This window comes from Gallinula chloropus (genome assembly GCF_964237585.1).
Source record: "Gallinula chloropus genome assembly, chromosome: 4".
Taxonomy (NCBI): domain Eukaryota; kingdom Metazoa; phylum Chordata; class Aves; order Gruiformes; family Rallidae; genus Gallinula; species Gallinula chloropus.
The window spans coordinates 45,436,093-45,580,271 of record NC_140088.1 but is presented as its reverse complement, the minus strand read 5'-3'; the positions used below and the strand labels follow the sequence as shown (position 1 = coordinate 45,580,271).

Below are 144,179 nucleotides of genomic sequence, written 5' to 3'. Positions count from 1 at the left end.
CTAAATATGCAGTCAGTGAATGTACTGGGCTTTGGGTTTGGTTTTTGTGTAGCATCTTTACTCCAAAAGTTGTACAGAAAATTAGATGGAAAACTTTTTATCTCCTATATAACTTATGATCACAACTGACCGGATTCACCTGAAGATTTTTGTCTTTTCTCCCAACTCTTCCTTCTAAGTAAGGACAGAAACCTCTTGTAAAAAAATGCAGAGCCATATATTCTCCTGTCCCCGGTTACATGACTGCAAGGGTACCTGTTAAGTGACCAATTGCAGATGGGCACCAACATGCGATGCATGTACACCAGGGGTGCAATAGCAAGCACAACATTGTTTTCACGAATATAAGTGTAAAAACATTCTCATCCAACAATGCTACAAGCACTTATCATGGGCAAGGATGTGGCACTTCAGGACCCTGAAAGTCAGATAGGTTGTGCTCGAAGGGCTTCCTGGAAAGAGGGCATTGGAGACCAGGCATTAGATTACATTGGTGAGTCAGATCCAGCCCACAGCCAGAGGTTGGGCATCTGTACATTGACAAATTTACTCATAAATTTGCCCTACTCATTTAAATAACGTTATGCTAAAAAAGTATGAGCATTCACATTACTTCTGTTCTTGTTTTCTACAGTGGTCAACATCTAACAGTTTTATTTTCTTAAATAAACATTTTAATAATCAATGTCTCATATAATTCCCATTTTTGTCTACAAAATCCTGTATATTTCAAACTCAGAAGGAATTAATTGATGGAGGTTCTGGATGCATAGACCATTGGAACTTTTAGCCCCTACTCTGTTAAATAGGCCCAGTCAGGCAAAAGCAAAGAAGCAATCATGCATGGATATGCAATCAGATTTTTAAAGTATTGGCAAGGATATGCTTAACAGAAATACCATAAACCTGTAAAAGAGTTCCAGCTATTCCTGGTAGCAACAGTAAAACTTCAAAAGCCTTTTGTCTGCCCTTGTCCTATAATTTTATCTTCTGTTTTTCCTTTGTGTATATTTCTCAGACAAAATGCTAACAGCAAAATCATTTCAGACATGTGTCTTCTATTAACTTGTTGAACTCAAGAAACTTATAACACTCCATTAGAATGATTTCCTCTCTCCCTAAGATGCCCTGTCACAAATCATAAAGCAACTTTAAGCAAAACTTGCTTGTACCTGAAAATACTGTAGTCCTGGAAAAAAAAAATCACTCTCCCATTCAAAAAAAGAGAAGTTTAATTCTGAACTGTGGCCCAGAGGCATTGCATGATTCTGCACTGAATTACCACAGATGAATTTGATAGCCTCTGGTTGTGTTAGTTGAGATTGATTGAAACATCAGTTGGACTTAATCCTGCTGCTTGGGAGAAAGGAATATAAATTGCAAGCAGAATGGTAGCCCTGAATATGATGATCAATAAATAAGCTCTCCAGAAATCTGAGGTGTTGCATTTCACGTGAACTATGAACTTATTTAATAGAAGCTGTGCTAAAATGACCATGATCCATAGCAGGAGGGAATGATTAATATTTTTATGACATTTTATTAGAGTAAGTTTAAGTTCATTATTCAAAACCATGATCACACTTGCTATTTTTATATGGCTCCTTGAAAGTATTTCCTCAGAATGAATCCCATGAATTTTCTTTTGTGTGAATAGAATTGAGCCTTCTAGTTAAAAAATGATGAACAGTAATTAGGACATAAATTATTTAAAGGTCTTGTAGTTTAAGCAGACATAAAAACTGGCAGGCAATTAAATTCATCATAAACTCTAGGGGATACTGGTGGAAACAGGTGGAAGCAAGTATTTTATGAGACCTGAGGACAAGCTTGAGGGCTCAGGAGATGGTGGCGTGTGAATGAAAACTGGCATTTTTCAATCTAATGCTGGCTTAACAAGATGTATAGGAAACCTTACTGCACTGGTGTGTATGTCCCCTGTGGGGCAGAGTGAGGCTAAAGCTCCTCATTTAGAGCTCCAGATGGGAACAGCCAGCTCGCTCTTTGAAAGCTTTCTCTTGCTTCCAACCCTTTATATACATAAATATCTGTGGTGTGCACAGGCTTTGGAGACTAGTTTCACAGCTACTGTGAAACCAAGCAGGGCAAAATGTATTCTAACAAATGAGCAAAGCTTGCCAGCATCTATGAATTTAGTTAGAAGCACAAATGCTAAGAGCCCTAATACATTGTACGTACTCTGCCCACATAGAAGAAGGAAATGCAGGATAAGTAAATATTGCCAAAATCTGTCTGCCTAATGGAAAAAAGCCTACTATTAAATTGTCAACAAAAAAGGGTTGTTTAATATTCATTTGCCTTTTTATGCTATAGATTACCTAGAAAGTGATACATGTTGGAAAACCTAAAATTATTTATACATTTGTAGAATATATTTGTAGAATAATCTAATTTTTTAAAAAAAGTGTGGCAATTATGTTGAACCACAAATCTTTTTTATTAGCTGTATGACCAGCGTGCACAAATCTACATGTCCTTATTCTCCTTACGTATGTTTTTCATGAACTCATAGGTGTGGTCAAACCAGCTGGTTTAATAAATGTGTATATAATCAATATTTTCTTTACACATTGAAGAAAAGTATTTCTTTTCATGACCTTATGCTACCTGCCTTTAATTATGTGAGCAAGCAGATGAAGCACAAAAACTAACTACAAGGCTATCATGAGGCTATACTAAGATTTCCCTGGGGTTACTGACTCTGTCTTGATACTTTAGTTTATCTCAAGGAATTATTGTTTTGGGCTTTGTTTGTTTGCTTGTTTTTATTCTCTGAGCTTGGGATTGCCAAACAAGATGACAGTCATCTAATATAACGTAGCATATATCTTATGGCTAGCTTATGGGACAGCATTTTTTAAAGTGTTATCAAGATTCTTCTGGAAATATAATGTTCATGTGACACTGCTTTTTTTCATTCTCCCAGATGAGTGGAAATTGCAGGTCAATAATGCAGTTTTTAATAGCTTCTCAGCACACTAAGTCCAATGAGCACGTAGACCAAAGATGGTCGTTCTTTTTTGAGATGGTAGAACACTGTGATTGCTACACAGAAGACAGAAAAAACAGCCTGTGGAAAAATCAAGAGTTCAGTAGTTATTCCTATGCCACGTAGGGAAAAAACATCTAAATTTTGAAATTTCTAATATGAAAATTTTGGGAAAAAATTAAGATGTTTTGAAACATCATTCTATTTTGCTCCCACTCTCTGTGTAAGGAAAACTACAGACTTCCTACTTCAGAAGTGCCAAAACAGGATGCTTTATTCTTGACACCTCTTTTAATTTTTCAACTAAATGACATTTCAATGAAATCAGTTTCAGCTTTTGGCAAAGAAGTCCATTGCTTTGCAAAATATTCCAATCAAGTATTTTCTAAACAACAATTTCATTTTGATTTAGTTTATTTCTCCTTGCCAAAAATTCCCTTCTCTTTAATGTCAGACTCTGCTATTGGGAGTCTGAAAAACCTTTGACTCTGACTTTATAGAAAGGCTCCATAGAAGGCGTTTTCAAAGGAAAGCATTAATTTCTCTGTATTGTTTCTGCCTCTCTGCATATACAAAGCCATAGTCCTACAGCATCTGTGTATAATTCTTTGCAAATAGTGAACTTTTCCTTTGTAAAAATATTTTGCAAATCCTAGCATTTCTACAGACTATGGCATACCAGATAACCACACTAGTGGCAAAGACATGATAATACATCCCAGACTTTAGAATCAGCTTTGTGAATAACTAAACTGGATGAGATTCAGTTCTGTTCTCAGGGTAGCTAAGAAGAGGTGGAACCCTAATGTATGTAACCAATATGGTCTGAGCACATCTTCCTTGAGAAATTGTTGGACACCACTGAGGAACTGTCTCTAATTGGACTGTCAGCATTTTAGCAAAGATGTAACTATGCTTAACAGTTCTGCTCAAAAACTAACCTCTTAATTTAGACAGGTCAGTGAGAATCACAAACATTCATTGAATCATAGAATCCTAGCATGGTTTGGGTTGGAAGAGACCTCAACACCCATCTCGTTTCAACCCCTCTGTCACTGTCAGGGACACCCTCCACTAGACAAGGCTGCCCAATAAAACCCCATCCAATCAGGCCCAAAACACTGCCAGGGAGGGGGCAGCCACAGCTTCTCTGGGCAGCCTGTCCCAGGGCCTCATCACCCTCACAGGGAAGAATTTCTTCTCAATATCTAATCTAAATCTCCCCTCCTTCAGTTTAAAGCCATCACCCCTTGTTTCGTCCCTCCAGCCCCTGCAAACAGCCCCTCTCCAGCTTTCCAGTAGCCCCTTTAGGTACTGGAAGGCTGCTCTTAAGTCTCCCTGGAGCCTTCTCTTCTCCAAGGTGAACAACCCAAACTCTCTCTCAACCTGTCTTCATAGCAGAGGTACTCCGGACTTTCATTTACCAAAAAAACCCAAACCCAACCAAAAAACATAAAACCAGCCAATTTTAAATCCTCATGTATATGGAGGAAAGATGGACACCATATCATAATGACATTGTTATGATCCAGAAAGCTAAAAACAATAAACTTCAGCACAGGCAAACAGCTGATTAAACTAAAAGCAATGATTTTTGTCCCATAAACAATTAAACTCTAAGGCCTGATCAATGCTTTGTGAGTGTTAGATTAGATATTAAATTCTGCATCCTCAGATTCCATATACTCAAATGCTGCACTAAAATATAGTCACTTATATGCTGAAATGTAGTAATCCCTCATTGAGCAGAATTCCCCTTGTTCACTGCCAGGAGGCCTCTTCACCTTTGGAGCCAGAGGCAGATTTGACCCATGTGAAAATCTGCTGTGTTGCACAGAATATGCTAACACAATATATGGCATTACAGTAAAGTATGTTACAGCCTAAAAAATGTATAATAGCTTTCTTTCTGTTTTCAACATTTAAATAATTTTAAAATCAATGGAGACACATAGGAGGGCAGATTTTGGTCCCGTGTTATGTAGTGTACACATTGAGTTGTATCATTTTGTGATGTAAAACAATGCTGTAAGCTATTAGGCCACTGTTTTCTTTTTATAATCCACATCAGATTTCTGTACTGCAGAAGTAGTCTTAAAAGCTCCAGAAACCCCTAAAGAATTGATAATTTTTAGGTCTTTGGAGGGTTTGTGCCCTTTAAATCCAGTCATATTGCTTTAACTAAACTTGGCTGCATGTAACTGTTAGTAATGATAAACTATTTTACATAACCAAGAAAAGCTTGCAGTACAGCTTAGCAGAGAATGTTGGTGCATAGCTGAGCAAGAGTACTTTGAGTGTTTGAAAACACTCCTATATTTGCCAGGAATACTAAAAAATAAGATCAGTAGGCTCACCACTATTTTTTTCTTGGCTGAACAATGAAAATACAGCAAAATATGGAGATCAATAATATATATTTTTGCTTGGAAAAGAACTTCCTTTTTAAGCTTTGTATACATTGTCATAAATCTTAAGATGCAGTTTTCAGATTTGCACAAGCTATTTGGCTGTTTCCTTTTTATTTCAATGAGAAATGAAAATACAAATCCCATGGGCTTCAATTTTCAAAGCACCTTAAGATCCTGCTGACTTTGTTCAGGTTTCTTCTTCACATTTAGGGAAGCAAATATCTTAACTGATTATGCCAACAGTGGTGTGTATGAATACCACCACTTTGAAAGCATTTTTCTCTCCATGAGGGAGAAAGAAGTCTTAAAAGTAGATAGTGGTGATTAAGGATCAGATGTAAATGGAAGAGGTGGGCACTGTCTTGCCAAAGGTACTATAGCCCGTAAATGTGATTAGGCCCCCACTACACTAGGTATTTTATATACAGTATAAAACAATCTATGCTGCCAAAAAATATAAAATCCTGATAGAAATGGAACATCAATGAAAGTATTTCCATACTAAGTTTAGATGTGGGAAGTTGACCAAATTGATGTTAGAACTTTTAATGTGCTTCAGTATTTAGTTCATTTGGGAATTGAAGTGTAATTTTAAAAAAATATTTACTCTAAGATCATTAAAAATATAGCCGTTTTATTTATCTTCAAAAGGAGTCTAAAAACTTTAAAATTCAGACTTCAAACTGTTGACCCTAAATCCATTTGATTTTCAGTTAGTCTCAGAGACTACAGTGGCAAGGGGACTAACCTTGGGTCTCATAATGACACACTTGGCAGGTCCTAACTTGTTTGCTTTGCTACTGCATGGAAACCACAACCAAAGTCCCTTGGACCTGGCAAAACATGAGAGTCAGGCTTAGTAATAATATGCTGTGCGAAAGCTAGAGTGTTGACCAAGGAATTGTAAAATACCAAGAAAAAATCGGGATGAGAAAGACATAGGTTCAACTCATATCCTATCCAGGAATTAAAAGTCCATCCGACATACTGATCACTTATTTTTCTCAGTTCAGTCCTGAACCCTCCGTGGGAATCAAGCATTTCAGCTTTTCTTCTGAGGTGAGGTCAACCTTATTTCAAAAGACAGCAGAAGCTCCAGTAGCACATGGATTAATATGAGCTATAGGCTTGAATTCAGTTCCCCTTTTTGTCTAACAAATTGAACTTCTTCCCTCCCTCATTCTCCCTCTTTCCCTCTCACCCTTCTTCCTCCATTCTTTCTCTTTCTGTTCCCCATTCCTTCTTTTTCTCCCTGCCTGCCTCCCTCCCTCCCTTCCTCTCTTCCTCCCTTCTGATTTTAGTCATCAGCCAGTAAAATACCATGGAATGATACACTGTTAGTCCCTCCTGCCTGAGGCTGTCCCCCACTGACTTGAACAATTAAATATGTATGGAGGTCTACAAGAGAGAAGACATGTTTAAGAGAAGGAAGAGAGCCTACAGCCTAGTGATAGCATTAAATTAGGAGGGGTGAGATATGGTTCTTATTTCCAATCAATAAGTAATATTAAAAAATTAATTATTTAGTGAAGTGGGTATTAGGAATCTGACTTTTATTCCATGTGACACTGGTTGTGTTACTATTTCTGGCTCTCATTTCTGGACTAAACTATTTCTATATAAACTATCTATGAGAATTTGGGTGTATTTATGTGTATTATGTTACATATGAGATAGTCCTACGCTCATATATAATATGATGGGCTCTGAGATAACCATCACTATTTAAGAACAAGGCATTGAAATCATAGTATGGAGAACCATGCTCAGCACAGGTTAAAAAGAAAATCAAACATCAGGAATTGGTAGAATAGGAAAAGAGAATGAAAGAGAAAACTCCATTAAACAATAGGACCTACCCATGGTTTGGTTGCATCATAAGCATTGTGGACAGTTATGGTCCTCTGACCTCCAAAACAAGAAATCAGGACCATAAAATTAGGATGGGAAAAAAAACACCCCAACAACACCAAAACCCCAAAACCCAAGAAGGAAGTTATGCTAGACTTGTGAAAGCCTTTGCTTTAGAACATATTGGATGACAAATTTATTGTATTAAGATGAGACTACTAAGTATTTGGAAGAGATATTCATTAAGGATTACTTAGTAGACAAATACTAGCAGGCTTTGGAAAATTTCCAAGCTGAAAAATTTGGAGGCTGGGAGAATATTAACAAGGGAAATATCACATGTGCTTGCCTTGTTTGTACTCTTCCATAGATCCTCACTTTTGTTTTTTGTTGGAGTCAAAGTAGTAAATTGTGGTCTGAACAAGTATGACTATTCTTGTGCTCTTCTATAATCCTCCTTGCATGTAGAACTGCTACAGCAGCAAAGATGGGCTAAAAGATTGTGCCCAAGCCAAGCCTTATTCCCTGATGACTAGACAACTGTTCTGAGATGACTAGAAACAAAGACCATCATACAGAAGAGAAAGCATAGATTTTGTGCATCACATTTGAATGACCTTAGTAACATGCATGAGATCACACAAGAAACCTGTATCCTAACACAGAACTCAATTTAAATCCTCCAAATCTCAGAATAATTCCTTAGTAGGAATTTTGGTAATGAAGATTCCGTGGAATCAATAGCATAATTTTCATACCTGATAATTTTGCCTGAATGTTAACAACAGTAAGGATAAAACATTCTGGTGTCCACCCACATGTTCACTGAAATATGTCTGGGTCAAATGATTCATCTTCATCCTCCTAGACTTTTTTGAAAGTTTTGAAAGTTATGAGTTTGGTTATTTAGAGAATACAAACTTTTTTATGACCGGAAAACATACAAGGTAAAAAGACAACAGATAATGTTGTACCTGTCAGTCTGAAATAGCACTTATGGAAAGCTGCCTGATATTTACAGAAATGATCTAGACCCAAAAGCCAAATGGAGACAAATATGTTAGCTCCAAAACAATAGCAGGCCAAATTAACAGCATTAAAATGATCAGTTCATTAGTACCATGTGGAGCAACCCTTATTCAGCCCAATGATTAATTCTGAGCAATTCTGCCTCATGAAGTGACTGTAAAAGAAAACCAAAGACAGTAACTCAATTACAGTTACTGTTATCTCTGTAACAGAATCCAGCTTACTGAAAAAAGTTTTAAAAACCCAAACCAGCAACACATCACGCTGTTGATGTGAAGCAGTGTTGAGAGGCCTCTCAGAAGAATATTTCCTGTGGCTTCTCTTTGATCCTTTAGAAATAATCTGACGTTGCAAGTACTAGAGATGAACTTGTGAATATGTACTCTGTTACTATTCAGACAACCATGTTAAGTACACACATAAAATTATTAAGCTTCATCTTAAAAGTACTTGTTTTCTTCTCCTCAACATCCAGGAAGAAAGGTGTTCCGGGATCTTATTGGTCAGATGATTAGACAACTGATGTTCTAACTTTTATAAATTAGTTTGTACTTTAATCCTTACTTTACAGTGTCCCATGCTTGAACCACTCCCCAGCTTCCTGTTACCTCTGAGGGATCATCTTGAAGAAGAGAAGGAGACCTTATAGTGGCCTTCCAATACCTGAAAGGTGCCTATGAGAAAGCTGGGAAAGATCTGTTCATGAGGGAATGTAGCAGTAGGAAACTAGAAAAGGAGAGATTTAGCTTGGATATTGGGAAAAAAATCTTCAATATGAGGGTAGTAGATCACTGAAACAGGTTGCCTAGAAAAATAGTGGAGGTCCCATCCCAGGAGATATTCAAGGTCAGGCTTGATGGGGCTCTGAGCAACCTGATGCAGTGAAGATGTCCCTGCTCACTGCAGGGAGTTGGACTAGACGACCTTTAATGGTCCCTTCCAACCTAATACATTCTATGATTCTCTGATATTGAGGTAAGGCAGATGGGCAGATTTCTACAACTGTAGAATATATTCATAATGATCAGTAAGTGATGGATGGAGGGTCCCATTTACCCTCATTTTTAACAGAAATATTTCACCACTTTCTTCCCACAGTCATTAGTACCGTAATGTTCACTGTGACTCATTTCAACATCTCAGTATGATATTTGTAATCTTTGAAAGTTCTGTGAGCATTCTCAGATCTATCTGTCTAAGGGTCTGGTTGATGGGGGAATTTTTTCCATTCTTTTAACAATTAACCAGTTGCTGTCAAAATACAGAATCAACAGGTAATTTAACCAAATAAATAAATAAATTAAACTTTATGACATGCTTTCTATTATATTCCTATCATTTTCCCACTAGCTCTTAGTTAAATCATAGCCTTAACTTTTATCCTGGTCAATTGTGGCTTGTTATCTTTCCAAGATCCAAAACAAGGTCCACTGTACTGATTATATCTAACTTACAAACAAGTGGTATTTCCTCAGGGTTCTCAGAGTTGCAGTGCATTTTAGAGGACCTCAAAATCTTCTTTTCTAGACTCTACTTAGGCTTTGGATCCATCATATACCCTAATATTCTCAAAATTATCATTGAATGTCACAATGATAGTTAATTCTTTCTTCATTAACATCATTATACTCCATTTCTTTAATAATCTGCTTCATGGTAAAGAAAGAAAAGGGGTAAACTCCCCGTGGTTCCCTTTTGGTGTTTTTCAAGAGTAAAGCTGGTTTTCCACCATGTCAACCAGCACTGATATTATGCACTGCTTTAGGAGGTGTTCTTTTTATGGACAACACCCTGGTGACACAAACCAGAGCAGCAATGACAGCCACAGCAGAGGCTGAGGTGGTAGCGTGTATTTTACTGGTTGAAACAGAAGAACTTGAAGAACTTGTGAGAATGTGACCCATAAGAGAGCTTGTTGCCAACTTTCTCTCTTTTATAACTTTTCCTCTTTCTTTTTCATTAGATTTGACATGTAGTTTTGTTAGCTGTAGAGTAGCTTATGGTAATGAACGGGGGAAATGAGGTTTGCTCTGATATGGAAAGTAGACAAAGAAAATATGCAAAGAACCAAATCTTTCAAAAGTTAGAAAATACCTTTGAGAAGTGCTTATGATCCCTCTTTGTCTTCAGATACTGGTAGAAGCCAAAGTTCCCCATTCCTTGCAGAGTTGCCTACACACAGAATCAAATGTCACTAGTATCTATCTGTCCTTACTTGGAGATGTGTTTTATTTTTCTCTCTACCTTCACTTGACAAAGAGTACCAGTCTTGGCTTTCAAATTAAAATTACCTACACCCTCTCATCTGGACTCTATTACTGTCTCTACAGTCCACTTTTATGTTTTTAAAATTAACTAAAAATCAAGGAAAAGTGAAAAAATGGGTTACAGAGGAGTACTTTTACATTAAACCTATTACACGTGTTCATCACATCTGTTTGCTTAAATGCAGACGTTAATTTTCACTTATATGTCCTTGAAGTACCAAAAGCAGGGTGCCTAGCATAAAACCTATGTAATATTGGTTCCACACAGAGAGAAAAACAGTTTTCGTAGGTCTTTATGGTGATGGGATCTCACCATTGCTCTTAACCAGGTGATGTGGGGTAAGTACTGACAATAGCAGTAGATTCCTATGGAATGCAGAAATGCAGTGTATAGTATTTGAATCAACTAATTATGACATACCAATACTTAAAAGAGTCCTACAGAAAAGTGGGAGAGGGACTGTTCATCAAGAAGTCCAGTGATAGGACAAGAAGCTTCAAACTGAATGAAGTCAGGATACATTCGATGTTTGGAAGAAAATCTTTACTATGAGGGTGGTGAATCCCTGGCAAAGGCTGCCCAGAGAAGCTGTGGACACCTCATCCCTGGTAGTGTTCAAGGCCAGGTTGGATGGGGCTTTGGGCAACCTGGTCTGGTGGAGGGTGTCCCTGCCCATGGCAGGGGGGTTGGAACTAGATGGATGTTGAGGTCCCCTCCAACCCAAACCAGTCTGTGATTTAGAAGCTTTTAAAATAACTTTAAAAATTTTGTTTTTAAACATACATTTTACATTGCTGTAGAGGTGCTGTTAGTCCTTGAGAGGTCTAGGATGCAGATTAGAGATGGATTCAGACATCAGATGTAGAGACATGAGGCAAATGTACTGTATTTTGTTGTGGAGCCATTGTCTTTGGGATTAAAAGGCAATCAGGAGAAATCCACCAGATTGCTTGCATTTTCAGTACATTGAAATTTGTGATAAAAACTGATGGAAGATGGTAGTGGTACTAGCACTTCAGCTCTTTTGTTCTGAATTGTTTCTGTATGGTTGGTAATGGAGAAGACACCAGACTTTTATACCAAGCCCACCTTTCTACTCCTTATTGTACATATGTCTCAACATGCAGAAAGTTTCTGTGAAAGATTAGTGTCAGGGGTTGTAAGCAATATGAAATAGAAAAAGAAGAATCCCTGTTTGCCTCTATGGTGCGGAGAACAGACACAAGACTGCCTAACGGGCTTTGTTGCTGTGCACGCCGCAAGCCCCACAAAAACTCAGTACTTGCCTTAGTGAAACAGGAAAAGTGATGGGATAGGTAGATAGACAGACAGACAGACAGATGCACACACAAACACACACACTACCTTATCCATCTCCTCTCCTTGCTACCCCATATATGTAAACAAACATCTTTTAATGAAACATTTTTAGATTTCCCCCATCCTTTCATGTCCTTCCCTAGTCACGCACAAGGCATTGCTTTAGATCAACCAAAATGAGAACATTAGAGTTTTCTTACGAGAAAGTGCTTCACACACAAAGACAAGCTGCTTCAAAAGCAAAAAGAGCTCTGTTCTCAGATGTAGAAGCTTCTACTGTAGATATGCTTGAAACGCTTTTTTCTGTTTGAGTAACTGGGATATTTTCTTCAGCCATTGGTGTTTAGATTGTGACCAAAGAGTAAAAACATGTGCTTTGATACTTGAAAATGCCCCAGAATTTCAAAATCCAATTAATTCTGCTGTCTCTGTGTGACTGTATGAATTTAATTCAGTGTGTACAGGTACCTTCTTAGCATATCTATCAAGTGCTTTATACAAGAAAAAAAAATATTAGCTTTGTTATGATTATTTCCAAAGTATATGCTATACTGTTGCACTGTGCAAGAAAGTAATGCAACTTCTGTCCCAAGGTTTTAAAATCTAATCAATCATTCATGCTCACTGAGCTAGTGTGTTTCCACTGTTACAGTTGTTGAGCTTAGGAAGTCTTGACATGATCTTTTCTGTGCTAATGCTTTCACACCTGATCTAATTGAAGCTCTACCAAACAAGGAAGTTTATCTAAACTCTATTTATTGCACCTATGCATGTGTCTTTAAGAAGATGGTCTAGATCTCTGTGACAGTTTATGGTTATCATGCGATGCAGGAATTACCATGGTAACTCACTATATGCATTTTTTACTGAATAGCATAATGAGAAGGTAAGAAAAGCTGCAGAAGTTGTTGACAGCACAGATTACAGCTGCCCTTGGTATGTGTAGCTCAGTCGCTCACTGTGATAAAAGCATTGTCAGTGTCTTAGGACAAAAAGCTTATATTTTATATGTTAAAACCAAAGACAGCATCTTTTACTGTAAAATTGGTTGGACTTCTCATATATTTGTGATTTATGGCACAGAGGAATACACTTGCTTACACTTAGGAATGAGGGAGAAGAGATCTCTTTGCTCATTTATCTCAATGATAAACCATTAAGTATTCTGTATTCTTCTGTAACTTTTGTGCAGAAATGAATGTATTTCTCAAAGAAAGGAATTCTCAGACTGCTATTCCTTGTGTTTAAAGCTTTTTCACAAATACAAGCACAGAAAATTCAGTAAAATTTAATTTCCTCACATGGAATTACTCTGCATGCTCATGCACATTTTAAGATGTGTAGAGCCTGAAATGTAGATGTTGGGATTTTTAGGAGATAATAGTGGTATTTAGAAATGTATATGGCCCAAGTAGTAAAATTCTAATCACTTCCTCTAGAGTTCCTATGTGTGAGTGCTGCCAAGATAGAAGCAGGATGTGGCATATAATCTCATTCACTTGCAATTGTTCTGATCCTTCAAGGAGCATGTATTACTCATTCATTGCATGTCTGCAAAGCCAGGAAGCTCAAGGTGGTTTATTGAAGTGTCCAGTAAAAATTTGTGTCTTACAATTCAGTACTTAAAGGACAACAATAGATTTTTTTAAAAGTGGAAAACTCAGTCTGTGCCCTTCAAGGGATCCCCCAAAGGGAGACAGAGAAATAATTTTTCCCCATCAAATTATTTAGAGTTTAACATGATGTCTTAGTTTTAAATCCTCAGAGTTGCTAAACATCTTCAGTGCTCACAGCCTGGTGTTATGGAAGTGCTGTTTACAGAAATGAGAGTAAAGAATTGTTAAAGGGGTCACCCTCAGCAGTTCAGCCAAAATTTCCAGACTCTGATAAGCCAGTGCACTGTTGGAATCAAGAATTAAATCGTGCTGAAATTAATCAAAGTCCAATCCAATTAATCCAGGGTAACATATTTTAATAGTAGATTAGAGCTGGAAACTGGGTTCTGTAGACTGCTGGCTGAACGTGTCCTGGTCCTTTCAGTTAGCTGTACATGGATTTTCCTTCCTGTAAGAGAGCATGCTTCTTGCTTTTCTCTATGAAGATCTTTTTGAGATCACTCTGGTAACATATAACAATCAGTAGCTCTGCTGTCATCATCATGAAACAGTTGTGTTGTAGCCACATCTTTCTTCATTGCTATCTGCCCTTCTTCCCATCATCATCGGCCCAGAAAAGCAAATCAGCCATTCTGCATGGTCACAGAAGTGAGACTGCTGGACCAGTACTTTTTCTGGTCTCTCAATTCCACATCGTTTCTCCAAAATGCATGCCAAGTGACCAGCCATTTCACATAACAGAGCAACTCGTGTAATGGAAAAGCAATACAATGAAATAATGGCTACTTACTCTTTTCTTGAATATTTGAGGAAAAACATTATGATAAATTCTGCATTTGCAGTTGTTGTGGTTTCACCCCAGCTGAGAGCCGAGATCCACGCAGCTGCCTGCTCCTTAAAGCAAAAGAGCAGGGAAAAGGGAAAGGGGGGGGGGGGGGGGGGGGGGGGGTAAGAGGTAAGGGAAGGGAAAAGGAAGAGGAAGGGGCAAATAACCCCAAACCAAGAAATTAAGAGGCCCGTGGGTTGGGATAAGGATAGTTTACTAAGATAACAGAAAGATACAATATAACAATGCTAACAGGACTTTAGAGCAAACATATATGAAGCTGTTGATACACAATGCAGTTTCTCACCAAACCACACAACTCAGGCCGTGCCACCCAGAGCCGTCCTGGAACCCGACCGTCCCCCAAGAAGCGCGCGTCCCGGAGCCGCCCTCGGCCTTCCTCCCGTCAGCCCCCCGATATCCTGGGCAGGACGTAACTGGCATGGAATACTCTCTTTGGTCAGTTGGGTCACCTGTCCTGGCTTCACCCCTCCTTTCTCATGAAGAGCTGAGAAAGTCCTTGACTGTCTGACAGCAATTAACAACATCAGGGTGTTATCAGCACTACTCCCATTTTAACTCCCAAATACAGCATTCCATCCGCTGTTACAAATGAATTTAACTCCATCCTGACCAAAACCAGGACAGCAGTGATTTATGCTTGTATTATTATTTTGCACCAGGATTACCACAATTTCATATCTGCGACTTGAAAGAAATTATAATGATAAAATATAAATCGCCTGGGTTCTGGAATTGCCACACCTGAACCTTGAAGAATTGCTTCTGTGTCAATTCCAAACTTGCAGAGGGAGAAGGAAAAAAGAATAATTATTAGAGAACTCCCAACTTTGAACAGAGAATTCTGACTTTAAAAATAAAGTATCTCTTGCTTTTAGTCTTCCTCCTGGTCAACATCACAGTCTGCCAGCTGCCTGATTTAAAAGTCCCCACAAGGCTGCATTATTTTCCAGTACTGAGACAGGGGCTGGCGTCTCTCTTTGTATAAGACCACAATTAACTGAAATTTTTTCATGAGTTGGTCTGGGTGATTAAATTCGGTACATTGATAGTGCCCGCTGTGCACTGTAACTGACTCTACTCAAGTGTCTCCAGTACTTACCAGCCTAAATTTCTCTTTTTGAAACTTGCACTGAATTTTATCTAGAGAAAAAAGATATTATTATTATTATTATTAATCTAGTAATATTTATCTTCTCCACATAAGTAGTCTTTTGTGTAGCTTTTGAAAGTGGCCAGATAGGACACTGTATTGTCATGGGTCATGATGTTATGTGACATTTTTGAGCAACAAATTATATATACTACGTGTTAATGCTTTAATGAGAAGAAAGAAGTTGGATGTCTCTGATATTTTCCACAGCATTGATCATTCTCTGAGTACTTCAGGGACCCCTTGGTAGGTTCAGTGATAAAAGAGTGTTTCTCTGGATGTAAAAGCGTTTACTGAATATCAGTATAGAATACTGCACAAATGTATTAAAAATGCAGTTTAAGTAGCAAATAAGTTAGGACTTCAATTATTTGAAAAAGCCAATTATTTGAAAAAGCAAAATTTAAAATAACTTTAGAGCTCTTAGCAGTGTTGTCCCTGTGTACATTGTGTGCACAAAATGTGTCAAAAGATCCTTCAGATGTTATCATACAGGTACAGATGGACACACAGATGGAAATTTCGGAAGCTTCTATAACTCATGCATTTCCCAAATATCAAGTGCTTAATTAAACATTCTTTTAAGAATAATTTTCTATATCTTTACTTGGCATCAGGTATCTTTAAAAGGAATAAGTAAAGGTAAATTATATTACATGAGATTTTAGCAGACCTCTCTTTTTACGGTGTCAATGGTTTGTAAATCCTGAGACAGTATGTAGTTTCCATTAAGAGGTATAGAGCAGCATATGCTACATGCTTTCATCCTAAAAAGGGATAAACGAAGTTTTGGTTGTGGTGCATGCTTTGGGGAAATATGAAACCAATTTATGAACAAAAGAAAAAAAGTGGCTCTAAAGATTTTCCTATTTGTGTCATTAATGCAGTCCCTAATTCTAATACATATTATTTTTTCCTTTATGATTACGATTCATATTCTTTCCTAAAATTGCTAAATGACATTGCAGGTACATCATGTGTATAATGACTCTGAAATCTCTGTTTTTATATATATATCCTATTTTAAAGAGCACCCAACCAAAGCTAAAATGTGATGTAAATATAACAGCTTAGCTATATGGTGAAGATCTATAAGATAAATTTTGGAGACACATGTCTCAAGCTAAGAACCTCTCACCTCTCCCCATTTCATCTGCACTTTGGCCTCTAATCTGGCCTCCACTGGGACTAGTATTCATATTTCAAACCACAGAGCAGCTGTCAGAGAGGTCCCATTATCATCCTTTTATTTTTAAAAAAGCAACTTGCCATAAAACATGCCAAATATTTCTGAATTCTCACATGAAGGGAGTGATGAGTAGCAGACACACAGTTTGAAGGCAGTTCTGTAAGGTATCCTTGATTCTCTCTCGCTGCTCCAGTGACTAATCCCATCCCCTCCAAATGCTGAATTTGTCAGCAGAGCATAAGACCGAGGGAGGGAGGTTAGGGGGAGGAAGCCACGTGTGCGTAATTATTTTTGGTGGTGCAGATTAAAAATGAAGTTGCCATGGATTTGCAAGATCTTTTTATGCCAGAGTCCTGACAGTTGAATTCTCCTGACAGAGAAAAGGGAGAAGGATTTGATTTTAAAAGCTTTTAGGATATAGGGAAAATGTGTGCTTGTGAGAGAAGTGAAACAACATATTTGCATATTTGATGTGGAATTGGTTTAAAAGTTTAGGTCAGGCAATTATTTTTCTTCGTATGAAAGTAATCTACCTGAAAATGTCAAAAGGAATGCACCTTGCTGAAAAGAAAATCTTAACCATTGTCATTGTCATGTGAAGCTTCTGTCCTTAGTGTATATGATTCTATAGTTACTCAACTTGACACAGAGTGGGTAGGCTGGTAGCTTCCAGCAATCAGAAATGAAGGATGCGAGACACGTCAGAACTATGCAAAAGTAGGAGTAGCTAGAAGTATGCATCCACACTTTGAGAGCTTGACCTTTGGCATGTCATGTTGCCAGCTCTATTTTGCGGTTATCTAATATAATAGCCACATTGCTGGGGTTTGTGTATTCACGAAGTGTAGCTAATGGCAAAAGTTTCTCTTTTAAAAATAGCTGTTTAGATAAACAGATGTTGCTAAAGAAAAGATGGGGAGGAAATTCAGAAATACAAGACATATAGATGTAATTCATGCCTCTGGCATTTCATTCTTTATGTAAATAAAGGGCAACATCTTCAAACTATATATTTCACCACCAGATTGGCAGCTTTGAGGTAGAAAAAGGTTTTCATATTGTAAGGTCCTATTTACTTTATAGTCAGTATTTTTCTCAGTATTTGGATGCCAAAATGTTCTTTGTCAGTTGTACAGAGTTACAATTTTCCCCCTTTGTTCAGAACCATTCATAATTCATTGTCTGAATTTGACTAACTATATTTCTCATGAATTTTAAATAAGTGAAATTTCTTATACTCTAGTGGCTCCTTGTGGAGTTGCCTTTTTTAGACTGAACTGCACATGATTCACTGTTTGTTGAAGGTTTTTTCCTACATTTGCTTTAACGTACATGCAGGTTTTGATTCTTGAGTACATAGCTCTGAAAAATAACCAGATATTTGAAGACTAAATTCCTTTATAAAGTATTTCAGCAGCTTCCTTATAATCACTTTCAAACAGCTTTGTTTCTTGGAATTTTGCCTGATATTTTTTGCAGTGTGTGTTAACTCATAAGAAAAGCACATAAAGAAGTCCTCCAGAATTTACATGGCATGAGGAGAGGGGGGGGAGGGTGGACGGGACACGTGAGGAGGGGTGTGTGCATGCCCTTACTCTTATCAAAGTGGCCTGCATCATCTGAAGACAGTAGAGCTATTCTACCAAAGTTGGACACTCTCTGCAACCCTGTTGTTTTGTTATTAACAACATCCCATCCACTTCTGTCCTTTTCTTCAATATACATGACATAATGAAGGCATTATTTCACAGAGTAAGAAGCCAGACACTGCTAATTACTTAGACAATTAAATCAATATGCAATACTTTAAACTTTGAAATTTGTGAAAGCATGCTTTCAAATACTTGGGGTCTAGAGTAGCATGTACGATCATTGTATTTTTCCACTGAAATTTAGCAAAAGATGCACCACTTCCTTGTTCTCAAATGCACAAATATTTAGCTTCATTCACTTAAATAAATTCCATACAGGCTTCCAGCTCATGGAGAATCTCTGTGCAGAGAAGGGCAACCAGGCTGGTGAAGGGGCTGGAGGGCAAATGAAATGAGGAATAGCTGAGGGAGCTGGGGCTGTTTAGCTTGGAGAAGAGGAGGCTGAGGGGAGACCTTATCACCACCTACAACTACCTGAAGGGAGGTTGTAGAGAGGTGGGCAACGGTCTCTTCAGCCAGGTGACAGAAGATAGAACAAGGGGAAATGGCACGAAGCTGCCCCAGGGCAAGGTCCAATTGGATATGAGAAAAAAATTTTTTACTGAAAGAGTTGTCTGGGCCTGGAACAGGCTGCCCAGGGAGGGGGTTGAGTCACTTTCCCTGGATGTGTTTAACAGATGGGTAGGTGAGGTACTTAGAGATATGGTTTAGCATAGGATGGGAATGGTTGGACTTGACAATCTTCAAAGGTCTCTTCCAACCTTGTGATTCTTGTGATCTTGTAAATAGATTCTGTGGGTGATGCAGACTGCTATGGCTGCTCTTATTAACCACATAAATGAGTTGACATATTGGTAGATTATGTACAACAAATTCAAATGTTCCTCTGGACTAAGGGGCCAAATGAGATTGACATTATAGATTGGGACTGGTAATTGCAGTTTGCAAATTTGGGCTGATGGAGAGTGGGGCAAGGAACGTAAGCTGGGGATAGGGCACTACTGTTCTCATAAGATCCTTGACTACTTAGTTACACAGAAAAAAGTTTCCGTAGGTGAGTAATGGTGACTTGTCATACTACCTGAAAAATGTGTGGTGACTGAGGCAGATGATTGCTAGCAAATTACTAGCAAAAGGAGATGATGTTTTGAGACTGTTAAATACCATCCCAATGAAATGATTTCCTGTTTTCTTATTCTAAAACTTCTGGACTGAAACTAAGAATTTGTTAATGAAAGCAAACAAAATTTCTCCTAGATAGTAAATAACTGGATCTCATATTTCTGGGGGGATATATGAGATTGTACAGCCTGGTTATGGTCAGATGATTGAAGTTATTAGAGTGCCGCTGACATGGGAGGCAATACTATAAACTTAGGTAGTTTTATTTATCACCAGTTTTTCTGAAAAATCAGATTTAAACCCCTCAAATCAGTGCCCTATAAATTAGCTACAATTTTCTTTTGGGGGGGATCTAGGTCTTTAACTAAGCATGTAACCAAGGCCGTCATATTACATAGGTGCTGAGGAAATGGGTTCAATGTTTGAAGCACCAGGACACTGTAGTGATGAGTATTATTGAAGAATAAATAAGGAAATTAATCATTCTGTCTCCGAATCAGGATTTAATTGGGGTGATAGCACTGAACTAGGACGAGAAAACAACATATTCAATAGCTGCTCATTAGTTTATGTTATTCATTTGTATACTGAGTGACACAGAGATCTCATGGAAAAATACATTAGTTCATCGTGTAGTGTTTCACACTACATGTGAAAAAGGAGCTGATTAGAGTTATACATGCGAATTTTAATTCTGATGTCTCCTAACTGTTAATACTGTGTTTTACAATCTTTAATCTTTATACGCACAAATGTCTGCATATATACATATAAAAATAGAATGTAGCAACCAGAATTTTTAGCGAGTGTATGTTGCACATGCCCAGTTTGATGTCTGAGCATCATCTGGAGGTGGTAGAAGACAGGAGGAATTGCCAGGAGGGTTTATGCTTCTGTCTGTGGACTTAAACCTGCTTTTAAACCTCAAAAGAAAAAGAAGAGATGAATTTTCATTGTTTACGTTATAATAACAATACTAAGTAGTGAGGTAATTGTGGATGTTAATCCAAAAACCATGATATGAATTTAATTAGCATTAATATAGTTTTTAAAGTAACAAAGATAAAGAGATTAGAACTGTTCTTTTATGTAGACCTCTTCATTTCTCCTATTTAATATATAATTATGTCAACTTTTGTGGTCATATCAGAGTAAGGATCTTCTAAAACATTTGCATTTAAAAGCAATTTAAAATTAATTAGTAAGAGAAGATGCTTTATAAACTCTGGGTTTGCTTTCCTGGGAGTGTGGCACCATTATGGGTTACTCAAAACCTGAGATGAAATCCTAATGGTGACATGGCACAATTAATGAGGCTCTCCATTTTAAACTGTCTGTGGCCAAAGCTGCTCTTTGAAACTGTTGTTTCTCATGCTAAAGGAAAGAAAGAAGCACTACCCCAGCAACGCTGCCCACACAGCTAAGAACAGCATGGCCTCAGAGGAAGCCTGCTATGGAGCTCCAGCTTTGCTGCCATCTGATAGTCAGTGTCATATCCTAGGCTCAGAGAGGTGAGGGAGGAGAAAGGAAAAGGAGAAAGACATTGTCAGTATCTAATCATATGCTAAATTCCTATTTTACTACTATAAAATGACCTTTTTCCCCCATTTTTACTATATTTTCTTATTAAAACATTTTACCTGCTACAAAATCAAATATTCACCTATACTAAATTTACCGCAAGCCCTACCCTTCTGTCAAAGTTGTTACTGGACAAGCTCTGCTCTTGCAAACCAAAATGTGCATTTGCAAATGCCTTATTAGGAACATAATGCTGATTTGGTTTCATACATTCAGTTAATCACAAGAACAACAGAGGACAAATTAAATTGCTTTTATTGCATCCAGGATAAAGAGTGCTTTAGAAATCAACTGTTAATCTGTTCTAATTAGTGCCCAAAAGCAGATCAATAATTAATCTGTATATATCTTCCTGTATTTTGCTAGTAATCCCAAATTAAATTAATGACCACCCATAACAAATGAAATTACCAACTCCAGCATCTTTCCCTGGGAGATCAACACCATTTCACTGCAGATGAGACAGTCTCAGGGGATCCTACACTGTTCATTCAGGTGACAGAAGCAAAGTCATACTTCACGGGATGCTAGGCTTCAAGCTACCCTCTAAACACTTTTTGTCCATATAAACAGACGCACATCAAAAAAAGTTTTTAAAAGAAACTTTAGCTCCTAATAAAAATTATATAGACTTTTTATTTTGGAAGATACTGTTCAAATACATAACATGTCTATACCCTGTTTTAAGACAGTTAACTTTCAAATATCAGCAATACAATTCTGCCAGTAGATATTATTGCCTTCTGTGATGTTTGGTTTTGCAGCCTGTTTTGATGGTGACCTTTATATTTCTCCCCTCAGTCATCTGAAGGATTCTTTTTGGCCTCATTTTTGGCCTCACTTTCCTTTTTCTGTATGCCTTTGTAATTATTTTTAAGATTATTCCAGGAGCATTTCCAAGCAGTGCCACATCTGGAGTTCTGCGTTCCCATACCACTGGAGTGTCTCTCTAATTAGGAAAGGCTGAGATTCCTGGGTCTGTTCAGTCTGGAGAAGAGTAGATTGCGAGGGAAACTGATTAATGCTTATAAACTGTCAAAAGGGTGGATGTGTAGAGGAAGGGACCAGACTCTTCTCAGTGGTACCCAGTGATGGGACATGGGACAATGGGTTCTGTCTGAGCATGAGAAAAAACGTTGCTGAAACAGACTGCCCACAGAGGTTGTGGAGTCTCCTTTTCTGGAGATACAAAAATCCTTCCTGGACATGATCGTGTGCAATCTGCATGAGGTGATCCTGCTTTATGAGCGGGGTTTGGAGCAGTTGACCTCCAGAGGTCCCTTCCAATCCCTACCATTCTGTGATTCTGGTCTCCTAGTGATGTACCTTCTCCAGTTCTACTCTGTGCCACAAAGACATCATTTCTCTGCTTCAAATACTCTTACCAACACTTGCTATGTAAACAGAAGAGAGAGGAGATTACAGAAGATCAATTCAGTGACAAAAGGATTTGAACATTTGCCTGGAATATGAGCAGCTTACATTTGAGGCTCTGATTCACTGCAGCAGCAGCAGCAGCAGCTTGTAGCCAAGGACTGCTCTGAAACTCATCCACTTTTCTTGTGAAGTCCTGTGAAGATAAAGCTTTCCTTCTGACAGAGAAATATCAAATGCCAGAAGGTTTGAATGTAAGGAAAGTATAGTTAGGGCTTTCTCTCCATACCAGTTCTTCCTTTCTGTTAAATCAGAACGCAGACTAAAATCTAGTGAGAAGCAGCACTGCAGATGATCTCCTACCTGGCGATGGCTTTTCCGGAAGGGGTTGCAGCACGACTGTTACACAACACAGTGCACGCTAGTGGCAGTTTTGAGAAAGTTGATTTATCCTCCTTGTGTTGGATTCAGTGTCTTCAAACCATATTGCCTACAGATTTTGATTGAGGATAGAGCCCAGTTTGGAAAAGTTTCACAGTCTGTGCACTGAAGTATCATTTAGGGAATAGATCTTAAGTGAGTGCCAATAGTTAAATGTTAAACAGTGCTGGTATTCCAACTCTAAAGAAACTATGTCAGCTTGTACATCTTCCACTAAGCACTTTTTGCATCCTCTCACAACAAATTAATGCACAAGAACAAATAAACCACTCATGGCCTAAAGGACTTTATTATAAATAAAACATGGAGTATTTACATTTAGCAATATAAACAATAAATGACAGTTGCAATAATGCTAGCATTGAACGAATAAGTTTCTAGGCTAATAAAGATATTCTAAGACAAGAACATGAATTAAACATAAAATGCTTTTTAAATATATAACCTTGCATTTTACTCATTTGAAGCACATACATGCACATGAAAGATTGTCCTTTGAAATAACTGGCCTAAAGAGGCAATTCTGCTTTCTTAGATTTTAATGTCTGCCTCATAAGTTGCTAAATATGTTCACTATTTAAAAATTATTATTTGGTTTGACAAGAAATATGTGTTGATTTATGAAAACATAAAATTTTGAACTTCTCAGTATGACCCAGACTGTATCTGAGAAAGAAAGAAAGAGAGATCTAGTTTTAATTGGGTATGTATGATTAAGATAAAAGATAAATCGGAAAAAAATAATCAAAATTGTGTTTCCCGGAATACATCTTTTAAACTAGTATTTAATGCATTTTAAACATATTTAATTTAGGGCTGCCTTGTGATTTTCTGTGTAAGCCTTGTACATGCCTACAAGCATCTTTTTGTACATTCGATTTAATTTGGTGCTTCATCTATCCAGGGTGAACAGTTTGTGCTTTATTGATCCTATGATCAGACATAACTGCACAGAAAAAAGTAGCTGAAAAAAAAGTTGAGCTTTGGTTGACCTTGTCTTTATTTGATTCCCTTTTAATTCCACAAAGCAACATTTACAAAAAAGGAAATAACATTTATCTCTCCAGATTAAAACTGAAGGCAGTTCTGTTACTTGTTCTGATGTTTACCTTGAATAAAATTATCACATTCTTGTCCCAAACGTATTTAGTTCATGGCCATCTATGGCAATTATCCAGTGTAGACACATTTAATTGATCATACAAGACAAACTCTAATTGAATGGCATTCTTCCAATTTTCACCATGCAATCCTTTATTTTTTAAAATGTTTTCTTATGTAGTTCATTTTCTGTTTCCAAGCATAATTTTTCTTTTTTTTTAATATCAAGTTTTGGCATAATAGCAGCTTTTCTCTTTGATTTGCTGACCTTGCCAGATGCTACACAACAATGGAGAAAAGTAAATAAGTGAGTGGGGTATCATACAAGCATCTGGATTCTTCTGGATACAATTCCTTGTATCACATAGAAATATTTCTCAAAATGTGGGGAACTTTTTTCCTTTCTCTGGGTCCTCGGAGATCCAGTCATCCAGTCACATTTAAACCAGGCACAGTTTGTGTGGACCTTGACACATTTTTACTGTGCATGTGCTATTCATCTGCATGGCACTTCTGGGTAAGTAACATTTTCACTGTGCATGTCCCGCTTAATCAGTTCGGATTTTTCAGTAAATGTGATGCACAGACGGCTTGAAAACCCTGACAGGAGGACTGGAACTGTTTGAATAAGAAATTCCATTCTTCAAGGAAAGCTTATTTTCATAGTTCTGTTTCAACAGAGATGCTCTGAAAAAATGCATCCCAAATTAGGAAGATCCCTTAAATTGGGTAATACTATTAGGCTATTCATACATTGATAAATATTATGAACCTTAATTATATCAACTTTAGTAAGTACTAAATGCTATGTTTGTGTTATATGGTAAATAGATAATAAATTATTCTACATTTGTGACCTGGGCAATGTAATGGTGGAAGTTTCAAGATAAGCAATGCAACACCAAATATTTCCTGACAGTATCTCCACGCAGTTTTGCAGACCCTTTTAGGTTGCCTTTCTCAATTTTCCTCAAGCTATCAGATTTCAAGATCTTCTTTCAAGATCTTTTGTTCTCAGAGAGAACAAAACCAACCAAACTTTATTTGTATCATTTAAAATTTTTGTTGATGTCCATGTTTATAGAGGTTTTGAGACGAGACTTCTGTACTTACTATTTGAACTTGCTGAAGATACATTAAGATTTTGATTGGATCAAAAGAGAACAAAGATCTTTCTGTGTACACTACTATTCCTCTCCTATTGTTCTCCAAATATCTAGATATTATCTACATATATATGTGTGTGCTTATTGTATATACATGTTTGTGTATGCATATACAAACCTAGAAGAATATTCTAACATGGTTCATGTTAAATTTTAAGTGAAGTTTTATAATTAGATTAATTTTAATAAGCGCAGGCTTTGCGCATGGCTGCTATCTTCCTCATATAAGAAATGTTTACCATTTGAAATAAACTTCTTCCTGGTGCTGATTAGTTCAACCAGTTGATTTTGTTAGGTTGCTAATGGCACAAGCAATCTCAGTATTTTCTGAAAGAACAGTATTAGAGGGAGTAAATTTGTACATGTAGAAATTATATATTTAGTGTTCAAGGTGCCACAGTCAGAGTACATGTGAATTAATTCATCCTACTTTGTATGAATTAGGATCTTGCTAAACCAAATATTGCTGTACTGTTCGCCCATGTCAAGTGCTTATCTCATTCACTATTCTTTGTGCACAGAACCTGCTATTTGATCCTTAGGGTACAAGCAACACCTCATCATTAACTCCTTGTCAATCATACAAGGTTGTGCGACTCTTTATAGTGCCTTCATCACCAGTTTTGCAAATGATTACCTTTCACTGCTGACCCTAGTTAGTGCAAAGATCAAGAACATTGTTTGCTTGTCTACTTTTTGTGAGCAGGCAGTGTGTCATTGTGCAACAATACCCAGACAGAATTAGTGTAAAGATACATCAGTTTTGAAAAGCTAGTTAAAGTGCAAGCAAATCCCAATCATCTCAGGCAGGACTGAGGATACTAAGAGCAGCTTCCTCTACACAATTAAAAAAGCCCATGGTGGATGCAAGAAACAAAACTTGATACAGTTCAATCAAGATATGCTGATGAAACAGCTCCTCCAGGGGAAAGGAAACTGGCACCGTAAGTGTATCTGTGATGACTGAGTATATCTGTGAAAGAGACCTTAAGTAGGAATCCAAAACCTACTACTAATAAAGTATGCTCTGATATCTAGCAGGTTGAATCTCTTGCATGGCACATCAGTATGTTTCATATTATTTTAATAAAATAATGATGCCATCCTTAGGTAGAATTCTGCCTCTTTGGGGACTGACAAAGGTGCTTCACGTGATTGTGAATCAACCGTATTGACTTTCACTGGGTGAAATTTAACAAGTCTCCTTGGACTGTCACTAATACAACATGAAAAGCATTCAGCAGGTCATAGAAAGAGTAGGAAGAGCAGCTCACAAGGGACGTGAGCCATGAGCCCGGGGTGATCCAGCTGCTGGCTGTGTTGTTACTGGCCAGGGTGCAGTCCCAAAGGGTCTGAGCAACAAAGGTGGACCAGGGTGCTAGTTCCACCAGTGAATGGTCCAAGGGACAACTGAAGAGGTTGGATTTAGATTAGATATTAGGAAGAAATTCTTCCCTGTGATGGTGGGGAGGCCCTGATACAGGCTGCCCAGAGAAGCTGTGACTGCCGCCTCCCTGGCAGTGTTCCAGGCCAGGTTGGATGGGACTTTGGGCAAACTGGGCTAGTGGAGGGTGTCCCTGGCCATGGCAGGGAGGTTCGAACTAGATGATCTTTAAGGTCCCTTCCAACCCAAACCAGTCTATGATTCTGTGACAACAAGGAATGAATCAGGTTCAGGGCCCATCCAGAAAGACTTCTCAGGAGCAATAGGATATGGGACAAAGGCTAGACTGGAGACAAGGACACAACCTCTACTCAGGAGACAGACTAGAGACAGGAAAGACCAGGCCTTAAATGAAATAACAGTCCTAGAGTGCAGAGTCCCAGGGCAGAATGCTCAGGAAAATTAAGGCCTATAAGTGCCCTCAAGGTCCTGACAGAGAAATGTGCTAGAAACAATTTTAGCACAAGGTAGGGTGCATCCAGAACATAGTAATCAGGTTCTGAAGCAACTTTTGATCATACCTGAGGCTGGACAAGGTATTTAGGACTTCATACTGTTTTTTCTTCTCACTACTGCCATAAGTGAAAGCAAGGAAATTTGGTAGCTCTTTTATAAGCTTTCCTAAAATGTCCTACAACATTTTATTTCTTGGAATTTCTAATTTATTCTTATATTTTATGTTGTACATCACATCTGCCTTTCATGCCATTTCTCTATTTGAAAAAGAAGAACATAATGTTTCTCTTTCATACTTATTCTCTACTTACTTTCTTACAGATAAGTGCCTACCAGAGGTTAGAAAGTGACTTAAAATCTTATTTTCTACTGTTTTCTAATGTCCCACCTATGGCATTTGAGAGAATGTGGCTTCACCTAAGGAAAAGATAGCAAAGACTATATATTTCTAATATTAAAAGCCTTACCAAAGAGGTTTTTGCTAATAATCATTTTGTAACAGTAATTCTCAAGCATAGAAGATAATGTCTAAGCTCTTGGCCTCAGTGTAACTAAGTACATAGGCTTCAGTTGTTGTAAACATGTGAACATATAACACATTTCATTCCTTGCTGTGCTTTGGATTACAACAGAGTAAAAAAAATGTTATGCAAAGCTAGAATAGCAACATTCCACACGTTAGCTGGATCTGAGAGGATATATATAGATGTCTAATCGAAACATCCAACTATAGTTCTAAGTACTCTGATTAATTATTCTTAAATCTCCCAGTGCAATGAACATTATACAAACAAAAAACACAGACAAATTCAAAATACGTACAAAAGCAGCTGCTATGAAGTAGTTAATCTAGAACGTGAGTAGCCTTCAAACTCCTTTACAGCTTATCCTAAAGGGAACAAAACATTTCATCTTTCAGAGGCAGCAACTAAGACTGTGATGTTATCTTCCTGCAGTACGGCTTTGAACTGTGACATTTATTCTGACTTCCACATACATTCCTATTCCTATCTTCATGCTGAAAGAGGACTTCATTCGTATTTGCAGATATTCTTTTGTCACTGTTATTCAACCTTTACCTTGAAGCTTTCTTTTCCCCCATAGAAAAGTGTTTTTATGAAATTTGATCCATTGACTTTCATGATCACTTCTGAAAGCAAAGGGCATTTTATGATAGCTTTATCTCTGCAGCAAAGGGTATGTATTAACAGAAGGGATCTGACCAATGCAGATTCAAATATTTTAAAATTGTCACTGATTGAATGATATCTATATCAAATCATTTCAGGACATAAAGGTGAACATTTGATATAATATTCTAGCCCAATTAAACTCAAAGTTTTTCTAATGATTTTCTAGAGTCTGGATTCTGCCTCTTCCTTTTACTTACTTTTCTTCACTTAGAGGAGAACTAATAGATAAATAAAAATGTGACTAAAAATTCCTTTCCTTTTTTTCAACGTTGTAAGTGGGCAGAGAGCACCAGGTAGGGGAACAGAACAGAAATATGTGACAGGACAAAACAATGAAGTGATTGAACACAGCATGATTGATAAACTGGCATGTTTTGATCTGTGAAGGGTTCTAAAAGAGGAACACCATGCCATACAAATGCAACATTTCTGTGGTGCTACTCTTTGAATCCAAGTGCAGAAGAGAAACCTCTGGGCAGACAGGGCACAAAAGAGGTATAACTTTGTGATGCTACTTTATGAAGAAGTAGCAAATGAGAAGAATAAATGTATTTACTCAGAAGAAATATAGGAGTTTATATAGTGAAAGGAAAGTATTGGGAAAAATCCAAGATAGAGAATCTGGAAGATTAGACTGAAAACTAAGAAGAATTTGTTTTAATTTCTTTAATTAGTTTTAATTTGCAGACCAGTTCGCTTCCCACAATAAACACAAGAGTACTTTTACAGCCGCTATTTATCCCACTTTTGAATCTTTCAAGATGTTTCCATGGCAACACCACACCAGTCCATCAAAACAATTAACAGTAACTTTTTGTGTTACTTGACTCAGCATCTCATGACAACTAGCCGGTTGGTGAGGAACACCGGGCGCATGAATGTTCTGTCTAGTGTTTTGCAGCTTTTTGTCCAGTTTGGTGATTCTGCCTTCTACTTGGTGCAAGAAAATTAGTGAATAGTAAAAATTTTTGTAGAAAAAGGCTTTTAATATAGGATTGGTAAATTTAATGATTTCCGTAGTGTCTATCCAAAAATAGATGGAAAGAAACATTATGTTTCAGTTTTAAAGTCGCATTCTAGAAGCAAGGAAGGAAACAGATTCCAAGAACAGCAGTCTGTGATGCTTTTCACTTGCTTTAAATAATCCTCACCAGGTCTTTAGCTAGTACAGATTAGTCTGTCTTTCCTTTTGAGCAGAGGAACAGCAAGCTAGAATTAGGTGCCTCTCCAGCCACACATCTGTGCATGTTCAGAGGAGAGAGTAGCTAACTTGGGATTTTGGGTATTCAACATAGCTCTCAGCTGGGATATAAGATATCTCCATGACAACAGTAGAATTTGTTCTCTGGTGACTATAATTTTTATGGTCTACGTTAAAGTGCATCTAAAAAACCGACAAGAAATGACAAAGGTCCTTTTTTATATAAAAGGATAAATAGAGCATTTTATTAACACTTTTTGCAGCAACAAAATTGACACAGTCCACATCTTTTTCATTAAACACAGCAAAAGCTATGGTCACAATTTACATCACTTTGAGGCACAAAGCAAAATATTTTTTCTTTTTTTGTCCTTAAGGTCAAGGTATGATTTGCATTTAAAAAAAAGGAGAATAAACAATCCTCAAGTTGTATATTGCGGTAGCAGGGTTTCCAATCACTAGCACAATACAATGAACAGACCAAGAATCCAAAATGGATTATTACATACAATAATAATCATTTGATTGAATTAAGAAATGGATCATTGTTGTCATTTTAGAGTATTAAGAAGTGGTCTGGTGTTGTTAACTTCAGTTTGATTCAGCTTGGTTTAATCCCAACAACCCCAAATACATACAACAAGCTAAATGGAGGTTAATATATAGTCTAGAAGATTATGCACTTTATGATGCATTGCACTTATTGCTTGGTACACAAATGTTGCAGTCACTGTTGAGTTATGCTAAAAAGACAAGCATGATGCTTGTTGGCTTCTTTCAACCCAACACTAGTTATTTGCCACTTTGGTTTATTGTGAGTTTATATGTTACTTCTATTCAGTGTCCATTATTATTAGGTTTAATTGAAAGACAAATACATTTTTTATTTCAGGGATTTCTAAAATAGCAACTTTTTCTATAATTACAGTATCTTCAATAAACTTATATCTATGTATACAACTGTGGCATGATGTGTAAAAATATGAAAGCTATTAATAGAGGAATACGGGTTAAATTATTCTCTGTTTCTTCTATTGGCTTCAAAATATTCTGCAGAACAAATACATCCTTTTTCATAGGGCTACTTGCTCATAGTATATTTCTCTTTGGAATTTTGTAAAAGACTGTATCATCTTCTAGGTTATTTTGGTTTTTTCTCACTAAAGACACCAGTACAAAGTTAGAATATACTGCAAAGAAAAGCATAATAAAGCTTGTTTTTTGATAAAGGGATTTGACAGTCTGAATGAAAAGTCAGACTTAACATTATATACTGGTTTTATACTAGTTGATAAATGCAGGGAAGAACAAGACAATGCTTATAATTTTGTAAGATTCTGTAAAGAATAGAAATAAGAATTTGTGCCCAAACATTCAGTATAAAACTCCTAAATAATTCCTTTATTCATCACAGAGTAGCCTGCAGCATGTAATCACGACAAACATACAATATGCCCTATTTGTTCTTTAGGCTTGATACAATTACCGTTAAAGGAACTGGATCAATCCTCTGTAAATGCCTAGGACTCAACCTTTCTTCTTTGAGAAAGCTCTTGTCTTAGACTAAAACACACAATTCCTACATTGCACTGAGTAAACGTGTTCATTTAACACAATCTCTTTCAATACAGTGTAACAAATATATAAGTGCATTTTAATGATCAAGTAATTTTGGCTTTCTAAAAAGAGCATTAGATGTGCCAACTTGTTTACGTAGTTGTGCTTTAATACTTAATTATGAGTTTTAGCTCTTGTATACTGTATCTAATTGCCTCTATAGTTTTGACCAGTAAACCCTTAAAACTCTAATGTTTATAGAACAAATATAACCTAATGAAAGTGATGACATGTCACAACTCATACAGATTGCACTTTAATGATTTTTTTACAGTAAGACCTTCCTGATTGATATGTGTTTACATGTTTATACCACATTTTATTCCTGTGTGCAAACAATCACAATGAATTTAATCACAAACACTACAAAATATATCCAATATTTAGGTTTGTTATGAATAATCTCCTTCCTTGTAGTTGTATGAGTCTTGTACTTCCTCTTGTACAAATTCCTCTTTTTTCTCCCAACCATTAGGCCAGCCACCGTTGACCTGGGTTGTAGCACCATAAGACTTGGTGGTACCATAATTTACATAATTCTGAGTAATGTCCCCTGTCTCTTCAGCAAGTTCATCTTCATGAATAAAGCCACACTTCTCTTCACTTGTCTGCTCAGGGTCTGCCCAGGGTTGTTTCTCTCCTGAAGCAAATATGCCATAGAATATAACACCTCCATAATGAACTAAAGCAGCAATGAGGAAGACATATTGCCACTCTTCACGTGTCTGTAAAGAAGAAATTTGCTAAATCAAACTGGTGCGTAGACTTATCTAACTCTTCTGAGCTGAAAGACTTAAATTAGGAATTGAGGCTCTGATAGTTAGCAAAACTAAAACATTTCAATGTCCAGTTTGCAATTATTTATATCTATCTTCGCTATTCATTAGCCTACAAAAGCACTGACCTAGTGAGCATTATTGAAGCATGCTACAAATTTGCAAGTTCCTGGATGCTATTCCCTGGAGGATCCAGACTCTAATACAGATATCCTGGCAAGTCTTTTGCTTTAAAGCCATAGCATTAAACTAAAGGTTTGAAAACTGGACTGCCGTTTACCTTGTTCTTTGTCATTGCTCCGACAATTATAGGGCAAACCATTCCAGACAAGGTCCCGACTCCATTAGAAATCCCCATTAAGATGCTGGCATACCTCGGGGCAATGTCTAAATGGTTGACATTGAATCCTGCAATACAAATGTCAGTGAACATTCTTACCAAAAGCAGGGCATTACTTCAGTACCTAAAAGTAATGTTTTCACTTCACAATCTTACTATGACATATCTGGGCTGTTTAATTGCATTTCTATTTCTCTAAAAGGCTTAAAATGGTGAAATATTCTTTGAGAGAGTCTGGTTTTGTTTCCTTTTAAAAATATATTATAAAAGGATACCAAATGTAATTTCCTTCCAACATGGCATTTTTTTAAAAAATCCCAGCATTGGCTGTGTATAGCGGAGAGCCCGGAAGATATTTAGGCAAGGAAAAAGTTCATATTTTCACAGTGTCATTCATGACCTTTCCATGCTGTAAATAACGTGTCATTTCTTCTTCCAGCTTGTACCACTTTCCTTCCTCATAGTCCGTATTCTTTCCTTCTGCTTATGAGTGATAAGATGGAGTAAAAAGAGACTATAAAATGATGTATTAATTATTTTTATAAATAGTTTTTTGTTCTCTTGCATTTACAACAGCTTCTGATCAAATTGGTGTGGTAACTATTTAAATTACCTGAGAAAAAAACCATAAGCTTCTCTGAAGTGATAGAACTCATTGTCCCTAAAAAAAGCACGCAGAAAACAAACCTCTGGATATAGAAAGGTAACAGAAGGGAAATATAGGTGATACGATGAGGATAAATGTTAGTGAAAGAACAATATGCTTTTCAAGTTGTACAAAACAAGCATGATACCTTGCAGAATACATGGGATTAAGGACAGATTTGATTAATGAGAGTTTAGGTGTCTGGCACAAAAGAAAAGAGAGCCTGTTTTAGACAGAAGGAACCAGCATGGGAGAGGATACTAAGATCACAGTGGGAAGATAAGGGAAGGCCAGGTGACTTGTGTTTGGGAAAGGCAAAGGGATGATATATCAGCAGGAAAGGGGAAGAGCTGAATTTTAAATCATTAGGAATTCTGAGTTTGTTTAAATAATTGTCAATAAATGAAACCCAATTGAGATGTTCTGTCCCTTAAGATAAAATAATTTATTAACAGCAGTAGTATAATCTTACCAGATATGGCAAAACCACTAAAGCCTACAGCAAGCACTAAGAATGAAATAGCCACTCCTTTACTGTGAGAATATCCCACCACGAGAAGAAGAGTCGCTTCCATACCAAAACCTGGAGAAATCATAAAGAAAACCAAGCATCACATTACATGCTGGCCTTAGAACGTGGTAGTATTTCATAGGAAGATAGAGGCAAAACCCTACCTCAGAGTAGAATACTATATCTTTCATCCCTAAAAAACTCCACATGTTCTTGCTATCTCAAATAATATTAATTTTATTCTTTATCTGCTAATTTACTGTTACTTCCTGTCAATTTTATTATGAAAAGAAATACTTGTGATTTGGTTAGGTCATTCCAGCCAACCCTAATGGGAATATACATTTAACCTGCTTATGAATTTTGAAGTGCCTATCACAGCCAGCATTCAACTCTTGTGACTTTAACCTCTCAGAAGTCAGACTATAATCTCAGATAGTTTTCAGGTCTCTCTAAGTGCAGAGGGTGTTTAGGTGAGGAGCTAAGATTCAGGAAGTAGCTATGGACAGGCAAATCACAAGTTCCCTGGAAGCTCATCTGGTTTTTAGCACCTTCTAAATGCTAAATTTTAGCATCCTTCTAAATGCTCTTTCAAATCAATAAAACGGAGAATAGGCACAAGTGTTTTTACTTTTATTTAGTAATCACATCTGCATTATACAAAAAATGGACAAAGGATGGCTTCATGTGTACATAAAACCATGCCATTTGTTTCATGTATACAGCATACTATATGGACATTGAATCTGTACCAGTAACTTATTAATAAAATAGGAAGACTTACCTCCACAGTTCATTATCTTTCTCACAGTAGTGGTTGAAAGAATCTGCCTGCTTCTTAAAAAGTCTGCAATTTGTCCTCCAATAGGAACAATAATTGTCATCACTAAATGCGGCACAGCAGATAAGATACCCACCTAAAATAATCATTAGAATTAGCCAAGTATAAACAGTAAGAAAATACTGATTCTTCATTTTCTGAAGCATTCAGCAACTAATTGTTTATTTTCAATTCCAGGCTATATGTTAAAACTAAAAATCTTAGCTTGGTTTGGTGATCTTGAGTCATATTTTATAAGTCATATTTTATGAGGGATAGCTTTTAAGAACTTCTGATGCTGTGGCACTTTTTGGTTATAGATTGTTTTCACAGTCTGTATTTAACCTAATGGGGTTTTTTCCCCTCTGCCCTTTTTTTCCCCCCAAATGTACGACCAAAGGTGTTGAACTGAGTTGCTACATTTCTGCTGCTGATGTGTTAGGTATAGCATTGCCCAGCAAACCTAACACATCTAGACAGATACCCTGTGGATCATGCTCACGTGCAAAATGTCCATTTGCCTTTCGTTTCTGACCATCCCTCAAGCTTCAAATTTCACATGGGCAAAAAATATATCTAAGAAACTGTACATAAAGAAAGATAATATATTAAATATCCATTGACAATATTAAAAACACTATAAATATTATCAGAGGGAACCATCATAATTTTGTGACAGCTGTTCCAAGATGTAGTAACATATTTGAAGACCATTCCTTCAAAGTAGCATAGTGTGTCTGTGAGCATGGCATGAACTGCCACTTGCTACTTCCTGCCAACATGACTACCTTGCAGATAGTTTGGTTTAGTACGCATGGCATTTTGTTCTATTAGGGGATTCTGATAATGGTGTATATCTGAAAAAATGCTTAAGCATGGGGGGTTTTACATAATTCCTGCCTGAACAGTGTATCAGCTGGCCTCATGTCCTATTGAGTTACCTCAGTGTGCAGATCTGACAGACTCCACGAGAACAAAAAGAAAATATGTTCTCTATTCTTCAATTAAAGTTGTGAAATTGTGTATTTTGCTGCAGTTTATGTTTGTGACAACTGTGTTGGGGCAGCTAGCTTCATGTTAATAGATGTTTCTCCCAATAGGCCAGATACTAACTGTGAGGTAACTATGGTACTGCAGTTACTGCTCTGAGGTGTTTCTGAGTGAGCATCCATATCTACAGCAGGTGAAAAGTGACTTTGCTTTTATTGTTTACAAATCTCTGCATATCTTTGAATATACTCACAGAAAAATCTTCTAGAGCAAAACGTTCACATTCATTCTATAGGATGTGACTGTAACAGATGATGTTTCAAGCATAGCAAAGCTTCTTAAAATAACTTCAGGTAAAGATGGGAACCCATCTTTAAATGCAGGATGGCATTACATAAATTTGACAATACTCCATAACACAGTAACACCTTAGAAGCTACTCATCTAATTGTCACTTACACCACAGTTTCGGGTGACATAACCTCATGGAACAATATCAAAAGAATACACGTCTCTAAAGCACAAGACCCCATCACTTTCTCAAGAAGGAGACCTGTATTAGTGGAAAGCTTACTATGCACTCCAAAGGCTTGTTTGCATGTATCCATATTTACATTACAGGTCTGATCCAAAGTGTTTTGTGTTCTAAATTATGCTGAACCTTAGATCATCCCTGTACCTCCTGTTTTACCATCACTTCTTTTGCTTCCTAAGTGAAAAAGGGGGAGCAGTTCTCACTGCATTAAAGGGTAATGTAAAAATCAGATAAATTGTACCTAAAACTGGGTTGTCCTGCTTTGTAAAAAATTCACCTGGGAAAATGGAAACTACTTCTCAATGCAATGCTTTCTTTACAGCCTCGGTGAGATTCTCCACCCTTAGAGGCATCAGGGACAGAAGCACAATGGGTGTCTCAATACCTTTCTGAGACCATGCATGACCTGGTTTCAAGCACTTAATTTGAAGGTCTTTTTGTAATGCGGCTCCAAGTAGAACATCACTGGATCTCATCCTGTCATCACCTTCCTCTATTCACCCTTTGTCATTGTTACGCTGGTAAAGGGAACAGTAACTGGGAGGGATAAGATTTAAGGCTTGTAAACCCGTAATAAAGACAAAGAACACTTTTCTTTCTTCTTCCTAATAAATACCACAAATGTAGCTCTGGTATTACTTAGCTAAGACAAAAGCTTTACATAATTTTTACATACCTTGCTTATTTCAAATCCAAAGACTTCCTCAAAGTAAGCAGGCTGACTAATTAGCAGCAAGTAAAATGTCCAGCTTCTACAGAAATTTGCAACAATTATTGCATAGACTGGCATAGAAGTAAAAAATTTTCTCCATGGAGTTTTATATTTCTGAAACATAGAAAGGGGGATCCAGTCACGATTTTGACCATTAACAACTATCCATCTTCCATTTTATCTTCTATGCTATTTTTACCTATACTCAAACAAGCTCATATATGTGCAGCTTTATGTATCTGAATTCCAATGATTTCAATTACCATAAAGTACATGCATCCACATTTGGATGATTAAAATTTGATTTAAAAACATAAACAAGTAGAAATGGAGAAACTCAGTGACAATGAACTGTATCACAACCTCATTATGTTGGTGTAAGTGCTGTTTTCACAGTCATGTAAACATGAATATACTAAATTCAAAACAATAATGGTCTTTAAAAGACAATGTTGTTGTATCTAAGGCAACAGTCAGGTTTTACACTGTAAGTGCATTATTTCATCCAGATTTATTTTAAGCTTATATTTTAGCATTTAAATTCTAATCCCAGCATTCTGAATAATTTTTTATCAATCCTCAGCTGAAACTGCTTAGTCAATACATTTATTTCGTTGTGTTTTTAAAATTAATTGCATAATTTAAAAAATGACAGATGGACAGAACTACAATCCTGCTGAGTCCCAGCACCCCTCCATGAACAGAGGGTTCTGCCCATCTGCGTTGATCCAAACACTGGATCCAGACCCAGATGAGTGTTGAATTTGGTCTACTGTTGATTTGAATACTGGCTTTTCTTCAAAGAAAACCAACCTAGAGATAGATATGCAATTAAATGCTTTGTATACCTACAGGAATGAGGAACATTCCTGTGGCTCTCCTAGCATGCTCTATTACAACTTACAGCCTTTCTTCCAATTGAAACAGAATGGTCAGGATTTGCTTTTTTTTCTGGTGGTCATGGACCTCAAGAGACACTGAATAGTGCTTTCACTCCGGTGTAGTTTTAGGAAGAGTAAAACCTTCCAGAAGGGATTACATAGAAAGGAAATGAACCACTTGAATTCAAGGTACCATACAAGTCTCAATAAACCTGCAATTTCAAATCTATCTGTAGAGGTTTTTTATATACTTTGGAGTAGAAAAAGAGGCATAAATTCTACTAGAAGAACTTGAACCTGTATTCTCTTCTTGTAGAAGCAATAGCCACCCAGAAATCCATTGGTAGATTTCAGATCTCCTCACCAGAGGGAAAAAAAAAAACTGATGTTTGAAACATGCATTTCTGTCTTAAAGAAGAGAGGCATTTGGATTTTGTTGAGGTTTTCTTTGGTTCGTTGATTGTTGCTGGTTTTATTCATGTTTGGGGAGGGGGGATGTGTGTATAGTTATTCCTATGTTATCCCATAGGAAAAAAGCATATGAGTAATATCCTTACTTCCATTGCACCTAGGAGGTTGGCACTCTCTCCAATGCTTTCTTCTATGTATCTCCTTTCTTCATCTGTGATCGTAGGGTGCTTGGCAGGACTCTCATATGAAACCAAAAGCCAAAACATATACCAGACTATACCAAAGCTCCCTTTTGAATGGAAAGAAAGACTTTATAAAGAAATGCACAGTAAAGCAGCAAACAAGGAAAAAGTCTTTGAATAATCATTACAACTTTAAATGGCAATTGTTGCTGATTCCCTACTGAGTCATTATAACAGAATCGGGTCCTGTAAACAATGTTTGTGCAGAAAACATGCCAATTTGGAGCTCAGTGAAGTGTTCTTTGTTTAATTTACAGAATTGTTTCACTGCAAGTGAATATTCACTGGTATTGTAATAGAAAATTATCCAATGAAATGCAGTGAAACACCTTCCGTTTCATTTCATCAGACTGTAAATGCATTTCCATTCTGCTTTAATGGGCACTGAAACAGGTTTCCAGGGAAGTAGGGGATGCCGTCTCTGTGGCAGTGTTCAAGGTCAGGTTGGATGGGGCCTTGAGTAGCCTGGTCTAGAGAGAGATGTGCCTGCCCATGGCAAGGGGGGTGGAACTAGATGAGCTTTGAGATCCCTTCCAGCCCAAACCACTCCAGGATTCTATGATTCTAAGCCACTGTTGTTTGTTTACTGCACTAAAATTTTGCCCACAAAATACAAGATTCAGCATTGTTTTCAACATAGTGATGCACTTCATAATAGTTTATTAAATTTCCATAAGATTTCCCCCTAAGTCATATCAGTTTTACATCAGAATGAACTCCTCTGGGACATTTTTTTCATCAGTGTGAGTTAGGGTAGCACAACTAGCATGAATAAAGCTATGTAGGTCTTCAGATAAAAATGAGGGCAACTTAGGGCACGTATTCTAAGCTTACAGTTGTATAAATGAAAAAGCAATGTTAGTGATCTTAGACTCTACAGATCTGCATAGCAGTTTGCACTATTTGTGCGAGAAGTGATGAAGGTTTGACAATGAACTAACCTCTTATTTAACAGTATTTCTTTCCTACTCTCTCCTTCAAATACTGTTCTTTTATTCTCCTTTTCTCTAGGATGTATTTTTAGCTTAACAGACCTACTTCTCTATTTTTGGCCTCTTAACAGTAGCTTTTGCATTTTTACAAAGGGCAGGGTAAGATCAGGCAATATTGGAGTGAGATGAGCAAAAATGCATACCATACACATAGAACACAGAAGACCACCCAGTATATTGCACTAGAATTCCAGCTAAAGGCATTGCAATAACAGCTCCTGCATAGGAACCTACAGAAAAAGACGTGTGTAGATGAAAAGGAAGACAAAGTCAGTCTCGAATTACTTTTACATTACAAATGAAAGAACGACAAAAATAGAAAGTTACTTACCACAAAAGGAAGTGGTTGCTAACCTACTTCTTTCTAATGGAGGGGCCCACTTGCTCCAAATACCGTGGCAGGCAGGGTAGGTGACCCCCTGGGGAATGGGTGTGCCACAAGTTAGCTAATGCTGGTCAATCACTCAGTTCACTGTCTTTGCATCTTTTTTTATTATTTTTTTTTTTTAGTGCTACTAAGAAGTTGAGAATGCTTTGCATTTCTATAGTTGAGTCTGAGCACAGCAGTAGAAGAACTTCAATTTTCTATTAAAGTTTAAATGATTTTTTTATATCACTCTAAATCATTAAAGAGGCTTTATGAAACAAATATAAACAATAATTATTTCCTCTTGCTCCCCCCCCCCCCCCCCTTCCAGGAAAGAATTGTAGACAATTGAAAGAATCTTAATGCACAAGTACCAGAGTCAGTGGAAGGATGGAAACACAGTCTTTCTAATGCTAGGCTCGATTCTCCAACCCTCAGTTTTGGTGGCCCTTTTGATCTAATATTTAAAGCATAATTTAGGAAACCCAGATTGCTGATCCACTGCTTTAAGACTAGAAAATACATTCAATAAGAGCTTAAACATATAATGTTAAGAGAAAAGCTTTTCACTACGTTTTCCTTTAATGAGTAGTGAACCTTCTTTAGCACTTAAAGCAAATAATTAGCTGATATTGGTTGGTTTGATTTCAAAGCAGTTATTTTTAGGTCCCTCTTCAAATCCAACATTTAACTTAATGATCGGAAGGCTATGCAGAAATCATGGCATCTTGCAGCATTGAAATTTTAGAAAATTTAATATGAAATGTAAACTTTTTGTTGCTTTTGGTTTGTTTGGGTTTGGTTTCATTTCTTTTTTTAACAAAATCCATGGTTAAAAATTTTTATGATGTAAGTGTAGTTATATAGATGTCTTTTCTCTTAATTTGATATTTTGTTTCCTATGAAGAAGTAGAAAAAACTGATAATTTTTGGCAAATGTTGAGATTATCATCAATCTCAGTCTCAATTATCAGTTTCAATATACAAAATAGGCTGTAAAATATGTTCTTGTATTTTGAAAGAATGTCCTATAACCAATTTCATGTTCATTTCAGTTAATTAATTAAAAAAAAAGATGCAATCTAAAGATAGCCATGGTTTATTGCAAAGCTTCTTCAGACGGTCCTGTTTGAGATTGTTTTGCATTCACAACTGCTTTGAACAGTAGCACAGAAATGAGTGGGTATAAAATACCTAAATAGCTATTAAATAGCTATGTTTTGTAATTACCCACTTGTTTCTGTTCCTCTCCTCTTGCAGACAGGCACACCTCTGTACATGCGGACCACTTTTCAGGAATTGATCTGTATTTGTACATGGTATACTTTAAGAACTTGATTGACTAACTTTCAGGAACATTCTGCGCCCTCTTTTGGAGTCTCTTTATACAACAAAGTGCACGAGTTAAAATCAGTTCACACAACAGAAGCATGTAGCCCTGAGGAACAAAGAACCAGCAATCACAGGCTTAAAAATCTTTCAGTAAAGAAGCAAACAGAAATTTAGAAGGCAGGCTCTTTTTTTTTTTCTCTTAAAGCGTGGTAAACCTCTCATCCATACCAAAAAGAGCATGGTCAGGACCTACAATAGAAGCTTAATACTTCATTATAGATTTAATCTGTGAGGCTGGACAGCACAGAAGTGTTGAGAATAGCACAAGTTCAGCGTTTCAGTGAAACTTCAGTGTTCAGTACATATGTCAATGGCTTCTCAGCAAGAGAAAGCTTTGCTATGTAATTTTATAGATGAAGGAAAATAAAATAGCTGTAATTCATACATTGCAATCCATTACATTGAAAATCAGTGATAATCCAAAAGCATTTTTTATTGCTCCCTGAAAATTTACAATAGCTAATTAAAGTTAACAAGCAGCTATCACATGTACTGGTTATGTAATAATTTTTCCATACCTCTACAAGGCCCTGCAAGATCCTAACAAAGATGACACACCCATAGTGCACCCTGGCTGCAGACGGTATTAACATGTTGAGGGAGGATGTCAGCAGGATAGCAGCACCAAATACTCTGCAAAAGTGGAGAAAAAAAGGGAAGGAAGTAACTTCAGTGTTGTTCCAATTGATTTATTCCACATATGCTCACATATCAATATCGATGTATTTATACATATGTTCTTTATGTAGGGAATATACTAACTGCTGGAGTGGATTAGTGTCTGCTTCCATCTAGTGTAATAACTTTTTTGATAAGAGGAAACATAGGGGTATATATCTATTCAGCATAATTTCCTAAGGAAATACATGTTACTCAGTCACAGGTATAGATCTTACTCTGCTTATACATCACCACTCTTTTGTTTAATTTTCACAACCAAATCTGATTGAATTCACTGCCTAGAGAAACTAGATCAAACCAAATGGTTTGCTACAACAGGTAGCCAAGTAAAAGAGAGACTCTTGTTAGTACTTTAATTGTAAGAATGTGGTACCATGCATTCACTGCTTCTAAAGCAAAAGACAGTCCATGTTTATAACAAAACATCAGGAGGAATTTAAAATAGAGCTGAGATTTTTCTTAGACACCAGAGTTATCTCATCCGGAAAGACATATCCATAGAAAACGGATCATTCTTTCTGTTGGGCTTTCAGAAGCTACTCTGGAATATTGCTGATTTTGATTCCAACAGTATCCTAGGAATTGCTTCCAGAAAAGTACATTCCAAGGTTTAAATGTGTGAAGTGATGACTCATTTTCAAAATTCCATGGCTTTGACTGAATTTTAATTTGATTCAATTAATATCTGCCTCTTGTAGGAGGAAGCCTTTTCTCCAGGATTATTATATCATTTTTTCATGTTCATTCATTCCTTCATTGTGGAAATAATCTTCACACACACACACCCCCTCTTTCAGTGGAACTACACAAAGGGATGAAGCCAGTAGCAATGCCTGGCCTCTTTCTTTATACAAACCAATGTAATGTTAAGATAAATCCTGGAGTTGTCTCAACATATGACATCACGGTATCTGATGTGGAACTGATTTGACAGAAACCTTTAACCTTAGCATGTGTTTTTCAGAAATTGGTACAGTGCCATAAGTTAGTGAGAAACAGACCTTGGGCTAAAAATGCAGAAAGCAGCAATAAGTTTCAAGATGAAAATTCTTCCCAAAGACATCTATGTTTCACATTGTCTGTTTAGAATTACAGCCTGAGATGGAGCTTTAAATAGCAAACTGCGTATACTCCACTTTTATTTGACTAATATTGAAGGGCAGCACAAAAAAGGATCTCGGTATGAGGAGGTACCTTTGTTAAATAGCTCTAAATCTGGTCTCCTCATTGTGTTCCCTGTGATCTCCATCTTGTATTAAACAAGGTCTAGCCGTCTGTGAAGCACATTTCTGGCTTTGTTTGGCAGCATGTTCAGTACATTTACTGGGACTGATTGGTGCATCTGTTTGTGTTGCACTGTGTGAACTATTTTGGCCTGAATTCTGTCTTTATTCTTAATTTCTTTATGTTTCTACTCCAAAAGCATGTGCAGTTCACTTCCTTACATTTTAATACCTGCCCCATATGTTCACATAAACCACAATGGCATCTTGCTTTTTGTTTGGGTTTTTTTCTTTATTTTTTAATGAGAAGAGTTTAGGAATCATGGGAACTTTGCTTGTGATATTTACAAATTCTTTTTTAAAATTAGCTGTTCTTTAAAGAGCAATATACTGTTATAAAGTTCGTCAAGAAAATCCTTTGTAATCAGGAAGAGAGGACTGTGTGGTTTGTAGCTTTTCCTGATTATCTTCTGAACAGATTCTTGGATAAAAGCCTAATGCAGCAAAACGTTTTTAGATTTGTGATTGTGCACAGAGTTGCTGCAGCAGATTCTTAGCTAGTGTCAATCAGTGCAACGCTTTCTAAATCACTTTTCCTGTTTAAGTCATTATTTAAAAATGCAATCTCTTTCTGAGGATGAGATTTGCAATATTGTTAAGGTCTGTAACTGTTTCTTCAAAGAAATTTACTCCAGTTTTTCAGATCTGTGTCTGAAATAATCTTGTGTTTACCACAACTGAAAGCTGTCTTTCCCAGAGTTGCCTTTGTTCTCATGTTCACTAAAAAGAAGCTCTTTCCTTGAGTCTGTCCCTTCCAGAAGAGAAAGGAAAATGTAATTTAAGAAATGATCAGACGTGCATCTTCAAAACAAAAACCTTGCCTGTATTTAGACACACAAGTACCAGTGAGCAGATAATTAAATAATTCCACAATGTCTCATGTAAGTCAATTCTCTCTCAGAACTATGCTTTATTGGAACAGCCTTCTCAAAGACAGGTCAGTTAAAAAATAAATCTTTCGTTATGTAAGTGTAGAATAAATTAGAAATATATTATTATTGTCAGGATTGGCTTTTTTATCCTTTTTCTTTAATGCATATTAAAATCAGTACTATGAATTCAGTGCATGCCTATTTTAGTGGGTCGGTTTCCTCTATAAAGTTTAGTAAAGAGCAAATAAATCTTCTTACATTTATTTGCTTTGCATCTCTTGATGCATAGCCATAAATATAATCAGTATTTCTCCTTTGTGCTCTTTGGTCTTGTTGCATTTATTTTACCTCCATAAATACTAAATTCTTTCTAACAGAATATTGTGATACAGTTCTGGGTTTTGTACAAACTTGTTATTTTATTGTTTTAAATATTTCTGCTAACTACATATATTATAATTTTGAACAAATAAGAATGATTTTCAGCTACAATAAATTTACATATATTTAAATATTTGTCACATTAGAATATCTTTAATTGGAAAATGATACATTCTGATTATTCCTAGGGTATTTCTAGGGCATTTTACTGACGCACACATCAAACCTCAAAATTGTGGTGGTCTTTTTTGCACTTACATTTTTGTTATGCTTATTAAGCTACTGATTTTATAATCTTATGCTCTTTAGTTTCATTTCTGTTTCTCAAACAGTTCTCATTTGTTCAATTTTACCACAGTTTCAGCTCCAAACATGGATTAGAAAGCATGTTTTTCTTTAAGATACTTATGATTCCATGGCACATGGACAGCATGCGGGGCTCCATAGATTTATTTGTTGCAACTGAAGATGCATTATGTTCATTCTCAGGCAGATGTAGTTTGCTGTTTAAAATAAGACTTTCAGGCTGTTTAGGAATGTTCATTCCTATCACACACTCCAGTGCATTTTTTTTATACATATATCTGTTTGCCCTCTTAATATTCCAATATCGTATTGAATGGACAGGTGTGGTCCTTACAGGATACACATTGTTAAAGCTGCTGTGCCCTGTTGTGCATTTCCTTAGTCTTTCCCTCTGTAGCAACATAGACTTGTGGAGAAGGCTCTATACCTCAAGCACAAACAGCACTAAAGTTCACGTGTTTTACAAAGTCAGCCAAGTTTTGCTGCACAGTGCCCTTTGGATTGAGCCTGGCCTAAGGATTCCATGTATCTGTGCTGTTGAATTTTCATTCAGAGGTATTCCTGAACATCCATTTCATACTGAGCATGCTCCATAGCCCACAAAACATGCTTTAAAGCCATGGCACAAATGAAGAGCTTTAGCAGACTGAAGATAAACTCTGGGCAAACTACAACATGACACAGAGACAGAGCAGGAGAGGCCAATGAAATTGCTGTCATTTTCATCCCTGGCACTAGGAGGGAATTAAAATGCCCTGACATGTCTTCAGCAGCCCTTAGACTTGAGGGAAAATTTCTTTCTGACCCAAAATCAGCAACAATGTAACTGTATATAGAAGAAAAAATTCATATACAGAAGACAAGAAATTAATAAATACAGTCATAGCATATCAAGGAGAGGAAAAGAAGGTAAATCCTGGTCCTCATAAGTAACCAGGAGAAGCCCTGAAACAAGAAATTAAGCTTTGCTTATCTGTTTCTAGACTTGGTAGTCTCAGTCCCAAAAGACAAAATCTAACAGTGATCCTCAGTGTTTTACTGACATTGGCATTATACAAACGTCATGAGCTGGGACTTAGTCCTCCTGTAATACAAGTAGTAATAATAGCAAAATCATACTTGACTAAGAGCCGTTTGGGATGGGAGCAGAGGAAGGAAATGACTCTGACAATTCAGGAGAAATGCTTAGAATGGAATGAGGTTGCAGGGGGAATCTTTTTGGGTTTCAAGCCAATTGGCTCATTTTTTTCTTTGGGGACAAACTAAAGAGAAAGAAATAGATTTATTTTCATCTCTGGATTTCTAATCTCTGCATCTGTGCGGCACCACTATTCTCATCTATGTTTTCAAGGCAATTCCATTCTGCATGGAAGTGCATTACAGATATTGTTACTCAGCTGGAAGAAGTGGCAGTTCAAAAAGTGAGCTGAGAACAGTGGGAGCACAGACACAGGCCAAATGCTGAGTGCCAGATGGGTGGCATATTGGGTTACACGTATGATATCTCGAAGTAAGGGGTCCTGGCTGGAAGCATCCTTTCACCCCAGTGGCTGGGAGTGAAAATTGCTTTAAAAACTTATTAAATCTAAACCCCCTTTCATACGTGCATGGGGATGAGTCCATTCCTCAGCTGTCTGAATCTTGTCTATTTCTATTTATGTAATTTTTAATATAATTGTCAAATTCCATTATTATCTTTGTCTCTGTTTGCTAAGTGGTCCAACTTTGTGAAAACTAAACTGTTATGGAAACCAAATAATGTGCCTGTTCTGACACGTATGAAGTACCTTGACTAAAGTTTTTGCATTAAAAAAAACCAAACAAAGAGTAATCCTGTATGTTCAAAGCAGCATTTTTAATATATATTTATTTAAAGAGAAAATAGGTAGGGGTGGAAACTAAACAGGAGTGAAACCATGAGTTTTCCTTGCAAAGTCTTCCCAATCTAATTTAAAGAGGAGATAAAAATTCTACCAATAAAAAAATAGATTTATTTAGAGTTTAGACTCCTTTGCCAGCTCAAGATTTCTAAAATTTATCTTTTACTCTGACTCTACCTACTATCATTCATCCTCCTTCTGCAAAAGGCCAACACCACAACATAGAACTATTATGTTGCATTTTTATACAACCCAAATATTTCTTGTCTGAGAGGAACTGCAAGGCTGAATGCTGGATTAAATGCTTCAATTTTTGAGTAAAACATCATGTCAGGGGAGGAACAGGACTGGCATTAGCTAGAACGCCTGTAGGCGTGCAGCAGTTTTTCAGAATTCTTCCTTCTGCAAATGTTGCCAGTGGTGACATCCTTTTTAATGTATTCTATTCTTTGAGTATTGCAGTAACTAAATATCTAGAAATTTCAAGGGTTTAGCTGCCAGTTAACACTTCCCTAGTGTATCTCTAGTCATATCAGGTGTGATGAGGGCCTTCTAAGGCTTTGATATGAAACATGAACATTTTGACAACCTGAATTTGTGGTTTGATCTGCCAGCTTTGAAGATAAATAAATCCCAAAATATTCACAAGTCTTTTAGCAAAGCAGACCATACCAGAACTGGATCAAGTACCAAAGTGAAATGCCATGCAGAGACCAAGTCAATATATATCAGTAACATAAGCCCTTTAGCCTGCTGCTTTCTCCAAGCCCCACTAGTGCTGCTTGACTCATGCAAGACAAACCAAGACCCTAAATAGTTTTGAGGCTGCACCTTCCAATTCCTGCTCACAGACCTATTTTTGATATTTCAGTGTGTATTTTATGAACACCTAGGACACTGTCAAATGTAAAAGACCCCTGGGTCATTAAATTGTGATCATTGCTCTTACCAGCAAGTGCCTTACAAGATCCTTTCATAAACAGATCAGGTTCCGTCTCAGAAGTCATTAGCATTTGCCCTACTTAATTTGGAAGCATTTCCAGCTTGTTACTTCCTACATCCAGTTGATATCTTGTACCCATGCTGGTTTGGTTTAGTGGTTTTAGTCTCTGTAGTTTAACCCAATAGCATTCCTTTCTTTCTTTTGCACCACTACGCAAGCCAGGCTCTCTTCATCCTGTCTATTTTTTATTCATTTCGTCATCCCACCAACCCTCTCTTACTCATGTCCACATTCATCTGGGGAATCTCTCAAACCTGCAGTTTCATCTTACAATTTATTATATCCATGTATGTCTAGATAAAGCTGACTCATTCCTTCTAGCTCATTAGCTTTGGGATGGATTGCTCTTTAAATACGTAATCTGCTAGATCATGTTTCAAACCAACACTGTCTCATTCAAATTACTTTACTGAGTTCCAAGGCTTAGGCTGTGATTCAACTGTCTCTGTTCATATAGAGATACATAACACAGTTATCAAAGAAATCATCTGTGGTTTGAATTTTGAAATGCTTTGTGGAGCTGATTGGGAGGATAACTGCTATCTGTTGAACTCGAAAGTTACGTCTGTACTTCTTTGTGGAGCGTTTTCTGATGTACAGGCCACATGTTACAACTGATTGTATCTGGACTGTTCAGGTTAAATGTAAATCGACTGTGACATCAGTGGTTTTCTGCAACAAACCTCAACAGCATTGCGTTGCATGAAATCTGGTGTACATATGGTATCGGGGTGAATTATCAAAGCAGGTAGAGGCGATTAAGGATACCTGTTGGAATTAACTGGGATTATGTCTGAAGCATATATGGGCTTTGTTTCAGAGCATTAGATTTTTTTCCATCTGAGAAGTATCCTGAGTATGAGGTACCATACATGTTGTAGGGATTCATGGAGGCTTGGAGAGAACCGGGATCAAAGTTCTTTGACAGAATTGACATGCCTGGATAATACAATCCAAATAAATTATATGGGCTTTTATAAGATGAAAGTGGCAGTTGTAATTTTATGTAAACTGTGCGGCAATTTTTCTACGGATACCAATTTCAAAGGATTTGGATCAGCGGAGGATGGAATGAAAAAATTCCAAATTTCAGATATACTCCTACTTTTAGGTATATTTGAACAAGCAGGGTCAAATTCTGGAATTTTTAGTCCTGAAAAAAAAAATTGTCAAGAATAAATCTAGTTCTCTGCATTCAGTATATTGAGGGCGACTGTTATTCTGCATCCAAGTAGTTCCAGAAATCCACATTTGTGGACTTGTACTAGTCAACTGAGAGTAATACAGGCATTTCTCAGTAACACAGAAAATAATATTTTAGTCTGTAATGTACTTGCTTGAGATTTGCTTGGAAGTTATAAATTTAACACCATTAATAAATGTTTTACTTGCTTTTAAGTTATGTAAATGCCAACAGTGCTCTTACTGACTTCTGAAAATATTAGCTTTCCTTGGTGATATATTTTGACAACTGTTTGCATTTTTTTCAGTTGATTCACTGTGCATCAATGTTTGCCTCCTTGACTGTGAACTGTAAGTAGCCACTCGTGGAATATTTACATTATCTATACTGACATTTATTAAATATATACTGTTATGTCACCATCCACCAGCTTTGTCACCTGGATAATCCCAATAATATTTCTCTTACACTAATCTTTTTAATTTGTAATCATGCTGATTACCCTTCCTGGGACAACTTATATTTCCTTTTATGTATTTGAAATGGACTAAGTGAAAATTAATCCAGTGTGGAGAGAAACTCTTTAGCTATTCTAGGACATGTATCATCATTCTGATTTTTCTCGAATATAGGCTGATTTCTGGATGACTCTGTTGGCCCCTCGACTGTAGACAAATTCTTGTGAAATGCCCATCCTGACAGTTTATGGCTTCATAAATGGTGGACAGAATATAGTGGGAGTTTTTTTGAATCAAACCTTTAATTTGTATAAAATGGTACAGGGCTAACAAAGCTGCTGTTATGCTATGAATATTGGAGTGGTTGATGAACTCAGCTGCCCAGCAAAACAGATAGAATGAGCTACCTCTGACATTAGAGGGGAACACTTGTTCCCAAGTGCCAGTCTTAGGTTGCACATGCTTTGTGAGAGAATTGCTTAAAACAGATCCTCCTTACTAATAGTCTGTCGCCAGAAGCTGTAGTATAGCAGCTCTATTTGGCTTTTTTAAAAACGTGATAAAGCAGGTTATTTTCATTTATATGTGTACAAGGGAGGACGGGGATGTGTCTGTGTGCCCTTCATACTAAATCCTATTATAAGCCCTTCATGAAGCATTAATATGTAAAAGCCAACCTCCCGCCATCTAATCTAGTATAATAAGGGCTTGGATACATTATTAATTTTTGTCACACATCTGAGGCCTCCTTTTATCAACCAAAAGCTCCATCCAAATCCCCCGTTACATCATTAAATTGTGAAAACAGCTTCATCATTCATGACAGAAAAGTGGAAGGACCCTGAGCCATATGGCAGAGGGACCAGCGGTACCAGCCACCCATAGATGTTTCCCCGGTCCCCTTCTTGCAGCGACTGCTGCTGAAAAGACCCTGCAATGCATTAGGGTGACAAAATCATCTTAGGGTTTTTATGCAAGATTGGCTTCTTTGCCTAGAAGCAAACAAACACACCACCAGTGCATGGGATCAGAGCCCAGTTTAATCTGCAGGATTTTGAATTGATTGTGAAAGGTGGGGTTGGCAAAGACAGCTTTGGGGGTTCTCTCTTACAGTGCAAGGTCAGTTTATGTCTTCAGAAATTGAGAAGATGGTTCTTCTCTAACCATCCACAAATTCCCTCGTCATGCTGTGAATTATACATTGTTTGCACATCAGAAAAACATACAGTAATGTCTACCTGCTAAAGGAGACTGAATCTTTTCCCTCTTTAAAACCTAAAAAATTTCTAGGAAATCTTTGGACTTGCATTTCAAAACCAATATTTTGCCTTACATTTTTTATGCTTCTTGCCATTAAAACTGACTTAGGGAGAAATATCCTGGTTTCACTGACACAGTTTCAGTGAAAATCTTTGGGACTCTGAGATGAGACGCACTGACATGCAGTTGTCTGAAATATCATTCAGTTTATTCATGCAAATAATCCTACTGGATTATTTGCTGGGAAGAAGGATCTAGCCCTCAACAACAAGATGAATGGCACTTTAAAAACAAAGATAAATTTGAAGTAAAAGGTTGATTTATATATTTTTGTTCATGTTAGAATGCAATAATGAAGAGTTCAACATAGATCAGAGATGATTGCATTGTAGAGAGATTTAGTAGTTATGTAGTGACAATTCTTAATACGGTGCCAGGATTTGCGATTTAACAGGTAATGAGAAACACATGTCATTATCAGAATTATAAGGTGACTTGAAATTTTATTCTATTCGTCTGTTTGTATTTCTTTGTGTAAGAGAGTTCTGATGTTTGAGTATATACAAGTGAGCTAAATCGGTCATTCAGCTTTGTTTCACCAGAAAAAGCCTGTGATTATTGCAGGTCTATTTCTGAAATAGTACTTGACACATACAGTCAAAACTGGCATTTCTATTTTAAATATGTAACTGTAAACTTGGGTATTAGTTCCCAATCGTGCGTAATCTAACAATGCTCATTAATGTCAGATAATCTTTCCTGATTTGCAGTAAGTGCTTAAACTGTTCACTTAGGAAATCAGTGAGGAAATAACTGCCACTGCATTTTGGTAATGCTTTTGATAGGGTGCAGGGATTGATTACAATTGGAGATTTCCAGCATGTTTATAAAAGAACTTTTTAAGAGTTCATTGGAAGCTGAAACATAATGGTATTTAAACTATCCTGAGATGAGATGGTAAAAATCAGTAGAGTTTCATAACTTTCCATATACATGTGACAGCACAGCAGGTAGTTTATTCACAGACAGCTGCAGCTTTGCAATAGCACGAATGTGGAATAGGAAATATTGATTTAAATAAAATTATTATATTGCTAGGTTAAAGACAAAATCAGTGCTTAGCTTTAAGGCCACCTAGACTGATACTCACCATGGCATTAACCCTTATGTTTCATTTGATTATCCCTTCTATTTTGCTTAATTATCCCCGTACTGAAAATATTTGTTTATAATAACTAAAATATAACCTCCAATTTAGGAATTTAACAACCAGAGAATAAGAATCTAGCATATAATTTCTCAGTTTGGACCAGTGATGACTAGTCATTATTGTTAGTATTTATGGGTTTTTTTAATTAAACTGGCTTTGATTTAATGATTCTTGTTTCTATGGAAACCACACATTTATACCCAGCCATTTTTTTCAGTAGTTACATGCATAGTTAGTAATCAAATTGCACCCTAGTAATTTTTTTATAATTTTAAATATGTACTGAAACAGTTCTTGCTTTTTAGTTCGCTATGTGACATTATATACTAGCATCTTTTAAGTAATTAAATATGTCTAAAAAGAAATCTAATTTTTCAACACGTGTATTAATATGCATGTACACAAATTACCCACAAAAGTCCAAAATCAGTGGATTCACTGACCTAAATACACTCACTGCACTAAAACCAGAAAAAAAGATTACATCAACTTCCTTATTAGAGCATCATGTGGTAAGTTCCTGATGCGTTTCTAGTTCAGCGTGGCTTAAGATCCCACTCAGTGTGACTGCTTTCCAGGGTGGTTTGCCACTCCCTGACGTTACTTTGCACTTGAGTGTTATATATAGTGACCAAAAGTCAGTTTACCGAAAGGTGTTTAATATATCACCTGATTATCTGGTCCTTTTTGTACCCACAAGTTTATCAGCATTTTTTTATACTCACAAAATGGATGATGAAATGTGAAGATCACTGTAGATCTTGTTTTAAAGGACAATTCAATAATATCATAATAGCATCTAAATCTTTGAAAGGTTCATTACCAATTAATTGTCAGTCTCCTGGTGTGATAGATACCACTAGTCTGGCTACAAGCACTTGCTTGGGTGTGCAAAATACAAAAATAAGGGTTTTCATCACATCACATGATGACCCAGGCAAACACCCCAAGTCACTCAGGGTCCCTTTACAGGCAGATATGTGCATATTCTGGGAGTGATGTGATACACCAGAGGTTGGAATAGTATTTCTTAACTCACTCCCTTAGCTAAACAGTACATATCTTCCTGGAGGAGCTCAAAGTCAAAAAAACCTGCACCAGTTTCCTGTTTACTATTTTCAAAGCATCAGAACAGCAAAATGTGTTTATGATGTAATTGGTAAGGTACTACAAAATAATGTAATTATTGAATGACATTTCTGAATTTCACACCAGAGTGTTGCATTCATTGCATTATTCCGGAACATTTAGACCTCTTGGCCATCGGTGTTTAAATGCATTCAATTTAAATCAAATTTTGAATCATAGCATCAAAGAAGCACCAAGCCACAAATTTCTCTTTCTTTGTATAAGATTTCAGTCACTGCAAATGATGATTGCTTTTTAAAATTTGTAAAGATTAGCTGAATTCTGATTAGCCCTGGCAAAAGTTCTTTTTGTGGGCTAAGTAGAAATTAAGACTAGTAGGGCTGGAGGACTGTAGGCATTTCATACTCTTTCTGTTCACATTGCATTGTAATCATGTAATGACAGCTCCTCTGGTGGGAGCCTCTGTAATGCTGCTGTTAAAACCTGTAGTTTAAGAGCATTGAAATGAGATTTATATGCTCTTAAATGGCATTAACTGCCATTATGAGTAGTAGCTCAGCTGATTAAATAGTGTGGATTCGTGGTAATAGGGCATCACATTTGAATTTTCATGTTTTCTTGTATTTTTCAAGGAAAAATACTTTTAAACAATGCAAAAGTAACTCAGTCCATTCCTTCCTTCCAAAAAACATGATCACACTAACCAAAATCCAGTGTGATTTTGTGAAACACATAGCACCAAATCACCAACAATCTCAAAAAAATCCCCCAAAACCTCTCACTCTTTATTCACCTTTTGGGGAGAAAGCTTTTCACTTACTAATCAGAAAGGGCTGTAACCCATAAGCATTTCTATTATTTAGGATGTGTCTCTGGAATCTGCATGTCTGTTCTTGCCCCTACAGTCTCAAAAGCTCTGGATCATAGCTGATGTTCTCTTGATAAAGGCAGTTACATAAATGTCTCTCCAGGGACCATGAGTTCTACTCCCAGTGTACTGCAGCCTGGGGAGAAAGGCACTTTTTTTAGTGAAAGGCTGCACATGTGTTAGAAGAGGTGAAGTAACCTAGATTAGTTGCAAACCTGGATGTCTGTGTGCCAAGATGCCTTCTGTAGCCTGCTAGAGCTTGCTCAGTACTCTCAGCTATCATCAGGTCATGCTTAATCAATGTTAAAGTTAATTGTTCGTTGTTCATTGAGAACTTAACCCTGAGAAAATGTATAGCTGTAATGAACCCTGCCCATGGGACTCTGCATTGCACTTCCTTTGTTCCCAGATCTGCTGTGGTCATTTGCACAGTGCTTCCGGACCAGCATCTTCCAGACACAGAGCCTCCTCCAGGAGGAGAGGTCTCTAGTGTCTTGTGGCAATAGGGAATCCTCCTCTATTTTCACATCCTACTCAAGGGATGCAAGTTTAAAGCTTTGCTGACTGCACATGAGGGGAATCCTAAGGCCCAATCCATGTCTTTTGTTAAAATAATGTTGTCTGCAACACATACATGTTCTCCCATTCCTGCAGGAGTCAATAGAAGTTGATAACGTTCAGGAGCACTGACCTTTGTAACGTGTTTGCTTAAATTCTGTTGACCACCTGAGGGGTAAATGCTCAGGTGACATGTTGTTTCTGTCTTTTCTCTGGAACTTTTGAACACAGTTTTGTTTGGACTTGTTGGTACTACAGCAGTGTAAATACACCTTTTAGAAATAAAGCATTTGTCTTAGTGTTGGTCTGAAAATACTCCATAACAGAAAGTCCTCAATTATGCAATGTGAGAGAAAGTGAGCTCCATGCTATCATTCCCATTTATTACTTGTAGATCTGTAAATCACTACATCTGACCTGTCAGAAGTAATGGGGAGCTGTGTGTGATAAGACCAATGGGTCAAGGCAGAACAGAGTAACCATGCAGCAACAGCCTTGAGTCTTACAATTAGCAAAGGATGTCTGTAAAACGCTACCCATTGACACATTCAGTTTAAGAAATTAGATTAGAGAGTTCAGAGCTCAGGGCTGCTAATTCTTGATTGGCAGCAAGCACTTTTAAATGGGGTCAGAATGAAAATAAAGGGTTTCAGCCTATCTTGAAATTGATGCATTGTGTGTAGAAAGGTTTTCTTGATATCATGGAGGAGTCATTTCTTCCATGGGTTATACCTTAGAAACACTTTCAAATTATGTCAACCCAATCTCTATAATTGGTTGCTAGACTGAATTTTAATGTCAAGCAAACTCGGTGCCATACACTCAGCAGCTGCCTGTCAATAACAAACTAAACTCACAAAGCACACCTTAACCTTTGTCCCAGTTTCCTTCCTTGACACTCTTAGCAGTTGGGAGTCAGTTTTAAATCCATGCTCTCTTTTCCATGTAATCAATCTCCCCTTCCTGGGTATGAATCTCATTAAAATCCCCCATTTTCTTGAGCTCAAGACTGAGTGTCTCACAGACCATCTTGAATCTGATGATGCTATTCTAGAGCCTATTATTTTTTATGTACAGCATATCTAAACCTTGCTTTTCTGTATAAATTCAGACTTGCTCTGAAGGCAAAGGAAACCATTGACATCATGGAGATATTCAGTGAGGTTTGTAAATAGTTAAAAAAGTTATTTGACTGTCATCAGTCACATTGTGAAGGGACCAGTTGTGGCTGTAGGGTAAGACATGTAAATCAGCAGAGATTTGTAGTAGCTCATACTCAATGCTGTAGGCCTCCAGGACTGTGTACTCACTTGTCTGATTTTTTTTCTCTTGGAAAAGGTATGGACATCAATCCTTGCACCCTACCTTTGGGGGTGCCACTTTACCCTACTATCCTGCTCCTTTCAAGTTGCACATGTAGTATTCAGGAACTAACTTGTATTTTCACCTCCTCAATACCCTGTTTTTCTAACAACTCAGCACTCTGCTCTCTGCCATTTTTATCTACAAACTAAATATGAATCACAGCCATTATCCATACTTTACTATTTGCAATTGCTGGCATGTATGTTATAGCTAGTTCCTTAATGAAATCTGTGATTTACGTCATGTAGTCGTCTGCCTTGTATTTGAGCTGTCTCAGAGGTTTCCACAATAGTAATAACTAAGGACTAGTCTGTGAAAATTGCCGAGTTAAAATACACCCAGGTTAATAAGTGGAACTTCTCTCCATTCACATTCATGTAAATGTTTGTGAAGAGGAGGAAGATTTGATTCATATATACCAGGTTGTATTTCCTTTATTGAGTTTTCCTGGGAATGTCCCTGCCATTGTCTTGCAAATCTTTGTAGTTACACCACTTTGAATCCGGATTGATTCAAATGACTTTACTGATGCTACTCCGCTGAATGAAGACAGGATTTTTGTTTCTTCGAGTCAAATTCTGCAGTCTTTACTCAAGCAAAATTCCAATCAATCCTAGGGTGTTACAGACTGTAAAGATGCAGAAATGCTCTAAGGAGGAATAAACAGCCCTTTAACTGGCTGTTAATTGTTGTTTGGAACAGCCTTTTACATTTCTGAGCCGTTATCAGAAAGACAGCACGTGTGAACAGACAGGCAATGAATGAGAGTTTAATGAGTGCTGCGTTTTGTTTTATTTGCTTTAAAATTAGTGATATTAGGCTTATCTCAGTTGCAGAGCATGTCTACATTAATAAATACTCATTATTTTAAACGTAAATCTCTGTCTAAAGGGTATTTTTGCCGTAGTTCCCCTCTTCCCCCATCCCTTTCTCAAACGAACACAACTAAGCTTTTTCACCAGGCAAAGCATCTCTGCTTATCCAGGCCTACCCTTGATGTTGCACGCTCCTGAGAAGAGTTAAAGGTATATATTGCTGATTTCAGTATCCATCCCTACTTAGTTTGTTATTGTTTTGAAGAGTGGCACTAGGACCTTGGCTACTTCAGCGAAGGCTGAGCCTACGGAATTAAGCACGAATGTGAAAGCCTCATGTGTCTAGAATACTCAGTGGATCTAATTAACAGGTAGAATCTCACCCTGGGTGCTTGAAAAATTGCCAGACACCATAGAAACGAGTCCTTAAGTCCCCGCACCATCTGCACTTTCTTTTCATTGTGGAAGTCTCATTGAAACATGTTTTTCGACCGTTCTAAATTCATTTGTGGGTTAATGGAAAATTCCTGCTGATGGTTTCCCTTTTTAGTGAAATAAAAAAATCATTAAATTCTTGTTCATCGTGGAAAAAAAAATATATATCTCAAGCCTCGATGAAATAACGAATCATTGGATTTGCCTCTGAATACGAGTTGTTTGTATATATCATTGACACAGCCTCCTTAAATGACTTATTAAAGGAAAAAAAACCCACCACGATATACCCCTCGCAAACACAGAAGGGAGTTTGAAGGCGGGTGATCAATGAGTGCATCATCACACCCGCATCTCCAGATTTCACGCAAGTGTTGCTTCCTTATTTAACGCGACTGACTGAACCGGGGGGGGAGGTGGGGGGTGGTGGTGCAGGGAAGCCCCGGCTGCGGCGGTCCTGGCCGTCCTGCCGTGTCCCGGCTCCCGGGGGGAGACAGTGGTTGCGGCCGGGAGGCGCTCCCTCGCCGCTGCCCCTAGCTCCCCGGCCGCCTCCCGCTCGGACTCGTACACGACCCTGGGGCTGTTCAGGCCGTCGTTACCTGTTAGCTGCCAGTCGGGACGAGATATACCCGCCGGGGATTTGGGTGATTATGTATCCCCAGAAAAAAGAGCCGTGGATCATGCCGACTGTTTCAGGATCCCAATTAAACTTCGCTTTCTTCCAACGCAAGGGACGGGGAGAGAAGGAGAGAAAGAGAAGAAGGAGGCTGTAATCGTGCCAGATTAAAGCATTCGTCCGCAGTAACTTCTTACGGGGCAGCCGGCGGCGGGAGAGGGTGGGGAGTGGGGAGATGAGGGTTTCTGACTCCGGCTCTGGCACTTGGCGGCCGGGACAGGGGGACACGGACCCGCGGCGCCCAAAGACGCGCGCTCTGCGTTAGCCCACCACAGCAAATCCTCTAGCAGCCGGCCGGATAAACAGCAAAACAAATTGAATAGCAGCAATGAAACCAGCACCGTCTGTGCCTCTCCGCGGGACGCGAGAGCCCTGTGTGCCGGGGTCCGCGGGGCCGAGCTGGGGCAGCGCAGAGCCTCTGGGACCCTCTGGACCACCCGGCTGCCGCCGCACCGCCTCGGAGCCGTGTATCCGGGCTTGCAGGGCGTCGCCTGCCCTCACGGCTGTGGCCGGAGGCACCTACCTCTTGCCTGTGCAAGGAGTAAGCTACAGGAGTTTCGCTGTCTCCGGACTTGTGTATTTACACTCGTTTCTATTCAACATTCACCTCTTTCTCGTTAGGCTATAACCCGCTTTAAAAAGGGTCTTATCATTTAACGCCTTTTAACTACGCAAATTCTTTCACCTTGCTGTTTCCAAACATTCCTGCACAAACCTCCCCGTCTCTGTTACCGTGCGGCGTATCCGCTGGCAGTCGCGAATTCGCCGCCCTCCTTCCCCAACCCCTAAATTTGTTTTACGAGATATCTGCATTATTCAAGGTAGTATACAAAAGTAAATCAAAATAAAAAAAAACAATAATAACAAAAAACACCACAAAAACACACCCAAACCCCCCCCCCCCCCCGAAAACCAAAACCCCAAACCCACAACCAATGAATGTGCCCGCAAATTACTACCTCAAAATGTGGCTAGGAACAGAAAAGGAAAATGGGAATAATCGGTAGAAATTGTTTCTCCTTCAGGAATGGGGTTTCCGTCCCACAAAGGGCGGCGGCGGGGCCGGGGAGTGAGAGGGGAGCTGCCTGCCCCGGGACCGGGGAGCACCGCGGCGGGCTGAAGCGGCGAGGGGGGAATGCCCCAAAATCTCCTGCGCTAAGGTGCTTGACCTGGGAGTTGTACTAGGAGGACATGAGATTTACGAGGTAAGAGTTCCCACCTCTTTAATAATTTTTCCTCCTCGGTGTATGGTGCTGTTATTGACCATATCCACGATGGCCACTCCCAAGTTACATCGGATCCCGAAGGAAATGCAGAATCCTAGTCCACTCATGATGGCTATGATGTACCTCCGGGGCAACCCGAAGCAGGTACAGTCACACAGCGGTGCTTTCTTCTCTGGCATTTCCATGGGCTTTCCATCTTCCGTCAGCTCGATGGTGTCCCCGGGCTTCTGCCTCTTCTCTAGGACTCTGCCCGACAGAAGGAAGGAAAGTCAAGCCCTGAACACACAGCCACTTCGGATAGCTGAAGGCTTAAGTTCACCAGTCCCCCCGCCCCTTTGGCTCCGTTTGGGTGGATTTGAGGATTTATTCCTTGTTTTTCATTCACCTTCAGCTGTTCTTTAGCTATGACCTGTGGGAGTCACGATTAGTCATCCCCAACTCCCCCCGCCACCCCGCCGCAGAAGCCCAGGGAGGAGCTCTAACTGAGAATTGCTCATCTATCATTAAAGACTTCTGCTTAAATATGTAGGATGCATTAAGAAGACATCATCTGTAACCACTGCAGAGGCGCCATGTTGGGTGGCCCAAGCTTCGGTATGGAAACCGAAACAGTCTTTTGGAGAAGGGCTTTTTTGCCTCCTTGCTGTATTAGAAACTCCAAGGGGGGGGCGAAGGGGGGTGTGTGGGGAGGAATGATCTTGATTTGTGTCTCACTTCAGATCTGGGAACAAAAGAAATGGTAACAGAAGGGGGGAGGGGGGGGGAAGGAAGGAAGAAGCGGGGGCGAGAGGAATATTGCTACTTATTTTAGATTTGCAAAATGGCTGTCACATGCAGTGGAAGAAAACATGACTGTCTTTAGAGATGTGGCAGTTCCGGAGAGTCTTTCCAAAAGACTGCATCTGTTCTGCTGCGCGGTGTGAGCCTGTGATCGCTTCGCAGGTTTAGACTCCCAAGACCGGCTTTAAACTCGATCTCATTGCCCCCACTCCCTTGTTTTACATGAGAATCCTATCTCCTAGGAAACAATGTGCAGGAATCTGAAGGGAAATTGTTATTTGCAGCGACTTCGAATCAACAGGGGAAAAAAAGGGAAAAAACAAATCCCCCGACATCCACGAAAAGTGATTTAGAATATTTCGTTTTATTTCTTTGCTGTGAAAACTTTAAAAATGAGGTGTCGTAGGATCGGATTTATCGAATAGGTGTCCCATGCTGAATCTCTTTTGTAGTCACTGAGATACCTAAAAGACAGCAAACCCAACCGCTTCCATCCTAGCTCCATGGCCTCGAGGATGACCATTTCCCGACACCCTGGACTCTTCTACCGCTGCTCTCACCCCTGCTCTGACTGTTGTCTCACGTCAGAAATTCTCCTCGGAGGAACATCTCTTCGAAGTTAACTCACCCGGCTAATGGGGCAGTAACAATTAGCAGAATCGGGCTCAAAAGGATCTCAGTGTTTCGGAGAAAATCCGTGTTTTCTCGCCGACATCCTCCCGATTTTCCTTTGTTGGGAGAGTTATTCCCATTTTTAAAGACAGCAGCGTTAAGAAATGTCTTAAAGTTTTGAATAAAATTTTTAAAAAAATTCAAAATTCGTTCATGCGAATAAAGGGTGAGGTAGAAGTGTCTTCTGAACGGGCTTCTTGTCCTCGGGAAGACACTGGAAATCAGTGTGTAAAGGACAGGAAAGCTGGTTTAATTTTAAGAATCGGAAAGTAATAGTTTAGTGCCCTGCGTTGAGAAACATTTGAGAAATCGCGCATTTGTTAACCAAGGGGGGAAATTCAAATGTGGTTTTGCTGGAGAATACAAACACCGTTTCTCCATTATTCATCGTGTGACTATATAAAAGACAGTGGACATGATCTCGTTTTATTTATATGTTGTAGAGCCTTTTAGGGAGAAAAAAGATGTTTATTTCCTTATTTATATTTTAAGCGGTTATTAAGGACTATCAGTAATTCTTTTTCTTTATCTGACTATTGAAAATTATTTAAATATGACTTGCACGATATTCACTCTGTTTCTGGTGGCTTCGGTTCTGCTCGCGGCATTTCAAAAATTGTACCTTTCCTACAAAAATGGAAATCTTAATTTTGTCTTTATGACTTGAGTGATATGTCCCCTTTCCTGAAAATGGCAGCAGAAGTTGTGACTCATGCTGTGGAACAGCCTTGTGCCTGTGCCCAACACTGCCGCATAGGTATGGAAAAAAGACTTTTACGTGACCTGCCCTAGGCAGATAAATCCGCAGTTACCTTTCATCTGTAATAGGGGAAAAAAACACACCCCACTCTTCGGGGTAATTTCTAGCAGGGGACACAATCGAAAATACATTGGAATTTCACAGACTATTCTCAAACGTCCTGGAGATCACTGAAGTCACCAGACTGGATGGAGCAGGATGTGTCTGTCAACTTTAGTACATACACTTTTTAGGTATGCGAGAATTCGGACTTGTTTTTCTGTGTGTACAGGGCTAGAAGATGATAGATATGTTCTGCACACGCGGAAAAATACTGTTGAGTGATGCTTTTGAGTGTAGCAATTGCAGATGTGCATTACTTATAAGACAAGTAGATGCTTCTCAAGGCAGACTGATAAATAATTAAACACATTCCTCTATATGTTTCAGCTTCAGGAAGGAAAAAAACCCGTTCGGATATCAATTATTTATACATCTCCACGTTTATCTTCCTCTGACGACGAATTACACAAGGGACAAGACTAATCGAAACCAGGAAAAAATTATTATTATTTTTAATGATTGGTTAGGGCAGGGGCAAAGATGCTGTGACTGCATTGCAAAATTAACACAGAACAAAAATACAGGGGGCTGCTCTCTCCCCTGATTATCATTTCAAGATGGGATTCTGTTTTTGTGAGAGAAAGACAGGGTAATCTTTCGCTACATATTTAGTGACACCATCAACGAATCAGATAGAGAAGTTACGAGGGTGCCATATTGCGAAGCTTCAGCGCTAGTTTCCAGGATCCAGATTATATCAGCAGTATCTCAACAGCTCCCAGCCCCTCCACCACCAGCCTCCCCAAAGCATTCGACCCCCTTCCGCAGCTGGCAGTTAAGAGAAGCTTCCGATTATTTCTAGGAAGCAGAGCCCTGTAAGACATCCCAGTCTTACCTGTAGAGTTGACCGAGCGATTTTCCAGCAAAATTCTTCAATCCCTCCTTGCCAGGGGTCAAAATCCTTTGTTTTACCGACTCCATTCCTGTAGGGATGCTCGCTGGATTCTGCTCTTCTGTGGTTTGGGCAGCGCTACGAGCAACGATGGATCATATTGGTTTAATCTCTTAACTTCCCTCCCTCATTAAATGGCTAGCAGTGCACCTCCGGGTAAAAGGGAGAGTGAGAGAAAGCGTGCGCGCTTGTGTGTGTGTGAGAGAGAGGGAGAGACGGCGTGCGGAGCCGGGGTGGGGGGGGAAGCGGGGGGGCGAGGGCGAAGGCGAGGGAGCGCGCCTGTGTGCGGCGGCGAGCGGGGAGTCTGGGAGCGCTGCAGGCAGCCCCCGGCTTTCCCGGCAGCGCGGAGTTGCCAGGCACGGTCAGAAAGTCTTCTCGGCCTTGCAGGGCTCAGTGGCGGCGGGCGGAGGCAGTGCCATGCCCGGCTGGGAGGGGACGGAGATCTCTTTGCGGGAGCGTTTCAAAGCAATCTCGGTTTGGCGCTGGCGGTGTCCCCGGCTGCAGAGCTGGAGGGGGAGGGGTGCGATTCGCCACCGTAGGCAGAGACCGCTGCGGACTACCCCGCGCTCCGGAGCCGCTGGCTAAACCCCTCCGACGGCCAAGAGCCCTGGAGTGCCCGCTCTGCCCCCGCCCGCCCACCCGCGCAGCGCTGCTCCCAGCGCGGCCGCGCAGGTCGCGCCCCGAGGCGGCGGAGGAATAGAGCGGCACCCTCAGGGCGTCTCGCACACTTCAGCACCGCGGCCAGCGGCGCGTCCCTTCAGCACCGCGACCGGCGCCGCGCCCCGCACGCCCCGCCGCTCACGGGGAGACGCGTCCTCGCCGCCCGCCCGCGCCCGCGGGGAACGGCGCCACGCAAGCGGGGCCTCGCGGGGGCCCACCGTAGCCCCCTTCTCCGGGGCTGCGCCGCGGACTGTGCCGCACGTCGGAGCGAGTGTCGCCGACCCATTTGTACTGTTCGCGTGGAGAAAGGACATGGTCTTTGTGCAGCCAGGTGCACTTCTGGGGAGAGAGAGAGCATTGCCTGCAAATGCTCCTGCCTTGCTATAAATAGCGGGCATCTATTCCAAAGGTGTATTTATCGCTACATCCCCTTTTACTCGCACAGCTGGCTTTATATCATATTAGCAATCCAGTATTGACTGTTTTATCTTAACATTTAATAATTTCATATCTTTTGTTGCTCAGCTTCTATGCCTCTCAGTAGGCCAGCGTAACATTTACACTTGATTTGGGGTATTTACAGCACTAGATTGAGCTGGACACGTTCTGAACAGAGCAATGTTTCTTTCCGTAATTCAGTAGTAATTTTCCAACTTCAATCACTTTGAGATAGGTTGGAGATGCAAAACATAGTATTTCTAGGTCATCACCATTAAATTTCTCCTAGGCTTCATGTTAATCTTTAAGTTTCTGTAGAGTTGTTAATAATAATAACAACAACAATAATAATAATGTCTAACTTGTGCTCTGAACAAATCCTTCTAAAATTATTACGGTCCTTTGCTTGCCTACCTGGTGACAAAATGTAAACAGTGTATTTTAAAAGTAAGATTCCCCAATGAAAACATGTTTTGCAGCCGCAATATCTGGAAAGCAACTGCTCTTCGAATTTATATAAATATTTTTTTCTGGTATTGCCCTCTGGTGGAGGGTTAATGAAGTTTTTCAGCAGCAAAGCACGTTTATGCAAGAAAGGCCATTTATTTTAATACAGAAATTCCGACAATAACTAATCCGTGTAGAATTTCAATATTTCATTTCAAAGCTGTAAAAGAACAAAATACTAGAGGAAAAAAAAAACTATATGCAATTGAAATGTTGCTAATTAGCATAATAACACAGTTATTTAAACTAGCATCTTAACACGGTCCTCTAAATCATGGCAGGTACTGAATGTGGTTTTCAGTGCAGGTTTCAGTAAAGCATCGTCGTTTCCCCTGCACTGCCGAGAAAGGGTTTTTCCTGGTACACGCAAAGCTGCACAGTTACGTAAGCAAGTCTTCTCTGTGTTTCATGGCTCCAATGTGCCATTGCAGATGCTCACAGGAAGCATGTAGGAATAGATTTTTTTTTTTTTTTTCTGAGGGGCAGTAGGAACAGGAACTTGTTTAGCTGGAATGAAAAGGAATTGGATTCTGTAACGCAAGCCTTTCAGAAAGGTACCGAGCTCTTTTCTGAGCTGGAATTTCACACTGTGAAACCTGCAGGGCAAGGGTGCTTTGTTTATTTGCACGCTATGTTCAAGGAGCTCTGTCCTTTTTTAAAGGGAAGCTCAGCACTGTAATGGGCATGTTTTCAATGCTATGGCTCCTGAGCAGCAGCAGTAGTTATTAGTGAAATAAAATAATTTAATAAGTGAACGACTGATTTGAGAAAGATAAATCATTTATCATATCACGTGAAAATGAATTTAAAGTCCATATGAGACATTCCTGGGTATAGGTTCCTACTAGAGAAGAATTAGTTGGTCCTTAATTGGATAAAATATGCAAAATAGCAAACAAATCTGATATAGTAAAATATTATGTTGACTGCACTGCTGCCATAGCCACCTGAGGTAGAAATTTTATTTTATCAAAATTTTTATCAATAATAATTTCTGTAATGAATACTAGTCACAAACAGACTCATCTCACAAAAGGCCAAATGAATTCCAATGAATTCTTTCCACTGGTGTCTGTGGCAGGTGAAATAGGACATTGTGCGGAAAATTCTAGTCCAGATCTCAAAAAGTTTACAAGAAACTTTTACAAATTTCTGATTAAGCTATTCCAACAAGTTAATTAAAAGAGATGTAGAATTACAAGTGTGGTTCTTATCTTAGTTTTTCTTATGAATATAAATCCAATCTCAACATTTTCCACAATAACCCTCAGAATAGTGTATAAATATAGTAGAATCCTTTTAGTGGACTACAAAGACATCACAGCAATGTTCAGTTCTTTTCACTAGGCTTTAGTCTTGCTGAAGCAAACTACATTCTAAACTAAAATTTTCATCAGTTAGACATCAGTGATTTAAAAATGTGATTTATTTAAATTCAATTTCTGACATTATCTTTGCTGTTAATACATAACAGTATGGATTTGCTCTTTCCCAGGTGTCACGAATGCAGATCTTATAAATTAATATGTATGTTATGATCCATTTTGAAAAAAAATCATATGTATGTATTACTTTAAATTCATTTGATCATACTAACCTAAGAGATTTTATTTTGCCCATCTACTAAAAGGTGCCAAAATACTGTTCATAATGATATGGTATCATCTTCAGAAATAAATGATGTGCTTAAAATCTTTATGTCATTAAATGCACATCTGTAATACAGAGTTATTTGGGACTGAGAATAGCATAAGCATACTTCAAAAATTATGACCTAATTTTTGTTCCTATTCATGGTTGCTGCCCACTGAATCCAATGGATTATGATTCCACTTTAAGAACAAAGCAATTTACTACCTTCTCTGGGACTCTGGAAGTACAAAAATTCCAAAGTAAGGCCTAAATAATGCTCTTGCTTGTCAGATCACCAGGAAGGAGGTTGTCTGGAAAAAGCAACAGCTCTGTATTTATTAGAACTATTCACTATTTCTATTACTATTGCAATAAAATCTTGTACCAAGCCCTTGACTGAAAAGGCAGAAAAGGGAGAAAAGGAGATTGCTTTAAACCAGGATTCATCATTCTCCCTCAAAGTTTGTGAGGACCGCTCTCTAGGAGCATCTTAGGTGGACTTCTGTTTTATCCCCCAGTGCCATGATAAGTGATTCACAGCAACAGCTGGGAAAATCTTTTGAAAAATCATACAGTCGGGCAATTCGAGAATTTAGATATAGTGTCCATGTGTCGGCACATTAAAGAAGTGTCTATGCTTAATCCCACACTCCAACCTGCAATGATTCCCAAGTCCCAGCTAAAACTACATAAATTTGGGTTGAGAATACAATTACCTTACCTTGGCAATGCATCCAGCAGTGACTAAATATATATTTTATGAAATGGCTTTTTTTCGTTTTTATGCATACAGCTCCAGACCTGGGTTGTGTGCACAGTGTGGTTATGATGTCCTGTTGAGAAGGGTATTGCACAACGGTATTGAAAGGAGTAGCTGTTAGGCATTGGAATGCTTGGAGTTCACAGAATTGCTTTGTGTTTCCTCCTGACGGGTATCGCTTACATCTTGAATGAGATTTTAATTTCCTGAACTGTGGGCCAGATGATAGGTAATTTCTGTGGTATAAAACAAACATGGAGGAACTTGAACTGTCGGATCAGATCTTGGCTCTGCATCACTACAACAACATGAAGAATGTTCATCTTTCTCTGTGTCCGAAAGAGAACTGGGTTGTGCTGAAATGTGCTAAAGAATGCATGCCTATGGGCATATCTATGACCTTCCATGCCTCATGTGAATGGAAGGTCATAGATATGCGCATAGGTATGCATTCACATGGAAGGTCACCCTCAGCCAGCTCATGCTTCTGGGGAATAGAAATCTGGAACCTTGGGCCAAGATCCCAGAGCCAATTAGAAGACTCTATCAGGAAGGTGGCCACAGAGGCAAAATAATCTATGACAGCGGATTTTGTCAAGCAAAGAAGTGTAGCTTTCCCACTACTTCACCTAAGTGTGATATATGACAGCTTAGAGCTGGTAAATCGGACTACTCTCTTTCCTATGCCCCATTCAGCTTTTAGAACATTGTGACATTGTTTTGCCAATAGCCTAATAGGCACAAGAAATGATACATAATAGATAACAGAGGTTGCACACTAGCTTCTCAGGGTGATTTCTAGCTTTAAGCCAAAGGAGATACTTTGCCCAGAAATCTCTGCACTAACATAGATGATTAAATACTCTTAACGACTTACTGAAAAACTCAGTATTTGGAAAGTTGTTACTGCTTTTGGAGAAGATAGCAAAACAACACAAAACAAAACAGTATAATGGTATCCAAAAGCTTCACTTTTTGTATTAAAGGATATTTTGCTCTTAAGCATACAAATCCACAGTGTGAACTGTAATGGCAGTGTCTAATTTTCAGATCACTAGAGGTGTTTTGCCCACTGTGCAGCAGGGCAGGTTTATAGCCTGCTGAGCCCGCTGCTGCAGACTGCCAGCAGTGCAGCCGGTCATTACAGTACTGTGACTGCATGGGGAAAGTCCGCCGCACCAGGTCACGTACAGTCAGCATGTATGACTGCTGCCTGGCCAGAAAATTTCCCATTACACTGCATAAAGGTTTATTTATTTCCTCTCTTCTCCCTTTCCTGTCTAAAATATAGTTTGCTTCAAATATTAGCAACTAGATTTAAAAAAGAATCTAATGAAAACCTACTCAGTGGTATGTGCCTTTTAAATCATGAAAGCAGGGATATTCATGTTAATTTTGTAAATTTTTTTTGCATATTGGTGGAGAAGTTTGAAAATATCAAATATATCAACCTTTAAAGTAAATGGGGGTGCTTATCTTCTTCCCAGATGTTACAGAAACATCCATTGCTTTGAATTCCTGCACTGCTCCATGAGCTAAGTGCAAAGGATCCCAAAGGACTTCAAGCCATCTGTCATGTTACAGAGACAGAAATGCACCTACTCTGGGGGTGAGCCAGAGTAGCAATTCTCTTAGCACACAAGAAAGCAACACTTGGTGAGTGGGATGCAATTACCCACGATGAAATTTAGCTGAGGATTGCAGCATATTATCCTATTGTTTTATTACTATGATAGTTAATGATCATTTATATCATTAATTCATCTTTATTTTCTTGTTCCATCATGTCCATCATTGGACTGTTTAACAGCTTGGGCAAGGCTTTTAAGCAAGAGTCAGTTTGTTCTTAGTGATAGTCAGGTCTCTTTTCACTGTGTGAAAAACCTTGAGGGAAATGTACAGACTCAATAATGTATTCTGGTGCCTTTTTATTGCTAGAAGTAGAAAATCAGACCCAGCTTTTCTACAGGCTGCAGTAGTGTGTCCTTTTTTTCTGTTGAATTGTTTCTTAACATTATTTAAAAAATATTAAGAGAAATTTGGACAGGAATTTCTCTTGATTCAGATCACAGATCACACTGATTTGAACAGAGCTTAAATCTATAATAGACACTTGCTAGAACTGCTAAAGAGATATCGAAAGTATCTTCAGATACATCATTAAGTGAAGAAACCATTTGGTAGGGAAAAACAACACAGCACAACTCATTATAGATATTTGGAACATTGTTGTGCTTAGTACAACAGGGAACTGATGTCTGAGTTTGTGGGCAGACTCTTGGACTACAGTGTTGAGTCTGGCATTGATATTAGAGCCTGAATTTGTCGCTCCTTTTTCCCATGCCTCAGGTGTATGTGTTTTGTTTGTTTTATATTAAAGAGGGAGAATAATCCTTTAGGAGAAATACTGATTCGTGAATAGACTAAATTAAACCAAAGTTCATAAAATGCTGCGTAGGAAGAATGTATGGACATTCCATTATATAATGTAAAGCAGTTTCTTTAAGGAGAAACACATGCATAATAAGTAATTAATAATTTATTTTCACAACATATAATTTGGTGGTGATACAGACAGCCAACACATTTAGCCTTCATCCCTATACTGCCCAAACAAGTTCCAGTGATGTAAAGGCATTTGTATGTTTTTACTGCTCTGCCATAGCTTTGCTAAGTAGAAGGATATTGAGACAGTTTGTACAACCACAGGAAAAAAATAAATGAGGAAGCATGAGTCTTTAGTTGATGCTTGGGGTTAGTGGAGTCAGTAGAAAAGTATTAGTGATTCTCATGCCTTCCCAGGAAAGAACCTGGTTTTCACTGAGGCACCCTTCTATTCATCCTATATTTCCTGCTTTAGTTTTATTTCTTGGCAATTTGAAAACTATCATGTGAATTCAAGACTGAATGTGATGACATTTCTAGGAACAAGCCTAATAGAATTGTCTCCAATATGGATCCAAAATAGCAATATAAGGAATCAGGTGGGTGGGGGGATTCTCATGTCATATGTTTGCTATGACATAAGACTATAACACTAACCCAAGCTAGCAATGCCAGCATATCCTCAAAAGACTAGTATTTTAATTAAAAAGCCTCCCTTAATTTTATTTATAATATAAAATCAAATATTGCTTGTTGTGTGAGCATCAGAATGATCGTATCTGCATCCCTGAGGCTTCCTATCTTCAGTAACCCTATCTTTCTACTACTCTCTCCTCACTCCAGACCCTGGACAGGATTTAAGAGAAATCCAGTCCTCCTCTTCATGGTCCCTAATGCTTTCCTGCCAGTGTCCATAGGTCCTGTCATGACATCAGCACACCTTTTCCTGCTCCCTCATCTCTCTTGCTTTTCATTTTTTCCATTACAAAACTGTTTGTGGTAAACTTTTCTTCTGAAAATGGTGGGGATCTTTTAAGTGAGGGACTGTTATGTTTCTAGCTAATTTGACCAAACTAGATTCGCAAGTGATTATGATGGAGAACAGACATCAAAAATAAAAAAAATAGAAGTCTCACCTCATTAGAGACGGGTTTGAAGGCATAAAGATCCCAATGTTCTTTTTCTTACCATGAGATACAAAGGAAAACCAAAGACTACAAAATGTTTTGAGGGAATCGGAGCACAGAACCACTATTACTGTTGTTTTTTTGAATACATAAGATGTTTCTCCTCCCCTGAAAACATGAGAGCAGCACATAATTCAAAGTGACAGGAAAAGCTCCACTTTATTTTAGGGGACTGCTATTAGGGGAAGTCTGGGGTACCACATAGCTAGCTTTAGGACAAGGCACTCTACCCATCCATTTCAACATGGATCTAACTAAAATGTAAATGTAAATGTAACTAAAAATATCAGGTTCTCAATTCATATCCCTTTTCTAAATGTCACAGGGAACACCCTCAAGATTAGGTTTCATGTACATTTTATCTTATACTCCAGTGTTTAAAAGTAAATATTTTATATCTCTTTTTTTCTTATTACTTGTTATAAATAAATTATCACAGATCTGGTGAATTAACTACTTAATTCCCCTAGCGGAAGCTGTGGCTCCAAAAGCATTGTGCAGTGGCATGGGGTGATACTAGCTTTGACAGTCATACTACAGTGGCACTGCTCTGGCATGATTAGGCTCTACAGACACAAACTGACTTGGTTAGAGTGCTTCTGGACCCTTATTTAGCACCTTAATTGCACATATATTATAGTGGCTTGACCCTGGCTGGAGGCCAGACACCCACCAAAGTTGCTCTGTCACTTCCCTTTTCAGCTGGACAGGGGAGAAAATATATACTGAGAGGTTTAGATTAAGGACAAGTACATCCATACATTTAAGAGCATGATACTGATCCACTTCCAAGTCTGTCCTTCTCTCCCAGGTTCCTCTGGATGTAGTTAGCCAGAAATGTAGATGTTTCAAGGAATCCCTCTGGCTTGTTCAATTCCATCTGAGTCAATCTGAGCCCACTGATTCTTGTGTGACTCAGTCTCTGCATGACCAGTTCTGACGTCCTTAGCAATTCCAGGACTTCTCCTACACAGGAGAAGAATTTTAACTACATATTTACTGGTCTGTTACAAGACTTGAAAGCTCAAACTCTTTGAAAGGCTCAACCTTCAGCCCTTACCAGGCTCAGGATTTGCTTGTCTGTCTCTTAACCTGCCATTTTCATCATGAAAGCTAGGACAAGCTTTTCTGTCTTTTGGTTTTCAGCCCAACAGCCCTCAGCTTAACAGCTGACATCTACTGAACCTTCACCATGGACTTTTACTGCTTTTTATGTCTAATTATTGCAACTAATTCTGTACTTGAGGCACTTTTTGGATCCTCTTATGGCCAAGATTTTCTGGCTACTACTTTTTGTCTACCCAAAGGGCATTGTTTTACAAGTAGTTCTTAACTGGCTTTTTTTCTCAGAGCTGGAGAAGTGATCAGAATTACCGTTGGTGCTATATATGTATGCTGCAGTGTATGATCTATGAATCCCACTCTGTTTGCCAAAGCCAAATACTCGAGTGTAGATAGAAAGCCCTTATAACGTGATGCTACTTATTCTCTCTTTTAGCACTGTGGAAACTTCTCAATCCATTAGAAAATAACATCTTAAAGGCGGGGGGGGGGAGGGAAGACAAATGTCAAAGTCTCTGCTTGGGCTGTATTCCTTCCTAACTCAGGAAGAGACATGTCTGCAGAGTATCAAGAAAGGAATTCAGGATTTGGCCTTCCGTATGGAACTCTGTTGAATGTAAACATTGCATTTTACCAGTGGTCTATCTTTAGCTGAGAAACCTTCCATACACAGTTACACCTTCTCTGTATTCTCCTTTCAGATGTGATGTCAGTTCTTGTCTTACCATTTGGTTGTTCTGAAACCTTCTTGAGGAACAGGAATTTCTTAGATATTAAGCCTGCTTATCCATGAAAAAAAAAAAGCATTACACTACAGCCAAGCAAAGATCTAGACCAAGATGTATATAAATATATAACAAAAGGAAGACTTTGAGCATAGTTCTATTGCTGTTCACCAGATGTCCTGAGATAACACCCTGGGGGCTGCAGCTTGGTAATTAATTTCTGCAACACATAACTTTTAAAATTTAGCTGTTTGTTTTCTTGTTCTCTCTCACTTAATATTTTCCTACAGTTCCAAACTGTAGGTCTTACTTTGTATATAACTCAAATAAAATCACTGGGGCTATTTCCAGAACAAAGGATCTAAATTTTCATAGTGTTCTGAATCATGCCATATGTTTGCTGTGCAGAACACTTCTCCCCCTTATCATGGTAGACTGGCTTTTAACTCAATAAGGAAGGTACCAGATGTACTTATTTCTGTTTCCATAGAATCACAGAATCCTAGAATGGTTTGGGTTGGAAACGAAACCGCTGCCATGGGCAGGTACACCCTCCACTAGCCCAGGTTGCCCAAAGCCCCATCCGATCTGGCCTTGAACACTGCCAGGGAGGGGTCATGGGACAGCCACAGCTTCTCTGGGCAGCCTGTGCCAGTGTCTCACCACCCTTAAAGGGAAGAATTTCTTCCCAATATCCAGTCTAAACCTACCCTCCTTCAGTTTGAGTTTTATTTTGTTTAATTTTAGAGTGATGTATGCATCCAGTAATTGGTCTGATACTGCCAATACATTCACACCTAACATGGTACATATTGCTTTCTTTCTGGATGTCTTCTGCTTTCTGAAGGACTGAACACATCACAAGCATTGCAAACACTAGCTCTCATGGCTTTGGGTAGAACAGTGTTTGTGCGTTGGTTTTTTTTCACTTTCTGTTGGAATAACTATACAATAACCAAAGCCCTGAAATAACTACTTATCGCTTAAGTAAATGGCTGTAAAGTGAGTAGTCCCTAAAAATCCATTCTGTTAGTCATGACTTACTGACTTTCAAATTCTTCTTTACTATAAGGTCCCCATGGCTCATGGAAACACCTTCCCCTGGAGGTAGTTTATCTTTAATAAAAATCTCCATGGAATCCGTGAGTTCAATCAGTCTCATATTATGGAGTCAACTCGGAGAATTAAGTTGGTCTTCTGATTTCACAGACAAATTTACTTGGCAGGCTGCCCATTTCTTTCCATTTATGACAATAACGTTAATCACTCTCTGAATGGTGTGTGCTCCATCATCAGGGCACATCATAAATCGAGAGGTACTTTCGCATCTGGTTAACATTACACCTAACGGTTTTGCACAGTGCATATTTTCCTGGCCTAGATGGACATATTTGCTTTGCTCATGTCTTGTACCTGACTAGTGTTCTCCTAAAGGCTTTGTAAATAGATTTCTTGCCTTTCAAAAGCTGCCCTATACTCCCCAGCACTTCTAATGATCCACATTAATCCTTCTTCACTAAAAAGATGAGTGACCAATCATACAACCTGAAGGAGATGGGAAAATATGACCATTGAGGAAAAGAGAGCCCAGGATTCTCTCTTAAGTCTGTGTGGAGCATGAGGGAGGTCAGATGATAGTGTAAAAGACAGCCTAAGTCCTTTAGGTCCTCTAAGCCCCCTAAGGTCCTTTCCAACCCAGGCCTTTTTGATTCTATGATTTTACGATTTGTTATCCAAATTTGTAGTCCAATTAGCACAAGGATTCGTGTACATCCTAAATACATGGTGTAATCCCATCTTGGGAAGTTGATGGGGCTTTGCTGTTGGTTTCAATGGCAGAAGAATCTCTTCAGTTAAAAGAGGGGCTGGAATTACACTGGTTATATAGATGCCCTCTGGTGCTGACTTTTCTGAAGTGCCCTGTTACAGAAAGAGGAGGCTACTCTGATAGCAAGATGTTCTGAAAAGTCCCCACTAGCTCAGAAGCAGAAGAGAGGACTGATGCAAGTATTTAGGCTGCATGCTGCCATCTTCAGAAAGTACCCACTCACCCTGGTTTCTGGCAGCGGGCCACCATGCTCTCAAAAAGATGCTAGTTTTTCTTCATGTGTATTAAGGGAAATAAAGGAAGGCAAACATGATTTGTATGGAATACCTAGGTTTGGTGAGTCTATCTGATAAGTAAATGACAGGATATTTGTTAGCATCCTGCTGCTGCTGCAGCAGCACTAGCAAATACCAACGAGGGGCAGTAAGCAGTCAGAGGAAAGGGTGTCTCCTGAAGAGGTGAAGCTGGAACACAGATGCAACATAGTTTGGACATGTCTGTAAGTCACTGACAACAGAGGTGACTGGCACACTGGTCAGGGTAGTTATTGCCCATATGGGGAGGCAAATCAGAACCCACCACTGTTTGACACCCTCAGGGGTTTCAGTGGATGCATCAGGGCCAAGTAGTGATCCACGCTCTGACATATGAACAAATAGATGGTACTGTAGTAGCAAATACGATAAACTGTCCTGGTTATCTTGCAAAACAACATCTTTAAAGACACAGTGGAGCTGGCTCAGATGGCAGGCTATCAGAAAGGGAAGGGTTAGGTGTCACATGATTTCAGCTAAAACAAGGCTGCAAGGGAAAATTGTGCTCTCTGAGTCCAGCATTTCCCCTGGAAGAGAAAAATCCAGATAGCAGAGATGTTCAGTCAGCCCCACAGATGGGATGAAGAGAGAGTCCCTGCAAGGAGAGTCCTGTGAACAGTGTCCAAAATGGTATCTGAATTTCCACAGAAATCTGTCTCTGTTTTCTCTCCAAATGCAGAGACATAAAGCATGATGTTTCCACTTTACGTGACAGACATCTCCTCTCTTAGAGTTAATATGAACATCTTGTAATTGCCTGTATCATTATTGCCAGTTCTAAGAAGAGATTTATGGTGGGACTGCCTTCATTTATTTTTTTTTTGTGTTTGACATTTTACTGACAAATCACTATGATCTGATCAAAGGCACTAAAATCGACAGAAATTCCTACCTACTGCTTTGGATCAGCCCTATCAGAACACCTCCAGGCCCAGCTGCTGTTCCAACAGGCTTTAAAATGTGACAAGGAGCATGTTCTTTGAAGATGATGATCCCATATCACTTGCTTTTCTTACACTAAATAATATCAACCCTTTTTCAGAACAGAGACTATAAAGTTTCAGAACAAATGAGAAGCCTGTGCATCGTGTGCCAAATATATGCCAAATAATTGGCATTTACTGCAGGATGCAGAAACACACCAAGGTAGCCCTACAGGAAGTTCTAATTGTTCTCTCCACACAAGAAATCAAGTTACCTTGCTCAGTGTTTGCCCCATCCTCATCAGACACCCTGAGTTCTCAGGCAGAGCGTTTGCTCGGTGACTGTCTTTGTGCCCAGGAATGAGTCAGGTCCCTGCAGTGACAGATGCACGAATAAATCACTGACGGGTCGTGAGTGTGCAGGAGATGGGGAGGCTGCTCCGTGCACAGGGAGGTGTCTGATTATGCTGGATAGACATTTGAAGCAGAGTTTATCCTAGCACTGAAAGTGAAGCAAATGCTCCAAACGCTTTCCTTGCATTTAATTTCTTCCAGGTGCAAAAGCAGAGGAAAACCTGCTTTTCCCTCCCCTGCAGAATCAACTTCTTGGATGTCCTGTTACAGTTCCTGCATTAACTACTAATAAAATTGGCTCCTCTCTCCTAGGCAAGGGAGACTTGCTGACAGACTGGCATTTACATTTAAGGGCTTCTTCTGCACATATGAATATTAATAAGTCTCCATGGCAGTTTCTCTACATGACTTGGCTTCAAGCCTGTCTGGTGCCTCAGTTTTTGTGTCTTCTCCAGTTCATGAGCCTTTAAAACACCATTTATTCACCCTCCTCCTTTTGAAGACAGAGTTGTCATATCAAGGATTTCATAGTTCCTTGCCAAATTCAGTTCCCTCCACATGTCCTGCAGGTAACCATAGCACTTTGAACTTACACTAAAACTACAAAGCAGGTTTCTTTCTGCATTGATTTTTCTCTACCCATGTCATCTCCTTCAGCGCTAATCACAGCAGGGACCCCATTAATTGGATCATCATCTTTTTACCAACCCCAGAAAGAGTACATTCATTTGGCTAAAAAGTTTAATGTTGTTCATTGGTACATGGTGGCTCAGCATATTGTGGCATCTGCTAATTAAAACACGAAATAATTGTGAAAACCTGGTTGTAGCCACATAATAATTTGATATTTTCACATAAGTGCACAACAAAATATATCATTAAAAAGCATCAAGCTTTTTATTGCTTAACATAAACCACAAAGGATCTTCTTGTTGTGGGGCTTTTCTACAAAGTTATCGTGTTGTCATGACACATAGGTGTTACTATGTGACAGGAGAAAGCAGGGAGGGATTCCTTCTTGATTGCAATGCACTAGCAACTTGCTGAGACCAGCATTAAGTCTAGGCACCTTAAAATGAATAGATTGTCATTATATGATGAGCTGTATGGAAATCTCTTGGCACACCTATTAAATGGAATCCTGGACTGGTTTGAACTGGAAGGGACTTTAATGATTATCTAGTTCCAATGCCCTGCCATGGGCAGGGACACCCTCCACTAGCCCAGGTTGCCCAAAGCCCTATCCAACCTGGCCTTGAACACTGCCAGGGAGGAGGCAGCCACAGCTTCTCTGTGTAGCCTGTGCCTCACCACCCTCACAGGGAAGAATTACTTCCCAATATCCAATCAAAACCTATCCTCTTTTAGTTTAAACCCATTACCCCTTGTCCTGTCACACCTCACCCTTGTAAACAGTCCTGCTCCAGCTTTCCTGTAGATTCCTCCAGGTACTGGAAGGCTGCAATAAGGTCTCCCAAGAACCTTCTCTTCTCCCAGCTGGACACCCCAATTCTCCCAGCCTGTCTTTATAGGAGAGCTGCTTTAGCCCTCTGATTATCTTCATGGCCTCCACTGGACTCGCTCCAACAGGTCCATAATCTTGAACTGGGGTCCCTAAAGTTGGACACAGTACTCCGGGTGGGGTGTCATGAGAATGGAGTAGAGGGGCAGAATCACCTCTCTCGACCTGCTGGTCATGTTGTTTTTCATGCAGCCCAGGATACAGTTGGCTTTCTAGGCTGCAAGTGCACATTGCTGGGTCATGGTGAGTCCACCAAAACTCCCAAGTCCTTCTCCTCAGGGCTGTTCTCAGTTCATTTTCCACAAAACCTTCAGTTGTACTTGGCATTTCCCCAACCTATGTGCAGGACCTTGTGCTTGGCCTTGTTGAACTTCATATGGTTTCCACAGGTCCACCTCTCAAGCCTGTCAAGGACCCTGGATGGCATCCCTTCCCTCCAGCATTTCAACTGCACCACACAGCTTGGTGTCATTGGCAAACCTGCTGAGGGCGTGCTTGATTCCACTCTCCATGTCTCCAACAAAGATGTTAAGTTGTTTTGACTGTTGTTTGTTTGGGGTTTTTGTTGTTGTTGTTGTTGTTGTTGGTTTTGTGTTGGTTTGGGGGGGGGGGGTTTAAACCTAGATCTTTGTTAGAGAAGTATTGAAATTTTGGCCACTTCTTTAGCTAATAGTATGATTTCCATCATTGTGGATGAAGCCACGATTTTATCTGAAGAATAATATAAATGTCGCAACCAGAAAACAGGCTTAAATGTAGCATTACTGTTTGATGACACTCTGCTAATGGGCTAATGGCAACAGAAATGTTTATTCGTGAGAATCTGGTAGCAAAACCGTCTGTTGTGATGAGGTTGTGACATGGCAAACAGAATCCAGCCTTCCCATCAGTTTTGCCTGCTACAACCTTCCGTCTGGAGTATTTTTATTCCTTTCTGAAAACATATTGAAAGAGCCAGTGAGCATGCCCCGTGTGATTCTTGAATGTTGGCTTCCTATTACCATGCACCACGTGTTAGTTGAGACAAGTGGTAAAAGTCCACAGGAGATGCATGGAACTAAGGGCCATCTGATACAAAACTCTTACACCACAGCTTTTCATTGTTGAGGATAATAGGGTCTAGATACACTACCATTGTCAAGCATTTCAAACTCACTGTGGTATGGAAGGGACAAGATAATAATTTTTAAAAAGCTCATTTAATTAATGCCTCTGAGTACAGGAGTAGTTATGACGTCCCTACATCTTTCAGTTCCCAAACTGAAATGCCGGATAGCAGTGGGTGTTTAGAACAGCCAAGGACAAAGCTAGGTCAGGCAGTAATTTCAATACAAATGCTAGCTAGCAGCACTGGTTTGTCCAGGAGTTGAAAAAAAAATATTTTAAAATAATCATACCCTTAATAAATGTTTCAGACTGGCTCATTTCTGACTGAGAAAACATAGTCACTAATTATTGCAAAGGAATGTGCATATGTGCCTTCCAAAAATTGATATGGCTGCTGAATTTCACATCCTACTCATCTCCTAGCAGATTTCTCGGTACACATGCTTACATAAAAAAAACTTCCTGAGCTGCATTGGAATGATGTAAGTGTTAGGTAGAGACAACTATTTAAAACAAGAACAAGATTTAACTTAACTGCCCCTTTTTAAGGATTCCAAGAGTTGCTGTGACCACCTTGAGCATGCAGGAAGACAGGCAAGAAGTACTAAATGTGGCTTAATGATGTTACAAAGCAATTCAAATATTCTGGAAATTATTGTTAGCATACATATGGTACTGATTTCCCCCCCCCCCCCCCCCCCCCCGCTTTATCACTTTCCATCTGTTTAAGGAAGGATTTTCATGTCTAAATGAGTCCTTCGTGAGAGCTGCCTTTGACCTCTCTTAGCACAGAGTCTTTGCCACACCAGACATCAGGAATCCCAACCCCATACCCTGCATCTCTCATCCATGCGTTGTTCTAACTCTCCTTCCAGTTACAAGCTGGGTTCTCAGACTGCAGGAGCGCCCACTGGTACAGTAGTGCTGACCTCAATGTATTTTTGGTGCTACATTTAAGACACTATTCTCAGAAACACAAGTTTTATTTTAATGTTGAACATTCTGAGGATCATTAAGACAAGATTTTAGTTGCGAAAGAGCCCACATATCTAAGAGAGGCATGAAATGTGCAGACTTTGTATTTTTGGATACAATTTCTTGCAAATCTTGCTGTTGTTTTCCACTGATCTATTAGTGAATAGGCTACACATTTTTCTACTCCTGTAAGACAATTTGCTTTACACAAGTTTGATTAAGATGTGGATGTTCAAAGCATTTCTCCTATTTCAGTGTTCCCTACCGTGTTTTGCATTAACAAGGACCTAGCTTTAGAAAGACCCTTTAATGTAGGTAGATGAGAACGCTGAACATAAATTAGATGCCTTACACCTATTTTTCTAATGCAAAAAGTACATCCATCAACTTTTGGTGCAGCTTTTCATTTCTGTCCCAGGATAGATGAAAGAATTAAGACTTTTGAAGGGTAACTACAATTTCTTATCGTGGAGACAAACAGGTATGTCCCAGGATTTGCAAATGTCTCACAAGTTACCATGCTACTCTCTCTTATAAAAGATGATTGGGTTTGGATGACATCACACCTCCACTCAAACTACACTACCCGCCAATATTTAACCTCAAAGCATGAAGCTAGAATTCACCTGAAAGCTTTTACCACTTTTTTAATGTTTTATTAAACCATAACATCCCCTATATCCTGCATAGGCACATCAACTGCCTTTGCTCTTTTCCCCCCTCCTTTCTCACTTCCATTTGGCGACTGTTTTGTTAATGCTTTCTTTTTCCTTTTGATACCTGATTGAGTTACCTATCCCACCTTTGTAACCAGCACAGTGGTAATAACATAACATAACACATAATTAGACCTTGTGTGGTCTTTTTTCCTTCTTTTAATGTAGACAAGATGGTTTTCTTTACCTCATGTATGTCTTATATTTGATTATTGCTGTTCAATCTGTCTGAATTGATCATTTCAAAGTTACAAAGGAAAAGTCTGGAAGGCGATGCTGGTCCCAGAGAAGTTCTGATAACATGATATAACAGGAATGATAAAACACATGCTGCTGCTGGTTGAGAGCAAGCCATTCACTTGAAACCAGAATCCCTGTGGTTTAATCTAAAGCCCTACCAGTGCCAGAAAAGCGCTAAAAAGGATTAAAATATGCAGGGGTATCTATGAACAGTAAGATGTGACTAGACCCTTGGAAAAGCCTGAGCTCTGTTGTATTTTCCGGAGTATGGGCTCAAAGCTATTTAAGTGCACATACATGAACCTCATGTGCGACTGACTGAGAACTTGAGAAGTCACCTCAGGTCCTGACATCGCAAGACTAAAAACTCTACCCAAAGGATGGGGGGGTAAAGGAGTCTGGCTGAAAATGAACGTGTATTAACATGCTGTGAGTACCGCAGCTAAAGGAAGGGGGAAACGATCAGTCTTTTTTCACTGACCTTCCAACATGAGGAACAGGCAAAGCTAAACACCCTCACAGGCAATGACACACATGCCATCTGTGCCCCTGCACGCTGTCTACAACACATGCAGAATTAATACACTTGGTAATTCATTCCTAAGAAACTGCACGAAGACAGAAAAGACAGTAGAAGACGGCAGTGAGTGAGATGGAAGCTTTCTCCAATCATGTAAGAAACTTGTGAAGTTAAAATTGCAGAAAACTTAAATACTACAACCAGCTATCCTGCAGAAATCTGTATGAACGCCTTTCTCCATGAGGCGCTCTGGGCATTTAACTTCTAATGCTTCAGCTGCTCTCTGGAAGTTTTCAAAAATAAGCAGACAGCACATTACAAAGAAACACTGCTTTATTTAACAGATTTAGATCTTATTAAATGTACATAAGTAAGTTAGCTGAATGCAATGTTTAAAAAAATTTATTCTGACATTAGTGTATCATATATATCAGCAACATACTTAGCAGACCAAAATGCCACTCAGATTACATGACAGTACAAGTCAAAACAAGCAGTACACATAGAACAGTAGGAAAGTCCATCTCTTATTCCATTCTGTTATCTCGAAGTGATAGTATTACATAAAAAAGTAAAAGCATAATAACAAAATACTCTAGGAAAAAATATGATAGTCTTGTAGTAGCACTCTTATTTTGCAGTCATTTGCTTAGAACATACCACACTATGTCTTTCCAAGGTAAAAATACTAAATTTTAATAAAAATCCCTGACTGTAATACATTTGAAAGGCCAATTTCTTTTTGTAACTATGTCTAATGAAGCAATCTGCTGTTGCTGAACATACACTTTGGTTAAAGGACACTTTTAGATACTTACGTTAAGTGCATCAAAATCAAATATTCCAACAGTTAGAATAAGCACATTCCCAAACCGAGCATTCTTTTTATTTTTGTCACTTTTCAAGAACCCTTTGGAAACATGTATGTAAGAGGACCACTAGAATCCTAAGCATATTCATAATTTGTTTGTCAAAATACTACTTAGTGACAAGGCAAACTATTATGTAAAGAGGCGTTAGACTTGTTTTATTATGTGACATTAGCTCTTACCGTGACATGTTTTCTTCTCAACAGTTTCTACAGATGAAGTAATGCTATGAAGTGTAATGATATATTTTTAAGATAGATTTTTTTTTTAAATAAGGTGATCCCAGATTTTTTCCACTTTTTATTGTATAATAGAACATAGCAAAACATCTGTTTGTATATCAGTAAGTAGGAAGTGATCTCAAAAACTAACATTTGAAAGAAGCAAGAAATAGAGGTCAAAACATCAATTCCAATTTAGGATCCGCGTGCAGGGTTTCAGCATATCAGTGCTGTATCCCAAATGAAAGTATTTCCTTCTTTTCCTCCTCATAGCATTATTCATTCACAATACATCTATTTTGCTGGTATCTTTTCTAGTGTAGTATATTAGGACATCTTATCACAGGACCTGAAGAAACTAATGTTCTGTAAGCAGGAATAGTACGTCGACTGGTGACTTTTCAAACCTGTTCTCAGCTGCACATTTTGCATAGAAATACCATTTGGCATCTAGTCACCTTACTGCCTGAAGCAGTGGTTTGCATTGCTAATAGTAACAAAACCCAAAGTAAGCAGTTTAGTTAACAGCGTACATGTAAGGAGCAGCAAAGTGCTTGCATTGTGTGAATTCTGGTGTGGCATATATATAACTGTGGTGACTGATACTCTTTTTTTGGCTTATGTTAAGCAGCAGAGCTAATTAATTCAGATTTAAGCTCTTCAAATATATCTGAATATTCAAGAACACGGTCAATTCCTCACAAACACAAGTTGCCAATATGCTTGATTTATCAAGCAAACTCACAGAACCAAGCTGAATAACTTACAGTAATGAGAAATGTACATCTGCTTCAACTCTGGCAGCCAAACCATGTGATGTTTGTTCGAGGTAGGCACTTCAATGTTAAAACTTTCGCTAACAATGATGACTCCACCCAAGACATTGATTTAAAACTGTTACAACAGTAAGGTTACCAGCCAACTCTTCCAAGACATAGGCTAGGTCTGCTAAAACAAACACAGAAACCTTAAGCCATGGGACTAGTAAACAGTACATCATTTGGCTGATACAGAATACAAATATAATTTTTTTTGTGTATACTTACAAGGAAGTATAACATTCAAAGTGCAAATATAATAAAATTTTTCATTTCTCTAACTAGTGTACTTCAGCATGAGCGAGCTCAAACAGTCTGGTGCTACTTTACCTAAGTAGTCTAGGTATGAACTGCTCCCTGTGACCAGGTCGCTGTTAGGAGTAGCACTACCACACACAAGTGTGCCGAGGCAGACATGGTTTGACTAACACTGTACAGCTATGTGTGCATGTTCACAGTATCATGATGCTCACAAGCACACTTTGGAAAGATGCATTTCCCTACAGCGACCATTTTCACATCTTCTGCCCAATGCAAATAAACAAGGCACTAAGCATGGAAGTGTTTGATATGTTTGAAATATACAGCAAAATAATACAAATAAATGCTTCAAATTATAAAACGAGGGCACATTTGTAAACAGCTGGTAGCTACTCAGCACAAGTAGTTATTACATACTTATAAACTCGATAACTTTGTAGAAAAGCCCCATAACAAAACAGAAAAAAACAAACCAAAATCTAAATCACCACCCCCTCCCCAGCTCCTATGTTAAAGGACAGTGAAACAACATAAATACAGATTATTTCACATGCTTAAAACCTTTTGAAGTCTCCCAATCCACTGCACTCTGCAGTCGTACTCCAATAGTATGCCTTGAGTACAGGCAGACAACAAAGCTTGAGCCCTTTGCTGGCATTCAGAGAATACAAACAAAAGACTAGCTTTAGCCAAAACCAACATCTAGAACGATCTTCCAATTGCACTTTTTGAGATGGAGAAATAAATTAACTGTATTTCCTCAAAATGTACACATCTCCAAAAAGCACTGTCATTAGATGATTCCACAATATTTGCCTTTAAAGAGCAAACTCTTTGGCAGATATCTTTATGAAAATAAATTATGCAGTTGGTTTTTTTCCCTCATTAGTATGTATTAACTGAATTCCATGCCTGTAATAACAAGTGGAATTAAGTCAATATATCTTTAAAAATCAATTGTTTCTTAAAAAAGAAATTCTATGGAAGTTCAAAGCTGCAAACAAATGTTTTTTAAGACACACTGGATACAAAAAAGCCCCAAAACCTGACCTCTGTGTCAGGATTGTCCTCCTAGTTAAACGACCATGTCAGAAAAATAATAATTCTCGGTATTTCCCACCCCAGGATTCCTCTGTGATATCCTTTTGATTCAGCTGGGATACAGCCTGGAACTCTGCATTTAGCAGCAGGGGGCAGGAGGCTTGGTGGTAATTAAATTATATCCTGTGAGCCCTTTGAGGGTAATATTCCCTATATAGAATCCAAATTCTAGGGTTACAAGGTTACGCTTATTATTCAAAGTGACAGGTAAATAGAAAACAGTGCCAAAGTCATACAGTCAAGTAGATTTTACTAAACTTAGAATGCTCAGTAAGACTTTGAAAGAAAAGTCTAAAATCTTTGGACTGAAAGCAAAGGGTTCAAACTGTCCCACAGCTTTCAAGATGATTCCCACTGAGCAAATCACAGATAAGAAAAGCTGAAATGGAAAAATAACTGTTTGGGATTTAGCTCCACTACATTGCTCTGGATAATTCCATTCTCCCTTCTGTGGCGATGAACTCCTTTTCCGTGGCTTGTTTATCACCTCGACACAGTCTCTCCTTCAGTTTTTCAAGTTCATACTCATGCAGAATTTTCTGTGTTAAATACTTTTCACGTTTTATTTTGGCTTTCACATCTGCAGGGACATCAGGAATCATCCATGCTACAAAGAATTTGACGATGAATACAACATGCTGCAAAATACAAGAAGCCAGGGGAAATGCAACAACTCATTACCATAGGAAACAACTATTGTTTTCGCTAACACCAAATAGATCACTTCTTTTTTGTTCACAAACAGAATACATTTCATTTGGCTTTCCTGGAACAATTCATAAACCAATGTATGGCTGAGATTACACCACTTCCTTTTATGCAGGAACTTTGATTTCACACCATTTTTGAATCAGCAAACTCAAGAGCAAACTGTCATGTTCTGAATCCCTAGCATCACTTCCTAATACCTCTGTGTGGTTTCTTAGAAAATTCACGTGGAGGTGTTGATAATGCTCAGCTATTGGGAATTGATAGGATACAATAGGAGTAATCATTTAGGACATGAGTATTTGGCACTACTTAGGCAAGAAACTACTTTATACTGTCAGCAATTCTATTTGCAGTAACGTTAGAGAATGTATAAGGTACAAACTTTGGAAGGAAATTTCGTAGGGAACATACCTCCATAATAATTATAAAGGCCAGTTTCGCAGCAAGAATGTGCCAGAACTGCATAGTGTGTAAATATCTCCTCTCATGATCTGGAGGATATCGATAGTCTCTGTACCTGTTGGATAGATAGACATGCAAAGGTGAAATGTCATATTCAACCTCAGACAGACTACAAGCTTGGTGACACTTACAATCAAATATAGCTGTCACTTAAGGAACCTTTTCATCTTGTTCTAAATGGCCTGTTCCCTTTTGCAGAGAAAGGTTGCCTCTCAATTTGTTTTGATTGTACGTTTGCTTAAACACCCTCACATTCGGAGCCACCAAGCAGAGACAGGGAAGTGTGAGAATGAAGTTTTGGACAAGCGTTACTCCTTTTTTCAGGCAATGACCAAATCATAGAGGCCAGAGTGACGGAATGTATCACATGGTAATGGACAAGCATTGAATAAATGCAACAGATGTTGGCAGGTTTTGTGCTGGACAGATGCAGGGTGTAATGGAAGGACAGTCTTGAGTAGGTGTTCTACTCTCGCATGTATAGGTAGGAAAAAGAATCCTGGGCTTTTAAAGCTAAAACATCATACAAACGTAGCTGCTTCTTAAAATGTTGGGGGTTTCTTGTTTGCTTGGTTTGTTTTGGGGTTTATTTTGCAACAAATCAAGTACTTTTCTTTTACCATGGACTTGTCCAAAGTTCTTTCTCAGTTCTGTCTCAGGTTCAGATTAGATGGTAGGAAAAAATTTTTCACTGAAAGAGTTGCCAGGGCCTGGAACAGGCTGCCCAGGGAGGGGGTTCAGTCACTGACCCTGGATGTGTTTAAAAGACAGGTAGATGAGGTGCTCAGGGATATGGTTTAGCTTAGGATGGGAATGATTGGACTTGATGATCTTAAAGGTCTTTTCCAACCTTGTGATTCTTGTAGAATCTCCAATGCTTCTTCTAGTTAGAAAGGACTATTTTTTTAATGAAATCAGCATGGCCCAGACTCTTGGTAGTATCTAGCACAATAATGATTGCCTTTAAATACTGTATCTATCTCACTTTCAGCTTTGCAATCTAAACATCCCCTTAGTGATACTTCCTTGTCCACATAAGCTTTGAAGTCTCAAAAACCTTTGAAAATATAGGCTGAAGTTTGAAACCTTAGGGATGTAAATCTCATCCATCACTCAGAAATCAGTAGGGTTTTTTGAGGTTTTGCTTTCTTACTTAATTAAAAGCACACTAGCAATGAAACTTAAGACAAACCATTCCAAATGCTGCACTGTTAAGAACTGAAATATTATCTCACACTTCAAAATTATGAGAATGATACAATTTCTAGTGGACTACTTAGATCAAACTGACTTTTTATGGTGTCTTCTAAAGCAAAGTGATAAAATATATATTATTACACCAACCTGCACATGACAAAGTTTTCTGGATTCTCTTTAGGCTTGTTTCTGTCAGGAAAATCTGAGATTTGAAACACTGACAAGCTATTGTTTATATATCCAGACATAGGCGAGTCTTCATTTTCAGAATAAGCATAGTAGTAAACTAAACGAGGAATCATATCTGATGTGAATGCAACAATAAAAGCCTAAAAAAGAAAATGGGAAAAGAAATTGAGGAAGTGGCACACAAAACTTGCAAGCAGATTCATAAAGGGGCTTTGTTACTGTGACTCTGTGACATAACCCAGGATCCTTTAAGCAAGGATGAGCATTATCAGGGCTCTTTACCTTGGTAAAGATGCTGACCGCAGCCCCTGCTGCAATGATCAGCTGATTTTAAATACGCACTGAACAATGTATGTGGATAGTCCTTACAATAGGCATCAAATCCCAAATATCCCCCTACACCAAACCATCTTCTACTGATCCTGTTAGCGGATGTGTGCACCTGAATCCTTATGAGAAAGGATGAGCTCAAATCCAGCACATGATCACTATGTTACTCTATGGAAGAAGAGGAGACATTTTCCCCAGCTGTGTATAGAAAGGAAAAAAAAAATGCTACCAGCACGTTTTGCCTTGAAAACTGAGCCTCTTCAGATGCCCAGGTACCTTGCTAATTAGACAACAGCTACATGTGGTTTTCATGCCCAATACATTGCTAGGTCTGATACTGTTTATTATTCTACATTAGAGGCCCAACTCTTTTGCTCGGAAGTCTGTTTTACATTATACCTCAGATGAAATACATGCATAGCATTTAGTTCCAGTTCATATAAAGTACTCTGAGCCGCTGCACCCACAGGGGCATCCAGAAGCAGTTCAGTGAGCAGAATTCCCACAGAACAGGCTTCATAACGCCAAGACAGATATGTCATCTGGCTCAAAGAACGAATCTACCTCTCTTGACCCCTACGGTCCCCTCCAGGCAATCAATGTGCCTCATCAAGCTGAGCTTCAGACTGCCTTCTGCTATTCCAAAACACTGGAATAAACAGATAAGTGAATGAAAGATTATGGTACAGTGACATGTGGATTTAGAGCTGCATGTCATCAACATACAGCTGAGCTGAAGTACCCAAATGGCTTGACCGTATCTCTGTAGGGTAGCATGTGATAAAGTGAATGCTGTTGATGGAGAAGCAGCATCAACTGATTTTTAAGTTTGCAAATTCTGAATACATGGAAGATGCAAATTTGACATAGTGCAGTTAATGTACTTACATTAGTGACAACAGACAAGACTGCCATTCCGTTCAGGATTTCTTGCCAAACTCCTATGCTATGTGCTTTTGCAGCCACAGGTCTCCTGTACTGAGTGGTTAATTTCCAAGAATCTACTCGAATCTCCAGGATATTATTCATCAGAGCAAGAAGGGGAGCCAGGGGAAAGGACGCCACGAAGAGAGTAATGAATCCAAACTGAATGACTGCAAGGGAGAAAACAAGAGTGCCAAAATCTGCCCCTAAAAAAGCACCCTCAGGGTGACTGTGAAACATGTAGGTTGCCACTCACAGACAAATGGCAAACTTCTGTCAGGCTCCGCAAGAAATCATCTGGCCAGAGTCAAGTGATCTGGCCAGAGCCAAGTGACAACCTGCCCCAGCCCCAAGACTTCTCTGGTCTCCCAGGGGTGCCATTCAGCAGCATCCGAGGGGAACAAGGCATTCAGGTGCTGTCAATGATGCTGCCAGCAGTGCTGGATACTAGTAATTCTTTCAGGGTGCTGCAGTGCTCTCATGACCAGAACGCAGCATAGGCGAATGGGAATGTAGTCGTACATCACACTTCTGAATTACAAGACAGAAGCAAAACCAAAACCAGCTACTTTTCCTCTCCTGCGGTTTGTACAGGGCAAGCCTGTTTTCCTTTTACTTATCAGCTACACTCCTAAATGCAAAAGAGGAAATACTTGTGCTTTTATCGTGACCTTACCTCCAACCTATTGTTACTAGTTTAGTCAAAATATTAATATTAATTCTGTATGTAATAGTTCTACTGGGGAGTCTTAACATTAGTTGAAGAATTGCAAGTAAAATACATAGATGACGCCTTTAGACATTCCCAAAATGAAACATCTCATGGTACAGAATGTGATAGTCCTCAGTGCAGAGCCAATACTGCCACTGTGTTTTAAAGGCAAGAGATAGAACATCTTGTTTGGTTAAGGCAGCGGATAACAAAAAGTTCCCATACAGCAGCCGCCAGCCCTTCCATGACTGAAGCGATCAGTTCTTCATCTCAGGTAAACAACAAAATTCCTACTAGTTTCATAGCCCCAGGTCTGATTCAGGAAGAGCAAGGCCATGTATTGACAGATGTGGCTGGCAACACCGGTGGCTCTTAGCGCATACAACCCTGTATGAAATCCTATGAAATATAAGAAGTGACAGTAATACAGTTGCAAATCTTTGGGCACCAGTACAATTAAAACAATATGATGGACTACTTTTCAATGAAATTTACACTTCCAGTAGACAAATACTAGTATTATTTTAGTGTGGTTTAGATTTCATTTGGCTTCAATTGCTCGTTTTAGTTTCCCAGGTTTTAGAAAGTGATTTCCTATGCTGACCTACTCCCGTTGCCTTTGGAAAATACGATTCTGTTACCCGTGCTCCCTCTGCTGGTCTGCAGGGCAGTATGGAAGCACTAAGCCGTTCAAACTCAAGAGCTAAACAGATTCTCCCTGATCCAGTTTGTACATCTCAGAGCTCCAGTATGAGTTATTATAGGATATTGGGCACTCAGCCCATTCTTACAATTTCCACTGACATCAGCTGATAATATGCTTGGGAACAAGAACAGAACAGACACTGAGACAGCTGGCTGCACTGAGAATAATGTTCACCATTCAAATGAGGGAAACAAACAGTCTTTGTGGCGTTCCTGTGAAATTCCCTGCAGTCTAAGATGCAAAGGCAGCTCACTTTTTTAAAACTGAGCTGACCTATTTAATGATTTCCAGCAGTTAATTGTCTGCTGTTTATCAGATGAAAATGGTGGCATCAACCCATAACAATTAAATGAGCAGCATTTTTTTTGGAAGCATCAGTACAAGGTATCTTGCCCTCAATTCCAAATGTGTATTTTTAAACTTACCCATTTCTAGATATTCATAGAACAAGCCTAAGGCTCCAAATGTCTGCAGATCATGGTCTTGCTCCCAGCGACTGTATAAGTTTTCTGGATTATTTCTGGCTTTCCGGCGTCCCCACCAGTTACAAATCCAGCTGTACATATGGAAAAAAATTAATAATGAGAGAAGCAGAACAAGTGTCTTTCTCTAAGCAAACTCCTTGTTGCAATATGCTTTTACAAGTGCACCTTTCACAAATAGAGGCCAAAAACCTCTATAAAATCAGTCTAATTGTCAGAATTTGTGCTTAATTTACAGAATTTTCCTTGGCTTCTTCATGTGGCAATACTTGCTACCTCTCCTTCCAAGAATTTCCTCTCTAACTTGGGCATCTTAACAATAGGTATGAGGCGCTACTAGAAGGGGACCAGCCAGATAATGAGACAGCTGATAGGACAACGACTCCTGAGGTTGTGTTCCCTAGGACAAGACCCCCTAAGCATACTACCAAAACAGGCTCTGTTAAAACAAATAGACAGGTCATTGTTTTAGGTGATTCCCTTTTGGAGGGGACTGAGGGCCCGATCTGTAGGCCGGATCCTCTACATAGGGAAGTCTGTTGCCTTAAGGGAGCTTCAGTTAGGGACTTAACAAAGAGACTCCCAACCTTGGTCAGGCACATGGACTATTACCCGCTTTTAATTTTCCAAATTGGTAGTAATGAAATAACTGAGGCCCTTTAAGAAAGACTTAAGGGCCCTGGGACGCATGACACAAGGACCTGGAGCACAGGTAGTGTTTTCCTCCACCATTCCTACTACAGGGAATGGGGAGGGATGGAAGGAGAAGAGCCAGGAAGTTAATACCTGGCTCAGAGCATAGTGTATGAAACAGAACTTTGGGTTCTTTGACAATGGGCTAGCTCTAGACTCATCAGCCTTGCTTTCCAGGGATGGGGAGAACTTATCCCCAAGCAGAAGGATACTGTCAAAGAAGCTAGTGGGGTTCATTAATAGAGCTTTAAACTAGATAAGAAGGGGGAGGGGGACAGGGACAGGCGAGATGGAAAAAAACCTGGTTGTGGTCAAGTTATTGAGGAACGGTGTGCTGGCAATGACTTCCGGTCAGCCACCCTAGTTAATCCGGGGGGCAGTGTGATAATTCAGAGTAGAAATGTAACTACTACCAATGGGCTAGGTAACTTAAATCATCTGTCATTTGGGAAACAAGGCTTCCCTGAGGAGCATAACAAGATCAATAGACCAGATACAGTGCATCTACACCAATGCACACAGCATGGGCAATAAACAGGAGGAATTAGAAGTCCTTGTAACTAAGGGAGACTATGATGTGATTGCCATCACTGAAACGTGGTGGGACAATTCACATGATTGGAGTACTGTAATTGCTGGTTATAAACTATACAGGCATGACAGTCTGGGTAGGAGAGGAGGTGGGGTAGCCCTGTATGTCAGAGAATGTTTTGACAGCCTAGAGCTGGAGTATGATGATAAACGGGCTGAGTGCCCCTGGGTAAGGATCAGAGGAAAACGAAATCAGGGAGATATAGTGATGGGAGTCTACTATAGACAACCTGATGAGGAGGAGGAAGCTGATGAGTTGTTTTTTAAACAACTGGGAGAAGTCTTGCGATCACTAGCCCGCATCCTTATTGGGGACTTCAATTTACCGGATGTCTCCTGGAGGTACAATACAGCAGGGAGGAAGCAGTCTAGCAGGTTCCTGGAGTGTTTGGAAGACAACTTCCTGACCCAGCTGGTGAATGAACCCACCAGGGAAGGTGCCCTGCTGGACTTGTTGTTTGTAAACAGAGAAGGTCTAGTGGGGGATGTGAAGGTTGGAGGACGCCTGGGGCATAGTGATCATGAGCTGATAGAATTCTTAGTACTGGGAGAAGTAAGAAAGGGAAACACCAGAACAAGCACCTTGGACTTCCGTAGGGCTGACTTTGGACTGTTCAGAAAGCTGCTCAATAAAGATTCCATAGGAGGCAGCCCTTGTGGGCAGAGGAGCCCAAGAGGGTTGGTTGCTCCTCAAGAAGGAAATCTTGGTGGCACAAAAACAGGCTGTCCCAGTCTGTTGGAAGAGGAGTCAGCAAGGAAGGAAGCCAGCTTGGCTGAGTAGGGAGATCCAAGAAGATCTTCAGGAAAAGAGGGAAAAATATGAGCTTTGGAAGAAGGGGCAGGTGTCTTGGCCCGACTATAGGAATGTAGTGAGGTCATGTGGGGAGAAAGTCAGAAGGGCTAAAGCTGAACTGGAACTCAGACTGGTCAGCTCTGTAAAAGATAGTAAAAAGTCTTTCTATAGGTACATTAACAGTAAGACGAGGGTCAAGGAGAATCTCCAGCCCTTGTTGGATACTGAGGGAACATTAGTGACAAGGGATGAGGACAAGGCTGAGGTCCTTAATTCCTTCTTTGCCTCAGTCTATGGTAGTAAAGATGGTTATTCCCTGAGTACTCATTCTCAGCAACTGGCTGACAGAGAGTGGAAGAATAGCATAATTGCCACGGTTAAGGAGGAAATTATTAGAGACCTACTTGGCCAGTTAGCCACTAACAGGTCAATGGGACCTGATGGGATTCACCCGAGGGTGCTGAGAGAGCTGGCAGGTGTGCTAGCCAACACCCTTTCCATCATCTACCAGAAATCCTGGCACACTGGGGAAGTTCCACTCGACTGGAGGCTGGCAAATGTGACACCCATATATGAGAATGTCCGGAAGGAGGGTCTGGGGAACTACAGGCCTGTCAGTCTGACCTCAGCCCCAGGGAAGATCATGGAGAGGATCATCTTGGGAACTATCATGCAGCACATGCATGATGACCAGGGGATCAGGCCCAGTCAACATGTGTTTACAAAAGGTAGATCCTGTCAAACTAACCTGATCGCCTTCTATGACAAGGTGACCCGGTTAATGGACAAGGGGAAGACTGAGGATGTGGTCTACCTGGACTTCGGTAAAGCCTTTGACACGGTTTCTCACAGCATTCTGACTGAGAAACTAGCTGACACTGTCCTGGACAGGTGGACCCTCAACTGGGTTAAAAACTGGCTGGATAGATGGGCCCAAAGGGTGGTTGTGAATGGAACCAAATCCAGCTGGAGGTCGGTCACGAGTGGCATCCCCCAGGGCTCAGTCCTGGGTCCAGTCTATACTCAACATCTTTATCAATGACCTCGATGAAGGGATTGAATGCTCCCTCAGTAAGTTTACAGATGACACTAAACTAGGAGGAAGTGTTGATCTGCCTGAGGGTAGGGAGGCTCTTCAGAGGGATCTGAACAGACTGGACCGATGGGCTGAGACCAATGGGATGAAGTTTAACAACATGGCCAAGTGTAGAGTGCTGCACATGGGACATAACAACCCCATGCAACACTACAGGCTTGGGGGAGGTTGGCTGGAGAGCTGCCAGGCAGAGAAGGACCTGGGGGTGCTGGTTGACAGCAGGCTGAATATGAGCCAGCAGTGTGCCCAGGTGGCCAATGGCATCCTGGCTTGTATCAAAAACAGTGTGGCAAGCAGGTCTAGGGAGGTCATTGTGCCCCTGTACTTGGCATTGGTGAGGCCATACCTTGAGAACTGTGTTCATTTCTGGGCTCCTCGCCATAGAAAGGACATTGAGGTCCTGGAGCAAGCGCAGAGAAGGGCAAGCAAGCTGGGGAAGGGACTGGAGGGCAAATCATATGAGGAACGTCTGAGGGAACTGGGGATGTTTAGCCTGGAGAAGAGGAGGCTGAGGGGAGACCTTATCAGTACCTACAACTACCTGACAGGAGGTTGTAGAGAGGTGGTCGATGGTCTCTTCAGCCAGGTGACAGAAGATAGAACAAGGGGAAATGGCATGAAGCTGTGCCAGGGCAGGTTTAGATTGGACATTAGAAAAATTTTTTTACTGAAAGAGATGTCAGGGCCTGGAACAGGCTGCCCAGGGATGTGGTTGAGTCACCATCCCTGGATGTGTTCAAAAAAAGGGTAGATGAGGTACTTAGGGATACGGTTTAGCATAGGATGGGAATGGCTGGACTCGATCTTCAAAGGTCTCTTCCAACCTTGTGATTCTGTGATCTCAGTGTAAGAGATAACTTACGGTACAATGGCTTCTTGGATGTTTCCCCAGATCTGTTTGCCAGCCATGACTATGGTGAGCTGTGTCGTTAATTCTATCAAACAGCCTGCAGGATCACACTGGGAGAGAGAAGCTAGGGGTTAAAAGGACACTAATAATGGATATCACCCAGATAAACTATATTCTACTAATGCATAAAGGAAAGAAAGAAGGTTCTTAAAACTTGTTAGGACAATATTTGCACCTGGACCACCAGCTAAGATACCCTCTCAGGAAGGCTGTTACAGAAGGGCTTTCAATCCTCAGTATGTTTTGGTGTGTGTTTTATCAAGCACAACAGGCATTTAAAACCGGAGTAATGCAGAGATGCCTCCAGCTGACCGTGGTGCAAGATATGCAAAGACTGGGCTGCAGGACCTGTGTGCAGCAGTCTCAGCAAGGTGAATCTATGGCACTCACCTGGCTCTCAACACCAGACCAACCCTGACTTATCAAGCACCCTCATTGTCTATTCATACCCTTACACCAGAGGTTTTTAAATGCCTGCCAGCACCTGTTCCTTGCTGAGAACACTCATTTTTATGTTTCAACTCTCTATCAAGGCTTTCTTAAGAATTTAGCAGGTGAGTATTAGAAGATACATTTTTAGTAAGTGCACTTCATTGCTTTATTTAGTTGTGCATGAAGTTTTTTCTCCACTACTAACTGCCAGGCAATGCTTCATATTGAATACCGCATTTCATCTCTGTAGAAACAGCATCATTAGCTGTGACGTGAGGAAAAAAGCAAAAGCTTACAAGTCTTACCAAATGGTTTATCTAAAAATATAGTGCCTCAACAAAGACACCCAAAAGCCAGAGACCATTTACATTTAGCTTTCTTCAACCTAGACGATCACTTCTAAGACACACACATTAATCAATAAAGTCCTACCTCTTCGTTTCGCCAGCGATTAAACATGTATGTGTAGGCACCTGGGTAACCAACAAATTTCCCTTTGAAGAAGGCCACATAGAAGCAGGACGAATAGTAGTTGACAAACTGGAATAGAAACATTTTCATTGTGAGCCGGTTCTCATACTCCATATGAGTTCTGGGAATCTCTGTGAAGCCAGAAAACGTATTTTGTTTTCATTTATTCTCTTTAAAAGGGATGCAGATTCATAAGTACTCATCACCTACAGTGCCCTAACTAAATAAACAAAGAAAATAAACAGAAAACCACCTACAAACAGTTCAGCAGATGGAATTCCTGCTCTCAGACACCCTGCTCTTAAATTACAATGCAATGCTCTCAGTAGACGTTCAAGTGAAATTAATTCTTCAGACATTTATAAGCCTCTATCCCCCCCTTTTTTGTACTGTGCGCTAGCACTTGTCCATCCCAAAATCTTACGCTATTTTTAGGAGACTCAAGATGAATCTCAAACAGTAACTAGTAGGGTCTTCTAGACTATGAAAATTTCAATGTTGCCAATGCACATGATAAAGACTTTTATTTTCTCTGTAGTAGATAAACATGTTACCACATTTCTCTTTTTTTTTTCCCAATATGCTGTATGTGTGCAATTGAAAGCAGCAGAAACTGGATGAGTCCTGTTTGTCTTGAGATGAGACTCACAGCTGGGGGGAAGGAGGAATAGGGAAGCATACAGGCACCTCAGTGGTACTGAATATCACCAAGCCTTTAAGATTTTGCTCTCTTTGTAATCACATTCTTTACCACATTTACATTGTTAAAGATACCAGGAAGCCCTATGCAAATTATTATTAAACTGCCCTGCAAATAATAACGAATAACCAATTCAAGCTGTGACTAAGGTGGACAAAACACACCATGAGCATTCATGTCTCTCTGAATTGGTCAGGGCCCTGCAGACATGTTGAACTCACCAGCCCAGGGCCAAAGTTATTTTATATATCTGAGTAAATTAACATTTCCAAGCTTGGAATAAGTTTGCATGACAGAAGGGATTTACTGGGAGCCTGTATGTGCTACAGAGGAGCCAGGACTCCAGTGACATTGTCTGCCTAAGTTGCAGCTCACTGAAGTGTTTTTATTGGCAGTGAGCTCCTCAAACATTTACATCAGACACTCCACGTTCAGAGCACCAGAGGTAGGTTATACCAGCATGTATGAAACCAACATCTTCCCTAACCTTAAGGAAGTCAAGAGTGACAAGAGAGAGAACAGACGCTCACACCTGTGTTGGCCGCAGCGAACATTTCCTACCCTGGGCCCAGCCCTGTCTCTAAGCCTGGGCTAAGCGCAGCTGCCAGAGGAGGGCAGCAGTCCCACAGAAGTGAATTTTCCCTCAGTAACTAATAACCCCAGGTAGCATTGACACTTAAGAAATCCTCGGAGCTTCCAAGCAGAAAAAGAACACTTCTGTGCCTTCATGCTACTAATTCAAGCCCTTCAAGAAAAAAGGATTAAAAATGATCATTTTCTGGGGTTTTGTTTTGGTTTGGGTTTTTTGCTGGGGGCAATTTTACATATTACTTGTTCTTTCCTTGGTCTAATTAGGCCAAGTGAGAGAAACAACAAGATCTCTGACACAGTATATGGTCCACAATAAATCAAAATAAATCTAATGTAAAATCCCATTAAGTTTCTACAACAAACACCTTTCGATTCTTGATTCCACTTGTAAGACCTCAGGGAAAGAAAACAACCAAACAAAACAAAAACATTATCCAACTGTGTTTTTGACAGCTGTACAAACTACCAATACCTAATACTTCCAGCTCTTGCCCCAGCTGAATATTCTGCAGATATTTGTTTCTATAAAGCACCTGTGGGGACTTGTCTATCTAAATCATTAAGGCCAAACTAAGAAAAATATGTAAGAAGGGCTCTAGGGAAGGATGTTTTCAGCAGGCAAGCAACAGTCAAATAGGAAATCTGCTCCAAAACTTGCAGATCTTTCTGGGCCTGGCCAGCTGCCCCACTTCTGGTGTGTGCTTATTGCAGGGAATGTTACTGATGCCTACAGCCACAGCAACGCATATCGGGGCCGCCACCTCAACCTGCTCAATCTTTGTCTTCAGTCTCTAACTCAAAATCTGTAAATCCATAGCTAAAGAAAATAGGGGCAAGAAAAAAAGGCTCTGGAAAATATGCTGTCTTATCTCATCCCCCAGCCTCCTCCAACCTTCCCCCCGCCCCACAAAGTAAGCAACATGATTATTTTAGTCTTTTTTCTTTTCAAGATGGCTGTGAAAGCTGTGATCTATTTTTAAAAACCTATCCTCGGTATTCCTAATTGAAACACTGCTAAATGAAGAGTTTGATCTTGCTTTGGTGACTCTAATTTAATATGTGATAATTTTTAAATACTTTCAGGACTGTGACTGTTGCTCCAGACTGATTTTAATACAAGCAAATGTTATACTAAGAGAAACCAGCTTACAGTAACTGTTCAAACATGGGGAAAATGCTCAGCACAGCCACAACTGAGTCATTGCTGTCAACTACAGACTAATGATATCCTAGTGCTCCCACTGTGTTGAAGGTGAGAAAAATACATAGATCACCTCAAGATGGGTTCTACCTTTAGTGATTCCTTGAACGTTTTGTCTTCAAGCATGCTGCTTACCCATATCAGTAATCCAGATGGCTATTCTCTCATATAAGAAATTCAGAATCATGATGATGACAAAATTCAGGCATGAGGCTGTGACTGAAGTTGCCAGCTGAGGAGTCAGTAATCCACTGATGGGCTGCAAAGTTTGTGTGTTCTCCATCAGGCTGGCAAAGGCAGCGTACACCGCGAGACGATACACGATCACAGCTATCATGCTAGCTATGATCAGAGACACCTAAGGAAAGGACAGAGATGTGAAATACAGTTCAATATAGCTATATGCATGCCATATTTGAAATAAGATGTACATCATGCATGACACTTTTCAAATTTCATGCTTCTGGGTATGAGTTCGGCAGCACTGAAACACACAGTACAGAAGCAAAATACTTTCTTATATTAGACACATTAAACATAAAATTATTTTGTTAACACTAGAAAAGCAGACAATCTAATGCCAATATTCAAAACATAATTAGTGCACAATGATATAGACTTATATAAATGGGGTTGGACCCGATGATCTCTGGAGGTCCGCTCCAACCCCTATGATTCTGTGAAATAGAGATAGGAGAATTTAATTATATTGTCTACTCTGAAATTCAATCTGCAGATGTTTCTACAGAAAAATATGTAGATATTTTATTGTAGTGAATGGTAGTTTTTTTCCCTCTACTGCATTTTTTTCAGTATGGCCTGTTAACAGCTCACAAACCAGAAGAAAAAAATTTTTCCTATAGTAAAGTGTCCAATCAAATTGCTAACTAGTGACAGATTTCCTAGGTGTTTGGGTCTTTTTTAATTTAATCTGAATTGAAGTGCGTTTTGCATGACAGCAAGGAATCTGCTGGACAATTAAAAAAAGCATGTGTGTTAGTATCACAACTGAAACCAGCATGTGTTAGTATCACGATTAATGGTCATCAGCAACTCTGTTAAAATTGTGATTCAAAAAGATGCTCACCCAGAACAACACTGTAGTTCCTGAGATGCAGAACCGCACAGCCTGGCTAGTTATAGGCAAATAAGGCTCCATCTCCTGAAATAGTCAAGCAAGCACAGCACAATTCACAAATCCGTATTCTACCATCAAGCAGCACACAGAGATCTCATTAGCTGTGTGAAAGTGCCCACATCTAAGGAAAACCATTCAGATCCCCCCCTGCCCTCCTCTAAAAGTATAGATAGGACATAATTTTGAATATGCTGGGGGGTGGGGGGAGATCAGGACAGAAGGGACTATAACAATGCTAAAAGTAATAAGACAGCACTTGGAAAGAATGGTTAAACTTTTGCAAAAAAAAAAAAAATCAATCAGTAGCCAAAGGAAAAAGACCACCTCCTTCATTAGATGAGCAGAACTATTACTGTAATGCCAGGTCAGCTGTCATACAGCCCTGAGTCCATAACTGGATGGAATTTAAGAAATTCTTCACATCAAGGTTTCTTAAAATGGTCATTTACTTGGGTGTACCCTATCATTCCACACAGCCAGAGAGCTTTTTCCTCCACTCCTTCAATTATTTATTTTTTTAATTGAAGAAATGGCTACATTCACTAGTTGCCAATCTCTGCTGCAGCATCAGGCAGGTAGGTCTTACCCAAGCAAGTATTCCCATATAGCACACGAACAATTTTCCACGTTCATGTAAACCTCTCTGTTTCACAACCAATTCTAACTCCTAAAATACCAGATTACAGGTATTAATAGGAAGGATAATTTAAGAACTAATGCCAGTGGGAAAAGATTTAGTAAAAAAACCCCACCGAAAATTGAATTTGATGAATTTCTGGACATGGCATCATACCATGCCCACATTCCTCTTGGACAAAGTGGCACGGATCACTACAAGCACATTAAGTATACTACACCAGGAAATGCTTGCTTTAACAACAGAAGATATGGAACCTGTAAGATGATGTTGGAGGGCTTGTATTTTCTGTTGCCCAAAACCCCAGGATGTGCTCGGTGCACTGGAGAACGCAGTGTAGTTACGCCCAATGTAACACTCCCAACCGAGCTGTGCATTTGTCCCTGACACAATCAAGTTGTTTTACAAGCACTGCTTCTCAATGGGGATATTCTTCAGACAATCAGCATGCTCATGCCAGCACGACTCTGAAGTGTAATGCCTGTTCTCTCAGGAGAGATATACTGCCTGTATCTGCCTCGGTATACCTCCTAAACACCACTATCAATACTGCAGCCTTAAGGCACAATGAGTTGTTTGATGATCATGGCAATAGTCAAAGGCTCCATTAACAGCACTATAAAAAACAGCTGAAGATAAGATACGAGCAGAGATATCAGGTGGCTTTACATAGGCTCGTAACATTTTATACATATGTACAAATTACGCATTAATAAATGGTATGCATATTCCATACTGAGAGCAAATCTTTCACTCATTCTAGGATATTCAACAAGTTCTCTAATTCAGAACAAAATAGAGCCAATAACGTACAGTGACAGATCCTAAGTTTTAATCAAATGCTTCATTATTTATACAAATTAAGATTCTACTGCAATCAGCAAAACCAGATTTTAGCTATGATGTAGCTAAATAGTTTAGCACCATGACCAAACGAGGTGTTAATTAAAGCCTCGAGATGAGCCATTTCTGTTTCAGAGCACCTAGAACTTTGAATCACAGCCAGGAATAATGAGGAAACAATTTTCTGAGCAAAGCCAAGCCAGCCTTAGGACTCAAGAAATTCAGTGACCTATATCCATATTATCAGTCTGCAGAATTAACTTATTTGAAATCACTGTCCCTTCATATGTCTAGTATTGCACATTATCTAATGACCGGAAATTACACTATGGCATGGCTAACCTGTATGGTTTGCTATAATTGGGTATTGATAAGGATCACTGCTGAACACTGCTGCAAAAACCTTCTGAAATCCACCACGGGAATATATTAAGGATTGTACAGTCATTGAATTTTTATGGTTCATGCATACTTAGAAAGCACAGAACAGTGCAGTATCTCACTCTGAGGTAAGAATATATTATGGTCCAATTTCTGTTTCCAAAATAAAGGCTGAGTAAACCATCCTACTTAAGAGATCTGCATGAATTTAGAGAGAGAACAATCTTCTGCCTCAGGACAGGTATGCAAATGCACCTCGCCCATGCCATCCCATAGCTGTAGTCTGATGGGGCTGATTCACCTCGCCAGGTTTTGGTCCGTGTTGTACATAACCACTGCCCATGTATCAGCCCGTTACTTCTCTGTGCCCACGTCATCACCCTTGGCTGCTGCAGCCCCATGCTGCAGAGTGCACAAGGCCTTGAACTGCAGCATGATTTCCCCCAATCTTCCCTCCAACTCCAGCAGAACCACAGTGCTTCAGCTGGTTTTGGTTGCCAAACGTGTAAGAAAGTGTAGGTTGTGAGCCTGAACATACATAGGGAGCAAAGTAGCAAATCAAATGCAACAGGCAGGCATCTGTTTTCAGTTAACTGAACTAGCTAATTAAAAATTGGTTTATCTGAGCACGTAGAAATCAATACCTCAGCAGAGCTACACTCAAAAATCACAGTGCCTAGTTATCAAAGATTCCTGCGTGTAAGAACAGGTGTAAGAACAGCATTAATGCTGCCATATGCAGAAGGGGAAGGACAGACAGAAAAACTGTCTCATGAGATGTAAGAATAGTGTACGTATTTCCTAACAACTAAGTAGAGAAACCTTGAAAGACAGGGCTACTTCTTTATAACACTGATGCTTTCCACGTTCCAGCTAAACTTCAATTTCTTTTCTAAAGACTGTTTTCTCTAACTCTACTTATGAATAGCTAGAATAAGTCATTTGTATACAACTATAGGAAGAGGAAGGACGATTTAAAAATACATCAAATTGAGGTCGTTGTTGTATTGGAATGAAACCATCTGATCTCTAAATTTGTCAAATAACTCCTACCTAAATTGTATTTAAATGAAGACAATTAACATCTAGTAGGTATTTACATAGAGCATTTAACAGAGCTAAATACTGTGGCTAATTATATCTCAATTAGATTTCAGACAAAGGACTTCAGCAACTTTCATATCTCTAGCATTCAAAGTGCTTGTAAATCAGAAACAAAACCACAGCTCGTCCCACTTTTGCATCTTTCAATCAAGATGTCTGCTCCTTCCCATGCTGTGCAGGGACGAGAAAGGGTTTGTAAAGGTGCAATAGTTTCAGAGACTGCAACCTTGAAGTGCGAAGGACACTAAAGATAGTGTTAGCCAAGTGATAGCTATAAATTTGCCATTGTATTCCTGATTTAATACGTTGTTTTGCTGTGGAAATTAAAATCAATAGAGGATAATTAATGCAAGTTATTCACACACTCCAGAGGAAAAAAAACCCACTACATTGTCAGTTATTCTGTGGTTGGTATCACGCTCTCTGTGGTTAAGCCCAACTCACTGCTGCCTGATCGCTGCTCTGTGGGGATGCCATAACTGAAGGCCTGCCCTGCTCCAACAGCAGTGCGTCACTGCGTATCTGTACCTAGCCATGAGATACACACTTGTTCCTGAGACACAACTCACACATTATCAAACTGCCAGCACACAACTGCAGCCACAGGCATGCCAACCCAGCATGCTCGTTACCTGAGTTACAGGATTTTTCTTCTTTTGAGTACATTTTGCCTCGTACTCAGGCCTCAGCTGGAGTTGTTGCTGTTCCTCTTCAAAATCCACCAAATCCCACTCATATTTCAGTCTAGCTTGCCGCCTCTTCCAAAACTCCAAGAAAAGTGTAACTACAATTTGTAAAAGTTAAAATATAGTTAAGGGAAAAGTGAGTAATGCCATAAACAAAGTTAAATTTGTTTCAGAGCTGGCTCCTATTCTGCAGTCTATTAATCACCCTCACATTTCTATTGTGACCCATCTATTTTTATGTCAGTTCACAGCTAAAACCATAACATGGATTGAGCAATTTTTTAGCTAATTGAATTCCAAATGTCGATGACAAGGAAGATGCCATGATGGGATAGAGGTATTTCCGTGGTTACGACAACCATGTTCAGCTACAGTTGAACTACTCTTCATATGCAAGTAACAATACAGAATTAACAAAGGAATGTGATAATTCAACTAATTGCTTCTGTATAAGCCCATAACACACAAACAATTATTGCAAAGAAGTAGAACTGTTTTCAAGCAGCATGCTCGAATATTTCTGTTGCTTTCTGATGACTGTTTAATATCATGGTAATTTTCGAGACAGTGAATGTCTGATGGTTTTCATATGATCAAGAGATGCTGGCTTAAGAAATTTTTACAACTCTAGAAGGAACTGACTTCAGATATAAAAGTTATAGTAACATTTTAAAAGCCCCCTATGAACTATGTTAAAATGTAAACCTTGGGTAAACTGACTGGTCTTACGTGAAGTGGGAAGGCTTTACGGTTTATACATCACAGGAAAGCTTATCTTCTGCCGTTCTAAAATCTTTTGCTGGTACTTCCTAAATAACTAATCCATGTCACTCAAAGGCTAGTGCTTAAAGCCAAGAAAAATTTAGGAAAACAGCTATACATCGTCCTAATCTTCAACAATAGAGGTTGTGGAGTCTCCAACTCTGGAGATATTCGAAACTCACCTGTGATTCTGTAGTTTTTGGTGAATTCTCTATGAAAAATTTTGGTGGCTAGATCTTTCAATAGTAAATGCACATTTTGTATTAGCACACAGAGATGTATGCAAATTAATGGAACACCTGTATTTGAACTGGCAATTTAATTATCATATTTCACACAAAGAGTACGAATCAGGAGAAATGGGAGAGTATGAAACAGGAAAAACATAGTATGAATCATAAGAAACAGTAACTACACTGTCATGCAGCTATAAAACTGCACAAAGTTTAAGAAAAGAACATTTATTCAAGACAAAGCCATCTTAAAGTCTGAACTTGGTGTGAAACCATTCTTGGAGAGAGAGAGTCAGGAAATACAGCTGCATCTGCATCATCAAAACATCTTATAACATAGAAACTTCACTGTAGTAGAAGCCAATTGATTCTTGTCACAGAATTGCTGCTAATGAAGTGGTAGTGCTGAACCACCTCCCACTGTAAGGACACAAAAACTCTCTACTCCCTCACAGGGACACTGACAATTTGCAGTCCAAAGTAGTGACTACTCTCACAAAGACTGCTTAAGGTTGGAACAATCCATCTTAGGATACTAAGGAAAGAAAGAAAGAAAGAAATGCTAGCAGTTGGAGCACACAACAGTTATGACATCCTAGATACCGGCTAGGTCTTGGTTAAACCCAATCCCTCCTTAGCTTTAAAAATTTAATTTTTTTCCCCTCACTATTCCCCGAGGCAAGATCGTAAAGTGAAGGCATTATTCCCCTCCTCCCCTCCACACTTTGGTCAAGATCTCATTATTGCTTGACATAACTTACATACTCACCCCATATGCCCATGAAAATGGCAAAAAAGAGAGTTGCCACGTTGTCAAACAAATGGGAATACTGCAACAGAATAGACAGCAACAGGTTATTATCACAACAGTTTTCAGTAGGAAGCAAAATGAGAAGCATCTGGAGAACCTGATACAGACCTGTGAGGACACACAGGTGGTGTTCAGTCTCCAGTACTCACACTCTCGGTCACAGAGAGGGCACATGATGATGTCTCCTCCGATTGCAGGGTCACAGATTTCTTTGCTGAGAAGAAAACACGGTACAGCATCTGTTTTCATAGCACCTTAAGAGCTGCTAGATGAAGTTTATTTTTTTAATAAATTAAGAGCTTCATTTGTTCAAAGCTCAACATCAGTAGCTGCACAGAGAAGATGCCAAGTCTTGTCATGTTCACTGATGTTAATCTGTGTTTGGTCAGGGCAAGCTAGCAGCTGTAGCAGCTGCTACAAGGAGGAGAACTAGCAATTCCCTTAGTATGGGCTTCTGATTCTCTCAGTACTGAATCAGAAGCTGCACTGCACATGCACTGCTTTCAGGTGAGAGAGAAACCATGTTCTTTCTCATCAGATTGGTAACGTGTTCAAAACACCTTTTCTAAAAGCAGAGGTATTACTTTAGCTTTGCTCTTTACAGTAAATTTGCTATTTAAATTTAACTACTACACCGTGCAAAGCTTACAATGCTATGATAATTCTTCAGTATCCAGAGAAATTTGAACTTTATCTAACAGCATTCCAAGGTGAATTCTGAACCTAGCTAACCTGCAAGTCTCAAAATAACATAATACAATAGAATAGATGAGAATTTCAATCCATTACTCATCTTTTATGGTTAAAACTCAAAACGTTCTGTAAGTCTTTTTATAAAAAAAAAGAGTGAGCAATGAAACATCAAGCCTCTTTTCCTCTCTCCGCTTCTTTTCCTCTCTCCACCCATCAACTCTTCCCTGCCCCAAATACCTGATCACCATGAATCTTGTGACTCTCGAAGAAAAAAAATACAATGCTTATTTAAAATGAAAAAACTCTGGCTAGATCCCTCTTTGATGGGAGAACATGGCTGATCTGTGCTGTACCCATGCTTTTAGCAGTCAGTACAAATGACGCCCTACGCACCGCTCTGCATGAGGGACTACAATTGAAAAGCTTAAGGCAGCTGAACACTTGAAACAAAATTCTAAGATATGTTGGTGGCAGTCTTAAGACTTTAGTACTCCAGTATAAATGGCAACAAAATACTGCTTTTTGCCTACAAATTGAGTCTTACTAATTAGTAAATAGCAAGTTTTACACTGGCTGTCCAACACCATTTAAGTCAATATAGATTGCTGTAGAAAAAATTTGTCTGCTCTGACAAGTTTTAAAAGCTTGTTACCTGGGGGGTTTTTTGCCAAGAACAAAGTTTTCATGTGCTTAGCTTTTCCCATTATAAGCCCAGAAGATTTTCAACATTACACTCACCTGCTCATATTTTCATCCATTGTAAACAAGCCATAAAGAAAACAGATTAAGCCAACGACTGCTGCAAGGAATAACATCTCAGTGTAAAATCCTAACCAGGCAAAATAGATTCCAATCTTCTCACCATAGTACTTCCTGAATACCAAAAAAGAAAAAAAAGGCAAAAAAAAAGCAGGAATAAATGGCAATAACAATGCACTTAACAGAAGTGTAAGTGCACTGATGTACACTGGAAAATAAGAGATTTGAAGATACAGAAGCTCTTTTGATCCTTTTTTACCTCCTAGTAGGAGCTTCAGCTTTAAAAAAAAAAAAGTCACTCTTTCTCTTTCACACAGGATAATACAAAGGCAGATATACTTTTGTGATTTACCAACGAGTTGTACAAATGAACCTGGGCAAAGAGCTCTCATCATATGGTTAGGACAAATGGGTAACTTGTGGAAATACAGCTGGTGGTGTTAAGAGTGGGGCAACCGTAATCTCTGAGTAAAGTAGTGGGGTTTTTATATCATATTAGCTGAATCAAAAAGAACTCAGGTAAGATTGTTTAGAATTTGGGTTTAATGCTGCATTAAGAGTTACACTTAAAAATTGATTTTATCACGTTTTTTTCAAGTTTATGTTAAAGTTTCAAAAATTTCAAATCAATCTTTGAAAATTGTGGCAGATACTGATTATAAAATGTAAGGTACTCTTCATATGTATTCTGCTATATTATCTGTAATATACTTGACCCCCAGGCTAGATTGAAAGAGGCTTGATTTGAGAAAAAGCATTTTTCCAGTTGCTAGTAAAAACCCATGTTGTGTCCTCCAAGGATCTAGTGCCCAATTAAGTGATCCGATTCTCATTGGATCTTGAAAGTAGTAAAAATTTCCAAGCAGGATCAAGCTACAAATGAATAAGTGCCTGCACTACAGTGATAACCAAGGGGATACAATAGAACACAGGCAGTATTTTACCTGATGAGGTCCAAAGGCTGTTCTTTGTAGAATCGCAAGAAACGGGCCCACTCCATGTACAGGGTATACCTTTCATTGTCACAGTTTGGATCATTTGCCTTTTTCCAGTACTGGCACTGCGAGCAAATCAAAGGAAAGGCAAAACACCTCATCGACAGACTCAAAAACTACATTAAAGAAACGAACATTAGTGTTGATGATGCATCCATCTTAAAGATTATGCCTATTTACCTAATTTCAAATTCAAACTTAGCATCTACTTGAGCACTTGAAGTACAACCCTTTTTCTATATGGTCTAAGATGACACACATTTTCAGAAAACATTTCTCTTGGACATCAAGTCAACTCTTACTGTAACCACATCGCATTACTTTCCACCAGTGAAGCCTACACCATAGTGCAGGGAATGGTTTGTTCCTTTGCACTGGTGTAGCAAACTGAAGTACGGAAGTTCAAGCTTCCCTAAAGAAGAAAACCACTATTTCACTCAACTTCAGTAAAAACAATGCAAATTGAAATCCCATTCTTTGTACTTCAGTCTCATCATAAATGGCACAGCCAAAAGCATTTCACTGAGAAATGTAAACCAGGGCATGCAAATTAAGGCTGTTTCCTGCCTCCAGCCGTAGCACTAGGATGTACTCCGTACTGTGGCTTCAAGGTATAGGGCAAGGACATGCAAAATTAAATTTGGACACTAATTAACTTCGGTGATGTTTGTCACTATCACTATTAAGTACTAAGAAAATTTTGGAGCTTCATCAGCTTCCTAGAAATTGAACAGCACAATGTAGCTGCAGTTTCTGACAGCTCTTGTCATATTTTGTGTCGCAGAACTCTGCCTTTAGAAATTTGTGGCTATGTCAAATATTCAGTTTGTGATCTCGATTTTCCTTTTTTTCTGTATGTGTATAAATTGCAAATTAAAGCACAAAAACTGGTTTCTAAATAGAAATCAATTGTTTAAACGATCTAAAAAATTTTTTTTAAATATTTCAAAAGGTTAGTTATTTTTTAGACAATAATCTCTGACTATCTCATAGTTTTAGGATTTTTTTCATACAATTTCTTAGCATTTAAGGATGTCTGTACTTGTATAGAAGTGATTACTTTACAACTGCTTTTTATTATCTGTGGTTTTGGTAGTCCAAACAATGTAAAGTCCTCCCCTGCCTAGACTGGTCATCTTCTGCCTAGATTCTGATCAGCTGAACTTTTGCCCTGAAAACTAAAGTATGTCCAATTATCCATTTCTTTTCATTGTTTAAGGGAGAAAAAATATTTTTAAACGTTTAAAAATGTAAATCTACATAAGGTATTTAAAAATGCCTTGTGGAAGTACTCGAGATACAAATAAGCAATTTAAGATTGCTAGAGCATTGTGACAAATGCAAATTAAATAGTAGACCACTAAAAAAACCTACGAAGGAGAGAATTTATCATTTAAGCAATAAATTAAACAATATTCATAATGAAAAAAAATCTGTTACATACAGTAACCCATCTCTCTCTTTCCTCCAAGGAATTTGGGGGCTAGATCCATGTATGCTACATTAAAAATTGACCCTACAGCAAAACTAGACACCAGTATTTACAATTGTGACCACAATTCTGGTATTTTGAATTGGTCACCAAAGCTTACTAGGAGAGGGACAAGTGACCACCCCACACCAAACTGTGGGGCCCATGCAACTCCTCTGACTTCAATCCCCATGTGGTATAACCCCAAGACTATTTAAAAATTACATGTAGCATGCGCTACTGTTTAGCTACAGTACATACACGTACACACCTTATACACACTGCTGAATGTATGCACCTACAGTACATATTCATTCTTTGTTACCATCTTGCTAATGCACTATCACGTAATCTGTACATTACAGGCATTATAGGAATATCTTATGGAACACATATCTTATAAATTATGTGACTGACATAAGTAGCACCTAGAACTCATCCATAGGAATGAGTGAAGCCAAACAAGAGCGCTGGCAGGTATGTCTTGTGTGTTACAAAACAGAATAGATTACTGGGACACACAGAAGAAGGGTTTCAGTGCATTTTTGTTTCTGCTGGAAACAGCAAATGTCACAGTAGGTAAGTAAGTAAAAACACTGGAAAATACTCAAAGCAGAAAGCTAAAATACTTACATCATGAAGAGGATATGCAGCTGAGTAGGTGCCATTATTTAGCAGTCTCTTAATCCCAAATTTTTTCTTCCCTTCTTCTGTTCCATACGGGCAACGTGTAAGAATATAATTAACCTAAGATTCAAACACAAGAATTTCAGCCATTTCCTACTTTAAGGCCATTTAACCAAAAGCTATAATGGTTGTGCGTTGTGCATCATCTGCAGGAATAACAAGCACAAGCAGAAAGTATCTCTTCACAAAGCCTTAACCTGCATAAGACCATGATGGCACACTTGCCCTGTAGACATCCAGAAGATCCACTCCAACATAGACTATTCCAGATTCCTAAGGAAGATGCACTGGCATCTCTGCTTCCTTGTATATCACAATTTGTATAATCCTTCCTTGCATGAGTATTCCTGCAAGTCTAAGTAAATCTACGTGTAAATAAAAGGAGAAAAATCAACATACGTACTATTCTGTTTCTCATGGATGGTGAGAAGAACGTGCTCTCATCATTAATGAGGTACAGCTCCTGCTTCTCCTTACTGAATGGTGCTGTGAAATAATCCGGTTCAGGGTGCATGACCTTCTCAGGAAGCCTGAGTGGTGCAAGCATACAGTCCAGGGGGTTCTCCACTGTTGAGGGAATGTCATTTTCCTTGATAGGAACTTTAATGTTCAGCACTTCTGCATATGTGATCAGAACCTCCCACGGGGCATGGATCTTCACAAAATAAATCTTGCCATCTTCAGATTCCTGCCCCAGGAAAGTTAAATCTGACATCAGACTAAACTGTGCTTTATCGCAAGACTTATGAGAGTAGTTGATATACACAATTTATTGCCTTTTACGTATTTTTTAAAGCTTAAAGAAAAACATAGGAGGAGGAAAGAAGGTTTTTTTGTATTTATGTTTGGGGTTTTTTAAACTGAAAAGTTTGTCTGAGTAGTTGTTCATAAAGATAATATTAGCACTACTAAAAGCTTACAAAGGCTTTTCAAACTACATTCATCTTGTACACTGAGGCCTGAAAACTTCCATTCTGAGTCCAGTAGAAACAAAGGGATTGCAGTGCAGGGCTGGTCACCTGTCACCCCACACATCCTGAAGGCCACTGTGCTGGATTCTTGAAGCAGGTGGCTCTCCTTCCTGGAGAGGGCAGCTTTCATACAGCAGAGTAGAGCAAACAAGACTCATTGCAAAAGTGTGTTTCCAACCAGAGCTGAGATCTGTTACAGCCTCACCGCTGTGATAAGGAATAACCTTATCACAGGCCTCACCCCACGGTGTATGTTCTTCTAGCATTCCCTGACATACCCAGGAGAAAATGGCAATCAGAAGGTATGTTTTAACCTATTGTCTAATGAATCCCCATCTAGGGATGGTACAGAGTCTAAATTTCATCAAGTTACTTTGCCCAACCTGATATCTGGCAGAAAAAAAAGAACTGAAGTCATCAACATCCTGTGTTCTCCATTCATTAAGCAAAACAGGAACGCTAACCAAATATCCTCCAGTTGTCACAGCAGAGTCCTTCCTTATCATACTGAAAACATCCAGTGGGCATATGCTAATCTGTTCAATGACTTCCAAACATGTTATTAGTTGTTAGGTGGGATTAAAAACTGGCTCTGGATGTATTACCTATTTACATGGGTTTCAGCAAAGTTGCAGATATTCTGCAACAGCTTTCTTGCCGTTATGAAGCCAAAAGCCATCACTTCCTCCTGAATCATTTTCCACTACTGTTATGAACATATCTGGAAAAATAACCCAAATAGACACATTAAGCTGTGCAACCTGCGCTAGGTGACTCTGCTCTGGTAGGGGGGTTTGACTAGATGATCTCCAGGTCCCTGCTGTTCTGTGAACCTGTGAGTCTGTGTAAGCTGGTTTCACTTAAGGTAGTCATGGTTTATGGAATCTGCTAGAAAAATTTACAATTTTTCTCAAAGTAACCAAGTGGTATACATTAATTAGTAGTTTGCAGGTCTAGTTCTGATTTTGATAATCTTTCCTCTTTCAGGTTTGTTTTTTTATTTTTTTTTTACCTTCTTATCTTCAGTCTCTAGTTCCAAGCCAGCCTTTTGCAGATTGCGCTCAAATTCTTTTCTTCTTTCCTGAAGACAAAGAAACACACTTTATTAACTGATGAAGTTGACAACTAACCAATCACTTCCTCATGACTTCACTGACTTTCACTGCTCCTAACTGCCTCTAATGACAACTCCTTAATGCTATGCAACCTTTGTGAAGGAAAGCAGACCCACAGACAAAAAGCAGCTGATGCTAACCAGGACACTTCTGAGCCCACCTAGTGATGGCAACACATGGGGAACTGCACTGACTAGCAACAGGAAACTCATTAGTCAGGAATCGGTGCAGACACTGTCTAATCTTGTTAACTAGAGGAGCAAATGAAATTGTGTGTCTTGAGTGTGTGTCTTGAGCATTTCTGACTTGTCAGAAGGGTGATTGTTCAAGTTTAGCTCTGTTTCTAAGAGAAAGTTAAAACAATAATTCTCGAAGCATCTAGAAGACTGATCACTTATAGTAACATCCATTTACCAGTTTAACAATCAAGCCTGACTGTTCAGCTACTGATTACCAACAATTCAAACACTATGCACCACAAACAACATAACTGTATATAACTGTAAAACTAGATAAGATTAATATCACGTGTAAGCTTACATATGCTTAGCTTGCATAAAGGCAGTGTGGACTTCATGCAGTGATAGAGATGTTCACTGTGGCAGTGCATGATAGCTGCGTGACCTCCAAGTTTGCAACCCTTTCTGAACTCTGAGTTTTGCCAAGGAATTCCTAGGTGAAATTCAATTGGGAGACTGAATTAATTTCCTTTTAATTATATAAAATTATATTGAAGAACTGCCAGAGTAACCATAGTGCTCTATGAAGTCCAAAGTGACATTTTTCAAGCAAGTTTAAACTCAAAATACCATACTTTTCAGCCAGTTTCCTTTTCCTGTGTGCCTGTGAGGAATGGGCTGCCCAATCTGTATTTCAGTTTGCAGCAACTCCTTAGATAAATAAATACAGACTGAAGAATAAAGTTAAGATGTAATGATGTATTTTCCTATGCTGGCAGCCTTGCATTTTCTCACATCTGATTTTCCTAAATATTATTAAATAATAGACACTGGCCTAAATAAACTTGCAAATACGGTAATTCCTGAGTTAGAGCATATGTAGGGTGCAAATGCATTTCCATGTATTATTTTTTAATTAATCAATCTCAGAAACCTACCTGTATAAATGCACCAGAGAACTTGATTGCTGCCCTGCTGATCTAATAGAGAACAATACAACTAAAAGGTGATTTATGCCTACATTTGACAGCTGCATATAAAAGCTGACTTTCAGGCCTGGTATCCAAAGCTATGTGCTATTCTGGATTACATTTGATCCAAACGAAGCAGGCTGGTGTGCATTCTTTCCGCAGCAAACAGTGGAGGAGAGCCAAGTGAGGCAGCTCAGAGGGTTCTCTGCCCCCAGAGACACCAGCCAGCTCCTCCTCCAGCTGCACAGCTTACTGACCAACAGAGCCACCAAGCGATCTCTCCTTACTATTCACTTAGTGTGATAAATGGTTGTGCTCTAATAGAGATTCAGCTCTTTTAACCACACTGCTCTGCTCCCATAAGCCACCTTCTCCTAAACCCATGTGAGTGTACCGTACTTCCCTGTCCGTTTGAAACCACCATCTTTGAAAGGCAATCAATCTCCTGCAAAAAATGGCAAATACTGGATTTCTTTATGCTGCCATCAAAGGCTTAAAATGGACAACACATATCTTTGGACTAGTGCAGTTTTGTTTTACTACATACTAGTAAGAATTTTAAGCCTACTGTCCCAAACCTTAAAAGCTCGACCTGGTGCACATACTTGCAACTCCACTCGAGATACCACTCTGCAGTTACGTAAGTAGTAACATCAGTGAAGACCACTAACAGTGGGCTAATGTCTTTCCTCTCCATTTATTTAAATATGGTTCTTAAGCCTCTCCAAAGCATCTGTAAAAGACTAAAGCCATATTTTCTGAGACCACTGTGGCCTATACAGGAGAGAGGCCAGTAGAACATTTGCCTCCGCAAACACCCCCGTGGTTATCCTGCATACTCACGCAGGGCAACTTCACCTATCTAACGTATGGTTGGCTGTAATGAACCTTCCTGATAAGATTAACAAAGCAAGATCCAAAGTCCAGAGGTATCAATATGCCCAAGGCAGATGCAACACTGCAAAATTAGTTACTTGAGATATGGAACTGTTATGAGCCTGTTTCTTGATAACAATGTTGTTACCGCTAGTAAAAACAATTAATGAACAGGAGAATAAAATTGTTTTATGTTTATAGTATACTATTCCTTATCCAAACTCCTCATCCTCACTTTTTACAACATACTATTCCTTAACAAAACTACTCTTCCTCCTCACTTTTCCCCTTCCTTTAGGCAGGGAGCACCATGCTTACAAAAACCTTTTACATATGAGGATGCTTGGGCTTATTCTAACTGCAATCATATATCTCGGGAAATAAATATGAGCCTCAGGAACAATCACATGCTATGGCAAAGCACAAAGAACTCTGCTCTTAGCTGCACCCTGAGAAAATAAATTCACTTTGCAGGACTAACACAGATGGGCTCAGCCTGGGCTCAGGCCCTGCTCACACAGCAGAAGAACATTTCAGGTGAGAAAGACCCTGATGAGTAAAGGCTCCTTGTCCTCTCATCTGCCTGCAGTCACAAGAGGCAGGGGTAGATGAGATGGATAAGACAGTATGCCCTACAGTGCTGCAAAGACTGTCCTTGGTGCTTGGATGGTTGGTACTCTATGTACCCTCTGACGTGCACAAGATGCCAAACACCTTCCTTCCACAAGTGGAGAGGTGCCCAGTTTGATTGAGCCCAGTTTTCAACTGCTCCTGCAGAGTTTCTCACAGTCAGCAGCCTAACAGGGTGCAGCAGGAGCAACAAGTATCTGATTTCTTGCTGCCCCGCTGGGGACAGGAGGCCTTTGCTTCCAGTAATCATGGGAACAAGTTACTTTGCACAAAGATCCCACAGTCCTAATGCTCTCGAGTTTCTTGTGAAGAAATACACTTATGGACAATAAAGATCATGTCCTGGTCACACAGGAGTAACTTGTTAGATATTTTTAATAATTACATTTTTTCCATGTTGATATGCAGTTCATATGTGTGTAAAAATATTTCCACTGAATGTGCTAGAGGCTTTGGGCAAAAATATAAAGTCTCGTGTCACAAAAATGTAATCATAATTTTTGTTTAGAGAGGCTTTGTGGTTAGAATTTATTGATGTAGCTAACAGAAAGCAAGTTCAAAACTGAAAAGTTTCTGGAGAACATCGAAGAAGTTAATGCATTTGTTCTGCATGAAGATAAGGGAGAAGATTAACAAGACTGTTTCTTACAACTGTATCAGGCCTATACTGAAACACACAAAGAAGTCTTTCTTAGAAATGCAGAATAAAGCTGTTTCCTTGAGACAAAGAAACAAAACCCTTTGTCACAAATGTTAATCTCTTCCTAGGAATATTTCTATTCTTAGCCGTTCCATTTTGCTGTATCATTGTACTATACCAAAAGAAACTCATGTTTGTTTCCTGTGATAACTGTACAACAGCAAGTCCAGTGTGTCAGATGAATTCCAAAGGCTGTACTGCATCAATATTTACATCTTGTAACCCCAAAAACAACAGCACAGTACTATGCTAACTGCTCTACATTAATCTGTGAGCATATTCATTTGTACGAAGGCTGATGCTAGATATCAATATGGCACAAATTCAGTTTTCCTAGCAGATTCCCCAAGGACTGTGTAAAAACTGACATGCTGTAACATTAGTATCTTCGTGCCTGTTTGTTCTTTGACCACAGAGCAAACCTACAGTGCCACAGACCAAACACCTCCTCCACAGGGGGCCATAAACTCTTTTGCCACTAACAGGCACAGAATTAAATCTCACGCCACTTGATGCAGATGTTCTAGCCTTTAGTAAGGCAGAGGCGTTTCTTTCTAAGTGCATTCTTAAAGAGCTACTACTTGTTGGGTTCTTCCCCACATGAATCCCTCGGACCATACTGTCACCCATGTACACAGCCTGGTCTGGCAAAGATTCCTGCCACCCTCTAATGACCCAAAAAGCAGGAGTGAGAAGGAAACTGCTGCACAGAATATGAATGAGCGGCCAGACTGTGCATCTGTCTTGTTTTCTTTCCACTTGAAACATTACCAAAATAGTCTGCATTTCTTCCCTCATGTTATTTGAGTATGACTAATGGAAAAGTTTATTTTAGGAGCTGCTTTCACTATTTCTGCAGGGATATATTTTTCTGTTCTCTACACTGCCTGGTGTCCCCCTTTTTTTTTTAAAATGCATTTTTCTTTATATTAGAAGAAGGAACCTAGTTAGAATTGCAGCCTGACAAAGAATCAGTGTGAGTTTGAGAAAGCATGCCAGATACACCCATGGTACCTCAGCCATAATGTAACTTGAGTTTCCCAAGTAACCTCCTGAATGTGGCTAGCTGAGGAAAGCTGACTGTGAGATGTTTAAACTGGGAAAAGCATCAGGAGATGATGACAGAGATTCTTGCTCTTTTAAGGAAACAAGAATATGATGCAGGGGCTGTGCTCTGCACTGGATCATATTTGCATATAGGCAGTGTATATCCGTAATGAAAGCAGTATTTCCTTCCTAAAGGAATGCAATCAGTAAGCTATTGTTTGAACTGCCCAATCTTGTAATCACTGTTCAAAGGAAATTATCATTTTTGATTATGAAGCACTTTAATATGACAAGAGATAGATGCGTTCTTTACTTCACTGACCTTTGCTTTGATCATGATTGTAGAATAGGCCTTGGTATAATGCATTTTCTTCAGAACACCTTATCTTTCAAAATAATGTGATTACATGAGAAACACGTCTTGTTTTGTTTTGTTTTGTTTTGTTTTTTAAACAGAACAACAGAACAAACTTTGAAGATATATATTGGAAAGAGTTTGTAAGTGTAACCTCTGCTGGCTTAGGAAGAAGGCAGCAAAACAAAACACAAAAAAAACCCCAAAATAAAATCCCCACTGGTTTTATTGGGTTTGCTTTTTTGTTTGTTTGGTTTTTTTAGTATCATGCTTTACATTAAGTTTATTCTTTGTCCTGGCTGCATCTCATAGTACTGGATTTTTAAAGTAGTTTGAATTGATGTGTTAGTCAAGTTAGACCTCAAGTGTCATTGGAAGCTATGACCAAACACATGTCATTTATTGATTCCCTCTGACCTAATGTTGCCATTTGGGCAACTGGGTCTTGCTGGGAAGTTCAGGGATGATGACTAACTGGCATTCCAGAGAAAGGCCATACTTCATGCTCTGCTACATAGGAGGTCTCTTACCAAGGCCCCTTAATATTCTTCTAGAAGAATGAATAAACAAATGTTGAGCACAAGTCAAGGACTGGGAAGAGCTCAAAGAGGAGATGCTGTGTTTGTTTTTATCAGAGTATATTTTTTAAAAAAAAGTCTTAAAATGAAAACTGTATGGATTCTTGGATCTAGGAATCTATTTCTGAGCTAACTGAAGATAAAAGATGGGGAAAAAGTTATATTGTTGCATCTCATTTGGATACTGCTTTGCTTATTTACAAGAAACCTTCCTTTAAGAGTATTTACAGATACTTCACTAGAGCCACAGCTAACTATAAGGCATTAAATGAAGAAAGCAAATTAATTTGGGTTTCTTTGCATTGACTGTATAATATATTGACCAACTCAAGTAACAGAGTGATCAATTCAGCAAATAAAGCTCCAAAAATCTACTAAAACTGGGTCTTGATTAACAACACAGAAATTTCAGTATATGGAATGGCTTTTCATAAAGCTATAAAAACTTTTACTAAGTGCTATTCCAGCTGTGATGTGAAACAGTTAGCAATGGATATTCAGATTATGACTGATAAGAATTAATAAGACAAACTTACCAACTTTTTTTCCCACTCCTTATTAAGATCATCCACATAGGAGAGAACAAAATCAATTCTCCTGACACCATCCCTGAAGAAAATAGAATCTTTGCTTTGATGTCTTTTATCAATCTGTGGAAGATACAGGCATATAAAATGAGCAAGTATTGCCATTGCTCTAAAATATAACAGGAGACAAAATTTCCAAAACTTCTTCAATTCTTCAGTGTCTTCATCGCTGCAGATACACTTGAACAAATTTTTACCAGGGATATATCCAGTTAAGATCATTTCAAAATTAACTGCTTATATCCGCAAATATTGCATGTATATAATTGGTACATGAAGAATACATATATGCTGGTGTAGCAATACTTAGGAACAATACAACTATTTATTACATCACAGTCTTTACAGCATGTCATAAATGACCAAGACAAATGTTATTTTACAGCATGATTTTTTTTCTGCAGTTAGTCAGAATGTCACTCTACACAAAAACCAGTTAGGGCTCAGTTCATCAACTTGAAGCAGGTAGCAAAATTAAATTCCATGTGTTTTCTACTTCATGAAATGATTCCCTAAACCAATCACCACAGAGAAACATGTCCCAGCAATGACCCTGTATTACCATAGCACACAAAAAATACAGGGATTACATTTCAAAATTGAAGATGTACTTTTTTTTGAAGAAAAAAAATCTAATACAGTATATCAATGTAACAGTGTAATTAGTATTCCCAGTGATCCATTAAAGCTCGTATTTTAATTTATTGGTGTGCCAGAATGTCGTAATAACAGCATTTGTCTTTTTCACTGACTAGGCCACAGCAAGTAAAGCTAAACAAATAAGGCTATTACCACACTCTCCAGGGAAGTTAACATAATACTAGGTAATAATATTATTTATTTTTATTATTTATCATCATATCGGTATTCAGCTCCACCAAACCATTTACAAACTAGAATTTCGTATAGCAAAGCACTCTCTCCATAGAAGCTAATACTCTGGTCCATGCTAAGGAAGGCTGGTGTTGGATTTAACCACACCTCTCAGCCACGGTGTATTTCTCTATATAGGACCAAACTGTGTTTTCATTGTATTAGAGTAGGAACAAAAAAGAATAATTCAGAGGGTTATGTCTCTATCTTTTCACTCTTAAACAAGGATGCACGTGAAAAAGTTCTCTGAGATAGCAGAGAGTATTTATAACTGTGAACCTTACTCCTGGTTAACAAAAGGCATCATGCAATGAAGCATGTTATTACTGCAGCCACCCAAGGCACTTGCAATATCATTCATCACTGTTTTACCCTGAGACGTCGCTTCAGGAACAGCTTGTATCTCCTTCCACTCTGCTGGAATAACCAACAAGTAGTTAGAAAGCTCTTTGTTCCTCTCTGAGACTCAAACCCACTGCTTTGAGCACATACCCCCACAACTCAAGTTAATGAGAAATCCATGTCCTTAAGAAAGGCAGGAAAACTTCCGACTATTAGAAAAACACAAGCACCCCCAAACAGCATGACTGTAACATCTTTGTAAAGGCAAAGCTGCACTGGCATCCATTTTGGTGTTAATAAAGGGATTTTAAAATAAGGACTCCTAAATTGCTAATCGTCATCATTTGGCTATTGAAGGAGATTTTAACAAGAACAATAGGATAGTTTCTTTGACTGCCATGCCAAGGTGACAGAAGCAGCACAGTCAAATGTACAGAACACAAGTTTCTGCTATGCTCACTTTAGGATGGACCCACTGGAACATAGAAAGACAAATGTTACCCACAGAAACCCAGATCTGACAAAATAATGAGCAATAATATCCACACTCGGAGTCACACACTTCTCGTCAAATAGGCTTAAATTTAAGAAAAAAACCTCCTTATTGTTCCAAAATGTTGTGCAACTTCATGCGTCTTCACAAGATACACTGGTAGTGGCTGAAACCAAAGAATAGCCTACTTGGACCATTCTGGAGAATGCTTGTATTTCCAAAGCTATCCTTGCATTTGGGAAGATACATAATGCTGTACTGCAAATCAGACTGACACAAAAACAAAACAAAACAAACTCCCTGAAAATGCTGCAATCCTCTTGAGCAATTGTGTTGGTTTGATTTTGGTTGTTTTTTCTGTTGTTTCTTTTACGAAATACATACAACAGATCAATTAACTTAGACTATTTGGTGAGAAATGAAGTCAGGACCACTACCTCAGAAAAATGTTTTTTTTTCACTAAAGCAGAACATAGTCTGCAAAACTAAGAGGCTCACAAAAATCAAAGACAAGGTAAGAAGCAGCATTTTCCTATTCTATTTTGTGCTTACAAGTCAGTTTGGGATTCTTTTGGTAAACAGATGTGTGAATATAAGCAAACTGCATATATTCACATGTAACTTTTTAGAAGTTAATTTGATTAGCACATAGAACCACAGCCTCAACTGCACAGGATCAACAGTACTTTAATTATTCAGCATTACAATAAATGAAGCTCCAAGTACATTCTAACAATGTTGGGACTCAGTCTAAAACCAGACCACTCTAACCACCAAGACAAGAGATTTTTCAGGCACAGAAGTTGTCCTTATGAACTGGAAAAAATTCCTATGTTCAAAAGAAAATCAATAAATAATATTTACTTCAAAAAAAAACCTGCCTGCCAAAGGAATGTCCAAAATTTTTTGGGTAACACAGTTATTATTAAAGTACTCCATACAATTGAAGCAATGCTTTATCTTTAGTGCCATCAAAGTTTGCTCATTTTCTAAGATGCATCAGAATCCTGATCAGTCATTAAAAGTCTGACTATCAATTTAGGAAGAAGCCGTCATTGTTGGATCTGCCTTGAGAGGAGGAATACTTACCAATTCTCTCTCTTTCTGCAAATACAATTATTCATCACGGATAGTGACAGGCCTACTTAATAAAGCCATAAATTATTCCTTTCCATTTTGCTGCATTTGTATTTCACAACAAGAACAAGATCAGTCTTGCATATTCATGCAATTCTGTGAATACATCTGCACTTCCTGGTTTAAAAAATATAAAATCTTTGTAATTTCCACTGGTTGCATCAATGAATCACAAAACTTCAAAGATTAGTACATCTTGTTTCTTAACAGCTCTTTCCAGAACTATATTCAAATAACTGATCTTTGACAACCTGCAGCCATTAAATGAAGTTACATCTCTTCAGAGCAGGTATCTGTAATGCATCCCTTCTGGAATACAAGTAACCACATGAGAATTTCCCAATGCAGCACAGATAGCAAGCAGAAGCATTTGAATAACTGAATAATATCCAGTGAGGAATTACAGAAGAGATGGAGCCCCAAGGCATATGGTGAAAAAACCTCAGCAAACAAGTTGCAGCAAGGGAAATTCCTACTGGATGTGAGGGTGTGGTTGAGCAGGAGCAGGTACAACAGGTTGCACAGAGAGACTTCGTCATCTCCATAATCAGAGATCACACAGCTTGACCAAGCAAGGTCCTGAGTGAGCAATGTGATCCAAGTCAGTCTTATCTTAAGTAGGAGGTTGGCCAAGGAGACCTCCTTTTGAATTCAAGTCATCGTATAATTCCATATAATGGTGCTACTGAAAATGTTCAGTGTTTACCAGTGCTTCCAAAAGTTGGATAAAGTTTACAAAAGCTACTTGTTCCAATACAAATACTATCTTCCTATTTTTTGCAGTAACTTCCCAGTTTTAACAGTCTAATTATCTCTGTCAGAAGTGACTTCCTAGTCTGCACTCAGATCTGCTAACTGAACACACAAAGTCTATCATAAAGTCCTACATTTTCCATGTAGTTACCTAAGTGTAAACTTAATGGATTCATAAGGAATTAAAATCATATTCTTAGTTATCCCATAATTGTTAACTTCTGTCTAGACATGCAGCAGAGGTCAGGGTATGGGACTGTGTTCAACTGAACAACCCTCCAAGTACCTGAACGTGCAAACTCCACGTTAGACACATGGACTAAAGTCCTGCAGTAGGAAATCCTGACTCAAACCGGACAGGTCTGAGGAAAGACCAAGGTGTCAGTACTGAAATAAAAGCACAGCTCATGACAGAGTAAGGCTCTTACACCCCACATTTAGTTCTGCCCAAGCTGGTTTGGGTAAAGTGTGTGAACATTAGCTGGCGGTTGCACACTACATTCAAATTCATCAAAACTCTCCCACACCGCGAAATACTTGATGATCCTTGGCCACTTCACTCCCACAGGTTACTCAGATTCACTTCTCTAGGGCCAAAGCAAACAAGCCTGTCACCATGAAAAGGAGAGGGCTAAGTAAGCTGCTGGATGTGGCATCAACCACTAAACACTGTAACAGAAATTGCTTCAGAGAAACAATGTTGAATTGAAACTGAAGAGACTGCAGTAAATATTTCCCTGGCCCTGCTCACCCACAAAAGCACATGCAAAGCTGACCTTGGTCAGTACAGTCAGCTAGCCCTTCATGGTTTAACAGCAGCACAGAAAGCAAATATTTTGCACGTTATACCCGAATGATTTAATCCTGCATATTTCCACAGGACTCGGAGAGGTATTTCTATTCCTGCTCGTCCACCTAACAGGAAATCTATGTCCTTACAGGCTGCATACAAGCTCCCTCCTTGTAGACAACAGAGCTTCCTCCAAATACACCCTGCTACTACATATCCTAGCCCTCTGTACATCTGTACTTCAAAGACAGAGGAACCTGCTTTAGAGCAATACTTTACAGATTAATGTTCATCCAGAAAACGGCTAGTTTCTTAGGGGTCTACACTCAGAAACACCCTTCCCAAATTCAATTCCCCAGAGTTCAATGTTTCACAATTGCCCAGCCTCGCAGAGCTGGGACTGCAGGTTCAGACCTCAGCATCCTCAACCTTCTCTTCTTCTGCCTATGTGGGAAGGCTGTTTAGAGGAGAAATGTCAGTAGCAAATTAGTGGCCAACACTAATCTGAGATGGAAGAACTCAGTATATTAGCTTCATTAGAGTGAGAAAATAGTGGAGGATCTCTGGCTATGAGTGACAGGTATACTGACAAGTTACGTTAATATATCTAGGAGTTACATTACCATAGTCCCACATTACCTGGAATTATAAAATCAGATTGACTTCCAACATTTTGCTTGCTTACAAGATACAGTCTACAAACCAAATACTTATTTCATTTACTGCATACCTTTGATAATCAAAGAGGCCAATTAGTTACAGAAAGTGTAAAAACTAACCTAACTACATTATGAAGCAATCAGCTAACTTAAGAATCCACTGCAGAAAATTTTTCAGAATACAGAAAAGGACAAAAACATAAGGGTTTGAAAGCTGAATCAAAAGACAAGAAAAGCCTCCATCACTGAAAGGGTAAGAAGCATTCAATAGGTTAAAACCAAAATTATCACCTTTACTTAGATACCCAGTTCATAGAGAATATTTCTATGCCCCCCACTTTCCACTGAATTAGATATGCTTACAGCTACAGGAATAACATGCGGATTTATATGTCTCTGCTAAATATAACAGTTTGATAAAATTTGTTTCAAAATCTCCTGGAATTACATTACACAACATATGCAAACATATAGGCACTCTACCGAAAATCTGAAAGGCAAATTCCCAGTTTATGCACCGTAAACTTAATTCCCATTATACCAGCAATTCCTTTTGCATGAAGTTCTCTTCAATATTCTTCCTTGGAAAAACCCACACAACTGAAGTGCTTACCCACTTCAAAGTGTGTTAACAACGCTCTTAACAGCACATATCTTGATTTCGAGTTATGCTTCTTGCAGGCAACAAAGGTGCACACAAAACTATAACCTTTCCCATTCAAACAAGCACAAACCCTAATGTATTTCTTGTAGCTAAAACTCACAAGCTAGTTTTTTTTCACCTTTAACACATTACAATTTCAAGCCACATTAAGATTTGAAAGCTTGAAAACATGCATTTCAAAGCAGTTTTGAAAACACCAAGATACTTGCACTACAGTTGAAATGCACAGAAAAGGCCTCTGAATAAAAGAGCACATTAAACAAGAATAGAAGAAAAATTAAAAAATATGATAAGAGAGCGTATGTGTTAATGTAAGACACCAGAGCCCAATGTAAGCAAGCAGACACTTTTAATATACCTCAGCATGTACTTCTTCTGTTACCTTGAATGAGTTTTGGTAAGGGTTTTTTTTCCTCCATCAAAGAACAAAGATTATTTTAAGTTTTCTGATATATTTGACAATTAACACAATTATCTCTGTGAATTTCACTAAGAGGATATTTTGAGCCTTTCCTTATTACTTACTACAATAAGAAAAAAAAAATGGCAACGCATTTTTAGTAGTGTCACTGTTTGTTTCTCATTCTTAAAAACATTTTTAAGTATCATGCTGACTTAAAGAGCCCTCAAGATTATTATGATAAAGAGGAATCTCCCAGTTGTTAATAACACCATGGTCAAAATATAGCCTATATCCCATCAAACCAAAACAACCATAAAAAAGCAAACTTTCCAGTTTACTCCACCAGTACAGAATTTTTAAAATTTTGTCTATTAGCCTTTCAATTTGCTTGAATTTAATGTTTAAGACATCACAAGGAATTAACTAAAACCAACACCCACCACAATTATTTTTATATGCTAGAAAAACAATTCTTTTTGGAAGGATGGCTTCCTCGAAACTGGAAAATTTTCAGGTGAGGGACATTTTGGCATATGGTAATAGAAGACACCACACAAATTCATGCAAGGAAGCATGAACATTGCTTACTGCTTACCACTTGATGTTCGGGGATGAGTAAAGTAGTCTCAGTGCTGTTTAAGCCCTGCCAGTGGCACCATGGGAAAAACAATGTTGTTAGCAATGATGCAAAGGATGCTTTAAAATAAAAGGCTTTTTCAGAAGAAACAACATAGCTTCTGGTTTAAGTTGTTGAAAAGCTGTTCTAAGCAACAGATGGACTTTCAGGCTAAATAGTGGAAGGTTCACTAAACCCTTACTTCCTCAGGCGAGCTGGATCTCCAGCCTATGCCACTGTCTTACATGGCCCATCCTGTTTTTTAACTATAAATAATAACAACTTTTAACAAAAGGTGTATGGCATGTCAGTATTTCCATTATAAAAAATAAAGTCTAAGCCACGTGGCATTTGCAAGATGATAAATAACAACTTTTAACAGTACTTTTTGCTCTTTCAATACCAAAGACAAAATGTCCATAGCATCAGTGGCTGTACTTGCTTTCAGGACAAATGTCCTATTTTTTTCAATACAGACTGAAACTACACCATGAGCACTGAGTAAAACGAATGCAGAGTGACAAATCATTAATCCCAGTGGCAACAAGGCAAACTGGTATCAGTAATTGTAATGCCTAATGAGACTAGCTCCACAGCTTCCAGTTCTGATCTAGGCCTGGTGGCACTCTACCCTGATTTTAATTGTACAAGATCTGGGTGCTCATACATGTACATGGTCTGGAGGGTGCCTCTACACGGGGATGAGAGGAACACCAACAGCAGAGGACCCTTCAGAGCACAGCTCTCCTACAAAGACCTGTCCATAAGCTATCTGGGGTCCTAGATCACAACTGCATGATTGCATGTGCAAAGAATTTTGACATCAGGCTTTGCTATTGGAATGAATAATGGTTCGCAATACCTAAGCTGTTTAGCAGTATCTAGATCTGTTAGTCACTAATTCCTCACATTGTTCTCTTGTTTTGCTTTGGAAAACAAATCTCAGACGGGTTTAAGCAGCACAACCAAACAGTGCGAGTACATTATGATAATATGCCAGTTCTCTATGGAATTAAATTAACTTTCAACAGAAACAGAATACTAACGTCATTTCACTACTCCCTCATCATTTACTGGTTTAGAGTTGCAATATTTCAAAAACTGTATTTCCCAAAATCCAATTTCCATACAGTACTGTCTATGGTTTTTGAAAACAGAAAGGAGTATTTTTCACTTTTATTACAATTTCACTTGAAAGAAACCACACAGGTCCATTCCTCTAATTCTGTGAACAAACCATGCTATTTTTGTTTCCATTTGCATTGCAAGTTAAACATTCACACATCTTCACATTCTTTCTTAATGGTGCTATCTCCGAGTGTTTGAAGAAAGATAAAAATGGTCTTCCCAGAATCCAGCCCAATAAGCACAGAAAGACTGGTCTGGTTTTTGCCAGGAATCCTTACAAGAAACAATGCAAATATAAAAAAACAGCTGCACTGTGCTCTCACCCAAAAATGGTCTGAACTGGGTTTAGAAGTCTAATTCTTACATCATTGATGCTGCTGGAAAATCCTGCACTATTTGTAGAAAAGGGCTGAGGCAATTAAACAAAGCCTTTTCCCCAGTTTATGGGGCAGATATTTCAAGTGCATAAGTTCTGTATAAATTTGACAGCAATAAAACCACAGCCTTGCTTTCATTGCTGCCCCATGGCTCCTGACCCCTCCATTGCCGGCCTCCTCCATACCTTACAATCCGCTCTTATATTAACAGCATTGTACATTTCTCTCCAGGAGAAAGCCTACAGAACTGAAAAATGAACAAGCATGAAATGTAGTGTGCATCATGATGGTGTTCCTTCATTCTGAACACCTGTAGTAATTCCATGTGTCAGATCCCTAATTCTGATAAAATGCATTGCTTCAATATGCTTGATGGAGCCGCTCATGTGGCTCACAAAGACAGCTTCTTCTCACATCTGCTCACAATCAAGTTGCAATATGGAAAACCCGGATTAACGGAAAACTTTAATGAGCTTTCATTGGCGTGAAGTTAACAGGAAAAGTGTATAAAGTGCAAAATTAATTCCTACCTTCTCACAGCTAGAATAAGGCACCATCATATAGCCTTACTCAGAGAGTAGTGCAGCCAGGTACTCTGCATTATCGCTGGGTGTGAGTGTAATTGGCTGTTACTGTTCTATGTTCAGGGTGCTTTTGTCAGTGACCTGTCCTTATCCCAACCCACGGAGGCTCTGCCTCTTTCTCCAGGAGTCAGCGAGCAGTAGCGTATGGAGCTCAGCCCCTGGTTGGGGCTGAACCATCACAATAATAACATTTTGAAGCAGCCCTATTGCGGTGCCTATTTGAAAATATCCTTAGCATCTCTTTCTTTTGTTCCTCTCCAGGCTCCTCTTTGCTGAAAACATCTCCTTACCTCCCTGCATGTCACAGCACCTAGAGAGGATACATGCTAAAAGGCTTGTAATATGAAAAGCTGTTGAACTCCAAGTGATCCTGTTCCTTGTCCTTGAGGGAGATTAAAAGAAGAAAAATAAGGAGACTCAACAAGAAGCAGGTAAGAAGAAGATAAAACAAAAAACCCTGGGGTAAAATGGGGAAGCGGCAGTGCATTGGAGCACAAATGCAAAACCATAAGGAGAGACCAAAAGCACCATTGATTGTAGACTCAGGTGCTTTTTGAGCCCTGGACTCCATCCAAATTTTGTGTATATATTGGCAGGCTTCACTACAGTTTTTCACCTTCATTTTTGTTTTACTTGCAGCTTTCCTTGCATCACAAATCACAAAAAGGAAAAAAAAAAGCCACTGAACTACAGATACGTAATGTTGTCTGCTGTTCATACTCAAATCTAGATTTTTTTCCCTTCTCTGTTGCTAAATCAACAATAAGACCACAGCTTTTCCTCCCTGCTACTGAGCAGAAGCACATTGTTGTTGCATGTTACATTATTTCTCCTCCAAAAGAAAAGACAGCACAAGCATAATGAAGCTGTGACCCGAATGTAAACTCATTTAACTCTTTCCTCAATGGTCTTTTTATGAATTAATTCCATTTGTTTTAAAATTACCTGACAAATTCTTGTAAGACTTCCAAGTGTTCATATTTTCCAATTGCAGAAACAAAGTACATGGTTAAGTACCAAGAAAATTACTTACCTACCCCAAGAGTAAAATTATTAAATAAAAATCTGCTATCTGTCAAAACAAGAACAAAGCATGTTGACCTGAGCTCAAAAGGGTCTTCGTGCAAAGAGGAGAAATCATGGATAGTCTCTCATGACCCTACTCAGCTCCTATGTGAATGCATCAGGGATGACAAAAGGCAGCATAGGAAGAACTGAGGGAAAATAAATTCTTTCAGTTTATAAAGAAGAAAACTGAAGTTGCGACAACACATGAAGATAAAGGATTAGCATTCTGTAAAAAAATAAAACCAGAGCTATTTTCCCATTGGAAAAACTTTAAGGATAGACTTAACCTGAATATCTACAACATGAATCATCAAGGCTGATGAGCATGGAGCTGGGCAAGAAGATTAAGAGTAACTCTGTAACTTTATGTTTCGCTAATGCATAGAAAGCAAAAAAAAAAAAATCTGACATATGTAACTGTATTAGGGGACATGGTGCAAGATAACATGAAACACAGAAAAATGCTAACTAAAATGTAAGTGAGCATCAGATAAACAGCTGATCTGCAGAAATGAAGTATCCAAAGCCAAAAAAGCTGTCTTCCTAGAGGGAGATAGGAAAATAACAAAACTCCCCCAGATTGATCAACTACAGACTAATATTGCTAATATGACAATACTTTGTGATGTTTAAGAACAAATTATGAAGAAAGATAATTATTTAAGGCACATGCATAAGTAGAAAAAAAGAGAAAAAGCAGCATGAATTTTCAAAGGAAATATTTTTGACAGGGTAACCAGATATTTTTCTTAAGGAGACTACCTCCCAGACAGGGAAATGCTGATCAAAAGTATCCTTTTCAACCCCATTGTTAATCTCTCATCCTTCAAACATTTACAAGACACGTGCATTGTACCCTTTCTCCCATGTTTCTTGCCTTCTCCTCCAATTTAAGTCACAAGGTGACTGCTTTCAGGCTTTGGGAATTAGGTCATCTCCATCTACTCTAAGAAACTCAAAATTCATTTCAGACTGTAATGCTTACTATGATAGTGGTGGTCGAGTTACTGAGGGATGCTGTGCTGGCAATGACCTCTGGTCAGACACCCTAGTTAACCAGATGGATAGTGTGATAATTCAGAGTAGAGATGTAATTACTACTGAATGGTTCAGGTAACTTAACCAGCTGTTAGTTTACCTTAGGAGCTTAAGGAAATCAATAGACCAGCTGAAGTGCATCTACACCAATGCACACAGCATGGGTAACAAACAAGAGGAATTAGAAGTCCTTGTAACTAAGGGAGACTATGATGTGATTGCCATCACAGAAATGTGGTGGGACAATTCACATGACTGGAGTACTGCAATTGCTGGTTATAAACTACACAGGTGTGACAGGCTGGGTAGGAGAGGAGGTGGGGTAACCCAGTATATCAGAGAATGTTTTGACAGCCTAGAGCTGGAGTATGGTGAAGACAGGGTTGAGTGCCTCTGGGTAAAGATCAGAGGAGCACGAAATCAGGGAGATACAGTAATGGGAGTCTACTATAGACCACCTGGCCTGGAGGAGGAACCTGATGAGGATTTTTTTAACAACTGGGAGAACTCTCACAATTACTAGCCCTTGTCCTTATTGCGGACTTCAACTTACTGGAGGTACAATACAGCAGGTTCCTGGAGTGTTTGGAAGACAACTTCCTGACCCAGCTGGTGAATGAACCCACCAGGGAAGGTGCCCTGCTGGACTTTGTTGTTTGTAAACAGAGAAGGCCTAGTGGGGGATGTGAAGGTTGGAGGACGCCTGGGGCATAGTGATCATGAGCTGATAGAATTCTTAGTACTGGGAGAAGGGCGACACCAGAACAAGCACCTTGGACTTTCGTAGGGCTGACTTTGGACTTTTTCTGAAAGCTGCTCAATAAGATTCCATGGATCTGGGGAACTACAGGCCTGTCAGCCTGACCTCAGTCCCAGGGAAGATCATGGAAAGGGTCATCTTGGGAGCTATCATGCAGCACATGCATGATGACCAGGGGATCAGGCCTAGCCAACATGGGTTTACAAAAGGTAGATCCAGTCAAACTAACCTGATCACCTTCTATGACAAGGTGACCCGGTTAATGGATGAGGGGAAGACTGAGGATGTGGTCTACCCAGACTTCAGTAAAGCCTTTTACACAGTTTCTCACAGCATTCTGACTGAGAAACTGGCTGACACTGGCCTTGACAGGTGGACCCTCAACTGGGTTAAAAAATGGCTGGATGGACAGGCCCAAAGGGTGGTGGTGAATGGAACCAAATCCAGCTGTAGGTCGGTCACGAGTGGCATCCCCCAGGGCTCAGTCCTGGGTCCAGTCTTGTTCAACATCTTTATCAATGACCTCGATGAAGGGACTGAATGCTCCCTCAGTAAGTTTGCAGATGACACTAAACTGGGAGGAAGTGTTGATCTGCCTGAGGGTAGGGAGGCTCTTCAGAGGGATCTGAACAGACTGCACCAATGGGCTGAGACCAGTGGGATGAAGTTTAACAAGTCTAAGTGTAGAGTGCTGCACAATGGACATAACAACCCTACGCAACACTACAGGCTTGTGGGAGACTGGCTGCAGAGCTGTCAGGCAGAGAAGGACCTGGGGGTGCTGGGTGACCGCAGACTGAATATGAGCCAGCAGTGTGCCCACACGGCCAAGAAGGCCAATGGCATCCTGGCTTGTATCAAAAATAGTGTGGCCAGTAGGTCTGGGGATGTGACTGTGCCCCTGTACTCTGCATTGGTGAGGCCACACCTTGAGTGCTGTGTCCAGTTCTGGGCTCCTGACCATTAGAAGGACACTGAGGTCCTCAAGCAAGTCCAGAGAAGGGCAACCAGGCTGGTGAAGGGGCTGGAGGGCAAATCCTATGAGGAGCAGCGAGGAATCCTATGAGGAGGGGCTGTTTAGCCTGGAGAAAAATCTTACTACAATTCCTACAACTGAGGAAGTAGCTGGGTGAACACAGCCTCTGTTTTTAAGATGCTACAGGTAGATTTATGAATATATTTAGATGATAAGGTTGCATGTGCTACCAAGAGAAAGATCCGTGTCACCTAGGAAGCACTTCTGAGTTCTGTCTGCACATGGCCATCCACAAATTTGCCTCTTAGAGGTAGGTAAGGACATGTTTTAAGAAGTTCAGCAGAACAGCTCTGGTTTTCCAACATTCAATTCAACAGACAACATTTCGGATGAGTGCTCATAGCCAGTATGAGACTCTACTTTGACAGAGCAACTATTTCTTTTCCTGTTTAAAACACTTTCTATCTTCCTTTGAGCATATAAAAACCATAATAAAGAAATTGGATAATAGCAATTATGGTAAAATAACAACTTAAAGAATGCATTTTTTTTATATTCTTTAATCTGGTTCTTAACTGGCTAGTAATCACACACCACTACTGATTTAAGATATTCTGTAGCATACATATTAAGCAATAAGGCACTATGCAAAAATGGATGGCTGATGAAGCTATTCGGATTTCACATGTTGCAAGGAGAGGTATTCATGTCACTCAAATCTTCATTTGCTTTCTCATAAATCTTGCTGCACTGTCAAAACACTCCTAGAGCAGGGAATGTAAGAGTGCCTCGATTTCCCTATCGAGCCAGCAATATGATATGCATCATACAGCACAGTGTTTGGTTTATGCAGAAGCATTATGTTTTTCCAATTGCCAAAACATTAAATGACCATGTGATTCTCATTTCAAGACCTGATCTTGGAAACACTGTTAAACCCATACTGTTTTCTACTACTCCCATGTTGTAGCGCTAACACTTGTAAGTCTTCTCTGAGATTCAGTGTCTATCAGTGTTACTTTCATGGCTTCGCTCCTTCAGAACGCTGGAGGGAATAAATGTTTACAGGGAAGAAAAAAAAAAAAGACGATCTAAAAGAAATATTATTTTTAAAACTAGTTCCCTCTTTCACAGCAACTGTTCCTCTTTTTTCCTACTGGTAGTATGTTAACACCATCAGTATTGTACCTTACCTCAGAGCTGCTTGGGACTTCTGATCCTGTAGTCGAAGTAGTTTCACATAAAGGTCCGTTGCATTCTTCCCCTATGGAACAGTGAAAGAAAGAAGCACATTAATACGTTCCTTATTTTAAAATATGACTTTATCTGGAAGTGAAGTGAACCTTGAAGGCATGGAACGATGAACAAGCAAAAGCTGGAAAATAATACTCAATACTTTTGGAAGGGAAAAAGGACTGTAAGACACAATATACTCAGTCTATACTATCTGGTTGTAACATTGCAGGCACAGAAATACATTTTTAAATGCAACAGAAATCTGTCAGCATTACATACTCAATGAGAAATTCTTTCTAGTCTTGAATGTCTGTTAAGTGACTGTCAATGAGAGTCTCACACCTGGAACTTTGCTGCCTCAGTTATGAAAGTTCAATTAGCTCTGGGGTAGCTTGCTAGAAATTGAATTTTTTTTTGTTGCTAAGGAGTTAATGGTGCATAACCTTAAAATAAAAGATGCCCACAGAATGGAGCTATGATGACAGGATCAAGAATAGTAATACCAATTTAAGTTACCAAGCTGCTTCTTGTTTAAAAAACCCCAGCACAAAAAGAACAAACCAAAAAAAAAAAAAATCCCAACTTTGTTTTAACAACAGTACAGAACTCTGACGCGACTTTCCTGCCAATGTAGTCAGTCCACCACACACACTGTTACTTTAAATGTTAACAACATAGGGAAAAAATCACATTGAATATCTTCAGACCACTAAACAACACCAAGATGTTTGTTGGGCTTGTGGCTCTGAACCTGCTCTGTCAAAAAGTCCCTTTGGAGAGCAATTCAGAGCCTACAAACTATGATCCTGCTCCAAGAAGTTTTTGTAAACAACCATCTCTCTCCTGATTAGACAGACAGACCGACCAGTCTCCTAATGCAGGCATTAAAAAAAAAAATCATTATACTCCTTCATTCATCAAACAGCAAGGAAGTATTGATGGGTATAGCTTAGATGGGTTAGCTCAGCCTAGACTGGACCACTGTCAGGTAGCTATGGCTAGATTAGGCCTATCTACAAAACCAAAAACTTTTTTTTGGTAACTTTATTTGATGGTAAAATTGCACCCAGACAGGATATGAACTGGGTTGTTTTCTAAAATCTCTAAGAAGCTACTTGGACACAGTTTGAGAGCATTCTGTTTCCTCTCGTTTTCTTCTGTTGTCCAAGCTCACCTACAGCAGACAGTCTCTGTAATGTATAATCGTGTATGTGATGAGCAACTGGGCAATACTATATAATGGTATAGAGCATGTAATGAAGGTTCTGAATACTAAGATGTTCCAAGTTGTCGCATGCTATTTTGCTAAAGCAAACTATGCCTGCAAAGTCTGTGTTAGCTGATAGAATGGGAATGCTTAAGGTTTATTTATGCACCTGTAGAAGGATGTTTGCAAATGCTGATACAAGCTGGGAGACCAGTGTTATGACATCCACAAAAAGTTGGTGTGAAAATAAATAATTTGGGCTCATTCTGCCTACTTAAATATATCATAAATGTGACAGGCACTGTGCTGTAAGACAGACCAAACACAGAACAGGTTCACAGAAACAACTTCATCACAGAGCTGAATTCACTTCCCAAGACAGCACAAGCTTCCAACATGTACGAGAAACAAATGCACATAATGGGAGGGTGCAACTGTAAGATCGGAGAGGCTGTGACTCCAAAAAAAAAAAATCTATGAAATACTTAGATTAACTTACTTGAGAAACTGCTTCTGCAAAAATATTCCTAAGCAGGGGGTCAGGGTCTACCTTCATACAGGGCTGGCTGTAAGAACACAGAGGCTTGGCAGCTGCACAGGGCAGGAGACCATTGCCTGACACAGACAAAGATCATCAGCCAGCATGTTCTGCCTGCAGCTCTGGGGAGCAGGCAGCTGCTGCAACTTCGGCCAAAGGTAGCAAACCCAGGAGCAGCAAAGCCCAAACATGTGGTCCCACAGCCCTCTGTGGCAGAGGCAGCCTGGCACCTTGTCCCTGGTGCACTACCATATTCAGTTGGCCTGTGCTGCTGAGAAGACTCAAACCAATCCCACAGCCCACAGCAGCCTTGGTGTTTGTTTCTTCTGAGGTATCCTTTCTGTAATTGTGAAAGTTTAACCTCAGGAACAAGCATAACTCATACTTCTACATTTCAGATGCTCTTCCAGTACCATAGCCGATCACTTATGCAACTTGTGAAAGGAAATCCTCTTGCTATCTCTGATCCAGGGGAATATGACAAAACAACCCTACTGTAGCACACAGTAAGGCAAAAAGAGAATGCAAGACATATTAACTGGGAAGTACAACATACACATTTACTAATACATTCATTAATACATTCACTCCTTGAAAACACACATAAATAGGTTTCTAAGCAGTAGAAGAATTGCATGTCCAAGCCATGTAGAAAGGTATGGAGGAGCCACAACCCAGAACTACAACAAGCACCAGGAATGGAGATGCCCAATTAGTTCTTAACCAAGACAGCTGCCCACAGATAGCTATAAATGGACTTGTAAATCACCTTGCAAAAAGCTCAGTTCATATGTGATATCAATGACTCATATTAACTCAAGTAGGAAAAAAAGGATAGAGGACACACACAGAAGGGGGGAAGGCATAATGCCGGTTAGTACGATACCTTCTGACTGCGATGGCTTGAACTTGGTGAGAATCGCAATGTCATCTTTAAAAGGAAAAAACACTTCAGTAAGAACCAGATGAAGAATCCCATGTTTAACATAAACCCATTTAAAAGTTACTTATTCTTTACAATACGGGCATGGTATCCGAACAAAAGAACAAGCCCTGGAAACAAGAGACTCTGGCCTTGACAGAACAGAGCAGGTTCCTCTTGAAACACCAACATTCACCTTTGTCCAGTCACCTCATCCAGCAATGCAAACACAGATGCTGCTTTCCCGTACCAGCAGTAAGGTGGACAATAACAGTGCTTGGCTAGCAGAAACTATTAAAATTCTGCAAGAAATTACAACTTTATTTCTAACGATAGATTAAAACAGTAATATTCTGATAAAACCACCATAAAGGAACAGCCTCGTTATTCAACATTACACACTTGCCTATATGTAAAGAAACACCCACACACCAAGGAAAACCAATGAGGACACCTACTAAATATAAGTGGCCCTTCAATTCGAAATTAGTTTGTTTAAATTGCAGTCACTCCTTGCAATTTTTTTCATTCAAAATTAACCCCACAGCCACACTATCAGTATGAGAATCCATAAAAACGGTTTCAAAAATATACATTTTTAAGCTTTATTCAAATCACTGGTCTTTCACAGGCACACATATATCCCATCTGAAAGAAATACTTCATTCACAATGTAACCGTCCTCTCCAGCAGCCTTACAGTTCTGCACACAGCTATTTGTAACTCCTTGAACTCTTTGGAGTTTGTACATTGTAAGTGAGCTTTACCTTGCCTATAATTTTGCAATATGCTGTCCCAAACTACACCCTACCACAGGGCAACCTACTTAGTAACCTTTGGTGTGCCACCCCTAAGCATTACAGACTGTTTCTGTTTCAATTACAGACCCAGATGATTAGACCGACAGCAATCCAAAATAGTGCACAGGCATCAGCACTCAGAACTGAAGACTGGAGAACATGAGCAAGACCGATGTCACCTCTTAGAAAGGTAAGTACCATACCAAAAAAAAAAAAAAAAGGTGCTTTTATTAGTGCAATCTTATGATTTCTATACAAGCATGAAAAATGGCTTCTTGTGTAATGAAATTATTTGTTGTTCTACGATAGATAACTGTCTTCACAGTCCCTGAATCCCTTTCATTTTCTACATGATAAAACAGATATTTTAGGGAAATAATAAGAGCAATTTGATTCAGGACCTACTGCTTAAAAGCAGTGGTTTGATACGATTAATATTTCAGGAACCAGGACATTGTCCTTCAAAACCTTCCTACGCATTCCACAATGAAGGATAAAACCCTTCATGGCCTAGACACCACATTGATGTTTTTTCAAAGACCCTGTTAGCTGCAATTTACAGAATCAGCACACAAGCTACTCAAGTACGACTGGCCATCACACACTTAAAATCAGATCAATAGATGGGAGGCCCCACTTGCATGACCTACCTACCCTTCATACGACAGCGTGAAAGCAGAAATTTCTCTGATGACTACAGTGGTAATACAGGCTTTATAAGGCTTAAAATTAAATTCAGCTGCAAGAAAACAAGCAGGGCAAATTAAATACTGTTTATTTTGATAAGTGCTGTTTACTTTTATTGAAAAATCTCATAAACCACAAGCATCACAAAAAAGCCATGGTGCCATTGTAAATCGGGGCCCCCTATTTTCTGATAGCCAGGGTGGGGTTAGCAGCACCACTCAATGATGCCACAGGACTAGCACCATGTACCCCTCTGCACATAAGAGGAGCTGCACATTCTCTAGGAGAATTGCAAGGCATTGCAGGCCATATCTTGGTCACAACAGCTGTGCCCCAACAAGGCAAATAAAAAGCCCAAGACACAGGTCCAACCACAGGACTGCTCACTTGGCTTAATATTGTCAGTGAAAGACTTTTTGGCTTCTAGCACTCTCCCCACCTGAGCAGAAGCACACCCTCAAGGACACCACAGGCCAATTTCTGGTCTTTGGAGAAGTCTGCCCTGCTTGGGGAAGAAGGGAGCTTAGCCGTATAGACATGGCTGGACTTCCCTACTTATCCTCTAGGCCAAAGAAAAATTCTTGGCATTTTTGGTTACTAGCACAGGCACAGCCTGGGATGTTCTAGCATCTTTAACAGTACCTAGCCAGCAGTTTCCCTGGAAGATGATGATCTATGTCACTTCAGCATCCTCAGGTAAGCTGGAGTCTGCTGGCAGGTGGAAAGAAAACAACAAAAAAGAAAAGTGCTTGGTCAGTGATGATGCACTGAAGGTACAGCAAGGCACTGAGCAGTTCGCGTGTAGATGCTGCTGTCTGGCACAGCTCAGAGCAACTCTATCAGAAAACAGAGCAAGAGAAGGCATTTAAGGTTTTCTTTCAACTTTTATCACCTTGATTCATCTACATCAAGGAGACCTCTTAGTAGACCAGTAAATAGGTTAAAATATTGGGTGCTTCTAAAGCAAAGAAATAAAAAGCCCAAACAAACAAAACATTGTAAGCAAAACTTACATTGCAGTTCTTATGGGGTAGCTAGTTTGAGCTATGAAGAAAATTCCTAATAGTCCTTCTTACCAAGCCAGGAAAAAAAATTTTACTCCAAGGTGTCTTGCAGCTGCAATCTTAGTAAAGCCATGCCACTATTTGGTAAGCTCCACTACCTGACAGAAAAGATAACTCCATTTGAATCAAGACAACTTACCACTAAATCAGTGTGCTATTACTAATACTTCATCCTTTGCCCTGAAAAGATCACCAGGAGATTTCCACTGTAGTGGGATACACTCTGATTTCCATCTTTGACAAGGAGTCTGATTCAGCACTGAGTCACTAACAAAAATGCATACTGAACAAAGACCTCTCCAGAATAAGGTCACTCATTCCAAGCAAGCTTCATGATTACTATTGTAAGTGCTTTCATATCTAAGGAAAACATGGTTTTGAAATGACTTATTAACTAAATTTATGTGTGTATTGACCATATCCACCCAGAGCTGCATGACTGAGTTGCCATGGGGAACTGAGGTCCCACCTAGTATGCTGGCTCCTGAGCAAATAAAAATAAGTGTTATTACTCTTCAGATGATGCCAAGTAAAGTAATAACTGCATGGCTGAACCAAAGATTCCATCTCAAAAGTATGCCTGAAGTGGTGGTATATGCACACTCAGGGCTGCTCCTGAAAATTTAAAACTACTCCTTAACAAGGAAAACATTACATTCATGGTAAATCCAAGAAAATATATTTGGAACACTTCAAAATAACTCCATGATTCCCTTAGAAAACCAATTTGCATTCAAGTATAGTCTGCTTCATAGACACACTAGTTTTCAGCACATGTTTTATTATTAAACAAGCTATTCCAGAGAACAAGTACACACAAAGTTAACAAAAAACAACAGTATTTTATATAGACATAAATACACAGAAGACAGATCTGTTTCTAACTATAAGAAAGTCCCATTTAGCATTTGGAAGACATGTGTCCTCACTTCTAATCTCTAGTATAATAAAAGGGTACTTTAAATCAGAACTGAGGTTTACCCACAGCTGTCTTCCTTTTAAGGAACCATAAAAACACTGGGTTAGAAAGAAGAAGGGAAAACCAAACCTTGTGTAAATCTGTTTTTAGCAAAAAACCACAAGCACAGTGTTGTAACAGAGCACTTGAATGGCATTTTGATGTGGTTAAGACAATAACCATCATCGTATTGTATGTACTTGCACAGACAAGGCTTAAAGCCTGCTGTGAGCACTTAAGTTAGTCAGCATTGATACCCTTCAGGTATCACCATTTTGCAAATGTTGCATGTCAACTGACTAGTAGGTTCAAATGCAATTAAAAAAAGAAAGCCCAGACCAGTGACAGCTGGATAAAGCCAGCTGTTTTTAAACTGCACACCATTTAGATGCACGTAAGCACAGGGGAATAAGATGGCAAACAAAGCTCAGAAGAGCAAGGTGGTAGAATACCAGAGTGCAGCAGTCCCCACAAGTCCTGAAGCACTAGAGTTGTGCTTGCTGGGCACCTAAGACTATTGATACTTGCCGGGCAAGACTCCATCAACACTGTCTGACTGCAGAGGCAGACAAATTGCTCGGGCTATGGCTTTGCATATGTATGCAAGTGCCAGATGCTCTCACATCTCCTTCGAGAAAATACAGAGGATAACAGAGGTATTAGAGCTGTCAGGAAGAGAAGGACCTGGGGGTGTTGGTTGACAGCAGGCTGAATATGAGCCAGCAGTGTGCCCAGGCGGCCAAGAAGGCCAATGGCATCCTGGCTTGTATCAAAAACAGTGTGGCGAGCAGATTCAGGGAGGTAATTGTGCCCCTGTACTCGGCATTGGTGAGGCCACACCTTGAGTACTGTGTGCAGTTCTGGGCTCCCCACCATAAAAAGGACATTGAGGTCCTTCAGGGAATGCAGAGAAGGGCAACCAGGCTGGTGAAGGGACTGGAGGGCAAATCATATGAAGAACGGCTGAGGGAGCTGGGGATGTTTAGCCTGGAGAAGAGGAGGCTGAGGGGAGACCTTATCACCACCTACAACTACCTGAAGGGAGGTTGCAGAGAGGTGGGTGATGGTCTCTTCAGCCAGGTGACAGAAGATAGAACAAGAGGAAATGGCATGAAGCTGTGCCAGGGCAGGTTTAGATTGGATATTAGAAAAAAAATTTTTACTGAAAGAGTTTTCAGGGCCTGGAACAGGCTGCCCAGGGATGTGGTTGAGTCACCATCCCTGGATGTGTTCAAAAAAAGGGTAGATGAGTTACTTAGGGATATAGTTTAGCTTAGGATGGGAATGGTTGGACTCGATCTTCAAAGGTCTCTTCCAATCTTGTGATTCTTATTGCTTTTTATCGCAGCGCAAGAGGATTAGAAGTGCTTCAAAAAAATGTTAGGTGGAGGCTCAGTTTCCTAGTGTCCCCAGATATACACTTAAAATCTTACAACATCATTCATTCAAGGCCAGGTTGGATGGGGCTCTGGGCAACCTGAGATAGTGGAGGGTGTCCCTGCCCATGGCAAGGGGTTGGAACTAAGTGATCTTTAATGTCTCTTCCAATCCAAACCATTCCAGGATTATTTAACTCTGGAAGTCACACACTGACCCCAGAGAAAAGCAGTTTATATCAATCGAGATAACAAGCAGGGCAATTGATCATGGCTCCCATCACTGAGGTCTTTATGTAAGTACTAGTTGATTAACAGGACTGAAGTACACAAAGGCATCCAACTTGCCAATGCCCTCAAAACCACATCTGCTAGTCATTACTTGTCAGTATGGTGTATTTCTAGCACACTATAAACTGTGCAAACATAGGCTTTCTGATTTCATACATGACAGTTAAGCTCTTTGAATAGCAACACAGGACCCTTTCTAATTTAGGGCTAGAGCAGAAAATTAAAGGCCAGCCATCTGCATCACAAGCTCTACCCACATGGCTTGCTGTCTTGCCAAAGGCCTCAAATTTCACATTTACCCTTGGGGTCCTGCCAAGGAAGACAAGAAGATTGCTTCGGATTTCCAGTTATAAGTCCCACACATCACCAAAAAGTATTCTTACTTCCTCAATCACAGCATTTGGACCTTCACTACCACTACTGATCCTCACTGAGGACCAGTGGAGAACAGCTCTGGCCGTACCACAAGACCCAGACAAACCAACAAGATGAAACACTGAGGTGCTTGTGTTATACTGTTACATGCTGTGCAGTGGGAAGAAACAATAGCCCTGAACGCAGTCTTTTAACTCAAGTAACATCAAATGTTAGTCTAGTCCTTATTTATTCTTAACCGTCAGTTCTGTAACCAAATAATATGCTACAAAAGCAACCAAAACCATAGTAAATCCTATAACCCTTTAATCTACAAAATCTATAGAAAATTCCAGATTACAAGTGTGCAAACAGGACCTAAACCAGTTTCTTTCATTGTTTCCTGGGCACTGCTTACAACTGAAGCAGAAACCCTGTATTGGCAGAAACCATTGACAAAAAAGAGTGGCTAAAGCGAGAGAATGAAGGCAGGCCTGCAATGTGTCAGTGTGTACTAGTTCTGCCATCACATGCTGTGAGAAATGACCCTAATTTACACATGGATTTATACTGAACACATAGAAGTACATTCAGAAGATTTTACTGGATTACTGCAGCATGAGTATCACAGGTATGAAATTAAGATATTCTCTCAGATGTTCTGGACAACTACACTTAACACGTAGATTTTCATGTTACATCCCCTCATCTACCTAGATAGGCAAGTTACAAATTGCATGATGTTACGTTAAGAGAGGTAATTAGCACTTAAAATGCATGTCAGCACAGTTGCACAAGACATGAAGTTTCCAGTATTGAGTCAGGTGCCCGGCCTTATTCTGCACTCTTTGACCAGCGACAGCCAACTAGCCTGCTAGCAACCCTTTTCTTGTCATGCAATGAACCCCTACGGTTTCACAGCTGTAGGCTCTTGCAGGAGGCCCTTCAAAGAGAAATCACACCGTATTTTGGTATAACTCAAATAACCGAGTCCCAACCCCAGAATCCACTCCTCCTCCATACAATATTTAATCTATAAATAATTTCTGGCGTATTATGTAGCTTTCTGCAGACAGTTATAGGAGGATTTTGAAGTGTTGGCTATGTTATAATTGCAAGAACTATCCCTAGGAATGTGATACACAGATCTTCCATCCCTGTACTGCATTTATCCTCATATGAAAAGCTGCTACCAAATGTAATTAAATTATTGCTAGATAATGAAGCACAACCTGGCAAGTACACTGCTCTTCAGTTCAACCCCCAGATAGCAATAAAAAACTAGTGGAAAAGTTCACTGCAGTATTGCTTTGCCACTTAACATCTGACACAGCAATTCTCACCATGTTTTTACATTACCTGTACCTTCTAAAAGACATGTTTGTATTAGGTGACTCTTCTCCTCCATGTGTATATACAAGTCATTAATTAGTTTACAGATACTAAATATGAAGACAATGGTGTGGGGGGTTTTCGTTTTGTTTTTACCTAAGTTCCTTGAGTGCTGTGTCCAGTTCCGGGCTCCTCACCATAAGAAGGACATTGAGGACGTCGAGCGAGTCCAGAGAAGGGCAACCAGGCTGGGGAAGGGGCTGGAGGGCAAATCCTATGAAGAGCAGTTGAGGGAGTTGGGGCTGTTTAGTTTGGAGAAGAGGAGGCTGAGGGGAGACCTTATCACCACCTAAAACTACCTGAAGGGAGGTTGTAGAGCAGTGGGCAACAGCCAGGTGACAAGGACAGATAGGACAAGGGGAAATGACACAAAGCTGTGCCAGGGCAGGTTTAGATTAGATATTAGAAAAAAAACTTTTACTGAAGGAGTTGTCAGGGCTGCCCAGGGATGTGGTTGTGTCACCTTCCCTGGATGTGTTTAAAAAAAGGATAGATGAGGTACTTAGGGACATGGTTTAGCTTAGGATGGCAATGGTTGGACTTGATGATCTTCAAAGGTCTTTTCCAACCTTGTGTTTCTGTAAGTATCTGCCAACAGTTCTCAGCAGAACTTTAAAGCACATTTGCAGTACTGCTCTTATATCTTACCTAAGCTTTACCTTGCATCTGACTCATTATTAATCATTTATACACAGACGTTAAAGTGCCCTTCCATTTTATGGTACAATGATCTTGCTTCTTTACAGACCTTTCCAGAATGTCAAAACTTGCATTTTAACACAGCTTTCAGTTCTCAACATGTGCTGCAAATGCACCTGTTAAGGAAATGCCTGAAAAGCAAGTTGGCTTCAAAGTTTGTTTGCAAATTGAGAAGAATTACAAACACCTTCCAGAGTGTAGCACCATACTTATGGCACAATTTCACTGACCAGCAGGAAAGACTGGAAACTTCACAGCTATAGCTATACTTCCAAAATTTTGAATCTTACTCAGATCCAAAGCCACATTTTTATTAAACAAATGAAAAGAAAATCAACCCCATAGGCACTGAAAACCTGCCTTTCCCTTAGTCCTATAAACACCTCAGAATGGGACCCCATGCCAGACAGTTCCATAGCTGCCAGCTGCCCGAGAGGGAAACGCTGAGAGCACCGCTTTTCACACTGCAGTAGGGTTTTGGCTGCTTCCTTAGCCCTTCTTTGGCATTCACAGCACAGAACCTCTGCCCACAGCTGGAAACAAGCCCTTCCGAGAAGGAAGCTAGAAACAGCTACAGGGCATTTTCTACCATTTTCTGAGTAAAAAGTTTGAAGCAGGGGATGGAACCCTTATTATAAAGAGGCTCTAGAGCATTTACCTGCTATGGGTGGGACAGCCATTCACTTTTCACCTGAGAGAATCCAGCCCTATTGCCTGGCTCTCCATGGCCTAGGCATTCCACAAAACTGGTATGGAGTTAAGGAGGCCTTTAAGAAACTAAAACCCCTCCTTGGGAGCTGCTCAGCTTTACACCAGGCTACAGAGGAATGACTTTAACCTCGTATGCAAGGTCCTCTTCTAAAAGTGATGTAAATCTCAGTCACCAGTCCAAGGGCAGTTTTTATTTATTTTTTAACTGAGACAATCTCTGGATAATATCCATATTTAACAGCTGTGAGGAAATGAGAGTGACACACTTATTTTCTCATTAGAAGAACCACAGCATGTAGACAGATATATATATAAATTAGGCATTATGCAAGCTGCTGGGATTAGTTCCCAAAAGCAGGCTTTCCTACTACAAACTGGAGTTTTCCATTACAAGGAGGTTTACCTTCCTTCCAGGAACCAACCTGGATTTACACTTGTGCCCCCGCAGTGACGCACCACAGCCAGTAAAAAAATTGCACTCGGGAACTACACCGTGGTTGGTTTAAGGGAGTATATTCTCCCCTGCCTTTCATATTAAAGTGTCTAAATTTCTAGGAGCTTTTATTTCATTGCCTAGGAATAACCCTTAAAAAAAGCTTTCATATTAACAAACCCTCTGTTTTAGCCCTGTGGGAACACAATTTCCTATTCAGCATTTCCACAAATATATCAGAAATTACTAATACATTGCTCCAGTAATTAGAGACAGGCGTAGTCTTGATCAGAGGCTTGCATTTTCTGTTACTAGCATGAATCATAATAAATCTGATTAAGTAAGAGAGTTATAATTCTATTAAACAGCAGCAGTATTTGACCCCAAATGCTGAGACGTTCTGAGAAAATGACGAACTGGCACAAGCGCTCCCTTAAGTCATGCCACCAGCTTGCCCCCATCTTCTGCTGCCTTTCCCAGGGGAAACACGAGATAGACAACAACTGTCACAGATAAACTTCTGACTTTAGATTAGTCGCAGCTGATTTTGAGTTAAAGCCAGACTCCTGGAAGTTCTGAAAAAGGAACCATGCATAGGAAGCAGCGTTATTTCAAGTCATGGCATGGAGTCAATTACGAGTTTCTAGAAGATCCAGAGTCTTGCGGATATATCCCACAACACAGCTACTGTAGCATTAACATTTCGTGCTGGAAAAACAAAGCTCAAAGACAATGTAGACTTACAGAAATATTCCCAATATCATACTATGGTCTTCCTCATCCAATACCTACATTCAAGTTTTGCAATTTCACTTTTCTTAGTCTTGAATATTAGAGATAAACACCACACATCTTCCAACAGAAGCAAAAATCACACAAATGAAAATGGAAGTCATTACCTCATGTGAGTGTAATTCAACAGGAAGCCAGAAAGCTTCCTTCAAGGTAGAAGTTTTGGCACACACTCTCTAAATACAGACTCTGCAAGCTAACTTTCTATGGCTAGTAAGTAGTCTTTCACCCCACCACAACCTGTTCCTCAGCATTCAAGTTTAATGAAATGCAGTAGTAAACCAGAATGAAATACACACATACGGTCTAAATATGAGCATGTCCTTAAGGAAAATAAGCAGCAGATGTTTTTCATTCTGCCTTGTTCCTACTGGCTCACACAGACAGACCCTGCTTGTGCCTGGAGCCTCCTTAAGAAGCTATCTACCTCTTCCTTAAACGTACAAAGCAGATGTTTAGATCTAAAAGTCCCAGTGGCAATATATGCATACTACTATTAAATTTTGCTAAACCATAATTTAAGGAATATTTGGTTTGTGTGGTTTCTTTGTTTTACCTTGAGAGATTTTTGGACAACAAGTTAAAATAAGCATTCTAGGTTCTAGTCACTTTGCCCCATTTTGAATTTTTCTGTTTCAGAAAAGTGGTTGATTAAAAAATATAAATTGAATGGGTGCAAGACTTTGTATGGACATTTATGTACTACTATACATTAAAGCCTGTTAAATCATCCCTTTTCACTGAAACCCCTCAAATCTTTTTATCTTCAATGTTTATGACTACTAAAAACCAACAACAAAAAAACCAGAACACACATCAAAAAACCCAACCAAAAAAACAACAAAAAATAAAATCACAAGACACTCAAATGCTGTGGAATTAAACTTACAAACCTGATTTCTAGCCTCGTTCCCTAAATGGTTATTACGTATTTTGTAAATATTTGTTACTTTCAAGCTACCGCAGGAGAACAACCACTGGTCTGAGCAGCTCCTTCCTAAGCACTTTTCATTGCTGACAGGCAGGGGGCCAGAATGACCCAGGCCTCCCCACAAGGCTTTGGAAAGGCACTGTTGGCCAAGAGGCTGTAACACCCATCTGCTTCGGTTCCTGATCGAGTCTGGCAGCTCCTCCAGGCTTTCACAGGGAGGACAAACGTTTGTCTGACACTTGCTGCAGACACTCAGCAAGCCTTGCCACGCCACAGTCAGACACTGCTCCTTGCTGTCACTGTAAACAGCTGCTTTTAGATATTTTTCATAGTTGTTATCAGCTATATTTTTCTGAAACAAGGCCGTCAAATATTTTGAAAATAATTTTTTACACTAGTGCTGGAGATGTGTAAAATGGCATTGTGTGTTTTCTAAAAGAGATGGGGGAGAACAGAGAAGCAGCCCACCCAGATGCTCTTAGTAGTTAACATCTTCACTTCCAAGACTGATGGCAAAGTATCCAGATCCGTGTTATTCTTTTCTTTTTTCTTCAAAAGAACTCCACAAACTACCTTACATCCCACTGTTGATTCCTGCTGCCAGGTGCAGTACTGATAAATACACACTTTGCATGTGTCATATTATGTTACGAAACTATAATAGTACCACACTATTATAAGCAATTACATTACATATGGACACCAACCGTAAACTGCATCCTGGCTGTGGCAAAAAAAAAAGCAAGGCCCCAACACAAACCCACAGCTGGTGCAGAGGCTGTATGCAAAGCCAACCGGGTACCGGTGCATCCTGAATGGAGTGAGACAGGAGAGGGGCTGCTCTCACCTTCTGAAGCAAGGTGACCTGCTCTGCTGGAACCCTTCTTCGAAAGTCAATCTCAGCTCCTGGTAGCCAGCAGCTCATCTCAGCCTGAACCCAGCTGGGGTTTTGAGAAAGGCTGAAAGTTTAATGTTGGGCAAAAGCAACCTTTGCATTTCAAGTGTGTTTAAAGACCAAGGGTTGTCTCTAGAAGTGCTTCTGAGCTGCGTGCTGATATAGGAGCCATTTATTTCAAGTTTTATTTGAGGTTTATAGAGATCTCATCAGGTTATGCTCAAGATCATCCAAACCTGATTGCTGTATTCAGTGGAGGGCAGGAGACAGACTCGGGAGGGGTCCGGAGCCACCCGGGATCACCCCCATCTCCCGGGCGCCTGCCACAGACCCCTGGAGCAGAACCTGACCGCCCTCCCACAACGCCTCCCGGCTGGCACCCGCTGCTGGCACTACCCGCCACCTCCCCCGGGAGACTTCCACCGAGTCACCATCGGCCAGGAAGCCCCGACCGCGCCCGCAGCACCCTCCCCACGGCGGGGGGAGAGAGAGAACAAAGCCGCGACTCCCCACCCCCTGTCCTCTCCTACCATCCGCAGACAGAGCCATCTCGATGAGGGTCTCATTCGCTTTCCTGCCCAAGCGGTTCATGGTGGCCGCCTTTTCTTTTCTCCTCGCCCGCGGCGGGGGATGCCACTCAGGAGCGGATCGGAGAAGACAGGGTGAGTCAGGGACTGGGCTACCGCCTCGTACATGCGCACTGCCCGCAGAGGCGGGGCACGGAGACGGGGCGAAGACTGAAGGAGAGGGAACAGCGGGCCAGGTCCCGCCCGCCCGCCGCTCTCGCTCAGAGGCGGCCGAGGGAGGGGCTGCGCCCCGCAGGGCCCCACCGGGCGGGCCTCCTTCCCCCGGGGGAGGGAAGAGGCCTTTGCCTCGGTAAGATCTCGATTAGACCCGTTGCTTTTCTGCTACGTAGAGAGAGCTGACTGACTCTATCGGGGAAAACATCTAAAGCGTTTATTTGCTGCTGAAACTTCGAGCAGTTTGCACTTAGTGCCCGTCTGGAAAAGCAAGTCGTCTGTACAGTTTGAGTTCCTCGTTTAGTCGTAGCAAAGGGTCTGTCTTTTGTTTGTTTCGTTTTGTTTTGCCCGTCTGCACTTTTTGTAATAGTTGATCTTTCCATGAGACGTGAGGGGAAAGGAAGGGAAGTCACATTCCTGTGGTGGGTCAGTGTCCAGGGTTAATGCTGGCAGCCGCGTCCCACACAGTCCCCAGATCACTCTTCTCCTCACTCTCCACAGCAGGATGGGAGAGGGAGAAGCTGACGAGTAAAATTTAGAAAACTAGTGTGTTAA

The 144,179-nt window shown here is 39.5% G+C and overlaps 2 protein-coding genes across 2 annotated transcripts; both read right to left on the bottom strand.

Annotated features, from left to right (window-relative positions):
* Positions 1 to 31,434: 31,434 nt before the first annotated feature.
* Positions 31,435 to 61,441, bottom strand: SLC17A6 (solute carrier family 17 member 6; the record flags this gene model as incomplete). The annotated part of the gene is made up of 12 exons (XM_084263423.1): positions 31,435 to 31,767; positions 32,099 to 32,226; positions 33,277 to 33,387; positions 34,100 to 34,232; positions 36,337 to 36,486; positions 37,811 to 37,953; positions 39,042 to 39,128; positions 39,230 to 39,317; positions 41,176 to 41,290; positions 56,904 to 57,022; positions 58,200 to 58,452; positions 61,356 to 61,441. 12 exons carry the CDS (start codon positions 61,439 to 61,441, stop codon positions 31,435 to 31,437), a joined length of 1,746 nt encoding a protein of 581 aa, XP_084119549.1.
* A 21,273-nt stretch (positions 61,442 to 82,714) lies between these two features.
* Positions 82,715 to 143,579, bottom strand: ANO5 (anoctamin 5; the record flags this gene model as incomplete). The annotated part of the gene is given in 26 exon segments (XM_084263517.1): positions 82,715 to 83,175; positions 83,660 to 83,765; positions 85,055 to 85,236; positions 86,315 to 86,520; positions 88,194 to 88,324; positions 92,286 to 92,383; positions 93,198 to 93,367; positions 95,864 to 96,086; positions 96,816 to 96,890; positions 97,410 to 97,434; positions 97,436 to 97,533; positions 100,464 to 100,615; positions 102,282 to 102,342; positions 102,432 to 102,537; positions 103,755 to 103,889; positions 104,720 to 104,835; positions 106,875 to 106,988; positions 107,332 to 107,616; positions 108,912 to 108,980; positions 114,887 to 115,000; positions 116,183 to 116,227; positions 121,647 to 121,694; positions 128,792 to 128,862; positions 131,466 to 131,510; positions 143,415 to 143,495; positions 143,498 to 143,579. Coding segments are annotated over 26 exon segments (3,060 nt in total). The 3' UTR covers positions 82,715 to 82,953.
* Between the last annotated feature and the right edge of the window lie 600 nt (positions 143,580 to 144,179).